This window comes from Lathamus discolor, chromosome 4 (genome assembly GCF_037157495.1).
Source record: "Lathamus discolor isolate bLatDis1 chromosome 4, bLatDis1.hap1, whole genome shotgun sequence".
Lineage (NCBI taxonomy): Eukaryota > Metazoa > Chordata > Aves > Psittaciformes > Psittacidae > Lathamus > Lathamus discolor.
This window is the reverse complement of record NC_088887.1, coordinates 121,755,102-121,887,262: the sequence shown is the minus strand read 5'-3', so window position 1 is coordinate 121,887,262 and position 132,161 is coordinate 121,755,102. Positions and strand designations below refer to the sequence as shown.

The 132,161-nt window shown below is 42.8% G+C and overlaps 2 protein-coding genes across 4 annotated transcripts in view; one reads left to right on the top strand and one right to left on the bottom strand.

Moving 5' to 3' along the window:
• Positions 1 to 41,048: 41,048 nt before the first annotated feature.
• On the top strand, positions 41,049 to 114,070 carry PICALM (phosphatidylinositol binding clathrin assembly protein). 3 transcript variants are annotated; one of them, XM_065678846.1, is made up of 21 exons: positions 41,049 to 41,359; positions 71,708 to 71,850; positions 74,200 to 74,275; positions 76,315 to 76,417; positions 79,143 to 79,236; positions 79,732 to 79,843; positions 81,134 to 81,240; positions 82,427 to 82,468; positions 83,179 to 83,264; positions 84,474 to 84,597; positions 84,937 to 85,073; positions 87,254 to 87,354; positions 97,290 to 97,397; positions 98,273 to 98,404; positions 98,493 to 98,523; positions 99,656 to 99,755; positions 101,766 to 101,789; positions 103,733 to 103,792; positions 105,023 to 105,127; positions 111,665 to 111,767; positions 112,697 to 114,070. In XM_065678846.1, exons 1-20 carry the CDS (start codon positions 41,230 to 41,232, stop codon positions 111,755 to 111,757), a joined length of 1,908 nt encoding a protein of 635 aa, XP_065534918.1. In that variant the 5' UTR covers positions 41,049 to 41,229; the 3' UTR covers positions 111,758 to 111,767; positions 112,697 to 114,070. The 3 variants fall into 3 exon arrangements, with proteins under 3 accessions (XP_065534918.1, XP_065534916.1, XP_065534917.1); XM_065678844.1 differs by lacking the exon at positions 111,665 to 111,767 and having other exon boundaries at positions 41,050 to 41,359; XM_065678845.1 differs by lacking the exons at positions 101,766 to 101,789; positions 111,665 to 111,767 and having other exon boundaries at positions 41,051 to 41,359.
• An 8,344-nt stretch (positions 114,071 to 122,414) lies between these two features.
• The window catches only part of CCDC83 (coiled-coil domain containing 83), a 19,203-nt gene continuing 9,456 nt past the window's right edge, over positions 122,415 to 132,161 (bottom strand). Inside the window, exons 7-12 of the mRNA XM_065675887.1 lie at positions 129,651 to 129,742; positions 128,452 to 128,520; positions 127,382 to 127,503; positions 126,306 to 126,379; positions 124,553 to 124,737; positions 122,415 to 122,597 (exon numbers count right to left, since the gene is read on the bottom strand). Of these exons, the coding sequence (XP_065531959.1) occupies positions 122,415 to 122,597; positions 124,553 to 124,737; positions 126,306 to 126,379; positions 127,382 to 127,503; positions 128,452 to 128,520; positions 129,651 to 129,742 (725 nt within the window). The remainder of the gene's footprint in view (positions 122,598 to 124,552; positions 124,738 to 126,305; positions 126,380 to 127,381; positions 127,504 to 128,451; positions 128,521 to 129,650; positions 129,743 to 132,161) is intronic.

Genomic DNA, 132,161 nt, shown 5'->3' with positions numbered 1-132,161 from the left:
TTCTGATTGTAAAGAAATTCCTCACCAAATCCTGGTGATGCGTCCTCCAGAAGGAGAAGTCTCTGAAGCTTTTGAACATAGAAAATAATTCACATATGTCTGTTTTCCAACATAATCCCAGGAATTATTATGGCTCTTACTGGCTTTGCTTTGTTTTTTAAATAGATGTTGGAATATAACCAGCTGCCACGATCAAAACAGAGTTATCTATCATGTTTCTAAGTTGAGGAAGTGCGTCCAGTACTAAAACCAGATTGCACTTGGCTTTATAATTTCACGGCAATTGAAGTTATGGCTAATTTTAAATGCAAATACACACACAGTTATTACATACACAGCACTTCCACGCCTTCTCAGCTGTAGTTACATGCAGTGGTTCTATCAAAGAGTTTAATGTTGTGCTGAGTTTGCAATGACAAAAAAGCTAGAAGAAGGAAATCAAAACACAGCCCCCTCTGCGGTCCTGATCCAGCTCTGGGGCAACAACACAAGAGGGATGTGGAGCTGTTGGAGCAAGGCCAGAGGAGGCCATGGAGGTGCTGTGAGGGCTGGAGCAGCTCTGCTCTGGAGCCAGGCTAAGCTAAGAAGCTGTGGCTGCCCCATCCCTGGCAGTGTTCAAGGCCAGGCTGGATGGGACTTGGAGCAACCTGCTCTATTGGAAGGTGTTCCTGCCCATGGCAGGGGGCTGGAACTGAATGAGCTTTAAGGTCCCTTCCAGCTCTGTGATTCTGTCATACTATGAATCCTCCCCAGCAAATTCTGTCTTTAGTGGAGCCCTTTTTCATATCTAGAGTGTGCCATTTTGGAGACATCCAAGGACAAAGGTTTTACTACATGTCCTATCAAGATTAAGCAGATCCCACCATCTCATGCCATTGACACTCAGAGCCAAAGTAGGTGATTCAATATAGATGTCTAAATTTGTCTGACATCACTTGTAATCAGGATGCCCACCAAAGTGGGAAAAGAAATGGGATCTGTTTAGTTAAGTATCCTACCCTTGGGAATGCCAGATCCTACAAAATCAGGTGCATGAATACTTGTGGATAGTGGTTTCTCCCTAACAGTATCACTTACAGTTTGGCTGCATTCTTGCTGTGGAATTTTAGGGTTTATATCTCTTCCATGCCCCAGTTTGAGCTTTAAGTGGGGATGATTGCATCTTTCATGAAAATACTCAGAAAATACTTTCTTTTACCCAGCTAATCTCTCACCCAAATACCCTGTCAATGGAGGTTGTACAGTGTTTGAAGTAATATTGCCCTCCTTCCTTTTACACTCACTGCTGTTCTGTTGCAGTGAATGGCTTCTTGTGAAAAGCACATAAATAGAAGAATCCCAATGTGCTTCTCTGCAGCGTTCATTTAATGCCATTCATCACAGCCTCCTCCTGTCCCGTTTCTAAAATGAAGTTTCAGCATTTTTCCTTTAATACCCATGGCTTTCCGTTCTTACATGTGTTTTACAGCCCAGTTCTCAAACTTCTTCTTTCAGCTGAATACTTTATTAGACACAGTGGCCAAGCTGAGCACATTATTCCAGAATATCCCTGCAGAAACTCTTTGCTCTGCCTCCAGGTCTCTCCTTCCTTAAATAATACTGACTAGTCTGCAGGTTTTGCCTCCCTGCTTCTCACCTCTTTTTCAGCTCAATCATGGACATTCATAAATAAATCCATGGGCTCCACTCCAAACAAGGAATACAGCATAAGTAGCCCCCAGATGGCAGTTTTACAGGTAATAGTACAAGGTTTTTTTCCTATTACACAAGAAAGAGTTTAGTTTGGGTAGCAAATGCTTTATTGGTGTCTGGTTTATGATGCTCTTCCTTTGGAAGAGTCACAGCAAGGAGAAAGAGCGTTTGTTCTCTCATTTAATCCTCCTCACCGGAACAGATCTGAGACAGCATTGCTGCTGGCATTTGTGACAGAGTAGGTGACACTGTCCTCACTGTCACTCCCAGCTCTGCATAACATGTTATTACACACAAGGACTGCAGTAGGACAGTGAGCAGAGAGGACTGGGATGTCTCCTGCCATTTGGCAGCATGCTGAGCACTGCAGCTTCTACTCCCAACTTTTGGCTACTCCGTGTTAACTCTTGGCCATGATGAACATGGGTGGAGTAGGTACTGATCTCTTCCATCTCTGGCCTGTGATGCTATTTCACTTCTCTTGGGTAGCTTAGTTGTGCCTTGTAAAGAATACTTGTAAAGAGTCCTTCAAGCCCAATGCCATCACCTGATTCTTTTCCTATTTTTCTGATTGATTCAGAGTACTATAATGTAAGGGTGAGACATAAATTTCTTTTTCAAAAGATGTGTGAGGAACTGTCACATTTTGATCATCTTTTTAGCTTATCATTCCATTTTGAACTATACCTTAACCTGTATCCCAGAGCATGGCTTCACTACTAGCTGTGTTCATTGGCTGCCCACATGCACTGGCTATCTTTAGTCTGTGATCCAATACCTTCCTCTAGGTTCAGCTTTGACACTGAAAGAAGCTATCAATCCCAAATGTTCTTTGCTGCCTCTATTCCCAGCCCATCAGCTGAGTTGTTCATGTAAACACTTCTAAACTTGTCTGTGGCAAAGTGATGTAGATTGTGCTTGAATTATTTAAACTTTCTAAACCAAGCTGGCTGGTTTTTGCTCATCCGGGTTAGGAAACATTCCCGCTGCTCCACCATAGCAAATTCATGGAGTTGGTGTTTTAAAAGGGAAGAAAAAATAGCAACCTTAGTGGGGAGCCATGATGACACAGGCAGAAGTGGCTTCTTCTACCAACAGCTGGGTCTGGAAGAGAATATCTGTCTGTAGACACTGGCAGTAGTGCTGTTGGCATATGGAGCCTAAGATAGTAAAGTATGTGGCTGGGACTGAGAGAAGATACCCAGGGTGGAGAGTTAAAAGTAGACTTACACGATTCAAGGGAAGTGGCCCTTATGTACCTCCAGATACTTATCCTGGCACGTGTACAAGGAGAGGAATGTTAGCTGCTAGGTAAAGGAGGTGATTTGATGTGATTAGTACTTGGAGTGCTCTGCAGTGGAAAAGTTTCAGAGCCTTTTAGCCCTTTGGAGAGCTTTTCTTTTGTTCTTACACAGGAATGACCTAAAGGTGACATTGAATTTGCGTTACCTCAACTGATTAGCACAGGAACTCCCAGTTCTCAGCTGGGAGGATAGAGCCCTGGAGAACATTCACAGCCCAGCATAATCAGTGCTTTCTAACTTTGCACATTGCTGGGTAGAACACTTAGAGCCCCAATTATATCACATTAACCAATACTTAAAGATGGTTCTGTGAAAACTTGGACATACACATGTGTTCTGAGGCTATCAGGACTTACTATTGGCAAGGCCAAAAAAGGGCTTTGGAGAGAACATAAAGCATCACAATTCAGATTTAAACCCAGTAGCTGCTTCTACCAGTATGACTTTCATATGGGATGTATTTTTCTACTTCTGCTTTCTGCAGGGCATCTGCTCCAGGAAAATGACAGTGGATAAGACCAGGAACATTTCTGCTATACAGATTTGCAAGTATGGATCAACATGCTTGTCTGCATGATACTGACAAACATTCAGTAGGATGAAAGGAGCTTGATCTAAGTTAAGGGACCTACAAGGATGCTGGAGAGGGACTCTTTCTTCATCAGGGACTGTAGCAACAGGACAAGCGGTGATGGGTTCAAACAGAAACAGGGGAATTTCGGGTTAGATATAAGGAAGAAGTTCTTTACTGTGAGGGTGGTGAGGCACTGGAATGGGTTGCCCAGAGAAGCTGTGAATGCTCCATCCATGGCAGTGTTCAGGGCCAGGTTGGACAGAGCCTTGGGTGACATGATCTAGTGTGAGGTGTCCCTGCCCGTGGCAGGGGGTTGGAACTGGATGATCTTAAGGTCCTTTCCAACCCAAAACATTCTGTGATTTTATTCTATTATTCTAAGTCCAGCCAGGATGTGCTATTTAGAGCAACCACAGGGCTGACATGCCTGTGTTTTACACATAAGGAAACAGTCAAAGGCTAAAGGAAGCACGTATTGCTGATGCGCCTTTCCAGCAACCAATATTGGAGTTTCCAGACACAAAATAAACATGAATTCCCCTGTCCTCTCAACACTAAAGCACTGGATGAGCATTCACAAGCATGCTGTATAGCTTTATGGGCATTAAACCCTTTCACAGTTCCACAATGAGTATCCACAGTTTTTGAGACATGCTATGATTTATTCTGTATTCCCATAACTCTCTTCCTTAGTCTTTGCTAATAACCTAATTTTTCCCCCCATTCTCTGCCATTTCCTAACATGCTTTGTGAAGAAAACTGATGCTAAAACCCAGCCTCACTTCTCTGCACTGCCTTTTCATCTGTTACTATTCCCCTCACTCCCTGACTGCACCATGAACAGGATTCACAGGCAACTTATTATTACATTTCCTTTATATCCTATATGTAAAACATCATGCACATAAGTTGGAAAGCTAAGCAGATGCCAGATGGAAGATTGTCCTAATTCCTTCCTCCTGTGAAATCATTCTGTACCCTGTTCTGTGGGACAGAATCGCACATGGTTATGAAAATAAAGATCCTAACCTATGTGCTATAGTTGTACAATTAGTACCTTTATTCCTTAGGTTTTCTGGGACGAAGAAAGGAACAAATATTGCACATGGAGAACCAGCATAAATCCTGACCCATCTGCTTGACTGTTCCGGCTGCTTGAGCTATAGGGACAATCTATGTTCATTGGCAGCACAGTAGCATCCCATAGCATCTGTCAGCATACATACTCTGTGCTGGAACACAGTTACTCAAGTACTTTTAGGTATTTTAAGGCAACTCAGGTGGGTTTCATTGCCCCCAGTGCCACATGTCCATAGCAGAGGTGACTCTGTCTCATGTAATCACCTTGGGGGTCCACGTGCAATCAGTGGAGCAGGCAGCACCATTCATCTGCTTTGGTTTAGACATTTAGGCTGAGGCGACTTCTGTCCTATGTGTCTTGCTAAGGGTGCAGTGAAGGGATGTGATACAGACCATTAATCTTACCATTGAAAAAAGAAGAACAGGTTAACTCAGGGCTTAATATTACAGTTCCTTGCAGACCACATTCATACCTGATGTGAGTAGACCTCTGTTGAGTGGCTCCTATTAAATACAGCCTGAGATTTTCAAGTATAAGATTTGCTTTTTGGAGCTCAGCTGTGTTACATAAAGGTGACTAATTTCACAGTGCTGCACAGACACTGCATCACATCGAGACGTTCGTGAGGAGAAGGAAAGTGACAGTGCCTGGAACTGTAATAGGGAAAGTGGTGTGCAGATGTTACCTAATGTCAGGATCAACAGATTTGAGACAGCAGCAATCACTGCAATCAAACGACTAGCATCAGATAAGTTCACTGCCTCTCCTGAAAGTTACTTGTGTGGATGATAAAACACCAAGCTGAAGATCAGGTCCTCCTCCACAGACAAAGTAATGGGTAGAGCACAAGTTGTTGCTGCTGAGCACAAGGAGTTAGCAATGCCATCAAGCATATCCATGAGAAAAGGAGGGTTTTTTCCATTCCACCAGGTATTTTCCTCCCTTCACCTTGAGAACTGATATCCTTGCATCTGGAGCCCTGTCTTTATCACAATAAAACATTCCTGCCTGTCTGCAAAAGCTTTTGGGCATCACGCCAGACCAGCAGCATTTCCCAACACATAGGGCATGTTTATCATAGGCAGAAAACAGTTATCCAGAGTAAGAGGACACACAAGACAAGGCAAAGCTGTGCAGGTGCCTGCAGAGGCTTGGCAGGGTTCAGAGGGAATGCTGACTGAGATGGAGCTTGTACAGATTTCTGTTCTTAATGAAACCCCTATAGCCATCTATACCCATTCCTGAGCAGCTCCATTCAGTCTGCGCTGACAGATGCTTTAACCCTACAGCAGGCACAGGTGTTAAATAGTGATGGGTACCTGAGCTCCTTCCCTGATGACTCGTTTTGCCTCCTGACAGTGCTCAGTTTTCATACGTTTGGGGAAAACAAGTCCAATGGGTATGTATTTCCTGCATCTCAGGGATATTTGCACTATTATTAATTACTGACATGCAATAGTTTAAATCTTCCACTTATTATCTCCTCACCCAGATTTCGCTGGGTCTGAAACAGAATTGAAACACCGCACAAAGCAAACAAACTGCATCTCTGGAAATGACACCTTAGTTCCAAACATGAGGGTTGTTTGAGGGCAGCACAGGATGTCTAGAAAGACTTTTGAAAGTAGGCTGTTTATCTCCTAAGACTGCAATCACTGAATCTGTGTGGGCTCCAGCCCAGGATGGCACATGTTACCCATTCCATAAAATCACTGGAGGTTTTCTTTCTGTTCTGGGTCCTTATGAGGTGTTTAAATACCTTGTTTCAAGCACTCCATCCACTTCAGCAGAACAGCATCCTCTGGTAAAAATAATCCTTGGGTTACTGATGGAGCATTGGCTGTGTTCTTTCTAGACCAAATGTAGTGGTATCCCTCTGTTCTTCCCTGTGAGGGTGCTGAGGCGCTGGCACAGGGTGCCCAGAGAAGCTGTGGCTGCCCCATCCCTGGCAGTGCTCAAGGCCAGGTTGGACACGGGCTTGGAGCAAGCTGCTCTAGTGGAAGGTGTCCCTGCCCGTGGCAGGGGCTGGAGCTGGGTGAGATTTAAGGTCCCTTCCACCACAAACCACTCTGTGATTCTATGATCTGTCTTAGCTGTGTATTCCACCTTTCCTGGCGTGTTTTATCTACTTCTTGATTTTATGGCATGAGAGATGTTGAACCATTTTAGATACATTTTGGACATATTTAGGACATAGAAAGGGTCTATATTTTGGAAAACTGTCTAATTTTCCAAGCTATACCAGCTGGTCTAACAAAAGGCAACCAATAAACCTTGTCTCACCAATGCCTGCTTGAAATATCACCCTTTCAGATGGTAGAAACCTGCTGCAGCCTGGAAGCTTTCTGCCTCATTTGGGCAGGATAGGTGGTACCTTTTCTCCTAAAAGGTGGCAAATTTACAGACACAAACAAAATGAACGAGTTTTAACACAAAAGTGCATGCTTGCACCCATGTGTCAGAACCCAGCTGAAGCTTTTCAATGAGCAGCATGAAAGAATCAAAACCAGAAGAATGAAGAATTTATAACAAAGGAAGTTCAGTGCTGGTGCTTTTGATAGAGGAGAGTGGAAATCTCCTCCAGAAAGCTTCTGTGACAAGTTCTTTACCCCAGATTTTGCCAAATGTGTTTATCTCATTGCTGTTATTTACTCATTGTACGATGGTGGGTCCAGAGAGGTTATGTTTAGCTCTGTACACACATAGGCAAAGAGTTTTACAGTCTAAACCCAAGACATAAGGCAACAGACCTATGTGGAGAGTGAGGAAATGGTGCAATTGCATTAGTCAGCAAGACAGCACGTATTGCCAAGTATTTTCTAGGCATCAGGGCCAAGGAGAGCTGTGAGGAGGAACTGAATGAGAACAATGAACTGGGCTGTTGAAAGATATGTAATGGGAATAGCTGCTTTCTGAAAACGTGGCAGAGACAGGAGCAGGATGATAGGAAGGGACAGGAAGGAAAAGCTGTGAACCTCACTGAAGGTGATGAGATACAGCAGAAAGGTGATGAACATAGAAGGGGAAGGCAGTAAAGCAATATAGATGTGGCAATGTATATAATATATGGATTGTACATAATTATAGTTATCTACATTCCAGTTAAGGTTGTCAATGTGTTCCATACTCTGAAGTACTTTGTAGGCAATTTCTACAGCTTGCTCATGAAAAAGACCTAAAGCTTGCACAGAATTGTTGCCTGTGTGATGCAATAGGAAAGGCTGTATCCTATAGGAACATAACCACTTGAGACAGTCTGTATTTAAATGCATTCAAAATAGGTCAAAGAAGTCAAAGCTGATACCCAACATATGGGTCTGACTGACAAGCAAGATCATGGTATAGTACATGGTGACCAAGAAAGTGATAAACACGCTTTGGTAGTGAAGGGTGAAATGTGTCCCTTAGATGGAGTATAAACCCACTATGTGTCCACAGAAGATGCCAAATCTGGATGAGGTTTTACTTTAAGCAGGAAGGATAGGGTTCAGACATCACTATAACATACATGTATACATCTGAGGCAATCAGCCAAGCTCCCTTATAGACAGTGAAGATCCATCAAGCGATTTTAGGGCAAAATCCATTGTATGCAGGCTCAATATCTAACACAGGCCAGTCTGGGATAAAAAGGTCCCTAACTGTGGTCCCTGAAAATGCCTGTTTCTCTCCACTGACTACAAAAGGCAATTCAGATGCCTGGTTTAGCTGTAGATACCTGTGCTATGGATGCTTAATGTTAGGTGAGGTGACTTTCAACCCCTGAGGCAGCAGAACTGGAAGTCTCCAGAATAGACCTGGTACATGAATATACATGTGAGGCTTCCCAGAGGTAAAGTGCACAGAGAACAAGATGTGTTTGTTTTTATGTGCTGCTTGTCAATCTATCATGTATGAAACCGCTGCTTTCAGACAGAATGGAAAAGTTCCTGCTCTGGATGGAGGCTCTCACTGCAGTGCACATTGGCAATACTAGCATAAGGAAAGCAACAAAGTGATTTCCCTGATGATTATAGTTAAACCCAATTCCAAGAATACTGCCTGTGTCTCCAGCAAACTCTCTTGGACATGTACATTTCCTTTGGCTCTAAAGCATGAAGGCTACAAAATACCATATAAGTGCATGAAATGTCTAGAGGGTTTATTTTTCCCTTGAAAAGAAAGCTTCCATGGATGCAAAGCTGAGCGCAGACATGAATATATGCTGGCAAGGCCAGGTGGCCAGTCTGTGGCCAGATAAAGCAGATCTGGCATGCAGTTTTCACTTGTCTCTTACTTCCCAGCCGGATATCTTGCAGCTGTGAATGGAGGGTATTGGGAGATAAGGATGTTTTTAAAATAGCAACTTTGATAAAGAAAGCCAAAGCTCAACATGTGAATTAGAATCTCACCAATGCAATAAACTGCACTGAGCTAGGATGAATCCTGTGAATGGATAAATCAGAATTGTGTGGATAAATAGAACTATAAATGGGGTGAGGGAATAAATCAAAAGCCTTTGGTTGGGTGGTAAATCACTGCATTGTGCCTGTATGCAGGAAAAGGACGGAAACACTTTGTGACTTTTGGCCTCTAGAAATAAATGAAGATTCATAATTTACAAGAAAAGGGGAGAAATTAGAAAAAAATCCTTGTAGCTGCATTAATTCCTATGGTTAGAAAGTATTGGGATAATGATGGGATACCAGTAATAACCAGGAAGCAGAACAACAACATAAACCAAGGAACTCCAAGGCTGTCAGGGTTTTCCATCAAAGTCAGCTCAGACGGGAAACAAAAAGGCAGATTTTAAATCACTATTGTGGGTGACCTCGCCACTGTGTTCCTACAGGCTGATGACAACGATGCCTGCTTTGATTTCAGTGTGATGTAAAGCCAGAGCAGCACAATGTTGACATAGACCCATTGTTTCATACCAGCAGAAACATTGTTAACAGGACAGGTCCTGACTGATTCAGACCAGAATGTGAGATTGGAAGAAGCCAACTAAAGCAGATTATTTGATCCTAAAGGCCAACTTTTAGTCCTCTAACTTATCCAGGAGGTAGACAAATCGAGTGTCAGGGAGCTGATACGGTCAAGGACCAGAGCAATGAGTGACCTGTAATGAAATTCCTCAAATCCATTGAGGCAATACAGAACCAATATGTGTAAATATATAAATACATATATTTATCCTGTAAATAGGTCTGAATTTGCACAGATGACAGCACAGGGCCAGGGTGAAGCAGTGTGCTGAAGCAGTCAAATGTGCAGTTCATGTAGCTGCAGCGGGGATGGCAACACATAGAAATGCAGAAGGAGACAATGATGGTCTCTGAGCAAGAGATCCCCTGTGCCAAGACTCATGTCGCTGATCTCACACCCTTGGCAGAGCTATGTAGGACTCTCAAATGTCTGTTTGGAGATGCAGACCACAGCTTTGGCCTCAGTCGCCTTCTATTCCACAGGGTTGTGAAAATGCCTTCATAGGAAAGAGGAGTCCTCTGGAAAAGTCTCATTTCGCAGCACACTGGCTGCCCATCTGCACCCATGAGGGTGCTGCACAGCAGTAGCCCTGCCTGTGCCACATCCCTTCATCTGCTCCTTGAAACAGAAAAGCCCCATGTACTTACTCTTGTCCTGGCGAACACAAGCTCAATAGGAGTGACCAGTGTGCAGCAAAGAAAACCAATAGGGTGCTGAGCTACATCAACAAGGGCATCACCAGCAGAGATAAAGATGTCAGTGCTCCATTTTCCTCGTCACTTGTCAGGCCACACCTGGAATATTGCGTTCAGTTCTGGTTCCCTCTATACAAAAAGATGTGGACGGGCTGGAGAGGGTCCAGAGAAGGGTCACAAAGATGATCCAAGGACTGGGAAGCTGTATGAGGAAAGGCTGAGAGAGCTGGGACTGTTCAGCCTGGACAAAAGAAGGCTCAGGGGAGACCTTATCATCATGTTCCAGCAGCTAAAGGGTGGTTACAGAGAAGATGGAGACTCCCTTTTTACAAGGAGTCCCATGGAAAAGACGAGGGGTGCGGGGACATCTTGTCTAGGTCATGCTTCGCCTGGAAAGGTTGGAGCAAAGGTGATCCCTGTGGTCCTTTCCAACCTGGTGTCCTATGATTCTATGATCTACTCTATAGAACAGCAGATTCTGTTGTTGCTGATGTTTTGGTACCCACCTATGAATTTGGAGAAGTCATAGCAGTTTCTCATAGATGAAAACCTACTAAAGAGGGTTTCCTTTCCACATTATTACCAGTCATCTCTGCCCTTAGTCTGAAGCTTGAAGACATCAGACTCAATACAGCATTATTATTTAATGATGCATTTCCCCATATCAAGGCCATAAGCAGCCTATGTAAATACCTCAGTGAAGCTCAGGAGCAGTTTTACCATCTCACTGCATTAACACTCAGTTCAATTTATGCTGAACTGTGTTAAACTGCATGGGAAATAGGAACCCCTGGCTCCCCCTGTGCAGAAGTCCCCTTCAGAAAGGAAATCTAAATTCATCCCGGGCATCATTCGGATGTCTGAGCCAAAGGTTTAGCATCACGTCTCGCCAAGCCGCAGAGCGCTTTCACATCTGGATGTGTCCCATTTGCTAAACTGCTTCAGTCTGTGAGCAATTCCAAAGTACACTCGGCTTTATTATTGGAGAAGGATGTGAAGTTATATAACCGAACGTGGAAGCGCATTCTGTGGGATATTCCAGAAAGAACAACATGGTAAAACTGCGCTTTTAAAACAAAGGTTTGAAGCTAACAGGGGAAATCAGCCTCAACCGGGCCGCATATGTCAATAGTTTACTTTACGTAATGGGCTGAGGGCAGAGCAGCCTGCCAGGAGAACTGCTTTTAATCGTGAAATCGCACCGGTGGAATGGGAATAGCTTCCTGACCTTCAGAACAGAGATGGGCCTAAGCCTCAAATGTCACATCTGGGTTGTTCAGCCATCTGAAGCACTCGGATCCTGGGGTATTGCCCCGGTACATCTTAGAAGTTATCCTCAAGGAATTATGGTCTCTTTGTGGCATACAAAGAAACCCCCAAAGGTTATAAAAATAAAGTCTTGGCTGAGGTGTGTTTTCTATGGAATATTGGCAATATCAAGACTGGCTTTGCCCTGGTTTTGTTGAATAGGTTCTTAGGCTCTGAAAAGTATCTTGAGTGCTTCTTCATCCTTTACGTCTAAGTTGAGGGCTGCCAAAATACCAACCAAGCTCATTCTAGGCCTGAACATGTAGCCGTGTTAGGAGGCAGGTTGTGGTGCAGTGGGAAAAAGCCAGCCTAGACCTTTGAGAGACCTTTTGGGAAGGCTTGATTCCTGCCTATGAAAAAGAGAAGTGGTCCATCACCTGAGAGCAGCACTGTGGGGATATGTGAGTGATAGATATGTCTTTGCTTGCAAAAGGCACCACATACTGACAAGACAGAGAGAGGTGTTAAAGATCTCCATACTCGGGCGTGATCAGAAGGTTTAATGTAAAAGAGAGGACACCAGAGTGAACTCCTTTTTAGTTCTTTGAGGTTAGTTCTATGGATCAGGAAGATGGACCATCTATAACATGTTTGTTCCTCTGGAGGTTTTCCCCTATATTATGCTGCCTCTTGTGTTACTAGATTTGGAGTTTAACAGCTCACCAGCTGGTCCTCTCTGTCACTTTTGATGAGTGTCACAGGCTTGATGAGAAGAACCCTTGTTTTCTGGATGAAGAACAGACAACCAACAATCCTCGGGATAACACCGCTCCCCATTTCCGCACCAAGGAGATCTAAGGAGGATACCAGCGTGCTTAATGAACTGTGAGCACAGTCTGCCTCAGATCTGCGGCTTCTCTTCAAGGCACTGAGGAGTTTCAGTGTGGCTCTCTTTGTGCAGATGTCCCTCTTTAGCTGCAGCTCAGGAGCAGGCAGTCTCGGTGGTGAGAAACACAGCAGCCTTTCCCATTTCTCCAGAAGGAAGGGAAGTCAGGAATACGTCATCCAACTACAGAGAGAATTCAGGAAGAAAGAAAAAAACATATGAGCTGGAACGTAGCCACGTCTCAGTGGTTAACACCCTGCTTCTGTGAAACATAACGTAGCTGTAATGATAAAACAGTGGTCAAGGCCTCATGGTTCATTCAGAGGTAGGTTTCTCAATTCAGTTTCCACTAAAAAGCATCAAAATCAGGGCAGCTCTTTCTAGGCACTCTGTAGTGCTGGGTACATGGATGACAAATAAGATACCTTTTTTGGGTAGGAAACCTTTAAAAATGTGGTGTGTGTCAGAGTCCAGTGAGTAAATCAATGAACAATCCTCAGCCCTGGCTTGGTTGTGAATCATTTCTTCACATGCTTTACCACCCATTACTCACATCATGTGGCTGATTGCTTAAGGCCTCCTCTTCACTGGATAGGGACAGGGATCTATCCTTTACTTGGAGGCACCTAGTCCAGCTCAGCTTTGCTCCCTCCAGCTGCATTTTGCCTTGAGTTTAGAGCTGGAAACCACTGTGCCTTGCTTCCATTAGGATTTATATTGGGATAGCCAGCTGGAGAAACACAGCTATTTTAATGGAAAGAAACCACTTGGGCTTGCGTTTGGTTTGTGTTTGCTTTGCAGCGAACACGTCCTTTTTGTCCAAGACATTGTTTCAGCTCCCTGATTGTGTGACGGAAACTTTTAAGGCAGAACAATGAAATGACATTCTTCTGCAAAAATACATTAAAGAAACCCTGGTTGTCATCCAACTATTTGCAAATGATTCTGAGCGCAGAAGCCAGAGTGAAACAAACCCGTTAAAGCATTTGGGAATGCGTTTGGTATTCTGTATTTTCCAAGGGATTTTTGCTTGCTGCCACACTCAGGCATTGCTCTGTGCAGAGAATGGAATCCTATTTCCCATCCAGCATCACCCATTTGATGCTACTTGGTAAATAAAGACACGCACCACAGCATCTCAGCTTTCCTCCATCCTATGCTCTGGGAAGCTTTAACTCATTCTGATAAGAAACAAGTTATCTACAAGAGGTAAGAGGGAGGCCCAGCTAAGAATGTAACTGAATTAAAAGCTCTCTTTCTGAATGCCCTTCTTGTTATTTAAGGTCTGCTTGTCAAGTGAGGGGACATTCAGCACTGAACCGGCTCTCAGAATCTCAGCCTTAGTCATTTCTGCTTAATGCAATAACCCCTTGAATGAAATAGTTTATTTCCTGGCAAAGGGCTTAACAGAGAAATTAGACTGTGCTCTGGCATGGCACTTCAACTGCCTTCCAGAAAGCTTGTGATTATCTTGTGAAGCTGGCTGAGCCAAGAGTCTGTTCTTTATCAGGCCTTCTTGGGCTGTTCTCTTTCTCATTCGAGGTGCAGCCTCACCAGCGCTGAGTACAGGGGCAAAATCACTGCCCTGGTCCTGCTGGCTATGCTGTTGCTGATACAGGCCAGGATGCTGTTGGCTGCCTGGGCACAAGCTGGCTTATATTCAGCTCTGTCAATCAGCACCTCCAGGTCCTTTTCCATCAGAAGCTTTGAAGCCACTTTTCCCCAAGCCTGGTGCATTGCATGAGGTTGTTGTAGCACAAATGCAGGACCTGGCACTGAGCTTTGCTGAACCTCATATGATTGTCACAGCCCATTGATCCAGCATGCCCAGATCCCCCTGCAGAGCCTCCTACCCTCCAGCTGATCAATGCTCCCACCCAGCTTGGTGTCATCTGCACACTTACTAAGGGTGCCCATGATCCACTCATCCAGATCATTGATACAGATGTTGAACAGAACTGGCCCCCATACCGAGCCCTGGGGAACACCACTTGTGACCAGCCACCAACTGGATTTAACTCCATTCACCACCACTCTTTGGGCCCAGCCATCCAGCCAGTTTCTTACCCAGTGAAGAATGCCATGAGCAGCCAGTTTCTCCAGGAGAATGCTGTGAGAAATGGTGTCAAAGGCTTTAGTAAAGTCTAAACATGGGATGGAGAAGATGTTAAAGTCTCCTTTGCTGCTGTTTATGCAGTTCTTGTTTTTAACAATGTCCAAAAAGACACATAAACCTGTAAGCATGAGTTTGTCAGACAGCCTGCCTGAGCAAAAGAGAAAACCATTTTCATTATCAATATAATAAATCAATCACAAAGGACCATCGAATGACCTTCTTCTGCCTTTGGGACGTACTCTCTACAGGTGAAGTGGTAGATCATCTAGGAGTCACCAGGAGGTGGAAAACCTCAAATCCCTTTTTATCAATCAGGCCCTTTCCTCTCTTGGGCATGAATAAGAAAGAATGATCTTCCAGAATGCTTAAAACAGCATCCCCATCGAAGTGTTTTTGCATACGTGGGCAAAACATGCAAACCCATTAAAGCAACAGCAGAGAAGTCCAGAGGAATGTGAGCTATTTTAAAGTGACCAAATGTCACAGAGGCTCCTGCTTGAAACTTAAGGAGTTTGCTAGAGAAAAAGACCCTTGTGATGGTTTGTTCCACCGTCCTAGAGAATTCTATAATGGGAATACGAACCTGTTTAACTCTGGAGAGTAAAACTTGTTTAATTCAAAAGTAGGAAGAAGCTCATAGAAACAACTTTTTCTCTATTCACTAACAAGAGGATGTTGAGTTAAGGGAAGAAAACAGCAGGAACCATTGCTTACTTGCATGGTGCCGTAAGAAAAGAACTTCAGTCCTGGTCTGAGCAACTCCCAAGAAGTGCAGGTCAGCACTAGATTGCAAAGCTGAGCTCCATGGAGAAGATACTGGCAGAGAGAAGGGAACTTGCTCTCCTCTTCTTTGCTTCCCAGCCACTAAATAGCTTTAAAGGAGAACCTAAAAATACATCAAGTGCTTCCTGATAAATATTTTTCCATGTACACCATTTCTGTACTTGCCATAGGGCTGTGATGAGAGCGAAACGTTCTACCAGCCACTCTCTCTGCTGAGATGCCTGGCACATAACGGCTGTGTTTGAGAGCTTGGGATGTGAATGTCAGTACATCCAAAGCAGAGGAAACCCAACGAGCTTCATAGTTCCAACAGGGATGTGGAAAAGCTTCCTGGTTTAAGAAAGTAATAATAATAAAAGAGCCAGTGGAAACTGGTAGCTCCACATTTAGGCCTGGTGTTATGTGATCCTTCCTCCCTTTGAGGTACAGTGGATACCTTGTTCCACCTTCGGAAAACATCCGGCTCAGTGGAAGGAGGATGTTTGTTCTCTTCTTCTGAAGCAGTCTGAAGCAGAGCCCAGTCTGGGGCCCCCGATGAAAGGCTTCGTGATGCCACAGTCCCTTGAGGAGACCTTGAAGGAATCTAATTAGCTGTGAGATACAAATGAATCCGTTCACTTGAACAGGTTTTCCTCTTTCATAACGCAATCCTCTTACGCTGGTGGAGTCCAGTTGTCCAGTTTCACTGAGGCACACACTGATATGTTGTGCACATCCAATATCAAGTGTGGCAGCTCTGGTGTCCCCAACATAAAAAGGACATGGAACTGTTGGAAGTCCAGAGGAGGCCACGAGGATGATCAGGGGACTGGAGCACCTCCCGTATGAAGATAGGCTGAGGAAGTTGGGGCTGTTCAGCCTGGAGAAGAGAAGGCTGCGTGGAGACCTCATAGCAGCCTTCCAGTATCTGAAGGGGGCCTATAGGGATGCTGGGGAGGGACTCTTCACTAGGGACTGTAGTGACAGGACAAGGGGTAACGGGTTCAAACTTAAACAGGGGAAGTTTAGATTGGATATAAGGGGGAAATTCTTTCCTGTTAGGGTGGTGAGGCACTGGAATGGGTTGCCCAGGGAGGCTGTGAATGCTCCATCCCTGGCAGTGTTCAAGGCCATGTTGGACACAGCCTTGGGTGACATGGTTTAGTGGGAGGTGTCCCTGCCCATGGCAGGCGGGTTGGAACTGGATGATCTTAAGGTCCTTTCCAACCCTGACTATTCTATAACTCTATGATTCTATTTGCGATTATGCATTGCCATCATTTCCAAATCTGATGGCTACATCTTTGGTCCTAGCAGCATGCTTCTCAGTTAATAATCTCAGTGCATTTTTAAGGCTGATGTCATTCTTTGTTTCTCTATGATGACTGCAGAAGGTATAAGAAGAGTTTGTCTGGTTTACATTTTCTCTGGAACTTGGAGTTCTTGCAAAAGTCTTATATAAAGTCTTACCAAGACAAAGTATTTTGTCCACTGTTTAAAGCATAGCGTTTTCATATGTTTCATGTTGTTGCTACCCATTAACTCCAGTTTCTGGCACATACCTTGAAGAAAACCATACCTGTTCATGATCCCATGCCTTATATTTATCTAGCTGAAACTGCTGAAGAATCCTCTGCTGAAGCAAAGGAGAAAGCTGATTTCCAGATATTTAAAAGACAAACAACAATCAAATTCCCAAACACATGGATTCTGATGCCTCTAAAAGCACACAAGCGAAGCCATCTTCATCTCAGAGGCCTGGTTCTTATATTGCTAAAACCAGGGCAGTTTCTCTGCACCACTGTGATAAGATCAGCGGTGCTGTGTGTGTCAAACCCCCCTGACATAGCAATCTTGTCTTCTTTATCTAATAACTGGCCAGCTGGGGCCATGCTTGGCTGCTGTTGACATCAGTGATTCCACAAAAAGGCCTAAATAAACAGTGAAGCGCTCACCCATGGAAAAGCGTTCCTACAGTTAGAATTACTTCAGCTTTACAATAGCAGAAATGGGGTCAGAGACTTGCCCTGTGTCATTCGCATCCATGCTAATGACAGGTTCACCGAAGACAGCAGCTTCTGCCTCTAAATGCAAGATGCAAGCAAAACACGTATCGAGCCTCACAAGCCTTTTTTGGACTATGTGTTTGTGTTGTAGTGCTGGTCTGCACATCTTTGCCCTGCTCTGGTGAGATCCCAACTGCAGTACTGCATCCAGCGCTGGAGTCCTCGGCACAGGATAGACGTGGACCTGCTGGAATGAGTCCAGAGAAAGCTATGGAGATGCTGCAAGGGCTGGAGCAGCCCTGCTCTGGAGCCAGGCTGAGAGAGCTGGGCTGGGTCAGCCTGGAGAAGAGAAGGCTCCTGAAGGGGAGACCTGAGAGCAGCTCCAGTGCCTAAAGGGACTACAGGAAACCTGGAGAGGGGCTTTGGGCAAGGGCCTGTAGGGACAGGCCGAGGGGAATGGCTTTAACCTGACAGAAGGGAGACTGAGATGAGCTCTTAGGCAGAAGCTCTTCCCTGTGAGGGTGCTGAGGCGCTGGCACAGGGTGCCCAGAGAAGCTGTGGCTGCCCCATTCCTGGCAGTGTTCAAGGCCAGGTTGGACACAGGGGCTTGGAGCAAGTTGCTCCAGTGGAAGCTGTCCCTGCTCATTGCAGGGAGGTTGGACCAGATGGTCTTTGAAAGTCCCTTCCAGCCCAAACCATTCTATGATTCTATGATCTGTTCATTAGATGCCAAATCCACTGCTTAGAAGTCAGATGCTTGCCATGCTCCTGTAAAGCTGCTTTGGAGTGATCTTGTATCTCCCACAGAGCTAGAAAGACTTAAGACCGTTTTTATCAGTCAAGCTTCTTGTTTGTTAAGCAGCAAATGAAGTGGATCAGATTGCTTCAGTTCCATCTCAAGCAGGTACAGCTGCTATTTGATCTTGGCCTGTTTCTTTCAAGCCTCACTGTGTGAAAGTGGTGACATTTTTATGTGTTTATGTGCAAAAAGGCCTTGTGAAGGTACCCACTGCTCCATTTGGGGGTAATTTCGTTGTGTTCAGATAACTCAGTTCTCAAACTTCCTCTCTCTGCAGCATGGGAAGCTATAAAGTGCTGGTTTCGCTTCTGACACTTCGAGCAGGAACAGCCCACATCTGGGATTGACACTGCTCGAGGAGTTGTATGGACAAATGGAGTTAAAGTCACCATTACCTAATGCCTTGGTCTGGGTGGCTTGGGCGAGGGGAGCTAGTCAGAAATGTTGCCTTTATTCCTGAAGGGGGCCTATAGGGATGCTGAGGAGGGACTCTTTGTCAGGGACTGTAGTGACAGGACAAGGGGTAACGGGTTAAAACTTAAACAGGGGAAGTTTAGATTGGATATAAGGAGGAAGTTCTTTCCTGTTAGGGTGGTGAGGCACTGGAATGGGTTGCCCAGGGAGGTTGTGAGTGCTCCATCCCTGGCAGTGTTCAAGGCCAGGTTGGATGAAGCCTTGTGTGGGATGGTTTAGTGTGAGGTGTCCCTGTCCATGGCAGGGGGGTTGGAACTGGATGATCTTGAGGTCCTTTCCAACCCTAACTATTCTATGATTCTATGATTACACATGATGGACTTGGAGCCATTGAGCTGCACTGATTTGTGGACCAACAGGAGTAACATAGGTGTCCTCCTCTAAGAATCTCAACCCCAAGAGCAACGAGGGCATACATTAAAGAGAATGCAGAGAGACATCAGCTGTACTGCTCATTACTCCAGCAATACAACCTTAGAAGTAAATTCCAAATTTGCCTTTAAAAGAGTATTTACAAAGAACATAATGTTGTCCAAGTGGTGCAAGAACACCTCAATAATAGCCTCTGTGCATTGCATAGGATGAAAACAACCGATTAGATACCCTACACAAACACACTTTGTGGTTTATCCATTACAGTGCTAGAAAGATGCTATGCAAACATTCACTTTAAACATTTCATTAACCTTCCTCGCTCTGCCCGAGCATGATGATACGTGCTGGGAAGCCAACAAGATATTTTACATAGCAAATGCATGTCTCTGTCCCAGCAGTTTCTGAGCACAGAATAAATACACGTGGATTTTCCAGCTGTACCAGCTGAGGAAATTAAAGATCCTCCTCAGTGAAGCACTTGGCATCTTGTTACTTTGAATAGCTCCCAGGGCTTTAAGCGAAACAAATGACCCCTTCCCTCAGCAAGAACTTAGGGGCAGCAAATAGGCAAATTTGCATATGGGAAATGCTTATTATTCACCAGCACTAAATGTTTCCTGTTCAAATTGGCAACTGAGAAGCATCTCATTCTCTGTAGTGTTGTATTGAGGAGATAGGAAGTTAATGGGAGAGGGGAGATACTACTCATGTCTACCTCAGAAAATAAGCTAAAGCCAGAACTGATAATTCTGTTGAAGCACTCCCATAATCTGTATCAAATGGGCTTCTATTCGCTTGTTTAAATCCACCTCTGAATAAGATAGCTCTGAGGAGGGCTCACAACTAATGGATTCACACAATACAAACAAGCTTGCAGTGCTTCTAAATAGCTACACAATAACTACACAGTCCAAGATTAACTTTGCCAGGATTGTCAGTAGTGTTTGTGATTTTTGGTACTGCCCATTTACACTGTGATGACTGCAAAGGGCTCAATTGAGCCCTTTGCAGGAGCAGAGCATTTCCAAACCCAGGCTTTCCGAGATGTTTCAAGGAGGCCACTCAGCTATTAAAGATGTCAGTGCATTCACATCATCCGTATCTCTGGAAAACCTTAGCCACAAGGGCTTCTTAATAGTGTTGTGAGCTGTATGAGATAACCAGCTTGGCTTTACTTCTCTGGCTAGCTCATAATGCATTCCCTTCTGAGAAAAGCAATGAAAACACAGTCTGCTTGAAGCACTGCAAGAGGCTGCACATTTGGGAAGCAGAAAAATCTTATACCCCCCTCACTGCATGACAGAATCCAACCAATAATGCTCAGGTGTCCTCTCTAAGCCACCTAAGAGAAGCTATGTCACCATTTAGGCAGCCATCCAGAGTGCGCATTTGGTGTTCAAAGTCGGGGGGGGAAACGAGGTCATAAAGACAAATGATTCTGCAGGAAGGTTGTCACAAAACACCCCAAACAGTTGGAGCACTTTTTACAGAAGCAAATATTTCACACAGTTTTACTTTCAAAGGCCTGGCTGTGGCTTTGGTTTAGTTTCTTTTGCACTTGGCTAGATCCCAGTGTATGATTTGCAGAACATGAGCTGCCTTTCCCCTACCTATGGGGTTTTTGGTAGCTCAGGATTAGCATCTGTTAAAAACCACACCTTGGAGATCTCGAGGCAGGATATTCAGCTGTACTCCCCAATATCTTCTGTTCATAAGATCAGTAGCAGAAGGTGGGTTATGACCCAGGGAATAGCTCATTTTGGGCACCTCATCACTCATTGGCAATCACTGGAAAAGCAACAGGCTTCCAACAGGGACTGAAGGTGGATATCAGATGTAAGAGCCACCAGAATTAAGTGGTTTTAGTTTGGGGGCTTTTGTTTAAACAGCTGTTTAAATGGCACAAGGCATTAAAAATACGCAGCTATTTCATAGGAAGCGCTGCCTGAACAAATAATACCAGCAAGTAAACCTAGCAAAGTAAGTTCTCTTTCTCTCAGCTGCACAGGTGCCCCAGTGCATATTGGCTGCCCCATTCCAGTGATGCACAACATCCACAGACCTACTGGTGTGATATAAACAGCATAATAAAGCAAGAATGTGCTGGTAAATCCGACTCAGAAAAAGAGTGTGCACATGCATGGATAAGGGATGTGAAGGCAGACTGGAGCTTGCTTTAAGAGCTGCACATCTAAATCTGCAGAGGAAGCACCCGACACAGAGTTGGGTGAAAACGCCTTATCACTGCTGCTCCATCTGTGCCAGCAGGAGCATCCCACTGCACTGGACAGACAGACTGGCCTTGGTGGGAAGAGATTTGGAGGATAGAAGGACAGAGAAGAGAAAGGAGCACAGAAACAAGGAAAATGTCTTTATGTCACCCCCACCTCTGGCTTTCTTTGAGCATTGTCTTTATTCCCCTTCCTGCATCCCACAAAACCTTCATACTGTGGTCTCAGCAAACAAATTGTTCTAGACTCAATATCCAGCCTAACTCACACGAGGGCTGAGAGCTCCTTAAAGCTTTCCTCCAGTTCCTGTGCGACACTGAACAGCCAAACTCTTCAGGCCAATCTCCACTGTCTCTTCCAGTGCAAGAACATGGGGCCATCAGGTGAAGCGAGGAGAGGCCACGTGTGGAATGAACAAAAGGAGGTGACTCTTCATTCAATGGTTTGGCCACTGTCGCTTTTGTCCCTGCGCTTTAGGGACAGGGATTAGCCCAACTCTGAGACAACTTCAGAGCACTCCTTCAGCAACTGAGGAGGGCTGAAGAGACAGAGAAGACAAAGAGAAGAAGCCAAATGACTACAGGGAACAGTGACTGAAAAGAAGGAAAGCAAAGAGCAAGGGACTCCCAACACCACCACCACTCCGGTAAGCTGCTCAAACAGCCGTGCTCTTCCGTCTAGGCGCAGAAGGATGAACCAAAACAAGCCTCAGAGTCTTGGGGATCAGTCAAGTTTAATCCTCCTGTTAACACAAGTGGTTGGCTTGGCCATGGCCAGAAGGAGGTAGATGAGGAGGGTGTCAGTCGGGGCAAGTGTAAATGAAAACGTGAGGGGAAAAGTGCAGCCTCAGGAAGAGATTCTGGGGGAGCGGAAAGGGAATGCAGCCTGGCAGACCTGATCCAAAGGTGTGCCAGGCCTCACCATGCAAAAAAGGTGTAAGCCAAGAGACACCTTCAGCTGCTGTATGAGCATATTTGTGTCAGAGAACCACAGAATCACAGGATGGGTTGGAATCTTAAAGCTCATCCAGTTCCAACCCCCTGCCACGGGCAAAGACACCTTCCACTAGAGCAGCTTGCTCCAAGCCCTGTCCAACCTGGCCTTGATCACTGCCAGGGATGGGGCAGCCACAGCTTCTCTGGGCACCCTGTGCCAGCGCCTCAGCACCCTCACAGGGAAGAACTTCACTGGTTGAGTGGGAATTTCCCATTCTATGTCCAGAGTGACCAGAGGGATTCGATCAGATATGAACTGAGAGACTGGACACCAGGATAACCAAGATCAGTGAACAATACGAGAAGAAGGAATCTCAGTCTCAGGACAGAACACCTTGGCTAATGATTCCCATGGATACAGGAAGGGAAGGCACAGAGTTACATGAATGATGACTTGACTCTTTGCATCTTTTTCAACAGTTTGGTGCTATTAACAGTGGTTTTGGTGGTGCTGAGAAGTCAGAGATCCTGGCCACAGGGCTGTCCATGCTGTGTGCAGCAGCAGGCCTTAGCTCTGAAGTCCACAGTGAATACAAGAAACAAGCTGAGACAATAAACAGATGGGCAGACTTTAAAAGAAAATGCTAGATTAAGGAGGGATCACTTATCTGTCTTACCCATGACATTTAGAAGACATCTATCACCTTGTTTTCTAAGCCCCAAACAGAATTAGAGAGCTCAGAGGAACCACGTATTTCTCTCTGCTCCTCTGGAATGACAGTGGTAGGTGAACCAAGTCTTACAGATGACAGATAGAGGCATCTCCTTCCCTTTCCAGGAACTGGAGTCATTACTGAGACAGGCAGCTGGATGGAGGAAAACCAGTTTGTGGCACATATTGAAGTGCAAGAACACTGATATTTTGACAGGTACCAGCTGTGTTGGAGACTCATTTGGGTGATTTTTAAGTATAGGATTTGCTTCATCTAACTTAGAATTCATAACTCCCTCAGGGAATCCTATCCAGCTCCCACCAGGAATGCCTTGTCCAAAGGGTGAGGGGAAGATACCTATCTATCCCTGTGAAATTCATCAACCAGGATATAGTCTTCTTATTGAGAGGCCCTGATTTGGCCCCCTGTGCTTAGATCATATATCGTGTTCAATCTTTGCACATGCAGTCCAAATCCTGCTTGATTTAATCTGTGTAATTTTCTCTTTCCTAATGGACCGTCCTTCCCCTCTGTGAGCCAGGAGCACTTCAGCTGCAGTGAGAGCTACGAGGGCTCACCGGTGTCATGGCAAACCTTCCATCATCCTGCTGTTCATGGCGTTGGTTCCCCACTCCTTCACCAGCAGCTTCTCCTCTCAAGGTCCACTTCAGTGCGGTGAACTCTGCAAGAAGCCCTGTCACTTCTTATGGCCACCTCACTGTCCCTGTAAACACATGCTCCTCATCAGCTCTGTGTCACCGACTGGCTGCCTCCTTCTCTGCAGTGATAAACTGCAACCTTCAACTCAGAGTGATGGATAATTCATGCCATCACAAAGATCCCTCTTTTCTCTTCTTGTAACCACAGAGACCTGGCCTCCAAAGGCTGTGGCAGAACTGCTTTTAATAGGCTCCAAGGAATGGCTGGAGTTTGCCCCCACATCCTGATTTTCCTCCCTCACCTTCAGCCAGAATTTGATAGATTTGGCTCTTTTCCAGGAATGGAAACAAAGGAGAGACTATTGCCTTTAATCTCCATCTCTTGCTTTCTCCATCGGTAAAAGAAGGATAATAAACCACATTTGCACACCTCTGGGGGGTGTTGTGAGGGATAAGTTATTGAGTTCTGTGACTGCTCAAAATGTTATAATGAAAAGTGTGAGGAACATGTGGAAAAGGGATCACTTTCAGAGCCCAAGTGATGCTGAGTTGAAGCCTTACAGAAAGAGCCCTTTTAAGGACAGCAGCTCTGTATATGAGTTTATATTTATTATATATAATAAATGTATTACTTATACATAATAAATATATTACTTATTTTTTATATAGATACATATTTTCATCATCTTAATGCTGATAAAAACATCTCATTGAGGAAAGTGGAGGAAAGCCACCACCACGTTGGCCTGAAGCTCTTCCTTTGCTCAGAAGGAAAGTAACTAGTTGTGGAGGTGCAAGTAATACCTACACAACATGACTTTTGAGGTGTAAGCAGGTATCAGGAAACCTGTTGTACTGCTGTTACACAGCACAAACTGGGTGCTTGGTCTACAACCAGATGTGAGCGAGTCTGTGGGACTATGCAAAGGGCATTAAAAGAGGCACTATCAGCAGCCCAGATCTTAAAACTTTATGACTCAGGTTTCATTACCATGAAATTTGCTTAAAAATCTCACCATTTCCTATAGGTAGCAATTGTGGAGAGGGGTCCCCCTTTCTTCTAACTTCTGAGCCCTGAATTCATAAGTCCTTTCTTAGGAAATAAAGAACACAAAAAGAAATAAACCACAAACTGAATTCCTCCCATAACCACTCAGTTCCAGAAGCTGGGCTTTAATGTAAAATGTGAAGCATTAGAAATGTCAACAGCAGAGCTAACAGCTTGACAAAGTATCCTCTGTTCTTCCTACAGGTGGCAAGTTTGGGCTCCGGTCTGCAGTGCACAGAAAGGGCAGGTTGAGGGAAGATCACCTTTAACATGATCCCTCACATCAAAACTCACCTCTGTGCAGCGAGGACTATTGCTAAAGTATAAAGGCTGCGCAGATCTGTACTGATATGCTGACCAAATGACTTGAGGAGCGGCTTCTATCCGTCCTCACATATTTCAGTCATGAGCCAGCAAGGCTGTGGCTCAGTTGCTTTCCTGCTACGTGAACAGCAGTATCTACAGCACCAAGAAACAGACTGAGGAGGAGAGACACTCAATCAGCCCGAAAGCCAGAGACTGATTGTTGCATAGTTATGGAACAATCACACAGGTATGTTTGAAGATAACCTGCAGTCACATCTGGAGAGCAAAGCAGGGTATGTATTCTCCTCCTCTTTTCTTTCCCTGTGAAAGGTATGGTGCTGTGATGCACTGTCCAAGGGCTAAGGTCATGTTTGCTTTGATCTGATAAAGAATAGTATAATAATAGCTGATTGGCACTCAAGGAAAAAACCTACTTGTTTTAACTTGTGGGTTATCCTCAGAAGTGGAAACAGGGATTATCTCTTTTCAGGGACACGCCAAATGAAGGACAATTTGCAGGAGCCAAATTCCAGACAGCTGGTCCGCTCCGCAGCAACAACACAACAAAACCCAGCTTTTCATATAGCTTCCAGGTACCTCTTGTTCAGGATGTCCGGTGGTGTGGGCTTGAAAGCCTGCAAGACCCAGGATCTATTCTTACTTCTGCTACACCTTGCCTGCAACTGTCTATTAGTTTCTAAAGAGGAACTGGAAATCTCACTTAAATTCTAGGGCATATCACCTTTGGCAAGCTTCTGTGTGGAGATAACAGTGTTTACTCCTTAGCTTTACAAGGGTATTGAGGCTGTCTTTACAACTGTAGTACTTTGACCATGTAAATGGTACGTTGTCATAATTTTCTCTCCTTCACTCTCGTATGTCTAAACTAGGAGATTTCTAGATCTCCCAGTCAACCTTCTTTCCTGGGTGTCAAAGACATGAGGAAACCATGTTCAGCTGTAACAACAGCTTGTGAGTCAATATCCAATACTGCTCAGTCTTTGATGCCCTTTAGGAGCTTGTTACTGCATCACTAAAAGGAGAGGTAACATGGCGAGAAGCCATAAAGGATGGATGGGTAATTTATCACCTGCTCTGTGGGTACCGATGGCACTCACAGAATCATCTCCTTGTAAAAGCTGGCCCTCTGGCACAGAGGAGTTTACTTCAGGATCAATATTATCAACAATACATTAGTTCCTCCTTCAGAGGCAGAGTTTTACTGCAAATAAATATGCTTTGAATTCTGTCATCTTCAAAGCCATAACTCACATTTTATTGCTTGGAATAAAAATGCTATTTTCAACATTAATATCTTAACTAAGTCAAAGCATGCATGTGCCTTGTGACTACAAACTCCCTCTGATGCCAGCACAGAACTCCTATACAGCCCCCTGGATGTGAGCAGAAAGTGATATTTAAACGCTCGTTCAATGAAAAGGTCACTTAATAATTGTGTTTATTAAATGCTTCGACTCTTTCTTGCTATTTAAAACCCTCTGAAGCCTCAAATGTAGATCTCTTTCTTCCTGAGCACAATTCCCATTGCCTTGCTTAGTCATTTTGAAAGGCTGAACTCTCACCATTTTCTTTCAGAATGGGGAGGAAAGCAGTGGAGTTTTCTGTTTCACATGTGTTAAATGCATAAATGAGATGATCAGCCACAGGGGACTGGGAAGGGAGGAGGGCTGGAAGATAAATCACAGTGGAAATTCAGTAACTGTGAAACCCTATTTCTCTTTTAAAATAGCCTTGCTATAGTTTCAAAAGCTATTATTTATAGAGCACCACATGCAGTAAGAGTTCAGCAGGTGAGGCAGACAGAAGGTTTCAGTCCCAAAGCATGGCTCAATACTCAGTCACTGGACTGCCAAAGACCACTTGCATGATGCTCATATCCCAAATTCCCACTCTTGCTTGCATGCTCCTACCTCTCATCACCTTCACCCTGCGCTGACACATTTTGGAGCCACATCACAAACTGGATTAAGGAATTCTGATCCAACTGAAAAAGTAACTGCAAAGAAAAGGCTACATGATATTTTCTGGTCAGATAAGTTGGATTCATCACCCAGCGGTATAAGTGCTGCACGCACAAGGGCAGTACATGAGGAAGGGGTGGCTGTAATGGGAGGAGGAGCGTCACACTCTGCTTAAACCATAGAATCATAGAATAGTTAGGGTTGGAAAGGACCTCAAGATCATCCAGTTCCAACCCCCCCTGCCATGGGCAGGGACACCTCACACTAAACCATCCCACACAAGGCTTCATCCAACCTGGCCTTGAACACTGCCAGGGATGGAGCACTCACAACCCCCCTGGGCAACTGATTCCAGTGCCTCACCACCCTAACAGGAAAGAATTTCCTCCTTATATCCAATCTAAACTTCCCCTGTTTCAGTTTGAACCCATTACCCCTTATCCTATCACTACAGTCCCTGATGAAGAGTCCCTCCCCAGCATCCCTATAGGCCCCCTTCAGGTACTGGAAGGCTGCTCTGAGGTCTCCACGCAGCCTTCTCTTCTCCAGGCTGAACAGCCCCAACTTCCTCAGCCTGTCTTCATACAGGAGGTGCTCCAGTCCCCTGATCATCCTCGTGGACCTCCTCTGGACTTGTTCCAAAAGTTCCATGTCCTTTTTATGTTGAGCAATGCTAACAGGCTCATTATCAAACTAGTCCTCTGGTGCCTTCACCCCAATGGCCTGAAGACAGGCTTCACTTTGGCCATGGTGAAGAACTCCCTTCACACAATTGCTCTATTCATAACAAAGAAAGCCTAAGGTTGTCCCCAGTTCTTGTGATTTTTGTGGGAGTCTGGAGTCATGTTACCCATGTCAGGCTCTCGGCATCCCTTTGGAAAGGTCAGTTTAACTTGATTCCTTCCTGGCTGTGTAGGAATAAAAGCATGCAAGTCATATCCTGACAGCTCAAAACACTGAAAGCAAAGAGAAGAACTCCACATTCACAGCAGCAGAAATGGAATGAACCCATAGCCCATGCTACATCTTATATATGGCTTTTATTTAGTTCCTTTTTATCAGCTATTTTGTTTGCTGTTCATGAAGGGAAAAGCAGCTTCCAATGCATCCTACTTTAAGCGTGTCCTGAGAAAAGCAGAATAGATCACGAATAGGGGCACAAGAAGAGAAGGACAAACAGTTTTGGGAGGAAGGTAAAGGAAGAGAGGGAAGAAAGGGAAGGACATAGGAGCAAGGACAAGCTGGAAGAAATGTCAGGAAGGAGACAGAGAAGACCTAAGGGCACATTTACTCCATGCAGTGAAAGAACTAGCAGGGTTGCAGTACACACCGTAGGTACTCTAGCTCAGCAATCCATCCCATTACTACCCTACCTGCTCAGTGGTGCTGTAGTGTGCTCTGCAGGTGTAGCCTGAATTGTATTGGCCTTGCAAAGAAAAATAAAGACATCTGGGAAGATGCAGGAGGTGAGGGGAGACTGAAGGAAGGCATTTAAACCCATGGAGAAGATAATGGCTGGCTGAGCAGATGAGATACATGGATTTTATGGCTGGTTTCAGCTAGATTATGGGGAACAAGGGAGAGGTTTGGAAGCTCATTAGGTTTTTTTTTCTCCCTGCATTTTGTCATGGATGGGCCACCCAGGGATAAAGCGAGATACTCACATGTTCTGACCAATGGAACTCTTTAATTAAACAGAGGGTTCCTTCACCATGGTGCTGTGCAAACTTCAGTTCCAATCATCAAAGCTGCTTCTGTTCCTGTGCTACAGCAAATGCCCTTGCAGCTTCTTAGGGCTCAGAGCAGCACCAGCGCAGTTCTCATGCAGAGCATGTGACTCCTTGTGCCTTGCATGGGATCAAAGTTGTGTCAAAAGCCCTGTGCTCATGGGAAATGCTCTTCATAATTCACATTTATATAACAGCTCCTTTACTGGCCAAACACATGTTTGCATGCCTCCAGTCTGCTCAAAAAGAGACAGTGCTGGCCAGAGGTTTCTGCAAGAGCACTGGAATTAGGTCTTTGTTTTCAGTTATGCTCCATCTACCCATGAGATGTTTAGCAAGCCCCTGAGGGGACAAATGGTCCAAAGAAACTGGATGCATCCTGCTTTTATTGAGAGTACGTATCAGAAGTGACAGGGAGCCTGTGGGGTGACTGAGCCATCCCACCTCCTCACACTGACGGGATATGGGTTGGGGTAGAAAAGAGATCAAAGCATCTTTAAGGGAGGAAGCCCAACAAATGTGTCTTACCTAAAGAGGTCACAGCTCTTTGGAGTGTGCTGCAAAGTGAATCAGTGATTTGGGGAAAGGCAAGATTTCTGCCTCCCCCCTCTAGTCTTAGGGGCCTTTCTTGTCTTTCTGCCTCCTGTCCTGGTGTTTATTGTCTTTAAAATGAATCACAGAATCACAGAATACCGGGTTTAAAAGGACCCCAGGATCATCTGGTCTAATCTTTCTTGGCAAAACATGACCTAGACCTGATGTCCCGGCACACTATCCAGCTGAACCTTAAAAATGTCCAATGCTGGGGAATCCACCACTTCCCTGGGAGATTATTCCAATGGCTGATTGCTCTCATTGGGAAAATTTTGCCCTTGTGTCCAGTCAGAATCTCCCCAGGATAACTTGAACCCATTACCCTTCATCTTTTCCATGTGACTCCTTGTAAAAAGGGAGTGGGCGATAAACTGGACGGGCTATAATAACCTTCACCCACCATCAGATACATCTTATAGACAGTCTAATGTGTATAATCATCACAGTTTCAAAAGATGGAAGCTGATACAGGAGAAAGATGTCCACTTTGCTTTTGAGTAACTCCTCTTCTGATTGCAAGTTCCACTCCAGCCTGGCTCAGAGCCCTGGAACTATCGAAATGATTGAATTTTGGCTACAATCACAACCTCGCTCAGGGCTGCTACAAACCTCATGAAGGGTCAGAAACCCAAATTTGGAAACTATTGCCTAAGAGTGCTCATGTTCTCCTGTGGTTTCTGAAGGGTACGTTTTTAAGAGGCAAACACTCTGTGCAACGATGATCTGTCCTTTCTAGGAAACAAAATGATCTGGATTAGAGAAACACCAAGAGGTATGTTCCTTGGTGCAATTTGGTAAAGTTGTTTGGGTTACTTTCTTCCAAAGCTGGGAAATGTCACATCTGGGAATGAGGCACTCCTTATAATTAAGTTCTGAGCAAGAAAACAGCATTTCCAAAGACAGAAAAGGCCAGTAAATGTAAATTTGGTACCCAGCTACACATAGCCATCTGGTACAAGGGCCAGTGTTGCTCCCAAACTGGGTTGTCTACAGAGAAGTCAATGATGAAAGCAGCTGCCACATGCACTAATTTATTGAATATCCTTCACAACCTTCCTGGCAGGAATGCAAATCGCAATTTAAAGCAGTAAAACACTGCAGGGAGGGTAGAGATGCTCCTCCTCAAGAATTCCTCTGGATTCAGTTGTCACTGTTTCGGGAAGAATCAGTTTTACATGCTTGTAACAGGACTGGTTTGAAGCCCACCTCTGATTTCTTCGGAGGCTTTCTTATGGACTTTTCATACATTTCTCATGACTGCTGAGTCCTTTGCTTAAGGGTGTGAGCTTGGGAATGACAGAATTCCGACCTTAGATTTACACAGGAAAGTATCTGCTTCGTAAGACACTGCAGTTCCATCACGATTAAGCTAGGTTAGATGTTGTAAGCACTAATAAGATGTTTACTTGGCGGATGTTCCTGTTTCATAAACAATTTACCTCATGCTAATATTACACCTCTAACCTCATTGAAACCTGTCTTGTGCAATGGGGCACATACATAGAGATTAAAAAGCGGCGGCTTTTAGTACCTTAACATTTGAACATGCTCACCCAAGTTGAAACACTTTACAATTCCATTTGCAATGGAAGACTGGATCTCCAAATCAACAAAACTATTCCTAGGAGATGGTGGCAGGGGGGTTGGAACTAGATGATCTTAAGGTCCTTTCCAGCCCTAACTATTCTGTGATTCTATGATGTTACTCTGTGTCAGTAAGAATGCCAGGGCCTGTCAAAAGAAGCTTATTCATTTCAATGTATAAGTAGTTTTCGTCAAGATCTTCATGTCACTGATTATCACTTTCTCTACATTTTCTTTCTTTCATTAGTCCACAGCTTTAAAACTGTGCTCTTGTGTTCTGTCCAGCTCCGTGGACTGATCTCTGCTAAACCACCGTATTTGATTTAGTTGACTATGTTTTAATAACATTTTTGGTTAGCGCAGTTAGCTCATGTGCCAAGCATCACATTTCTTCATTCCCCACAAAACGGGGACAAGCTGTACGGCTCTGGCTGTGTCCGAAGTCAATCTGGCTAACTTTCAGCTGTGCTAATTAAAGAATACAGCAAGCCTATTTTTATCTGCTTTGAAAATACTACAGATACACTGCTGGCAATTTGACTTGGTTTGATGCAAAATCAGTTACTTGAGCAAAAAGTTCAGTAGTTTGTTTTCCTGATACTCACTTTCACATCCATGCACAGGCTCACACTCAGATACATGCCATAATGCTGAGATGGCAAGCAACTACAAAGAGTCATTAAATCCACTTTCAGGATTGCAGGTCAAAGGAGGTGATCCTACCTCTCTACTCTACTCCTGTGAGACCCCACTTGGAGCACTGTGTTCAGTTCTGGTGTCCTCAACATAAAAAGGACATGGAACTGTTGGAACAAGTCCAGAGGAGGACCGTGATGATGATCAGAGGCTGGAGCACCTCCGGTATGAAGACAGGCTGAGAAAGCTGGGGCTGGAGAATAGAAACTGCATGGAGATCTGAGAGCAGCTTCCAGTGTCTGAAGGGGTCTACAAGGGTGCTGCAGAGGGACTCTTCATCAGGGACTGTAGCAACAGAACAAGGGGTGATGGGTTTCAACTGAAACAGGGGAGGTTCAGGTTAGATACAAGGAAGACGTTCTTCCGTGTGAGGGTGGTGAGGCGCTGGAACCAAAGAAGTGGTAAATGCTCCATCCCTGTCGGTGTTAAAGGCCAGGTTGGACAGAGCCGTGGGCAACATGATCTAGTGTGAGATGTCCTTGCCCATGGCAGGGGGTTGGAACTGGATGATCTTAAGGTCCTTTCCAACCCAAACCATTCTATGATTCTATGATAAGGCTGAAGAATATAGATTTGGATAAACATATCCCATCACATTCAATAGGCAGTAGGCATAACTAATAAAAGAGCAATATCAAGTTTTGAAGACCTTTACTAAACAGGACGTGCTGTGACACCGGAAAGTTCTGTTTTGAAAAGAATGTTTTGTAATGTTTCTAAACACTTCGTTTAACCATTAAAAAAAAAAATAAAAATCACTAAATAATGTTTATTAACATTAAGCTTTACAGGCAAAGGCTTTAAAATACTGTGGACCTAAAAAAAAAGACTGATAGAATCAGAATCGTTTGGGTCAGAATGGACCTTAAAGCTCATCTGGTTCCTATCCCCTGCTATGGGCAGGGATACCTTCCACTAGAGCAGGTTGCTCCAAGCCATGTCCCAAGAGTAAAAGGAGTTTGTTAATTTGAAATTAAGAGCATTTATATCAAGCAGGCACTGAATCTGCAGTAGCATCTCCCTCCTTCTCCTCACCTACTCCATTTATTCCTATACTGCATTGGTATTGCTGGCCTTACTCTTAGCTTACAGGGACAAAACCTATTCTCTTTGAATTGAGTGGGCATTTTGCCATAGATCCAATAGGAACGGAATTTGGCATCTGAAAGCATGCTAAGTGTGATGAAATATGGATCTGAAAAGTATTTGATCTGTGGTTTTACCTGCCTACACTACTGTTTGCTTTACAGCTGTTCTTAGTTAAATGTTCTTTTTAGACATCTGATCTTTCAGGTCAACGAGATGTTGCACAAACCACTTATCTTCTCCTGTTTCCTCCAACTAGGTTATCTAAGCTGAATCAATTCAATGCATCTGATATTCATTTTTGCTCTTTTATCTTTCACTGTTTTCTAGGTTGTGAGAGCTAAAACCCACAGGTGCACAAAAGGTTCATCGGTGTCTTGCTTTTGTAGCTCTTGCTAGGTTTCAGCCGCTGTTGCAATGCAGAAAGCCTTTAGCAATGAACATTGGAGAGCGTTAAAAGTGAATACCAAAACATGCAGGGTTCGTGTTTGACTTGAGAGTATCCCAGTGCAATTTGAGAGGCTATAATCCTTTCTTTTGGATCAGTATTCCTTCTTTATTCCTCCGCTAGCAAGCACTGCCAACATGTCTGGCTTTCCTATGAAAAGGGATACTGTATGAAAAGGGAAGGGAGAGCATAATTGGCTGGTGAAAGCACACAGAAAAGGTCCAAAGACAAGAACTAGGTAGGTGGACACATTAGAAATGAGATACAGGTCCTCTACCATTCTTTGCTCCTGCATTCAGATAAAATCAACCAGTAAAAATTCCACTGATTTAGTGATCCATGGGGAATGAATTTGTTGGCCTGCAGCCAGTTGCCAGCGGAAGGGTTCACATCACAGCACTTCCAGCACAGTAGGTGTCTTCTGTCTGAAGTCACAGCAGTCTGTTGCCAGATTCACTTGTAGCTTTAAACTGATGTGGATTTACCAGCAGGCTACTAAGGGAATTTTAGTCTTACTGTAGCCCCTCTCCCACTCCACTGCTCTAGTGCTGCCAGTTCACTTGTTCCCAGTGTATCACTTCATTCTCTTTCTGGCACCTCAACCCCATCACCATCCCTGAAAGTGTTCGATTACCATGTAGATGAGGCCCTCAGTGACATGGTTTAGTGATGGCCTTGGCAGTGCTGGGGAATGGTTGGACTTCATGATCTTAAAGGTCTTTTCCAACCCAGCTGATTCTATGATTCTATGATCTGCAAGCCACGGGGAGTCAGAAAGAGGGCAGAACCTGAGGTGGAACTGAGTATGTATTCTCCTTCATTCAGCCCTCTACTGTGGGTCCTCCCCAAGGCTGATAAGCTGGCAGAAAGGTGAGTGCCTGACATATGCCTGTGTCCCTGCTGTTCATATCTGGCCTGCATCTGTCCCTGGCCTCAGTGGATGAAACAAGCAGAACATATAATCCGATTACTTCTAGACAGGAGTGGTGGCTGAAGCACATTATCAAGACAAGCCTGTACTGCTGCTACTCAGAAAGGATTGCTTTTTGAGGTCTAATAAATAAGACTGGGAAACAGGGTGAGAACAGTCACTCCAATATTACTTGCAATTCTTTGCTTTTCAGATCCTGAAAAACAAAGCCATTTTAAATATCCAGTTAATTTCTTTTTTATGCATTCCCTCTGCTTCACTGAATGGAAAGCATTTTCATTTATGGACTTGTGTGTACTGGAATGAATTAGGACAAATCCCCTATTGATTTAAAGATTCAGAATAGCTTCTACAGCATCAGAATGTCGGGAGCCATTTAGTTAATGTCATTTTCAGTGCAGCAGTTTGATTTTATCAGCATGAAGTCTGCCCACGTGTAAATGCAGTCACTGACCCCTGAAGCACAGAGCCAAGCCCCGATAGCCTGACTCACTGCAGCCAGCAAGATTCAGATCTCACATAAAGACCAGGGAGTGGGACCTACCTACACAGGGCTAGAAACCAACTTGTTGGCATAAATAGATTTATTCATATGAGGAAGGGAACCGGGATTTACTTTTGCTGCACAGACCCAGTCATGAGAATACTTTTCACACATCGGTTTCCTTTTGGGTGAGAAGCCCCATTCAAGTCAGCATTGGCAGGGCTGGACCCAGCTATTTACTCTCTACAGTTGGCATTGCCAGCATCAACATTTTTGTTTCAGTTCCACATCAAAATTCATGTGGGTGTAAAGCTTTCCCAGACACAGAGCATGAGCACATGAGCCTCAACATTAATGAGGGAATCGATTAAGTTCTGCTGCACGTATGTGCGTGCAAGAGTGTGAGCACAAGTACCAATTACAGCTTGGCAACAGGCTGAAGTGGCTGTCCCATTCCTACCCTGCATTTTTGTTTGTTTATAGCTTGCCTTAAAAATATTCCTTTGGGGCTGAAGTGTGTTACGCTTGCTCTTGGCTCAAAGGTGACTGAATTAAATGACAGGAGCTGCTTCTCAGTTACAGGAGTGCAAAAGGAATGCAGTTTCTCCTGCATCGCCCTGCTGGCTTGCTGCTTGTGAGCTGGCAGGGGAGTGAAATGAATGACAGCGCACCCTCAGAAGTGCCCAGAGAAGGATTCTTATCAAATGCTGTCTCCTGCCAAGTCTCATGCACACTGCCAGGCTGGAACGATGAAGCATTTGGCAGCAAGGCCTTAGGTTTTAGAGATGAAACTAGGGGGAAGGGATATAGACAGTGTCACTAGCTGAGACCAGGCCACTTGTTTTTCCTGTGTGAAAGATGTTCTGCTGAAAGATGGTCTGCCCTTAAGCCTCCCAGTGCCTTAAGAGGGGCCTACAAGAGATCTTAGAGAGGGACTTCTTACAAGGGCATGTAGGAATGGGACAGAAGGAATGGCTTTAACCTGACAGAGGGGAGACTGAGATGAGCTCTTAGGCAGAAGCTCTTCCCTGTGAGGGTGCTGAGGTGCTGGCACAGGGTGCTCAGAGAAGCTGTGGCTGCCACATCCCTGGCAGTTTTCAAGGCCAGGTTGGACACAGGGCTTGGAGCAAGCTGCTCTAGTGGAAGGTGTCCCTGCCTGTGGCAGGGGTTGGAGCTGGATGAACTTTGAGGTCTCTTCCAACCCAAACCACTCTGTGATTCTATTGTTCTATGAAATTTGGGGGCAGTACACTGGTACACTCATCGTGCTGGTAAGGATGTGTTGCAAGGTTTGGTTTATCCCTTGAAGCATCTGAGCAAGTTACTATGAGAGTGCCCGCTGCTGAGAAGGGGTATGCACATAAAAGTCCTTAGGAAGGAGCAGTGGGAGTGCATTAGGAATGCTGATGGGCAATGCATGGCCAACACAGGGGACAGCATACTTCTCACTCTTCAGAGGTGTCAGTGTTTGACACATCCACTGGAAAGTGTGAACAAAACATAGGGGAGTTTGTTTCCTTTCTGTCTCACACCCAAAAAGACATTTGTTACACACATTTGTCAGTGAGGCAGCAATCCTGGGCTTGAAGGCATTTGCTTGTAGCATTAATGACACAACCAATTTTGCAACGTGCAAGTTTCATGTCAGGGCAAGGAAAGAAAGGTGTTATAACACACAGCAGAATTCAGAAGCATCATAATTGCTTTTCACCTCTACTTAGATCTCCTCGTGTGGCCTGGGAGTTCCCACCCAGATAGCCTACTCCTAAGTGAATGCAGTAAAATTAGTTCTGATTGCTCCCTTCCTGTGAAACGGTACTGACTCACTTTACTCCCTTCTTTTCTTGCTTTTCTCATGTCATAATTATATGAGCTCTCAGGAAGCTGGTTTCTTCCTTGACAAAGTCAGTTTCATTTCGGGGAATTGAACATCAAGGGACATTGACCACCAGTTAACTGGAGCTGGGTGAGAGGCTGACACAAGCTGCAGAGCTCAGAATACTACATATGAGGAAGGATGTTGGATATTGGTCTTACAGATGCACAAGAAGATATTTGAGGGGAACAAAAGAAACACCAAAGCTGTCATCATTTCCAGAAAGATGGAAGAGGATTAAAACAGAGATGTCTGATGCAACGTGGCATTGAGGAAGCTGGCTTTGTCTGCAAGGATGAGATTTGTCCTAGATGTGAGAGCAGTGAGGAGCTAGAAGAAAAGGAGGTGCCGTAAGAGGAATGCAGAGTAACAGGTGATTTCAGCAGGAACATTCTGAAGATGTTCAAGGTGGGTGTTCAGGTGGAAGAGGGTGATGTATTTGAAGCAGGAATGAACTTCACATGGAATACTGAACATTAGGAAAGGAAGGAGCTGAGTACTGGAAATTTGAGGGATCAGAAATGTGATTACATACGAAATAGAGACAAGAGAAGCAAAAGTAAAATCATGTTACGTGTGGGTGAGAAGAATGTTGGAGGTGTAAACAAGCACATCTGGAGTAGTGGAAATGGGTATCAATTAAAAATGTACCCCAGCTCCAATGTGTGTTGTAGCTATTTTGTGATATTCCAGCAGTCCCCCATGGTCATGCCATGTCCTGCCCATGGAATCCATCCCTTCTTATACCTCTGCTGGCTGCCGGACATGTTGGAATGAGCAACAAGAGCTACATGCCCGGCTACCTTATTTCACTGTGACACTAAGTCGTGTGACTTTGACAGTACCTTTAGCATGTTTGACTTGCTTTCTGCTTATCTTCTTAGAGGTGTTACAAGAACAAACCCTTTATTGGCCATAAAATTACTTGATGAATTTGCTATGGTGGCACAAATTATATTGAATTCTTCTTATAGTCAAGCCGGAGCATGGCTTGGAGCAACCTGGTCTACCCAGGTCTAACCATGGCAGGGGGCTGGAACTGGATGAGCTTTAAGGTCCCTTCCAAACCAAACCAGTCTCTGATTTGGGAAGCCAAACAGCTGGTGCTTTCTCCTTACTACAGTCTATTCTATATCTTATGTCTCTAATTTGGATGCCAAATTCCTGGAGCTGACATCAAATTCACCTTCCCTTAAAAGCTGGGTAAAATATTACAACCCTTAACAGCACATGAAGCTGTGACAATCCTTAAAATGGGTCATGGGAAACATCTGGATTGTAACATGCTTCCAAATGATTTGTACACTGCGAGTGTTTCCTAACCTTACTTAGGTGGCTTCTCTGCCTCTGGGTTTTCTTCCCATCACCTCCTTGCCCCATCCCTGTCCATGTTAGCACTCCCTTCAGCACTTCCATCTCTGTTCCATTGGCTTAACCCTATTTCAACTTCATTGCCTCTCTGCAACATTTCCTCATCAGCCCCCTCCACTTCACAATGACGGTTAGTGGGGGTTTTTGTTGCTGCTTCCAGGTACGCCCTCAAATCCTGGGAAATGAACCTGCTGCAGTTCATTCGCATGTGCTCACCTTTCTGCCTCACCAGTTTTTTACCCCAGAAGGGCTGATTTATAATGGACCCAAAATTCAGCCAACACACCTGCTTTAAACCTGAAGCTACACATGACCAACAGCGTGCCTCAACCCACAGCTTTCCTCATTGCATGCAGCGGTATAAGATGTGCAGGAAGGGCACGGATTCCATGTGAGCACCAAAGCACCCACTGCAGGCGTTACAGTGTGGCCCAGAAATGACACTGTTGTGAGGAAGTGAGATACACAATGAATGACAGAGGTCATGGTGAGGCAAAGCATGCAGCACTGCACAATACACATGGGGAGAAACAGCCCTGACAGCTTGTCTGTCCTTCCAGGATAGCTGGATGCCAGTGAAACATGGACACTTTGGGGAGCTTGTGAATGCAGGACACAGCAGTTTTGCAGGAGCTCTATTCCGACTATGAAAGAACTTTTCACAAGAGAAAAGAATGTTGTTTAGGTTTGCCACTTGGCTAAAAATAGGACTCCTATCTTTGCATTAGTTTCTCTTCAGATACACGCTCCTTTCTCCTTTCCTTTCTAAGCACACCTAGACACACAAACAAAAACCAAATGAGTTATAAACTAATCAAACTTGTTTTCTTCAGGTCGGAAAGGAAAAGCGATAATACTTTGATTTCAATTTCCAAATCTATGGGAGGTGCTCAGATATTATCTATCACAGTGCTTCAAGCTCCTCGCTGCACTGGTATCAAGTGGTTCCCAAGCAGTTAAAAAGCAACACACAATTACAAGGATGTGTTTTCCCATCACTTGTCTCTCCCATTTCTGCTTGTGAACAGAATCAGCAAGCAGAATTTGTAACTGGGGGGTAAAACCGGGAGGTTTCTGTGCATAGGAAGAGCTTTAAAAAGGCTACATTTATTTTTGGCTTTGGACCTCTAAGACCGAGGTCACTTTTTGTCCCATTACGAATGAGACATTATGTCCAAACCAGGTCTCAGTAGCTCCTAGAGTAGCAAGCTTCCTCTGTTTGGGTAGTTTGAGTGTTCAGTGGAGAAAGCAATGGGCATCATCAGAGACCAACTGATGGAGCCTGAATTACTTAGGCCAGTTCCATGGAACTTCTCCAAACAGCAGCTTGAAGTGGGGTGTTGAAATCCGGGTTGTAGCCGAAGTTAGCATTAAAAATACTAGCAGTGTCAAAATTATTTATATCTCTGATTTACAGTATAATTTGGACACAAGACAAAAAGCTGGCGTGTTCACAGCGATATGTGTTGCTGCGTCAAGAGGCTATAGCATGTTTTCATGGTGCAAAGCTTTATGCTAAAGCTGCCTTATCTCAGAGTCTGCTGCTGTACACTTCAGTGATTTATTTCCCCAGCATGGATACTTGGGACTCCAGAAGCAGCTCAGGAGGAGCCAAGAAATACAAACACAACAGTGTCTTCAAAGAGCCTGGCATTAGGAAGGAAGCAAGTTCTCCATGTGCAAGCCCTCCTTCCACACGCACAGCACTGGCATTATTTGGGTTCGGGTTTCTCCAGATGTCCTTCCTCTGCCACCAATTTTCCTTACGCATTATAAACAGATAATCCTACTTATACATCCTGCCAAGCAGACAGAGCTGAGGCCCGTTTGTATACTGCTGCTGTTTAAGTTGCCTAATAAATATTTCAGTGGCTTCATGGATGAGGGACAGTTACAAGACAGCTCCTCGGGAAGCACTTCTGGGAGAGGAAGAACATTTGTCTGCTGGAATCCTGTGGTTTTGCTGTATTATTCTCTGCTGTGTGTCTGGGAAGGGGAAGAGCCCTGTTGTAACAAGTAATGAAGGCTGCAGATAGCTGGGAGGCTGTGGCTGTGCTTTGGCAATGGACAGTGGGAGGTAATGACTCTGGTACCTGTTCCTCACTGTGTCTGGGTCATAAAGGTACGAGAAGGCAATGGAACAGTTAGTTAAGTTTTATGAACAGAAACATTAAGTAACTTTGTGTAGAATACAAAGATACAAAGGCTGAGAAAGTTGGGGCTGTTCAGCCTGGAGAAGCTGTGTGGAGACCTCAGGGCAACCTTCCACTATCTGAAGTGGGCTACAGGAACATTGGAGAGGGTCTCTTCACCAGGGACTGGAGTGACAGGACAAAGGGTGATGGGTACAAACTGAAACGGGGAGTTCAGGTTAGATCTTAGGCAGAAGCTCTTCCCTGTGAGGGTGCTGAGGCGCTGGCACAGGGTGCCCAGAGAAGCTGTGGCTGCCCCATCCCTGGCAGTGCTCAAGGCCAGGTTGGACACAGGGGCTTGGAGCAAGCTGCTCCAGTGGAAGGGGTCCCTGCCCGTGGCAGGGGTTGGAGCTGGATGAACTTTGAGGTCCCTTCCAACCCAAACCACTCTCTGGTTCTACGACTCTATGTAATCCTAACAAGCCAAAGACAGAGCCACCAACTCAGTCCACGAGCCTCCAGAAGCATTAGTTCAGCAGCAAAAAAGTGGGAGGCCGATGATGAAAGGCCCAAACCCCACCAATTCTTGGTGCTTGCCATGAGGTACATTGGAGGAACCCTGTGCAGCCTTTCAGACGGAGGGAACTGAGGAGCAGCACAATCCCAGCAGCCAAACCCATTGCCTGCGAGCAGATTTCCCCTTCACATCCAGTCTGAGGTGACACTGAAGGACTTTCCACACAACTTTCCACAGAGAAACAAGAAAACTTTCCCTCAGGGCGAAAACACCTCCACGACAGCACCTGCAGCAGCCGAGCTGGACACAAACGGGGGCCCACAGACACTGCCACCCGCTCGCTGCCGCTGCCCCGGGGTGGAAGGGATGCCACCTCAGGCATCCCCTGGTTTGGGCGGGCTGAGCCCTTCCTCCTCTTCCTCCCCGTCCATGAGGCGCCGGCTCTGAGGCGCCTGAGCAGCCATTAGCACACAGCGGGGAGATGAGGGGGCGCGCGCCGCACCACGTGATACAGCCCCCACCCCCATCCCCACCCCGGCCTTCCAGGAGGGGCGGTGCGTGTCACGTGGGCGTGGCAGCCAGGGCGGGTCACGTGATGCGGGCGGCCCGGAAAGATCCGAGGAGGAGCGCCGCCGCGGCCGCCATTTTCCTGCGGCGCCCAGTGTGTGTGTGTGTGTGTGCCCGGTCCCCGGCCGGGGGAGGGGACGGCGGCCGGGGGAGGGGGGGTGGGAGGAGGAAGAGGAGGAGGAGGAGGGGTCCGCGCTCGGGTGACAGGTCCGTCCCTGAGGGCGGAGCGGGGGCCGCCTGCGGCGCGGCGGGGAGAGGAGTCCGTGTGTAGCTCCGTCCCTCCCGGCTAGTCCTTCCCCCCGTCCCGGCCCCTGAGGAGGCAGCGGAGCCGCTGTCGGTTCCAGCGCCGCCAACAACCCGCCATGTCCGGCCAAAGCCTCACCGACCGCATCACGGCGGCGCAGCACAGCGTGACCGGCTCGGCGGTCTCGAAAACCGTTTGCAAGGCCACAACCCACGAGGTTATGGGGCCCAAGAAGAAGCACCTAGACTGTGAGTACCGGGGAGGGATGGCGGCCGGACGGCTTCCCCCGTGCCCGGCCTGTCTCGGGGTCCTGTGGAGCTGAGTACCGGCTCTGGGGATGCCTCCTTTCCCACCGGTAAAGCCTCGTCAGGCGGAGTTGCTCCGTGTGTTTCGGCGCAGGGCATTCTTATGGCGGGGGTAGGGTCGGGGACGTGGCGATGGAGATCTTGGGAGAGGCTGTTCAGTGTCTGCTCTCCAGAAGGGGCCTTACTGGCTCTTCTGTGTGCACAGGGCCCTGGACAATGTGAGCTCCTGAAGGGCAGGACTTGCCCCATACCCCTTCCTTGAAGAGGGAGAACCAAGCAGAGGAATGGGCTGTAATTTCCTTACTAATTGATCTCATTTGTGTTTTGCGAGGAGAGCACTCCCCCATTCCATAGAGGGAGTTTCAAGAAGGAATAGCTGACCAGTTACCTTAATGCTTTACCACAGTCTACTAGAAAAAAGAATATTGCTTCTGTATCATTCTTGTAACTCTTCCACACAGAAGAATAGGTGAAGTGAGTGTTTGAGGGGCTGTTCTCTCTTGGGAAGGGTGGTGTTCTTAGTCTTACCTTCCTAGTCTGTTCCCTTCGCTTGGGAAGATGGGCCCAAGAGGGCTTCTTTAGACCTTCACTACCTGAGTTTAACATCCCGTACAGGGACTGGCCGTTTTCCGGCTTCTATTAAAAATGGAACCAAAGTGGAAAGGTTTAAAATGTTTTCTATCAACTCCATTCCATCCAGCTGATTATGAAGAGGATGATAAGCACTGAAGTTCATATTAGTGTGCCTCCCATTATGCTGTAGGGTCACAGGACTGAGGAAGTTCTTGGCTCGAATACCTGATTATCTTACATCTATTTATTCTAGGCATTTTAAACACCCTTCTTTCCCCTCCTTATCATCTCCTATCCTCACCCCCCCCCCCAGTATGTAAGGAAAGATACTGGAGAGAGATGTATGGCTGTGCCTTCTGTATATAATCTGTAGTCTTTCTCCTTTTCCCCCACCCACATCTGTGAGGAGAATGTTGGGTCTTTATGTGTCTTGAATATGTGTCTTCTGGGTTCCTCTATATCCAAACCAGAAGACCAGATAATAGTACTAGGATTAATTGTATGTAGTTGTTTCTTCTTTTCACCAAAGCATATCTGACTTAAACCTTTAAGAAATTCATGTTCTGTGAGTGCCTGAGAGGGATATGATCAATTTTATAGGGTAGCTCCACAACAATCACCTCAGTTTCTTTTTGGTATTCCCTCTTCTATTTCATCCCTTGCCTGAAGACTGAGTAGTAACTGAGTGGCTTTTGGTCAGCCCGCAGGGTCAGAAGGCTGAGGCTTTAAGTACCCTAGTCTCGGGTAGAGAAGACACTTTTATATGAAGTCATGGTGTTGCTGGCTTTCACACAACAGAAGGGAGGCTTTCTGGAAACAAAACTTTGTCAGGCTTAGCCTGGAATAAGGCTAAAACTCCGGTTTTGGTAATAAGCCATTTAGCAGCTGAATTATTTCATGGTGTAAGCTTTATGAAAAAGAACATCAAACTGGCAAGTGCTTTTCAGGCTGGTGTGTATGTTCTTGCTGGGGGACATCCTAATTGAGACTTATAGGATGCTGCTGTAGAAGGGTGCTTGTACTTCCTTAGAAAGCTGTCTGGTAGCTGCTGGATGAGAAAACCATTTCTGTATTTCCCTTGTCTACTCCAAACTGTCAAAAATCCCTGTTCCTGTTTCTTTCAAGAGATTTTCTTTAATCACAGCAACGCAAACTTGGGGTTTTTAAAGTACTTTTACTACTAGTCACTTCTTTTTTTAGTGGTTAAAGTAGATCATGGGTAGCTAAGTTTTGTGTGCTGCCCCTGATATGTTTGTTAGGACTTTCTGTTCCTGGCATCAGGAAATGACACATGGTTTTGTATTTTGAAGATTTTCTTTGTTCATGCCGTTTATGGTTGTGTGTTTAAAAATGAATGCTTTCTGCCGTGAGTCCAGCCCCACCTCTGAGTTATTTGTACATATCTTCCTTTTACAGCAAACAGTGTCACTACAAGGGAAGTCCTGTGAACTGACATCTCCCTGCGAATGACACTCTGTATACCCATCTTCATAGGTGGCATGCTGCTTAAATGCTTTTCTAATTGGTGTTTGTTGTGATAATGACAGTTAAAACTTACCTTGTTAAAGGTTGTGTCCAGGATGGCTTGATAAGCTGAGTTTCCTCGTGCTGTCCTGGAATGAAGTCTGAGTTTTGTCGCACTTGCTGTGACCCTGGCATGTATTCTTGCTAATGTGGTATTTGTATGGCTTGCACAGATCTCAGTATCTTTCTGATCTTGTTTCTGGGATTCTTTCTTTACTAAGCTTGAGCCATCATGAGCACACCGAAGTAGCTCAGTCTCATGTTAACCCCTACAAATGGGGGCAAATCCAACATATGTACCTGTGCACATGATTATCCCTATACTTCTTTATCTTGTCCTTGACTGCCTGTGGGGTTCCAAAACTTAAGTGCTCGCCATTCTAGACTTCTATATTCCCTCTGTGTTTCCCTCCTTGAACATTACCTTAATGATCAGAGTGTAAAAAGGCATTCTTAGCCCATGATGATAGAATATTCTTTAGAGTAATGATATTTTTTCTCTCCCATTACAAAGCTTAGTAATGGGAGCAGAAATAATTCTAATTTACAAATGGACATGGCTTATGATAGGTAGCAAAAATCATATTACGGTCATATCCTTGCACTCAGGATATGTTGGTTTTAATTTTCTCCTGTTTAAAAAGTCCAGTCTTACAGCTGGGATAAGGATTCTGTTTTGTAATGTAGGTGCTGCTTTTGTAATGATGGGTCGCTGCTTTTACAGCCATCAGACAGGTTTAATAGTCTTGAAACCCTCAAAGCATAGTTCTTTTACAGAAAACCCAGTTTCACTAGGACTTTGTCCTAGTTTTCACACCTCTCTGGGCAGTGAGAGCTCAAAACTGGTTTGTGGGTTTAACTTGTGCACTGGGATTTATACAACCCTTTCTTTCCTGTTTAGCTTTTTGTTGGTGTGTTCAGTGCTGTTTAGTGATGCTAAGAACAAGTGCTTTAGGTTGTTTGAATGTAAATGGTGCTGGAAACCTTGTTGCTGGGTTTCACTCCTTTTTTTGGATGATTTTAAAGGAGGGAAGGGGAAGTCCTTGCATATGTATGTGTGGTGGATAATTAATATTAGGAAACCCAGAAGATCCATAGTTAATGCCTAGTAGAAGGTTTCACTGTGTCAGTTCACTTAAACCACTGTAGCAGCGATATCTCAGTAGCATAAAGATGTTTGTGTACAAGCACATGTTGTGGAGTGTAGTTAAAACAGCTTTGATGTGAAACATCCTTAGGGTTGGGTTCTTGAATGAGTACGACATAGTAACCCCATCTGCTTGTAGCTAATGGAGTAGTGCTCTTTAAAGGAGAATGTGGATGGATGGCTTGGAAGGAAGTTGCAATGCTGTAATTATCCATTCTTAACAGGAAATCTCTCTATAGTTATGCCAGAGCTTAACTTCCTTGACTCCTTATTGTGAAGAAAAATCTGTGTTCTTGAGGAAGATAATAAACCAAAACCCTCCCCTGCACTGGGAGATGTTTGTGAGAAGCTGTGTAAATGAAAGTAAATTGTGCTTATGGGAGCTTGTGTAGCTGGTTTGGTTTTGTCTAGAGGCTACTGCTAGTGCAGATAAAAGTCCAGCTGAAGCCTTGCTTTATATCTGTGCTGGGTCCAGCTGCTGTTTTCCAGATGGGGGTAAGCAGAAGATATCTTGCACAACTGAAGGACAAGGATCACTCCTTTTCCCTGTTTCTCACAAGAGATTTGTAGTAAAGCTGGGAAAAGCAATATTTTAAGTGCTCACTTGCCTTTACATGCTGAAGGTTAAGTGGGTTATTTCAGTGATGTGGTGAGTTAACTGCTGGCGTCTGTGGATACTACCGTGTTATCCAGTAGGAATAGGTTATCCATGTTCCTTTTATGGTATTGTAGTACTTCACCAAATCCTTCTGGGTTTGGCAGGATTACCTGAAGTTTCTCGTGGCTTTGCTTCCCATTTTCTAGTTGACTTAAATACCTGGAGGCAATCCATTGTTGCCTCCAAGTATTCTGTGTAATTATTTCAAATACAGATAATTGCATTATTACAACCTTCTTTTGAAGTACTCAGGTTTTTTGCTTGAGTTCTTCCATGACTCCTTTGTCATTTCTTCCTTAGCCAACTTTTCCTAACTTCTCACTAGAATTCCTTACAAATGTTTGTGCCTTTTAGGAGAGGACAAGAACTATCACCCTCCTCTAGACTGCCAGAGGGCCAATTTCCTACCACAGCTGCTCATTTGCAGCAAGAATAGCCATTTAGTTCTGCAGCTGTTGTTTTATTTTACTTAGCCTGAAGCAATATTCTACTTCGAATGAAGTAAGAGGCAGGAACTGAAGAGGAGAAGCTGTAGGACACCTGCAATCAGCTCACTGTGAATCTTCGTACTGTCACTGTTTCCTCTTGGCTGTGGTTAGTCAGGTGTCATGTAACTTTGGGCTGGAGCTGTACTTGTGAGTTTTAGTTCTTTTAAATGGTGCTGTCATCTGTATGTTCTAAAAGCAATGCTTGGAGGAGGCAATTCCTTTGCAGTTCAGCCTGTGACCTCATGCTCTATTTCAGTCTTTAGTTCCTAATCCTAAAATCAGTTTCTGGTCTGTAGATGTGAAAGTTTTAGGTTGTTCCTAGTGACTTGGTGCACAAAGTAACACTAATTTGCATAATAATACAAAAGTGATGACTTATCCAACATGGAATTTAAAGCTTCTCTTTTTTTGCTTTGTGTATGTTGCCTTGTATAACGTATGTGATCAGTAAAGGACTGATGGTAGAATGCTGGGAAAGTTAACTTTTAACATGACTGACATCTTGCTCTCCTTGCAAAATGCACCATGTTTTCTGAAGCAGAGACACCTTTTGTATTTATAGAATCATAGAATAGCTAGGGTTGGAAAAGACCTTAAGATCATCTAGTTCCAACCCCCCTGCCATGGGCAGGGACACCTCACGCTAAACCATCCCACCCAAGGCTCTGTCCAACCTGGCCTTGAACACCGCCAGGGATGGAGCATTCACAACTTCTTTGGGCAACCCATTCCAGTGTCTCACCACCCTTACAGTAAAGAACTTCTTCCTTATATCCGATCTAAACCTCCCCTGTTTAAGTTTTAACCCATGACCCCTTGTCCTGTCACTGCAGTCCCTAATGAAGAGTCCCTTCCCAACATCCCTATAGGCCCCCTTCAGATAGTGGAAGGCTGCTATGAGGTCTCCACGCAGCCTTCTCCAGCCTGAACAGCCCCAACTTTCTCAGCCTGTCTTCATACAGGAAGGGCTTCAGTCCCCTGATCATCCTCGTGGCCCTCCTCTGGACTTGTTCCAGCAGTTCCATGTCCTTTTTATGTTGAGAACATCAGCTTAATTTGAAAGCTTAATTTTTTTTTTTATATTTTTTTACAGCCTTCCTAAACTTAAATCTTTACAGTATCTTTAAAATCTTTTCACTCACCAAGTCTCAAACATTTTAAATATACTACTTTAAATATAGTCCACTGGTCTACTACTGGTCAGGCATAGACACTCTTGCTTTCTGTAAGCTGTGCAGAAGCTGTTCCTCAAGCACATTAGAAGAAATCAGGTGAGTATTGTAAATGACTTGTTTATAAAGTCTTCAAGTCATGTAGTGGGCCGGTTATTAAACATTTCCAAGTAGTTCAGAATACAACTTTAAAGCAATAATCTCAAGTATGTGCTCTTACTTCCGAGTGTCTTGGCAAGCTCCTGCTGCAGCAATGAAACCTTTGCTTTGTGTCAAAGAGCTGGGGTTTTTGTCCATCAGTTTAACCTGTTAGAGTTCCTTCTGGTTGAAGTCTTAATGCTGGAAGTAGGTGTGAGTTGGAGCTGAGTGTTATCTTGGCTTAGGTAGGAGAGAGATTTTAGGACTGATTACATCAGCACAGGATAAGAAGTAAACAAGAAATAACTGGCCAAAAAGCTGCAACCAAGTTGAAGTTGATGTTGATAAAAAATTTTGGGCTTTTGGTATTTTTCTTGCTCTTCTAGCAGTTTTCTCCATTGTAAAATGTGATTGAGCAGGCAGGATATGACTTTATTGAGTATGTATCTTTCTAAACTCAGAGGAAATAGAAATACTTTGTATTTCACCTTTAGCTTTACATCACAACTGTAGCAATTCGCTGGCAGTTTCTAAACCTCAAAATACTGTTAGTAAATTTGGTGCTACCTTGTGGTACTCCCAAGTCTTCTAATAGCAAGTCCAAGTTAGGAGTAGTATGTGACAAATCTGGCATTGAGATTTGAGAAATCAGGGGAATAAGCTGTATTTAGCTGTGTGAAAGTAACTTTAGGAAGTTAAGCTTTTCGTGAGGGCTTAGCAAATACACTGGATTTTCCATTGTGACTAAACGTCTTCTGTGCTGTTTTGCTAAAGGAGCTTTATTAAAGTAATGCTTATCTGGATCATTTGTAGTATTAAACATGAGGAAATTGGGATTTTACAAGTTTTACCTCAAAACAGAGGGTGTAAGCTAACAAGATCTATACCAAAATTTAACTTGGCACTGTCAATTCCTAGCCTGAAGTATAAGAACATTTCCTGAAAAGTGGTGTAAAGGGAAATTCTGTGGTTTTAGTTTAATTCCTGTGTGACATATACACAGTCTAGAATGCTACAAACCCCACCTTTTGTATTCTATCTCATTTTGTACTCTCCTACATAACTTCTTTCAGCCCTATGCTGATTCACTGTGGAATGAGCTCTCTTTTTCCTTTTCTTCTAAAAAGAGACTTTGGGAATCTTCACTTAATGTTCTTTACTGGTTCCTCCCAAGCAAGCAGCCCTTCACTCCTAGCATCCATATGTTCTAGCAGTGGTGCCCTTCTGCAGCAGTGATTCTTTTGCTTATGTAGGAAGTGGTAAGTTGGCACGGGTTGAAACTGCTCTGGTATTTCATATATTTACTCTAAATATGGTACTTGCAGTAGCATGCAGCTCAGCTATTCCAGTTGCCAACTGTGTGTTAGGACATCAACAAAGTATCTCTATTGGTTGTAACATTTGTCAATTTTTAGTAGTGAATTTAATACAAGTTAAAGCAGCATGTATAAATCCTTAATAACATTGTTTCCTAGTAAAGTGTTTAATGTATAATGTATAAAAACTTTTGATATTAATAACTTCTAAAAACTGAGCCTTTTTAATTCAGTTGGAACAGGTGATAATGAAATTAATATAATTCCTCAACTAGTTTTCCTCAAAAACACCCCAACAAATCAAACTCGACCCACTGGTACTCAGCTGCATGGCTTCTAAAGTTATGGTAGCAAACTGAATCTTCAGACCCAGAATTGGTAAGATACAAAGTTTTAAGCTAAACTCATGTTACAAACAGAAGTAAACATGTTTTAAGTACTCATCCCTATTTAAATACATAGATTTTTCTATGCCTTTAATCTGTCGTTAAATCTACTCAAAGCAGTTCTGGTTGTGAGTTGTTTCTTTACCTGCCAGATCAGAAGGTTGAGGGCCCTGGCTGTCACAAGGTAAATTTGGTGTCTTAGAACCATAGAATCAACTAGGTTGGAAAAGACGTTTAAGATCGCCAGTGTCTTCATGCTCCTCAGAGTTCTTAAGGGCTGCTTGTGACTTGCTTTACTGCTGCTGCTGCTGTTTGGATTCTTGTGGGGTGGATAAGGAGCTGTAATGCGCTATGGAGATGTTTCTGTACCCGGCTCTTGCTGGGCAAATGTGAGCTTTGTGCTTTGGATTTAGATTTGTTATGTAGTGTTGTGTCCCTCTCTTCCCCTGTTTTCTCCCTGTATGTTCAGAAATCACATCAGCATTTCACCTATGTTTGTTTGCAGCTGCATGTGGTTTATTTGTTTATTGGGGCCTATAAGGATGCTGGGGAGGGACTATTTATGAGGGACTGTAGTGATAGGACAAGGGGTAATGGGTTAAAACTTAAACAGGGGAAGTTTAGATTACATATAAGGAAGAAGTTCTTTATTGTAAGGGTGGTGAGGCACTGGCATGGGTTGCCCAAGGAAGCTGTGAATGCTCCATCCCTGGCGATGTTCAGGGCCAGTTTGGACAGAGCCTTGGGTGGCATGGTTTAGTGTGAGGTGTCCCTGCCCATGGCAGGGGTTTGGAACTGGATGATCTTAAGGTCCTTTCCAACCCAAACTATTCTATGATTCTGTGATTCTGTTTGGCTGATGTCTCTGCCGTTGCTGACAGATGGGTCGATATTTAATTGGAAATTGGGTCACACTTGAATTTGATTTATTCCCTTTCCCTCTCTCCCTGCCCAGTATTGTCATAATAGTTGCAGCCATCATGCAACCTATTTCAGACTATGAACTTTATTCTTGATCTGCCCTTACTTTTTATGTGAAATGTTAAAGAGTGTTTAAACTCTTTGATGGTTAAGTCCCCATCCCAAGAAGGGTGGTGTAACATGACTGGATTTAATTTTCTGTCCCTTTCTGTATGTGCCAGGAGCTGTTGGTGTTCTTTCAGCAAATAGACTGTTATGAAGAGATTAAAAATAACTTTCATTTAAAAATCAGTCTATTTAGGAATATTTACTTGATTATGTGTGGCAGCTCCAGACAGCTGTAGTTCATGAAGCAGTTCTTCATTTCTGTATTGATGTAAAGCTAGCTTTATTGAGCCTGGCTTACTCAGATATATATCTGCATCAAAAGGAGCATGACCAGCAGGTTGATGCGGGTGATCCTGCCCCTCTACTCTGCTCTCATGAGACCCCACTTGGAGCACTGTGTGCAGTTCTGGTGTCTTGAACATAAGAAGGACATGGAACTGTTCGAACAAGTCCAGAGGAGGCCACAAGGATGATCAGGGGACTGGAGCACCTCCTGTATGGAGACAGGCTGAGAAAGCTGGGGCTGTTCAGCCTGGAAGAAGCTGTATGGACACCTTGAAGCAGCTTCCAGAAGGGCACCTATAAGGATGCTGGGGAGGGACTCTTCATCAGGGACTGTAGTGATAGGACAAGGGATGATGGGTTTAGACAGTGAAAATTCAGGATAGGTATAAGGAAGAAGTTCTTTCCTATGAGGGTGGTGAGGCACTGGAATAGGTTGCCGAAAGAAGTGGCAAATGCTCCATCCCTGGCAGTGTTCAAGGCCAGGTTGGACAGAGCCTTAGGCAATGTGGTCTACTGCAAGGTGTCCCTGCTCATGGCAGGGGGCTGAACTAGATGATCGTAAGGTCCTTTCCAACCCAAACCATTCTGTGATTCTATGATAATAATATGTTCTCATTAGCTGGGGTTTATTCAGGTTACTGACTTTGGATTTGTTATCCCATTAATAAAATTATTTGTAATATGTTAATAACCTTTCAAATTCAGTAGGAGTTATTTCTCCCTGCAGTGCTTGTGTTTGTCATGAGTGTCACAGTACAGCATTGCAGAGTTGAGTTTTGAGTACAAGAAAGAAATATGAAGTAGATTTTGATCATAGGAATGAAAGAAAAGTCAATGGAAACCACATCTGAATACTTTTGCATTTTTGGCCTGTAGATATTTAGAATAAGCATATGAAATGCAGCAACAATAAGTTGCTTCATTCTATTCGCTGTCACACAGAAAAGCTCCAGATGCACGACTCCTAGTTGTAAAGTGTTTGAAACACAGGGACCAGCACACTGTGTTGCATGGTATGGGTACTGACTGGTAAGTTCTTGATGGTTAATAGGGAGCTAGTTCAGACTTTCCTCCAGATGTGTTCAGTTGGAATGCTTTGCCACAACAGTAGCATCATTAAGCCTCTCAAGTGTAATTAAAGCTAAACCATAAATTAAGTAAATTTCCCAGCCCATTACTTCGCATTAAAAAATCTGGAATATGTGAAGTTTGTTTCAGGGCTGCATTTGGTGTGTGAGGAGATGGGAATCCAGAGAAACTTCTGTGTTGGTTGTCAAATACCAGGGAACAGCGTAGTTGGTTTGACCTCTGCTATTTGGAATTGCGTTGTTATGAACTTGAAGCTGTTACATTTCCAGGAGCTGATGTTCTGTTTTGTTGGGGTTTGCTTTTTGTTTACACACAGTTGTTTTATGAGGAGACTTTCTTCAGATTTAATTATCTGTAAATAAAATAGTGAATTGGAGGAGATATTTCTGTCCTTATTTTAAACTGTCAGTGAGGAGCCTTTGTAGACAGGAATGTGGTCTCTTGGTGTATATATAGCAGGGCTGACACAAGATGTGACAGCACCTAGTTTTACTATAGCTCCATATTCTTTTTAGCTCTGCTGAGGTTTTCACCAGTGAATAAATGTTACTTTGAAGTAAATGGGAATAACTATTTTGCATTAACAGCTTTTCTTTATGAAACAATTTCACTTTAAAGATAGAATCTGGCTGAAATCATCTTTCCTTTTACTGAGGACCAAAAGACAGATGTTATTTACTTTCTGCTCTTGGCTTGAGTTTATCTTAGAGGCTGCTTGTGATAGGGACGTGGCTTTGTGCATGGTAAATAGAGAAATTCCTGTCTGAAAGCTGTGGGACAGAGGAGTTCTCTGTGTACAGCTTCCCTTATCAGTCCAGTTTCAAACTTAAGGGTTTGAAGCTCCATGTTTGCTCTGAAACTTTGTGAAAGTTGATAAGCACATAAAATGCTAGGGAATGATCTCTAAAGCTAAGGGATGAGAGAAAGAAGCTGATCTGGATTTATGAAACTCAGGTTTGTTGTAAGAGGGTGGATTCCCCTTTGTAAGTTCATGTGCTTGATCTGTTGAAAATCAGTAAAGTTTAATGTGTGGTGCTGGAAAAATACAGCTTTGTTTTCACTCCCATGTTCAATGAAGACCATTTCTGCTCCATCCTAACCTGCATCAATCACATTGTATTGTAAAGCATTCACTCTGAGCAGCTTTGACATGGGCTGTAAAGGATGGGTTTGCTCCTTCAGGTGTTGTGCTTTTGTAAAAGGGTGCTAGTCAATTGTGCGTTGAAGCTGTACTTGGGATGAGCCAGGATGAGTTTTGTTTGCTCCAGGGGCTTCACATATCCCATGGGAGATGTTAGTCTAAATTGAAGAAGGAAGTAAAAGCTAAATTAGGCATTTTCAACATTCCTATTAATAGTATGGAAGATTTTAGCTGTTCCTTTACTTGACTGTCTCCCATCATGAGAGTGCTGCACACTAAGAGTATGTGTGTCAGTTGGAACAGTTCCAGGGAGATACCTGTGTTTTGATGGGGAAAAGGGTGATTATTTTTTAGCTGATTGGTTCTTTCTTTGAGCTCTGGGGCTCTGTTTTATCCCATTTGCTAACAATTAATGTCAAAATCCGATCCTGAATTGGTCAAAAGGAAAAGTATGGAAGTGGCTGTGAGTGACAAATCTCCTTAAATGAGTTCAGCTACTTTAAGTGCACAGTGTGAAACAGATTGTATGGAGTTGATGGAGCTTGCATTAAAATGGCTACAAGAAGTACTGTAAAATCAGCAACTTGAATTTTAGTTGCTTAAAGAAATGTTAATTTAGAAAGTAGTGATAGTTTTTTAACCAGAATTACTAGAATTTTGTACTTCATCAGGCAACGTTAGTATGGAAGAAGCGGCTTCATGGGTTTTGTTATACTTTCTCCTGTTCCTGCTGGGACAAATGAAATAGTCCCACAAGAGTAGGCAGAAGTTGTATAGAGATGGCTGGCATGCAGATGGCCATTCACATAAAGAAATCACCTGCGAGGCTTAGGGGAAAGAGCAAGGAAAAGACAGAAAGCAACACAATTTGATGTGTGGAATTCATTTCAGACTTTATACTACATGTTTTGTTACAAAGCCCGCTATTTTTCTTTCTATTTCAGCATAGAGAAAGATAAACCTTAAACACATTCTGTGTATTCAGACTGTTTTGTGTATCATCGGGGGGTCCAAAATTTGGCCTTTTAGATCTGTGAGGTAAAAGCCCAAGTCCCCAACTGTGTAAACCTGTGCTGTTGTGTGATTTTCTGCCAGTTGCTTTGTAGGCCGGTGTTTGATTTTCATTGAACGGTAAATATTTGAAGTTCGAGGATTTGCTGCTTTGCACATTCAGATCAGGAACTTTTTTCTTTAAGAAAACATACAATATAAAAGCAGATTATTTAAATTACTTTTTGCTTTGGCCTGTTAACTGAGATTTGGGAAGGAAAGCTTTGCAGCCAGCTTTGGGCAAGTGTTCTTATTGCCTCTGTATTGTCAGTGGAGGGAACTTTAATGGTAAAATCTTGAGGGTGATTGGTTTGGAGTTGTCCAGCTTTTATAGAAACTACAGGGAGGGGAAAAGTATTCCCCCGCATAACTCACTCAATGGAATCATTTTGTTGTTTATTAGCAGTGTGTTTCTCTTGACTTTGCTTTGTTTTCCCCACTTTTGTTGGGCTACATCTTTTGTCACGTATAAGCTTTTAAATGAGAGCTGCAGTTTTCACTGAGACCTGTTAAGCTCCATTTAGTCAGCTAAATCAGGAAGCAATCATCTGACAGGGCACTGCTCTAAGTATTTCCTTAGAGATCAACAGAAATGTAAGGTACAAAGGTTTTCCACACAGAATAGGAAATATTACATAGCTGAATTGTAGCGTGATGTGTGTAAAGTTTTTCATAGTAAGAATCTAGGCTAATGCCTAATGTGTGAGTTTTCTTCTGACGTGAGCATCCTGCTATTTATAAGGAAGTCTATAGCACTCTCTTCTAATAAATACTATTTAAAAAAGCATGTATTTGGACTTACTTCTGTTTGTTTTGTGAAGAAAATGCATCGCTTGCAGTAAGTTTTTGTACTAGACTTTTGATACTTGCTATATTAAAATGAATTCAAGTTACTTGGTCATTTTTGCATAGTTATGATGTTGGAAGATCATAATTTAATAATCATACTATTTCAGGATATGGCTTAAACCTCTTTGGTGAAGAAGTTTCCCAGATTTTTCCCTTTGTCAGGTTAAACTCCCAGTTCTGCTACATTACATGAAAAGCAGTTAAAAGTGGAGTTCTGTTTTTAACCAATATACTGCAGGGGCAAAAGGATCTTTAATAGATGCTGTTGCACCATTAGAACCTATTGACAAGTACAGCTTCTTTTGTACAACAAACCAGCAAGAGCTCTTGTCAAAAGAAGGCTTATTTCTACAAAATGATGTGTCTGGGTCTTTTTTATTTAACCAGCTATTCACTGGATAGCCCTTTACTGAAGGTGAAGCTGTAGAGGATGCTGCCTGCCAAGACACATGTCCTACATTCGTTTGGATACTTGTGCAATTACACTGAATTGATTGTCCTATAGAATTCTGGTTTGCTGAGGACACCAGAACACCTAAAGTGCTGCAGACATTCCACAGCCTGGGAAGCTCCATAGTAGATGATGTGTTTTGGCATAAGTGCTTTCCAGAAACTGGAAAACCTTTAATGCAGAGAAGGTCATATTGTATGGAGGTGGGTATCATCAGTGCTGCATCTTCATCTGCAGTTGCAGCACTGATGGAGGCAGTAAGTACAGAGGCGTATCTCCTTTAGCTCAGCATTCATGTTCTGTTCTTGCTTTGAATTAGATCCTGTTTAGAAGGAAATCTAATTTCCAAAGTCTTATTTTAAAATGGGACAAAATAACATATTCCAAACAACTCTGCTAGGGTGAGTAAGACTTTTGAGAGTGAAATGAGGCAAGTATTGAAGTAGGAAAACTTTGTATCGGATGGCTTTGGTTGTTTCTTAGCTTTGGTTTTGTCTGTGAAACTGTCTAATTATAGATGCAGCTCTGCCATTTGAAGAGGGGGAAAAAATGTGGTTGTATGGGATTAATTCTAAAATTATGAATATCAGGAGAATTTTGGGCTTGAAAATCTGCTGAGGGAGGTGTGGCAAGAGGTCAGGCTGGTGTTAACACTCAGTGGTAGCTTCAGTTTCGCTTTGCTGTGAAGTGATGGTGCTTTACTACTACAAAATTGCTTTCTGACGCATCTTTTAGAAGAAAGTGATGTGGAAGCTAAACATTTAAGAAATGCATAGATTACACTTGAGTGAATACTTTGTGTATTTACATGATACATATATTTAGGTTTAGAAATAGTGCTGGAGGTGTTTATTTACAAAATGTGCTGTGCATGAAGTCAGGTGTGTTTTCTCTGTTAAACTTTCCTTAATGCAGCATTAAGGAAGTCACAGGTGTTGGAAGGTAGCATAAGTACTTTGGGTATGCTTTTCAATGGGTTTGATCTGAATCCCATATGGACCAGGTGAGTTCTGCGTCTGGAAGCTTTGAAAACCAGCCCTTTAGCTTTATCACAGATAGGGGTATCACCAATGATGGGACTTACTCCTACAAGCTGGGGTCAGGAGTTCTTTGTAGGATTGAGGGAGGGTTCGGTACTGAAGTGAACCCTATTTAAATTAAAGGCCCACCTTGTAAAAACTAGAAGTTGTCTTGCTGCAGAATAACCGTAGAGCTGTGCTCATTGGGAATTTCTTGTTCTGCAGTGTCTGCTGTTGACAAAATGGTTTCTCTGTTCCACTAGGCTGCAGTGTGACTACTGTACCACTGCTAGCAAGCTGCCAGGTACGGGCATTTGCTGGTACTTTAGGAGGTATTCCAGAGCAATCTGCAGGGATTGGCTGCGTACTATCAGCACTTCAACAGCAGCTTGTACATGTGCTTTACAAGTCTTGTTTCTAACACATATCCATTAGCACAACTTTTTATTGTACAAAGGTGTAATCACTGTGGAGTATTTACAGACTATGTTCCTTTGAAGCAGAAGGAGAGGTCTGTAAATGCATACTATAACCAAAAATTTACAGTATGCAAAGGCAGATGGCTTGGGCACTGTTCTTGTCAGAGAGAAAGACAGATAACAGCATGATAACGTATTCAGTGTGTATGTGGTGGTGAAAAGACCTGAGGGTTGATATCTTTGGCATCACATACTGATGTATCTTGGCTATCTATAAATCATATGTGCCTTCTCTATGCACCTTCAGGTAAAAACATAGGATAAACTCCCATGTATGCAGACTGTTACCTTAAAATAGCTTCATGTTTGCAGTAGGAGATGAAAGTAGTCTAAAAGTTATACAGTGTTAAAAGTAATTAGACTTCCTCAAAACAGAAATGTTCCATCTAATGCAATTCATTGTGCTTCCATCCATCCGCTGTGTAGGACTATCCACACTATAAATATTATACTGCATACTTAAATATTTATCATAATATTTAATGTATTGAATTGATATTATACTCTAATATATTGAACTGAAATACAATGATTCAGATGGCTGTCACTCAAAATCAAAGCCTGCTTAGCCGCCTGCCCTAAGGTATTCTCAAACTGTGTTGCTTATACAGACCCCTTACAGTATGTACCTGCTTTCTAGCTACTCATCACCTAAAGAAGTGGATGCATCCTCAGGTGTTTGCAGTTATGTGCTCTGAAAATGCTGACTTAATGTTGAGCAAATAACTATTTCTAATTTCACCCATGAAACATTAAAACTAGCATATGATCAGTGAAAAAGAATACTTGTTTCTCCCTGATTTAAATAGGCCAATGGGTTAAATACTCACCTTGAATGTACTGCTTATGCAAGAATTGCGAATACAGGCATTTTCTTGTCTTTGCAGTCAAGAATCACCTTCAGAATATGATTCACAGGCTCATTATTAAACATGTTTGTAAAGATAGGATCGAGGCTCTAAGTTTACAGAGACTTCTCAGTGGAAATAATGTGCTAGTGTATGTGTGGGAGCTAATACTTATTTTGGCCTAGATTTCGTGATAAAATGCTTTAAAAGTTACTGTACGAATTCAATGTAGAGCAAAGTGTTCAGTGGTTTCAGCATGTCTTGCATATTTCTCAGCCTTAGGGTGCTGAAGCAGTAGTTGATTTGTCTTGTTCAGGGAAAGAACTCAAGGTCTGGTCTTAAGAGTAATGCAGTATTGATAAAACCTGGAACTTTGCAAGGATGATGCTTTAGCAGAAGATAAATACTTGGATATCCGAAAAGCTGTCATAAGGAGTATTACTTTAAAGGGGGAGGAAAATCATGCCTCTATAAGTAATCCTAAACATCCATCTGTTACATGAAATAGAGGCAATTAGAAGTTCACAACCTTCTTGAAAATCACCATGTATACATCATATGCAGGAAGGAAGGTTTGACAACAGCATTTGGCAGAAAAGGCTTTATCTGGCTCATTCATGCTGATAGGTTTCCCCTTAATGTAAATGTGTTAAATTTGGTACACATGTCTATGTTAAATAAGTTTTGCATGTTGGAGATTGGAATTTTTGAGAGGTCTTTCAATCTACCATGGTATTAGAGATTCATATTAGAGCAATGTGACCACTTTGAAGTATGGAAGGATTCAAAGTCAGGCTTTCACATCCTAAGCCAAGGCAGTTCTAGGAGCCATGGATTATTTGGTGTAGGCTGATCTTAAAGACACCTTTAGAACATTAGTTTGGAATTGCTGCTCACATTTTGTGCCCAGTATAGCTGTGGATTCCTTTTCTTTGGACTTTTTAGCTTGTATTCATTGAGCATGACTTTGCCATATGTAAAGAACATCACTCTATGTGTGCTTAAAATCTATCTCCACGTGTTGAATTTGTAAGAAAAATGTGTATTTTTGGACTGAAAAGAGCTTACAACTCTTTAAAGTGGCATACTAAAGCTTTATGAAAGACATTCAATACCAGTAAAAATCCCTGATTTTGACATAGTTCACTGTGTCAAAGCAGTTCTGCAGGGAGATGTGGAATCACTGATGGTTCTTCATCTAAAGAGTGTTTTACCAGCATGCCACATCCATTCCAGAGATCAATAACCTTTAACTTCATATCATTAAGTTAAAAACTTGCTTGTCTAGAAGGGGAAAAAGTGATGCTGAAATAGCTTCAGCATTTAAAAGCGTTCCTTCTCTAAGCTTCACAAGATAACTGTGACCAGATATTTAGTACTGTTGTCCTTTACAAGAAGAAAGGAATGCTATGCTAAGGGGTACTTACTTACATTAGTTGAATTTGAGTTGGCAGGACCTGGTAAACACCTGAAATGAAACTTGTGATTCTAGCTTAAATAATCTCCTGTTTCTGTTGGCTGTCTTGATTTTGATGAATGCACGTAACAAGCATGTTTTGGGGAGTGTTTCCTGCATGATTCTCTAAGTAGTTCATGGGAGAACTGCTTCGACATAGGCTGTTTGCATCACTGTCATCAATTTGCGGGATACTTGAAGTGGAGAGTATGTCTGGATCTGGTTCTACTGGCGCTTTCGTGTTGTGTTGGAATACACCATGTGTTAACAGAGAATAGCTTTGTGCTGGGAATGTTTGCAGCTGCTCTTGAGATCAACAGTAGAAGGCAAATTAATGCTGATAAATTGGAGTAGTACTTCATGAATGCTTGCAAGGGTAAAGTTCTAAATGGGTAAAGAAGGTGTCAAAGTCGAGTAGAAAAGGATTATCTGAAAGTGCCAGGAGCACTAGAAGAGGCTTTGGCTCATTTCATTGTCATTATAAACCACCAATGTGAGGCCACAGGAAAGATGGGAATCCTTTTGTATGCCTACAGGAGAATGTATTCTGAGACAGACAGTTGTTTTCATTACATTTGGTGCTGGGGAGCTTCAGTATCCAACCTAGGACACTATATTTAAAATAGTGAAACTGTAGAGAATCCAGAGCAGATCAGCTGAATTAAGATGACTGGAAAGTTAGGAAACTTTGGAAGAAAAATGTTTATTAAGTAGAAAATAGTGGTTTTCCATTGTATTGATGGCTTTTGTGCAGGGGGAGGATATTCTGTCTCCACTGAGAAGGACAAGAGGAAGTTCCTTTGTTTCAGTCTGCAGCAGAACATCAGACTTTTGGGGTATAGATTGAAGGAAGCTTGGAATTATGGAGATGTGGGATAACCACTGAAGTCCAAAGTAAGCATCTTTGGAGAAGAGCAGATGATCATAGCTGAGTGGTTCAGTAATGTAATAGCTCATTGTTGCTGAATGTGGGAGGACTTGTCCACTTCCCTTTATCCTCTTGTTTCTTCTTGCTCTTGCCATATCATCTCCTCTTCTGTAGTGGCTTTTGTCAGTTTTGGTCTTCTGTGAGCCATTTCTTTTATCTTGTAGGATAATGGGGGGTCTTGTCCCCTGTGTGTCATCCCCTGCCTTCCCACCCACCACCAGTGAAGTTAGTGTCAGAAGGAAAGTGTAATTTAAGGCTCCGGCTTTCTTCCCCATTGTTGGCTCTCCCAGACTTTGTAACCAGCCTAACCTGTTCTTGTAAATTTGTGGTGGGTCTAAGAAAACTAACTTACATGATGTGTTAAGCGTAAATCAAGATCTAGGTGTATTAAACTGTTGTTTAACAGCAGCAATGTTGTAGCAAATGAAGGAATGAGTAAGCTTGTAGCAGTAGTCCCAAAAGCCGGCTCCAGTAGCTCTAAGTTTGTAGAGTTGTGAGCTTGATAACCTTTTCCTTATATTGAAAGGGAGAGGAAGAGCCATAAAGCTGAACAAAACGTGTCACTGATACATGTTCCACGACTGGATGTCTTTGAGAACTCATTCCTCAGAGGGATCCAGGCTCCAACCTATAAGACTGCAGGAGCCGAGTGGAATTTAGCACTGGTTGGTCTAAGATGGACCCATTTCTGATATGGGATTAGAGTAGATGACATCCAGAGTCTCTACCCAATGTGAATTATTTTATAACTTGGTGATTGTAAGTTTGTATAATTTATTTACTCTGCTGTGATGAGCTCTAATTCAGGTTATTTGCTTAAATTGAGCTGAACAGAATGCCAGGAACTCTAAAGTGTAACATGATGATGCTTCCAGGATGAACAGAACAGCTTAAAATGGTCATTTTTTCCAAGGAGAAACTTATCTGATGAGCACATAACAGGAAGGATGGTGGTGTTGGTATATTCAGTTTCTAAATTGCTCTAGCTTGTTTATATGGTACACTTAGGCTTGTGTAAATGTGCCTGTAGCTGTTTCTGGGTTAATGAGACAAATGAAGTTGAGTATTGAATTTCCAATATGTGGCTGGAGCTGTTGAGACAAAATGTAGCACTATTTTCATGGTAGCCTTTAAAGTGTGATGGGGGCACTCAGCAAGTTTAAAGGTAGGAAATGATTTGGGAAACAATGTTCCACTCTGTCTTGAGGATTGGAATTCTGTACAGGTAGCTTAGCCAGACTTGTCATTTCAGCAGGATTCCTAACTGTGGAGAGCTTGGAACAATTATTCTGAATATTGGATCAAAGTGGTCATTTGGCTCCTACTGGTGTGTGGGAATTAAGATGAAAAATAAAACCAATAATACAAAATATCTTGTTTCTCAGTGTTACCTATCTATTGGCTTGAGTTGTGCTTCCCTTATTTTAAGCTTCTCTTGCTGTTTGATTTATTGATGCTTTATTTGCTGATGAGCTTTGGTAGACCCTCCTGCTGTTAATCAGCAAAACTTCATTGAAGCAGTGGTCCAGCTAAACCCATTCTTACTGTTTTTCAGTGAAAGTATCTCAATTAGTTTTTACAGGTGTAGTTCTAGCTCCCTGCCATGGGCATTGACGCCTCACACTAGACCATGTCACCCAAGGCTCTGTCCAACCTGGCCTTGAACACTGCCAGGGATGGAGCACTTACCACTTCTCTCGGCAACCCGTTCCAGTGCCTCACCACCTTCACTGTAAAGAAGGTCTTCCTTATATCTAACCTGAACTTCCCGTGATCAAGTTTAACCCCATTACCCCTTGTCCTATCACTACAGTCCCTGATGAAGAGTCCCTCTCTGGGGCCCTTGTAGGCCTCCTTCAGGTACTGAAAGCTGCTCTGAGGTCTCCACACAGTTTTCCTTCTCCAGGCTGAACAGCCCCAGCTTTCTTAACCTGCCATAAGAAGTAAAGGTTAGTCAAGGTGTTACTGTAGGAGTAAATCTAGCCAGGGACACCTGAGGCAGGAGTGCTGAGTTCACAGGGTTACTGATAGAGAGATTTCTTTAAATTCTTAGTTTTGAAGAATTGCCATTACAAGTTATAGTTTTAAGTAGGAAGAGAACATGAGTCGTATTTGAATTGGAAGAAAAAGACAAGATGCAACTTGATGAAATGAAAATGTAAAATGTTGGCTGTAGAACAAGTTATTCAACATTATATTAAACCTGTCTCCTGTGTTTTTTATTTCTGCTTATATAATATAAATCACATTTCTTTTTAAACATGGAAAGTGCTGAACAGAGTGGGTCTTCTCAGATTTAACTCTTCCATGAATTGTTTCCTGAGTCAGTGTATTTAGCAACTAAGATGCCATTATATGCACAGGAAGAATTGTCAACTGGGATTTTTATTGCCGGTTATGAGCAATGCATGATCCAGATTTCCTTGTCCACCCTGTCTCCAGGAGACTTGGGTGAAGCCACCTCTAAGGCTCCTGTAGAAAATTCCTGGTAAAGCAATTTGGTACAAATGGGCTTATTCAGAAGAGAAGAGAAGCTGCGTGGAGACCTCAGAGCAGCCTTCCACTATCTGAAGGAGGCCTACAATGATGCTGGAGAGGGACTCTTCATCAGGGACTGTAGCGATAGGACAAGGGGTGATGGGGTTAAACTGAAACAGGGGAAGTTCAGGTTAGATATAAGGAAGAAGTTCTTTACTGTGAGGGTGGTGAGGCACTGGAACACATTGCCCAAAGAAGTGGTAAATGCTCCATCCCTGGCAGTGTTCAAGGACAGATTGGACAGAGCCTTGGGCAACCTGGTCTGGTGTGAGGCATCCCTGCCCATGGCATGGATGATCTTAAGGTCCTTTCTAACCCTAACTATTCCATCATTCTATGAAATTTAGGACAAATACAATTTAACCTGCAAATACAGGTATTTTCTGGTAATTATGACAACATCCAAGTATTCACTCAATTCTCTAATACATGCTGCTTATAGAATATTCTACTGGGACATTAAATGTTACATTTCAGTCTGAGCCACTAAGTGACATCACTCAGTTTCTAGCTCCGTCACTTCAGTATACCATTTGGGGTTTCTTTGTTTGGCGCAGGCTTTCATTTTCAGTGTACCAAATGTATCTCTTTGAGGGAGAAACCAAATTTAAATTAAATAAAACCTGCTTGCGTTAACGTTCAGAGCTACTTTGAGTATTGCTTTTAAACAGATTGTTTGATTCTCTAATGAAAATTACTGATTTACATTCAGGAACTTCCTAATCCTGTTTCCCACATTTAAATAAGGACATCACCTATGGAAGAGGTGGGAAAGTTAGAAATTTGCCATATGCTTACTTGAAGCTGTCTGGGTTTAAAATGGCAGTTAGAACGTGGAGAATCAGATTTGAATGTATCAGGGTTCAGAAACGGTAATCTATTGAAGTAGATTTTAATAACACACTTTACAAACAACCTCTGTGTTTTGTTCTTATTTCAGTATTCCTGATTTCTTGGGGGTTTTATGTGTCAAAAACCCTTTTGTGGCACAGTTAAATCCTGTAGTGTTTGAAGAACAGTGCATGTTAAAGGTTCTATAAATGTTCCCAGTGGGGTTTGCAAGAGTTCATACATCTTTCAAACTAAACTAGTATGTATTTGTGAACTCATTTCAGGTCTGGGGTTGGGTTTTTTGGCATATGTGTGGGTTTTGTTTTTGTTTTTGTAACTGGGTAAAATTAGAATAAACTCCCATAATCAGCTTGTCAAGGTGGATGGAAAAAATAACCTCCATAATCCAAAATACTTGTCAGCAGCAGCCAGTTGAAAAACCTCTTCCCCTTGGTGTGTTTCCTGTGGCCATTTGGGAACAAGGGGCTATTTTGACTTGCCTTCTGTTCAAGGAAGGCAGATGATCTGGAAATCTGAACAAAAGGATACAACTAAGAAATCATATCTGATATACAGAGGTTGGGTAATTCTGATCCTTTATATCACATTTCATACAAACCACTTGGTTTAAAGGAACTTTTAGTTCAATAAATGACTGAAAACTGATCATGGAAAACTTTATTGCTATGTACCTAAATTCAGTTTCTACTTAATTTGAGATTTGCTGACAAATGTTACATGAATATAACTGCAGTGACTGTTTTTCCCTCAATAACACCTTTTTTACCCCCTATTGCATAACACTTTCCATGTCCTTCTGGAAAGCAAAGATGTGCCCTGCCAGAACCTATCACAGGACTGTTTAACATCAATATGGGCATATAGATCATTAGCTCTTTTAGGGAGGAGGTCGGGGGGAATGTGAATCCTAAACCTGTAACAACTGTTAGAAATAGTAGAAGTAAATGAAACTTCACACCACCACTTAATGCTTGCTGTAGCTGGATTCCTAACAAAATCAAAGGAAGGTGTTTTTTAAAATAATAGAATAGTTAGGGTTGGAAAGGACCTCAAGATCATCCAGTTCCAACCCCCCTGCCATGGGCAGGGACACCTCACACTAAACCATCCCACACAAGGCTCTGTCCAACCTGGCCTTGAACGCCGCCACAGATGGAGCATTCACAGCTTCCCTGGGCAACCCATTCCGGTGCTTCACCACCCTAACAGGAAAGAACTTCCTCCTTATATCCAATCTAAACTTCCCCTGTTGAAGTTTGAACCCATTACCCCTTGTCCTACCACTACAGTCCCTAATGAAGAGTCCCTCCCCAGCATCCCTATAGGCCCCCTTCAGATAGTGGAAGGCTGCTCTGAGGTCTCCACGCAGCCTTCTCCAGGCTGAACAGCCCCAACTTTCTCAGCCTGTCTTCATACAGGAGGTGCTCCAGTCCCCTGATCATCCTCGTGGCCTCCTCTGGACTTGTTCCAGCAGTTCCATGTCCTTTTTATGTTGAGGACACCAGAACTGCACACAATGCTCCAGATGAGGTCTCACAAGAGCAGAGTAGAGGGGCAGGATCACCTCCTTCGCCCTGCTGGTCGCGCTTCTTTTGATGCAGCCCAGGATACGGTTGGCTTTCTGGGCTGCGAGCGCACAGTGAAGCCGGCTCATGTTCATTTTCTCATCAACCGAGACCCCCAAGTGCTTCTCTGCAGGGCTGCTCTGAATCTCTTCTTTGCCCAGTCTGTTGCCATGCCTGGGATTGCTCCGACCCAGGTGTAGGACCTTGCACTTGTCGTGGTTGAACTTCATAAGGTTGGCATCAGCCCACCTCACAAGCATGTCAAGGTCCCTCTGGATGGCATCCCTTCCCTCCAGCATATCAACCGGACCACACAGCTTGGTGTCATCGGCAAACTTGCTGAGGGTGCACTCAGTCCCACTGTCCATGTCACCGACAAAGACATTGAACAGGACCAGTCCCAGCACTGATCCCTGAGGGACACCACTTGTTACTGGTCTCCAGCCGGACATCGAGCCATTGACCACAACTCTTTGTGTGTGGCCATCCAGCCAGTTCTTTATCCACCGAGTGGTCCATCCATCAAATCGATGTCTCTCCAATTTAGAGACAAGGATGTTGTGTGGGACAGTGTCGAATGCTTTGCACAAGTCCAGGTAGATGATGTCAACTGCTCTACCCTTGTCCATCGGTTCTGTAGCCCCATCTCAGAAGGCCACCAAATTGGTCAGGCAGGATTTCCCCTTAGTGAAGCCATGCTGGCTGTCACCAAGCACCTTGTTGTTTTTCATGTGCCTTATCATGCCATCCAGGAGAATGTGCTTCAGGATTTTACCAGGCACAGAGGTGAGACTGACTGGTCTGTAATTCCCTGGGTCTTCCATTTTCCCCTTCTTGAAAATGGGGGTTATATTTCCCTTTTTCCAGTCGTTGGGAACTTCACCTGACTGCCATGATTTTTTGTCTGCTGGCCGACTTCTTCATGGCATAAATTCCATCATTTCAGATTAGTAAACAATTTGATGCACACTTGCTGACTTCTGAGCTTTGAAATTTGTCACCTTATTTCTAAAGGTAGTTGACATTCACTGTTCTACACTGTGTGTCATTACGTGCGGAAGCGTCCTATCTCTGCTGACATTCTCATGTACCCCTTTTTAGTAGTGCCTTACCTGTGTAAATCCATAATATGTTTGTAGTCAGCACTTGCATTTCAGTTAAGATCAGTGACCAACTGCAGGAGCACTTGACATCTGTTGCTATGTTCCAGTGATCAAAATATTTGTGTAAAGCAAGAAGTACTAACTTAGGAAAATTAGACCCTAAGGTAGTGGCGATTGGTCTAACTTGGAAGGTAAATTGAGAGAGGGTAGATTTAGATTAGATAATAGGAAGTTCTTCCCTGTGAGGGTGCTGAGGCACTGGCAGAAGGTGCCCAGAGAAGCTGTGGTTCTCCCATCTCTGGCAGTGTTCAAGGCCAAGTTGGATGGAGCTTGGAGCAAGCTGCTCTAGTGGAAGGTGCCCCTGCCTGTGGCAGAGGGTTGGAACTGGATGAGCTTTAAGGTCCCTTCCAAACCACTGTATAAATTGAAATCTAGACAGCTAGAGAAGGGAATTGAACCTGAATCTTAGCAGAGCAGGCACCTGTATCTTTTTCTTTCAGCTGCAGGGTTAAGTGGAGGCACTGAAATTTTCCCCAATTTATATGGTTTTCAAACGTGTAATGAAGCAAAAGTGTTTCAGGTTTGAATGCTGCATCTTGTGCAGAAACTGTTCCCCCAAGGAAAAAAATAAGCTATCAATAGGTTTTTAAATCTTTAGCCCAAGCACTTTACTACAATAATTTCTTATGGCCTTAGGTGAAAGGGGAATTGATCATAAGCAAATGCACCCTCTTGAGTAGGATTATTTTAAGTGTAGACACTGTCCCATATTCCACCAGTCGTCATTAGCCACAAGTGCTCCCTTGTGCAAGTGGAACACCAGCCACTAACATGTTACCTCTTCAGCTTGAAAGGTACTACGTGTGCTGAATAGGTGATTGTGTCCTATTGAACTCTTCTATGTGGCCATAATTTCCTAAGTATAATTACCTATTTCAAGAAATGTTTTAGTTTTCCTTTTATATTTAAACAAGAAACTGCTTCGCTGTGTGGTTTGGCTTCAGTTATAAATTTACTGGTTAGGTAAACTTGACCTCATGCATGCTTGGCTTGTAGTTTGTATCCACTGATAAGTATTTAAATGCTATTAATGGTTTTTGGCTTTCATTCCCTTAAGAAGAAAGTAAAGTAGTAAGGCAAGTGAAAGCTTCCTGACAACTTTGTTTGATAACTTCACTTCTCCTGGTAAACTGAACTTCTGACTGTATTTTAGAGTAGATTTATTCTGACTGTTCTGGAACAGCAGGATATTAACAATTACTTGTGAGTTTCATGTGTGATTATATATGTATTTCTTTTATAACAGTGTTTTCTTTGTCTGCGCATTGAGTTTATCTGAATTAAAGCTTCACATGCTACCTGAAAAGTGTGTTGTCTGTTCAGAATGACCTTTAATCTTTGTCAGTACCTTGTGGCGGAGTGGAGATACTTAACAGTGTTCAAAGGTAATGATACAAAGAAGTGAGCTATTTGCCCATTTTAGTAGGGTTGTACTTTAGTAGTCTTCATGATCAAAGAACTATTCATATATAGGACTTGTTGGGCCTAGCTGTGTACATGTGTGTTTGTGGAAGATCACAGAATAAACTGGAGACTCCTCTTGGACCTGGAGCTAAGCTTGTGTATGTTCTGATACATAAGCTCAGGCTGTGACCATGTGGCTTGTTTGATTAATCATCCAGAGTGTCTTTTGTATGTTTTTACATTGGCATCAGCGAAAGCAAACATTTGTTTCATGTGGTGAAGGTATACATGCCTGTCTTTAATCGTGCCTTATACTTCTAGCATGTGTGAGTTTGTGAAGTTAAAATACACACTAAGGTGAATTTTGCCGCTTTTGGAGAGTTCAGTTGACCATTTCCATATTAACTCTTGCGCTAAGTTGCAATTCTCCATCTGTGACACCAATTTCTGTGGCTGTGGGTGGGCTTTCAGCCACAGGCTTGACTCCTGTGAGAAGCTGTTTGGGGAGATACTGAGTTTTTACAACAGTAATATCTCTAGCAGGGATCAAAAGCAAACATGCCATCCAGGGAAAGGCTGGCTGCAGCGTGAAAACTGGCTCCTTTGAATAGGAGCAGTAGTAGAGTGCTCTGCTCTTCTTTTTGAGCTCTGTAATACCTTTTAAAAAAGAATTAATTGGGCTAATTCTTACATTGTACATTCTTACAATGCAAACTGCCTGAGTTTTTGGCAGGACTTGTGACTTACTTTCTAGTTGTAGTTAGTCTGAATATCACATGTGAGCAGCTTCCCAGGATTGCACTACTTTTTTCTTAGTCATTTTCCAGTCAACTTGATGAAAACTACAACATCCACATATGAGTGAAGATCAGAGTGCTCTTATTCCGAAGATATTTTGGTCCTGTGTTAGACCAAACTTAGCCAGTCTGGAAGAACTATCTATTGCCATGGTTTACCTTAACATTTTTCATCAGCACTGGGGTAATGAGCTCCTTCATTGCAACTGCTACTTGAAGATGATTTTCCGTAGATCCCTCCTTCTACCTTAGCTTCCCAACTTAGGAAGGCATTGTGTAGTCTAGAATAACTTCTATTCCCAAGTGATTTCCACATAAGTATTTAAAACCCCCTTATTTTGCAGCAGTTGGTCTTGGACAAGCTCAGCTGCTGAGTCTTGCAGCAAAACAGTCTTAAGTTTTTAGCTGTTTTAGCAAACATGAATATGGATTCAGTGAGTAAGCAAGTGCTTGTTTTAAAATAGCTGCAGTAAAAGGGTGGTAGAAAATTGAAGTGGTCAGTTTGAGGTGTCTGTACTGCTTATATGTGTTTTTCTTAGCTGTGCTGTTCTGGTAAGTAACTGGTGATGTGACATATGCAGGTTTAGCATAAACTTAAGTAGTGTTTGACCAGCCACTGTCACAACAAGATGGCAATCTTCATGTTTCACTGAATTGACTTTTGACAAAGGCACACAGGGACAAGACATGGGGGAATGGATTTAAGCTGACAGAGGGAGGATTGAGATGAGCTCTTAGGCAGAAGCTCTTCCCTGTGAGGGTGCTGAGGCGCTGGCACAGGGTGCCCAAAGAAGTTGTGGCTGCCCCATCCCTGGAAGTGCCTGCCCTCTCTCTGCCTTTAGTCTTACGCTCTGCCGATAGAATGAACCCACCTCCTTCAGCCGCTTGTGCCTCGTCTGCTCTATGCTTATGGCAATTCTCTGATCTGACTCTGCTTCCATGGATATGACTCTGCATTCCTGGCTGTCTGAGCTTCCCTTATACAACCTTCCCAGAGAGCTGCAAGCTTAACTTAAAATTCTCAGCAGTGAACTGCTGCCTTTGAAACAAAGATCAATGTTTATTATTTAATATCTGTATGCACTCTATCTTATGCTGTGGAAGTTTTAGCAGCTCTGAGATAGTTTCTGCTTCCCAGGAGAGTGACCTTCCTTTCTGTAGTATTGATGGGGGTTAGTGTTCAATCCTGATTCAATTCCTCCTTCTGTCCTATGAAAAGAAGATCAAAGATGAAAGAGTCATCACACTTAATTCACCAGAGGCTATGCTTTGTTGTTTGCTTGCTTTTTCTTTGCTTCTTTTCTGTTCTTTTCTAAGGTTAAAGCTATTCCCCCTCAGTGCTGTGCCCTTCGGTTACATACCTGCTTGTGGTATATATAGCTCACACCATAGCCGGTAACTAGCAGTCTTGAGATTTGTTGCTTTGGGCACTTGGGTTTCAAAACATGTAGCTACTATTTTCATAGGTGGGTGTGAGACGAGTTGTGTAAAGTGTAGGATGTGAAAATAATGATATATTCATTCCTTTCCCTTAATGAAGGGTGTCTGTGGGAATAGGATAAATAAGCAGGAACGCTGAATATGACAGTATTCCTGAGCAGGCAGTGTGGGCTGCAGGGTGCTGTCTGCTGGGTTTGTGCTATGGTTAGCACAAAAACTGCTGATGTAATTTGGGTTTAACTGTGCAAATATTTCTTTACCTACTTAACAACACTTATGCAAGTACACCCCAAGAACCTTTAGGTAAATGTAACACTTCTGAAATGTATATGATGTAGGTCTTTTGGGCTGTTAAGACATAGCAGGTTATTAAGTATCTGTGATACTCAACCTGTGTTTTTGTAGAGAAAGAAACTTCATGTTTTGCTAAACTTAGTTTGTAGTAACTGTGGTATCACAGTTACTCCCTTCCAGTCAGGGCCAGACTTGCCTATGTTCTCCCCCAGCTGGCTATTACTTCTCCTTCCTAACGTGCCTGCCCTCTCTCCCCCTGCCCCCCAAGGTCATTCATATGCTTTTCACATAAGCACTCGTCACTCCTGTGAGGGATGATGTTCTGCTGGGTTACAGAGCCTGTTTTCTTTTACGCACTGCAACAGATACCAAAACATCATTTGCAAGTCCAGTGGTGTTTCAGAAGGCATTTATTCCAGCACCAAATAGCATCCAGAATGGAGATTTTTAACTGATTTTAGATAGTAGATTTTTAAGGGGCACCTCTGTCACTGTTGACTTGTTGGCAAATGTTGCATTTAATAGAAATTATCACTTTCTAATATGCACTTGCACCTCTTATGCCCACATGTATGACTTGACATCCCATGATGCATATGCCTTTGTACTGAATGTGTGTTCCTGCTGGATAGCCTTGCACAAAACTGCTTGTGTTGTTACTTAGGTGGGAAGACCTGAAGATCAGGATGCTGCAGGGCTTGGTTTTAATGATCCAGTTCAGAGCAGATCTCTTGCTGAGTAATATCCTTGCATTGTCTTTAACAGCCCCAAATCATCATCCAATAATAGATAACCCTGACTTAAAAATGAGGTCATGAATGCCTGTAGTCATTACAGTTTTACTTGTAGATAAAGGAACATCTAATCTCGCCATCTCATTACATTTTGAATGTAGAAATCATTTCCTGCTTTGCTTCCTTTAATACTTTAACTTGTAAGCAGCAGCCCTTTCAGTCCTGACCATGCTAGTTCTGAGTTTGTGGTAGCCACACTTCCCTGCTTCTTGGCCTGAAGGGAGGATCCTGCCTTTCACAAGTCCTCTGTGACAAGTTGTTGTTCGTTCAGATATAAAGCTGTCTTCAAAGGTTAAAGATTAAATGGATGTTTCTACTTAGTCTTAGTAACTTGAATAAGCCCTGTGCCATAGACAGGCACAGGGATTAGTCAAGTCTTGATCTTTGCTGAGCCGTGACCTTTGGCAGTTTGATTGAAAATTACTGTTTTATTTTTGGGGTGGTAACAGTAGTAAAATGTCACCAGTACTATGTTGCTTTAAGTTAAGCTTTGTATTAAATGCTGGCAAGCTGTGTTACATCACATCCAGATGTTAATGTAGTTGTTTGTGTTGTATTTGTCACTGCAGCATTGTGATCTTAAGTCATGGCTTCCTTCATCAGCGTTTGGCAATAAGTTACTGCATTATTATATATTATTATATTAGTTGTAAGTGTGGCTAACTGCTACTGTCACAACTGTATAATCGCAAAGCTAGAATAAAGACAGGCACAATAACATTTTAACAGCTGTTGGAAGAGTCACTGGATCTTGTCTACTGGAATTCCAGGTTGGACAAGAATTGGATGGCTTTGTTTTAGTTAATCTTTTCAATTAATAACTCACTTATAACTAAATTCATCTGCCAAGCTTCTGGCATTGTAGCTAGAGGCTCCTTTTTTCACTTAACATTTCTTCTGCCCTTTTAAAGATGTTGATAGCATTGTATCAAGACTAAGCAATATTTGAATCTTCTATTACATTGAACCAATGGCTAGCAGGGTTTACAGGTCCATTAAAAGGCCAGAAATCAGAGGTTACAGTTAATTCTAGTCATAATCTTCTAGTAAAACTTAATGAAATGGCAGCATGTAAGAATTACTTTGTTATTTAATGCTTTACATGTTTGAAAGCTCGGAGTTGTTAGTCAGAGATAGTGTAAGTCATTATGGTACTTCTCTTCCAGGGCTTTCTAAGGCAACTGCGAAAGCAATTCAATACCCGGAATCTTGGCAGTGAGCAGACCTGAGTTGGTGTTTTCAGCTTCTGGTAGCCCAGTACCATGGTGATTTTCAAGTAATTATTTATCTTGCTAGAAAGCCCCTCAGCTTTCATAGGAAATATCACTATATAAAATGAATGTACTGATATTTTTGTATGTTACTGATGTTCCTTCACAGAACTCATACTGATAATAACAAAAATTCCTGTATTGCAGATTTAATCCAGTGCACAAATGAGATGAATGTGAACATCCCCCAGTTGGCAGACAGTTTGTTTGAAAGAACTACCAACAGTAGCTGGGTAGTGGTCTTCAAATCTCTCATCACAACCCATCATCTAATGGTATATGGAAATGAGGTAAGACCAAAAATGATATGTCTGGGAACAGTTATAGCACTGCATTTCTATAAATGTCAGCTAAATGCTTCCCACTAATGGTCTTTGTAAGAAAAGCTTGTTCTGCTTCTTTGTGTCTTAACCCTGCATGAACGCAGGTCTCATTATATGTTAGCTATTTAGTTTGTTTCTACTTTTACTATAGTTTATAAGTTTAGAATCAGTGTCCCGAATGCTGGGGTACCTTTTTTTTTTTTCCTGTGGTGTTATTCTAATAATGAAAGGGCCCCCAAACCCAACAGAAGTTAACTTGGAATGGGATTCTGGAAGCTGAAGATGTGGAAGCTTTTTCAGGTTCATGCTCCAGCTAATCCAGATGGTATTTTTTCCCTGATAACTCAATTCTGAACTGATTTCCATCATCACCCCTTAGCCCTTTGCAGTGAAGATGAATGTGTGCCTCTGAGCTGGCTTTGAGTTTGAAACACCAAAATAGCATCAAATACTGTAGAACAATTGAATAAAACCCCAGTTTACACAAAAAGGAGTGAGCTTGGTTTGTTCCATGACTGGAATTGCTCTGGGGCCTTATTTTTTCAAATGGAAAATGCGGCAGCTTGGAAGTTTCTGCATTTAAAAAAACCCTAAAATTCTACTTGTAAGGCTTCCTTAGCAAGTGTTTCTAAACCTTTTTACGTCAAGCAGTCAGTATAAGGTAAGCTGTATGAATATTGGAACTAAGAGGATAGCTTTACAAAATTACAAGTAGGATTTTGTAGAAAGAACCCAAACTGTTCATTTCAGGCTGCAGTGTTCTTATAGGTTGTTTACCTGCTTCCTCTGGCTGACTGGCTGGCTTGTGGTGGGGTTATATATAATGGTTTCTCTTGCAGCTTAGCTGCAAGAGTATGCCTTGGTGAAAATCTATTCTTTGAAGCTAAGTAAGCCACAAGAGGGCAAACTTTTCATGTTGACTTTAAGCATTGTCGCTGGGATAATTGACACTTCCCAAAATAGTCTATATGCTTTTGGTGTACTTGCATTGTGAGTCGTATACATTTTAAACTGATGCCAATACACTTCATAGTAATTAAAAGGTATTTCATGAGTCCACTGTCTGAAATACTTCGTATTTTAAGAATAAACCCGACAAACAAATTTTGCTTGCCAAACATGTTATAGAAGTGTGAGGGTTAGATTGACGCTCAAGATGACACTTTTCACACGTAGAAATAGTTCTTGATCAATGAACATGGAAATTGAATGCTTATAGAATCATTTAGATTGGAAAAGATTTAAGATTGAGTCTAATTGTTAACCCAGCACTGCCAAGTCTACCACTAAACCATGTTCCCAAACTCCACATCTGCACGACTTTTCAATACCTCCAGGGATGGTGACTCAATCCTTTCCCTGGGCAGCCTGTTCCAATGCTTGAAATGATGAAAATGTCTACAAGTTCTTACAGAATCTGTAAATCCCTTTGCAAAAAACCTGAAAAGCGTTTGGTTCTGCAGCTTTTGCTGAATTGTTAGAGCAGAGCACTGAAGTGCCTTTGCACTTCTCCAGTCTTCTTCCAACATAACCTATGTATTTATGCCAACAAAAATAATTCAGTGGTATATGTTACACTAATCAGAACTATTTTTTTCCTCTGTCAAAATGTTATTGCAAGTGAATGTTTGGTTTATTTTTATAACAGTTCTCTATACAATGGTTCATATGGCAGAGCTATTTTTCCTACTAAATTAAGATGTGGTGCCAGTGATCTGAAATGTCTTTACAAGATGAAAATCATGTTGTGAAGCCTAATTCAGAATTAGGTGTAACTAATAAGATGTACTAACTGTGATACTGTGTTAATGCTTTGTATGGATTCTTACGTTTATTTAACATTTCATTTATAAGCAAACTAACATTTATATCACCTTTTTTCATATTTAAGCTAAGTACCATTATACATGCATGCTGAGCATTACGAACTAGCTTCAGCTGATCGGTGAAATGAAATCAAGTGTTATAAATTTGAAGTCAGTGAAACAACTGTGAGCATGTAAAATGAGAATGCATTTGGGGGGATTTGGTCAGAAGTTTCCAGTTCTATATGCTGGCTTCAAATAAACAGAGCCTCTGAGTCAGAGGCCTTCCTGCAATATCTCCTTCACTTTGATTTGTCATAGATTTTTACATAGAAAATTATAAGTTGCTTCTTTTGAAAGGTCACCTGAGTTTTTGTAATAGCTTCCAGATTTGACATCAGTATAAAAGCTGAATTTCACAAGCTGGCTAAAAAGAGTTCCTAATACTGTTACCTTGGTTGCAGCTCATGGGTAACGTAGTAAAAGCGTTCCAATTTTTCCTTTCATCCAGCGTTTTATCCAGTATCTGGCGTCCAGAAACACGTTGTTTAATCTGAGCAATTTCCTAGACAAGAGTGGATTGCAAGGTAAGGTGACTTTTTCAGTACAAGTTGGTAGAGTGCTGTGGGACAGTCAATGCAACTTGGTGACTCTAATGGCTCCTGTCATTTCAGAAGTAATTTTTCTGTCTCTTTTACCCCAAAACAGCATTTCCTAATTGCTGTTGTGGCATGGCAGAAGCTGTCTGCTGGAGGAATTGGTTGTATCTTTCAGGAAAGGCTTTACTTATAATTGCTTCTGACTCTTTTAGCTAAACAGATCTGACTGTTCCTCTTCTTTCTGAAGAGATTTCTCCATTTGAAGAGGTATATTTTGACTGGTAGCTTCACTTTCATAGAATCATAGAATAGTTTGGGTTGGAAAGGAGCTTAAGATCATCCAGTTCCAACCCACCTGCCATGGACAGGGACACCTCACACTAAACCATGGCACCCAAGGCTCTGTCCAACCTGGCCTTGAACACTGCCAGGGATGGAGCATTCACAACTTCCCTGGGCAACCCGTTCCAGTGCCTCACCACCCTCACAGTAAAGAACTTCTTCCTTATATCCAATCTAAACTTCCCCTGTTTAAGTTTTAACCCATTACCCCTTGTCCTGTCACTGCGGTCCCTAATGAAGAGTCCCTCCCCAGCATCCCTATAGGCCCCCTTCGGGTACTGGAAGGCTGCTATGAGGTCTCCCTGCAGCCTTTTCTTCTCCAGGCTGAACAGCCCCAACTTCCTCAGCCTGTCTTCATACGGGAGGTGCTTCAGTCCCCTGATCATCCTCGTGGCCTCCTCTGGACTTGTTCCAGCAGTTCCATGTCCTTTTTATGTTGAGGACACCAGAACTGTACACAGTACTCCAAGTATTCAACAAATGCATCATATGTACATTGGATCATCAGTGAGAAAAGAACTGTGTCTAAATGAAGAAATTAACTTTTGGGGGATTTGTTCACAGGCCATTCCATTCATCTTTGAAGCTAATTCTGTAGGCAAATAAGTAGTTTTCTGGTTCAGATTTTCCAGGTGAAATACCCTTCCAAACTCTTAGCTGCATTTCAGTGCAGTTCTGATCATATGTAGAATTATAGAATGGTTTGTACTGGAAGGAACCTTAAAGCCCATCCAGTTCCAAGCCACTGTAATGGGCAGGAATACCTTCCACTAGACCAAGTCCCATCCAGCCTGGCCTTGAACACTGCCAGGGATGGGGCAGCCACAGCTTCTCTGGGCACCCTGTGCCAGCGCCTCACCACTCTCACAGGGAAGAATGTTGCTTTTGTCTTTGTCTGCTGAGGTGGTTTCTTACATTCAGCATTACTTTTCCTATAGCTAGTTCTCATTTTTGCCACACAACAGGCACACAGGGTGGTGGCCTGGGGACAAATCTTTCTCAGTAATAACAAGGGTCTACAAGTTGCTTCATTTTAGTGAGTCTTAACTTCCAATGTCTCAGTATAATTTACAAACAGATTTCATTTCTTGGTCTTTATCCTTAGACTGACAGTTATCAAGACATTTCCCTATTGCCACTGTCTTAACATTGAAGAATTTTTTGTCATGTCTGGATATTTCCTTCAATGCCTTTATTTATTTCTGTTCTGTTCCAAATGAATGTTGTGCAGCCAATGTGAACATTTTCGTGAATGCGTGTAGAATCATAGAATAGTTTGGGTTGGAAAGGACCTTAAGATCATCCAGTTCCAACCCCCATGCCATGGGCAGGTACACCTCACACTAAACCATGTCAACCAAGGCTCTGTCTAATTCGTTTGATAGCAATTTCTATCATACTATGAGAGAATTTGCATAAAAATATTTTGTTTTGCTTTTGGAAGTAATTTCTTTGGAAGTGAAGTTTAAACTTATATGTTGGTCAGGTCTTCTAGATACTTCCATACTGTCTGATGTACACGGTAAATACAATGATGGACGCTGTTTTTCATAACAGACTATATTATTGCCTGCTTTTGTATAGCTAATGAAGCTATTTTGAGTTAATGTCTTGCACTGTTAGACTGAGGTTCTTGTTCTTTTATTGACAGGGTAAGTAATAAGCTTCTGGAACTTGTTTTTTAGGTTATAACATGTCAACGTTTATCAGACGATATAGCAGGTATCTGAATGAAAAGGCAGTTTCCTATAGACAAGTGGCTTTTGACTTCACGAAAGTAAAAAGAGGGTAAGAGCTGTGTTTTGTTTTACGTATTTTGAATTACAGGGCATAAGGCAAAACCTCAGAGTGGAAAATACTGCAGTTGGCTCCAGCTTAGTAGAGCAGTAACATCTGCTTTTCGCAGTTGAATGTCTCCCATGACACAAAAAGGCTCCATTGCTCAGTTATGTATATTGCAAAAATATCGTACTTCAGTTGTTGTGATTTGGCTTCTTTAGACATTAACCGTTTAGTATAAAGAAATGAAAAATTATATGCATCAATCCAAGTCGAATTTTAGATATATCTTTCTCAATGCATCACAAAGTTACTTTGTCTTGCATGCAGTATAGGGAACTATGCAATTTACTTGTGTTTCCTGCTCTGGAATGTTTAAATGTTGTGGCTTAACCCCAGCCTGCAACTAAGTGCTACACAGGAGCTCATTTGCTCTCCCTCCAGACCCTTAATGGGATGGGGAATAGAATCAGGAGAAAGTCAAACCTGCAGGTTGAGATAAGAACAGTTTAATAACTGAAATAAAGTAAAATATGATAATAATTTTTGAAAGGAAAAGGAGGAATTAAATGCAAGAAACACAAGTGATACGCAATACAATTGCTCACCACCTGCTGATTGATACAAAGCCCGACCCGAGAAGTGATCTAGCCCTTCCAGGTGACTCCCCCCAGTTTCTGTACTGGGCATGACGTGCAGTGGTATGGAATACCCCTTTGGCTAGTTTGTGTCATGTGTCCTGTCTCTGCTCCCTCCCGGCTTCTTGTGCCCCTCCTCAACGGCAGAGCATGAGACTGGAAAGTCCTTGATCAGGGTTAAGTGCTACTGAGCAGCAACTAAACCACTGGTGTGTTATCAGCATTATTCCTAGACTAAATCCAAAAGCCAGCACTGCACCAGCTACTAGGAAGATAATTAAGTCTGTATATCCCAGCTGAAACCACGACATGAGTGTTCTGTGAAACATCTTGCAGTCCTTCCTTGTGTTTCTCTGTTCGTGTCCCAAAACATCCATATAAATCCACAACCTTTGTAAATGTAATGCAATTCATACTTTGTGTATAGGAATTAAAATTTTCCCTGGAAAGTGAGCTCCTTGAAGAGGAATTAGTTGTTTGAGACTAGGTACCTCTTTACATATAAAACAATACAGTGCAGAGCACCAGTAGTTGAGTTAATTGCATGTTACAGTGAATGATAGAACTGATTTGGAGATCTCCTTCATTGGAAGGCTGGAGAGCTGGTGATGGTTAAGTCTTTCCATCTTTTTCCATTATCTCTGTATACAGTGCTTTTTAAAGTTTAAAACCCTAACTTATTTTTACATTTGGGCATTCCTTATCATCTTTACACAGGTTAGTTATATGGAAACTAAAAACTTAATTCTTAACCCACAAATATCTTAACTTTAAACTGTTAAATTATCTAAGTGCAGTAGTTGGCTGTCCAATGATACCTTGCATTAGTGTTACAAAGGCATTTGGAACTGGTTGCGGAACAGTGTCCAAATCCGTTATGCCTCCTTGCTAATAGTATGGAATCCCTTTAGTTTTGAAGTATGATGGTAAAATAAAAGGGGAATGCTTGCGCTCCTTCTGTTCTTTCTGCCTTTAGAGATGGTTGGAATCCCAGCCACACAAACCACTCAGCGTTTTCCACATATGTGATGTGTGTGTGGTCAGGTGGCTGCAGATACACTATTGATTGTTACACAGTTGTTTTACAATCGGGTGTTTCAGGCCTTATGAGGTGAATTATTTAGCCCACAGCATGTGCCTGGAGGTCCTTCTGCAAGCCAGCAAGAATCACTTGTGGTGGCAGCCATCTGCCTTTTCCACACCTCAGTTTTCCTCAAGGGTTCTGCACCCTTGCCCTGCCACCTTAAACTTACTGTAGTTGTTGTTTGCTCTTAGGATGGAGTATACAGCATGCGTAGAAGGTTGGAAGCATCATGCTCCTCACTGCTTTCCAGCCTGGAGAGCAGCCACAGCCTTTCTGTGCAGATGCACTGCAAGATGTGCACTTGCAGGAAACGTTTGGTTTGCTGTGTGCATGCTGATGAACTAACTGCAAGGCAGGCTGATTTGCCTTACAGAAAACAGTTGTTTCTTGTCACTGAGGTGATTTAATCTCTTCCTCAGTTGTTGCTTTCCTTGGGGTATTTTTGGTATTCATTTGATGAGTTGTTTCAAATATGCAACCAAACTTAGTTAAATCTGAACAATTCATAAAGCAAACAAATACTCCTAATCAGCCATTAAAAGGAAGTGTTGTGTAGTCTATAAACTTTCTGTTCTTGAAGAGCATTGCCATGTTTATTTAGTCTTTTCTGACTGCTTTTAGCTGCAAAGAAAATCATTCAAACTGACACAAAATAACCATCAGATGGTTGGAAAAAGCACAGGTAAAAATGAGCTTCAGAATAACCTTCAGAGAATTGTTTTATGTTTACCTGATGCATCATATCTCTGCTCTATATACATATTTCTGAGCACTATCAGTTTAATTTCCTCTGAATAAAAACTCAGATTCATATTTTGGACAAACAAGTTGCTTTTGTACACTGTGGTTATTACAGTTGTATTGGCTAGACAGCATTCCTGAACACCAGAATACCTGCTTTGAATGGCAATGATTTAGATGTTCTCTGACCTATTTTATTTTCTACATTTTTTCTCAGTAACAATTGACTTCAAAATTCAGGTGAAGAATGTTCTTTTGTTTTGTCCAACAGGGCTGATGGGGTGATGAGAACGATGAGCACAGAAAAACTCCTAAAAACTGTACCAATTATACAAAATCAAATGGATGCACTTCTCGACTTCAATGTAAGTTTAGCAATATATGCACATGTCTAATGTATACTACTGGCTTTGTATAAACCTGCACAAGCTTGTAAAATAGGTCAAGATTAAAGGTTTTGAACATGCTTCCATGTTATCCGCACAGCTTAAAGAGCACTAAGCGTTTTCTTCATTGGTATACTTCCAAGAAATCAGAAGAAAACAAGTATTTGCTCACTGGAGAGAGTACCTCATGCTAAGTTAGTGTTTGTTCTGTATTCTTACTATGTAAGAATTGTTTGTTCATTTAAAAGTTGGTTATTTCTGCCCTCTGTCTTCTAGTTAGTTAACATCAGTTAGCAAACATATGTGCCAGAATGATTTGATTTGGTCCTCTGATGTGCTGTGCTGCTACTTTCCACTAATAGCCCATGAAATGAATGGAAAGCATGCCTTGGGATAGAGAATTGGAGTTCAACTAGAAGTTTTCCAATAAGAGATCAATCCAGTTAAATTAACTTTGTTTTCTGATCTTCCTAGGTCAATAGCAATGAACTTACAAATGGTGTAATTAATGCTGCCTTCATGCTCCTCTTCAAAGATGCCATTAGACTGTTTGCGGCATATAATGAAGGGATTATTAACCTCTTAGGTAAATATAACTGTTTTCTGCAACATTAAACTCTGGGGAGGATGCTCAGTAAACAATTGCAAAGAGCTGCAATTCTGAGAAGTTGAAATAGTCTTATTATGAAACATCAGAATAAATCTGAATTGGAAATAACAGCAGTATTTCCAAGTCTTTCTCTGTCCAATTGCACTGTACACAGGGATGGGTAAACTTGTGAAAGTGAAGCCAAGTCATGATTTTCTTCACTTGCACTGCTTTATTGTGGGTTTGTTGTTCCTTCTTTTTGTTGTCTCATTGAAGTGCTTGCAAACCTGAATCATGATATTGATGGGCTTTTATTCCTTTAAGGGACAAGATCAGGTTTTGTTTCTTTTTAAGTGGAAGAAGCTATGGTCAGTTACAAATTTGCAGTCACACCATCTGTGATTGCTTGGCTGTTGAAGTATGAATGTTGCTTGATTTTAATGATTAGTTGGTTTCTGTTTCTAGAGCATATCTTCTATTTTAAGGGGAATTGCAAACTCAGGGTTCAGGCCCTTTCACTTGCACACACCAGAGATGCAGGGGAGCCTAAATTTGAAAGTAAACTGTTGGTTTGCTTGGTTTGGTTGTATTCTGTGATTGGAGCAAGCTGCCTGATTGCTGGTATTACCCTGTGCTTGCAAAACGGAAAGCAAAACCCAGAACTAGTCAGTAAAGGACAGTCTGAAGCCTGGCAGTCTGAAGCCCTTGTCTACTTCTCTTCCCTCAGTAAGAATCAGCATGCAGTTGCTTTCATTCACATTTGGAGTGAAACTTAATACAGAAACAGGCCTTGAAGGTGTTAATTCAAGGAGAGTGGGACCCTCTTGCTTTCAGTTTTGTAATAAATTGCACCTCGTTGTAGACCACATTATAATGAGGCATCAGTCTGGCAGAAAACATCCAAATCTTGCCTGATATGTGGTCACTGGAACAGAGTAGATGTCTGACTGCCAGATTTTAAAATTGCCTTATTTCAACCAAGATGATGAATTTGCATTTCCTTGGGTGACCTATTCTTAAATTTGATTGTCCTCTTCAGGGTGGTTATGCTTTTGTGAGATCTAGTACCTGCAAGGTAAGGTGTGTGCATGCATGTGAGCATTAGCTTGTGCTCGATGGAGCTTCTGTCACTTGGTGCAAGTTAGGCATAGTGACCTCTGCAGTTAACATAATCAAACAGATCTGCAGGCTGTTTTCAGTTTGTCTTGGTTTATATGCTTTGACTTCGCATATCCTTTGCAGAATGCATGGTTTCTTATTTAATGCAAGTATTCTCACTCTTTGTAGAAAAATACTTTGATATGAAAAAGAACCAGTGCAAAGAAGGCCTTGATATATACAAGAAGTTCCTCACTAGAATGACACGGATCTCAGAGTTCCTTAAAGTTGCAGAGGTAAATGGCAGTTAGCCAATATTTAAGTCAATATATAAACCAATATCATGCCTTGTATTTGGAATAGCTTATAAAAGTGCTCATCTTCTCATAAAGCAGATATTCTTTCCTTCCAGCCTAATTGCAGTTCCATCAAGGGCTACCTCATCAGCCTCTACTCTGGTGATTAGTTCATTTGAGGGCTGTATTGAAAACCTGAGTGCAAAATAATTAGTGTTTTATCTGATGGAGATATATAAATATGCATTGCAAAATGTCCTTGGCTACCTAATAATTGTGAGCTTTCTTTGAGGAATAGCTTTGCTTTGAAGGAACTCACATCATGGTAATTTGCTGCTTTTTATGATTCTAGCTGTATTCTAGTTGGAAACTTGCAATTCTGCCATAGGTTTTAGATGAAATAACCACTCATAAATAAGAAATTGAGGGAAGTGAACGAACATGGGAGTGTTCTTTTAAAGATTTCTTGGCTACAGGTGTGTTCACAGGGGGAAAAGCTGTTACCTTGCAAAATACTGTATTGTGGTTTCTTTTTTAACTATAGTTACTCTGTTGCATTCTTGGTTCTGAAATGTTGCTGAATTAATATAGTAATAGTATGGAATTCCTCCTCTGAAGTGTGCTTCTGTTCTTGTTTTGCTTTCCTTCATTATTCATATATCTCTTAATCAAGCCATAAAGCTTGGCTCAGGGTCTGTCCTGACACAGTGTCTCTATCAGAGATACTATCTTCAGTTGAGAGTATTAATCTGTCTGTCATAACAATATATCCTGTTGCAGAACATCTTAAGTTTGATCTGCATTTTAGAAAACAGCTGCTTCACAGAACTTTGAAGGTGCTTTGTTTCAGCAAATATATGCTCTGGATCAGTAGGTCTGAGAGATTGCCATAAAAATGGTGGGATAGGCAAACTTCTTTAGCCTTAGAACTCTGAAACACTTGATTCTTACTGGTTTATTTTAAGGCGGTATCTGTTAAAATCTGTAACATGCCTACTTCAGATGTGTATACATTTAACAGAAGAATTTGTTATAACTAACTATTGTAGAGTTCAGACTGTGGAGATTTTAAATGTGTATGGACAGCTTTGTGCCTTTTACACCATGTTAATGTTGTTTGATTTTTAAGCATCTCTGCCTTTAACAAAAGCAAACCGGTTCATTTTGCTCATTTGTTTTATTACAGCAAGTTGGAATTGACAGAGGAGACATACCAGATCTCTCACAGGTAGATAAACCTATTATGCTTGCCAGTACATGTCTGTCTGGGGTTGCATAATCAGAAGAACTTGGCATTATGGTTTGGCTCTTATGCTTTTTTATGTGTGTTGTCACCAAGTTATTTCCAAGTTTGTGATTAAATCCAAACCCTGGCAGAGCCTGGCTTTTATATGCAGTGATCTATTGGAAAATGTTCTAGATCATTTCTGTCATAGTCTGAGTTTTAAGACAACCTTATTTCTATTGTGCTTGAGGACATAATTAATATCTGTGAGTTCACATAATGAGGCTTTTACATGATATTAGGAAGCTGTGGTTTTTAGCAAGCTTGCTTTTGGTTAAATGCCCACTTAAATCATTGTGAAGGCTTGCAGAGTGTGTACATAGAAATGACTTTAGGTACAATTTCCTTTAGTGCCTCTTGAACTACTGACTGCTTCCGATTGTCTGCTTGCTGCTTCCCAGCTGTTGATTTTAACATCTCTTGACATATTTCAATACCTACTGGTGAGTCATTATGACAGAGTAATGTAGTGAGGAGAGTACATCACCTGGTATTTTAAGTAATCCAATATGTGCAGGATGCCACGATGTGTTATAAGTATCCTGAGCCATTGTACCAGTCACCCTACAGTTGCATTCTCTCAAAGTCTTTTAACTACTGATTTTCTTCGCCTTAGATTCTTCAAGTCTGTTCCTGAATGTCTCTCTTTGCAGGCACCGAGTAGCCTTCTTGATGCTTTGGAACAACATTTAGCTTCTCTAGAAGGGAAGAAAATCAAAGATTGCACAGCTGCAATCAGGTGCTTATGCCCTTGTCCTTTTAAACATTGATTTGAATGTTAAATCCATTATAAACTAAGGTTTATGTAGGCTATATTGAAGACATTGTATGATAGAAATGCAAGTTGTTACATCTTTTGCTGAGTAGCTTCTTCCAGGTCAACAGAACTAGAATCTGAGGAACTGCAATCACTTGCTGTAGTAGTATACTATATGCATCATGTAGTAGTATACTTTTAACATCTAATATTAAAGTTCTGAGGAGAAACTAAGTTCTTTGTCTGTTTGCTGCCTGCAAATGTTAATTTTATGTTAATAATTACACTCTGTAAGGTATGGCACATTTAGACTCTTAATATCTTAACTTTAACCCTTTTCTGTCAAAAGCAAGAAAGTGCTTCCAGAAGTCCATACATTAAGAATGGATTTTTAAAGTAATTGGGGATTAAAGCCACAGTGCATATAGTAAAAGGTACTCACTGATTTTGAGGGCTTGCTGAAACACAAAGTGCACTCTACAGGAGCCCTCCAGGCAACTTCATTGTTTAAATTTTAAAAAGCTTAATATAGGGGGGAAGACCTGCAAAATTAAAAAGCATTTCTTTAATGCATGTTCAGAAAGTAAGGCAGTAATATTTTATATGTTCTCCTTATAGCAGTGACAATATTAGTGGTGAGCCCCATTTTGTCGGCTACTTGTCAGAATACTTGCTTCCTGTTGTAAGATTTAGTTTGTTTTAAAACTTCTTTCAGATCTTTTTTGCACACTCTTAAACATGATGATAGATTGCAAACTTTTCCTCTGGGATATGCTAGGTGTATGGATAGTCACTTAACTAAACCTGTTTGAATTAACAACAGTTTGAATTGGAGCCCAGATTATCGGATATTCCCACATGTCTATAAATAATGCCATTTTAGGCAAATAGAGAAAGAGCAAAGGCTTCAAACATGATTCTGTGATGCAGTTTGGAGGGGAAATACTTAAGGGGGAAAATCCCCAATCCAGTGTAGAAGAGTAGATAACATGATTTCTAGGCATTTTCATTTTGCAGTTCATATGCTGTATCTTATTTAAATTTACCACTTCATATTGTACATGTAAGATATAACCAATGTTATAAGGAGTTAAGGAGGAGACTGGGTGGATGCCAGCGAGGAGTTCTCTAGGTGTTCCTGTCACGTGTCACCTATTAACAGCCAGCTTTTCTCCTGTCCAATTACTTTAGGGCTATCACTCTTTTCGATGCAGTGTCTTCCCTTGCAAACACGGACCTGTTCCTTACAAAAGTAGATGAAAGGGAAAAACAAGCTGCATTAGAGGAAGAACAGGCTCGCTTAAAAGCTTTAAAGGTAAGCTTACAGAGTTTTAAATTGAAAATGCTTTATCCGTGTTCTAGTTGATAGCTTGACAGGATTCTTAAAGGAGCAGAGGATAAAACCAGAGTTGTTAATACTGAATATGTACTGTTGGCAAGTGCAGGAAGTACAGTCTTATGTACCTACAGCATATAATTTGTGGAGGGGGGTGTTGCTGAAATGGTTTCTGAAGGACTGGTGGCACCACTGACTCTTGTAACTATAAGTAGCTGTCACTAGTGTGGGGGATAAATAAAAAGCTTTACTCACCTCCGAGGTCAGATACACAAATGCTGTTTGTGGATTTCTTATGCCAGCTCACTTTCCCAACAGGAGCAACGTCTAAAAGAACTTGCAAAGAAACCTCATACCTTTTTAACAACTGCAGCTTCTCCTGTGTCGACTGCAGCAGGAAGCGTAATGACTACACCAGCCATTGATGTTTTTTCTACCCCTAGCTCTTCCAACAGGTATGCTTAATGGTGGTGCTTCACTGTGGATTGCACTGCAGCTAGTGGTTCCTCTGTGTTTCTGCTGTAGAATGTACATTGATTGGGTATAGATACCTTAGTGATGTGCTATCTTACAGTGTTGAACCTTACACGTTCATTTGGGAAAAGCCAAATAGGAGTTCAGTTTGGGGGATCAAAAAAGATGATACTGAATTTCATGTTGCAGTTCTAGATCTTTGAAAGTAGAACGGTAACAAATGTTTGTGGTTGTTTGTCAGAGAAAGGAAAGCCTGAAACAGGGTTTGAAAGAAGAAAGGCAGGTTTTGCAGTCTTAAGTTCTATCTGGGACATCTCTGTCTGCAAGGACTTGCAAAGATAGTGCAAGAGTGCTCCCTGTACGCTAATCCTCGTCTTTGACTAGCAGGAACTGTTGGTGTGAGTAAGGGTGTGATTTTCATTGTGTAAAATACCTGTCAAATCAAGCAGTTGCAGAAGGTACAGTGCTTTTATCAGAATAGAAGGCAGTAGTTCTCTGAAGGCATATTTTTGCTTTGAGTGTGATCCTGAACCTGAATAGTTACTTAGTTGCTCTGTTAGAGCTCACCTAAAAAACTGTTGTTCTTTTTAAAGTAGTCAGCACTGTGACAGCCTTCTTTCCCCATTACAAAGCTACTGTAGGAAATTACTTGACACCAATACATGGAAAATAGCTGAATCACATATAAGGAGCTAGAGAATGTCAGTGTTGGTAACTGAAAGACTTCCTTGGAAAAAGATGTTCTTTCAAATTGGTTTTTAGAGGCCAGAAATCCTTGAAATAAGTGTATGCTTTGAACTCGTAACTTGAATATCTGATCTTGCTTCTTAAGAGGTCTGAAGCATGGAAGCATCTGATAAAGCTTCTTCAAACAGCCAGAAATGCTACATAGTGAAGACAAGAGCGTTTTCTTATGAAAGAACAAATGCTAGTTTGTCTTCATGTTTGAATTCAGTTGCTGGCAGTATGACTGCTATGAGCAAAGAGCAGATTTTATAGCAGGAGCTGCCACGCAGGGGATATGCTGAGTCATGAGTTCATTTGCTTGCTATTAGACGCAACGTGTCCAATTAATCCCTATTACTAACTTGAACAAGCTTTACCTTGAAAATTATCTTGGTTCTGCTGCTGATGTTACAGGACTGTGCCAGACCATGATGCTTTTTACTAGAAGCAGTAGTGGCAAAATGCAGGTCAAATCACTGTGGAAATGAAATAGTAAAAACTGAATGATACAAGTGATTGGGTCAGCAAGAGAATATAGAGAGGTCTAGGATGTCACTACTAGCCTTTAAACCTTGGTGCCAATCTCATTTTCAGTGATGCTTGGATGCCACAGTAACTTAGCTCCTGTACACACTAGCAGCTTTATGTGCATTTTGGTTCATTTTGTGTGACGAAAAGTTCTGGGTGAACACCAGTACTCATTTTTATACTTTTTTGCTTTTTCCAAGACAAAACCAAAATATGGAATTAACTTGCTGCAAGAGGATGAATTTTACTGTTCCTGTTTGGCTCTTGAAGTCACTACAGCAGTTGTATAAAGACAACAAACTGAGACCTAAGAACATCACATGGATGTTTGTTTTTGAATAGTTTAAAATGTGCATCTAAATGAGTTGTCACTCACATGACTCTGTGTGATCAAGTGTTTCAAGGTTTCTTTTATTTTGCCTTCCCCGAAGTTCCTTAGTAGATGTAAGCCAGTTTCTCACCACGGGTTGATAGTGGGAAGATGGGAGTTGTGGAATTTAGGTGTAAGATTTGGTGATGCAGCCCATTAGAGTTCATTCTCAGTCTGCCTTTGCCATAGTGCAGGGCTTTCATGAGGTTGTTTATAAGTTGCTGAAGGTTGCTGAACATAGCATGCTCTAGCCCCATTGTTGGACTGAGAGGAAGATGCGAAGACTGGTTGTCTTTATGTCTTAGACACCTTTGACAAAATTCACCTGGCAAAACATAGAACTTTAGTGGCTTTATTAATGGTTTTCTACAGAACTGAAAAATAGGAAATCCACCAGACTTTCTGATTTGGGCTTAGTTCAAAGTTCATTCTGTAACAACCACTCTGTAATAAAGCTTTCCTCGCCACTGACAATCACTAGCATTTGCCTTGTATTGAAAACTGATGTAGTTCAAACAGTTGTATTTATCTTTGTAGCACTTCAAAGCTGCCAAATGATCTGCTTGATTTGCAGCCAACTTTTCAACCATCTGTACATCCTGTCTCTGCTGCTCCACAAGTAGGAACTACCTGGGGAGGTAAGAGCTCTGAATCTGGTTAATGTTCCAATTGCTATGGCCCTGTCCCTGTAAATGTTTGCCCTAGGCTGTGAGCTGTTTCTTTCTTAAAAACAGAGATCTTGCAAAGACAAGCTACAAGTGGATGAAGGGAGCAGAAAAAGTGAAATCTGGGTATGGATTAAACTAATGCAGCATCTGGTGATTACAGAAAATATGAATATGAGAGTTCTTAGTAGCAAAGTTACTTTAATTGTGGACCAGCTCTGTATTCATGAGTCATATAGCAAGGTACAGACCCTTAGCTATGACAAGTCAGTTCGGTGAGGTCTGCCGTATACCCCACATTGCACACATGGGAACTTGAATTTTCTAATATGCATTTTAAACTTTGTCTAATGTTCAATCAAATTTGCAGTGAAAATAAGCACGATTTGGAGGAGGCCTGATAGGAGGCAGTTGACAGCTATGCATAGAAGGAAAGAAAAGCTGGAGTTAGTTATTGAAAACAAAGCAAAGCACCTCTTTACAAATTCTGTGCTGTATTTCACTTACCTACAAAGGCAAATTAGCACAGAACTGTGGTTGGATGTCTAGAAGAGACAGAATTTATATGGAACTCTTTGCTCTGAACACCCAAATTATTGTTGTGCCCAGTTGCAAGGATGGACTGAGACATTAGATTATCATATTGATACACGCAAGTCTTTAAATGGAGGAGGTAAGGAAGAGCATTCTAGAAAGTCATGTTACTTCAAGATCAGTTTGAATGTTAGAGCATTTAGTCATTTACTCAAAGCTGGTTTTCTCTTTGCTGCTCTGCAGTGTTCCAGAATACTTCTGATCTAGGTAACATTGCCTTCCCGCACCATTGGTTATACTGGTGGGGGATTAAAAATCTCTTATGAAGATATTTCTTTTTACTTTTCTGCATAAATAACACTTAATAAATTAGTCAACTTGTGAACTATGTGGCTCTTTCCGGGTTATGTTTCTTTATAAAACAGATGCTTTCTTTTATGATGTGAAAAATTGGGAGTTGCTGCTTCAGAAAGTTTTGTGGGCATCAGAATGATCCTGTTTGGAAATTTAACTTCACTGTTCCTTGTTCTGAGCTATAGCTTTCCCTAATCATCTTTCCAGTCATCTAATACAGCTTCATAATAAGCAGTGTATGTATTCTACTTTCCTATTTACTTCTGCTGTGTGTACTGTGTGTTTTGTGCATCTTCTTGCATTTGTTTGTAGGGAAATAACACAGTTTTGAGTGATGGAGGCAACGCTAATGTAAGTGGGAGCTTCAGAATAAATCAAGTAGTTTACTTGTCCTTTAGTTTTGCTGAGCAGAGCATCTTTTGAGAGATGCAGTGAGGAGCATATTGAGTTACGCATACAAATCTCAGTGCTTAATAGGCTTTGATTTTAGAAATGGAGAAAAATGTCTTGGCTCATCTTGTTTGCTTTCTGGAAGCATCTTTTGTTTCAGCTTCTATTTGTTTCATGGGTGAGAGATAAAAGGGGAATTACTTTCCTCTCAAAGGTCGCATCACAATCTAGTGTTTCTTTATGAACCTGAGTCTGAAGGTCTGTGTTGGTTCAATGTTGTGTTACTCCTGGCAAAAGTCTTCAGTAACAGTCAATGATCTATCTGCTTACTATTGGCACATACCTGAATACTTCTCAGACCTCATTAACTGTGAAGAATCTGCTGAAATTTTAGGCTAAAACTTCTGGAATCACCATTTTTGTGTTATTTTCATCAAACCAAAACCAAATCTCTTCAGCCTTGTAGACATGACCACTCACTTCACACAGGTGAGGTAGATAAGAAGTGCTTTCCACATTTTACAGATGGGGAAATCTGAGTGGTTAACTGACTTGTCTGAAGTCATACAGCAAATCAGTGGCAGAGCCAAGAATGGAACCTGAACTATTTCCAGTCCTGTGCTCTACCCAGTGCCCAGCATCCCTCCCTTAGGTAATTTTCTGACATCATGTTGTTTGTATTTGGTGTATATGGTGACTTTGAGAACAGAACATCAAACCAGCTATGACTTGCAATGGGCTAAAATCAGTTACTGTTAAACACTTTATGCAGCAGCTCTTAGGTCTGTTATAAAAGGGTAAACTGTTCCAAAAGCATTGTGTTTGCCTCGTGCTTCCAAAGCTGTTAAAGCTCACAAGGGTAAAAACTCCCAGAGAATGGGTTCTGTAACTGTATGTTTTCACTTTCCTTTTCTCAAATTGTAAGAGGTGCCACTGAAAAGCCTTTGTCGTTGTTCTCTCAGGTAAAATACTTCTGGTGGGATAACTTAAAGGTCGAGGTTTGCAAAATTCAAATTACTGTTTTAAATGCACCTGAATTATTAATGCCTAATGATAGCCTGAAGGTGCAGAGCAATTCCATTGACACCAGCAGCTGCCATGTGCATTCAAGGATGAAATTGGGCTTTAGAAACATTGAGGTGCTGCCGTAAGGAGAGACAGCGATTTTTGGAAGCTGAATAAACAAGGATAGAAATTACCCAAACCCAGTGAATTTTCAGTTACCGTTTTCATAGCATTGGCAAGTTTGAGGCTTGGGCAAGATTGAACACGCTGAATGAGAGTCACAGTGAGGCAGATGAGCAAAGAGTCTGAGAACAGATGACATTTCTGAGATGATCGTGATAACGTGAAGTTGTATTGCATTGTCTTACTAATCAAAACACATGGAACTCCGTACACAGCCTTGGATTTGTGAGCAGAAGTAGTATGTAGTAATTTTCCTGTTGAGTGCATGTGTGAAATAATTCCACTTGACAGTAGTTTCAAACAAATCTGGGTAAAACTTCTTTGTCCTTCTTGGCTTCTTTTATGTTATTATATCTGAGCTGTTTATTGGGGTTGTTCGGAGACCATTCAAGCTGTGTCTGCTATATTTGCCAGCTATCAGTTAGTACTTCAGAAGCAAAACCAATGTATTAGTTCATTATCATGGTCTGATTAGTATTGTTATTTCCACACTACTTCTTTGGATTCTTTCCAATTACAAAGAGAACAGGGAGAATCAGAAGAATGTGAAGCAGCAACAGAAAAAGCAAGCAGGAGCTGATGAAAAGATAATCTGACCTGGTTGATTGTCAGTTCTGTTTATTCTACAGCTTTGAGAATAGCATTCAAAGCAGACAGTGGTTTTAAGCAGTGATTTCAGAAGCAAGGACTCGGGTTTAGGTGACTTGTTGAAATGCTCACGAGTGGATTGGGTGGTAGCATTACCATCTGAAACATATGACAGCAATACAAAACTTTGTATTGTCTCTTACAGATACTCTTACAGCTTATTCCACTTATCCTTTATTCAGTGTTGGACGCTGTCTTTTTACAGACTGAATGATTTAGGAAAAGGCCTTTTAAGGTACTTTGCTCATTCTTACAATGGAGCCAAGCAATCTGGGAGAGAAGTCAGGTCTTACTAAGGTATCTTGAGCTTGCAGAAAATCAAAGAGTATGTTAAGCCTGCAAAGAATAATGCAGTTCTGGTCTGAAAATTTCATTTTCTTTAGCACTTGGATTAACCTAAAGCTGTATGTTATCAAGCAGATTCTGTGGGATTCAGAGCTAAGAATTGGGAGGTCATATTCAGGGAAAGAAAATAACTCCTGTGAGGATGGTGAGGCACCAGAGAAGCTGTGGCTGCCCCATCCCTGGCAGTGTTCAAGACCAGGTTGAATGGGGCTTGGAGCAACCTGCTCTAGTGGAAGTTGTCCCTGCCCATGGCAGGGGGTTGGAACTGGATGAGCTTTAAGGTCCCTTCCAACCCAAACCATCATCTTGCTTATCTCACTAGTGAGTTCTTGAGTTTTCCATCAGGGATCTGTGTGCTTTAATGCCAGACAGCTAAACCACAGCTCCTTCTGTCAACAGGTATTGTAGCTGCCTTTTGTATCCTGCTTAACTGTTGGATTCTGGAGTGCAGGAGTATTTTAGCTTGGCAGCTGTATCCATCCTCAGGAGAACTTGTAACTCTCCTATATGCCTTGGGATGTGGCTCTCCTACATCTGTGTTTTCTTCATCCCCCAGTATGGTCTAACAGCTTTTTAATAAGGAACATTTTCCTCATCACTGCTCACAGGATTTTGCCTCCTTTTACATCTACAACAAGCTTGTTACTTGGTGATGCCCCAGGTAGTACAGAAAGTGCTTTAGTCCCACACGCTACCTTGGCATATTCATAGCTCTTGAAAATGTTATAATGCCCAGTAACAACAGCAAAGTCCATAAACACAGTTTGAAGAAAGAGAAAATGCAGCTCTGTTGGGTTTGTTTGTTCAGATTTTAAAGCTATCCTCAGCATGGTATTGCATCGAATCCTTGCTTTGCACCTGGGCTTCTGTTGCGCTGAGAAGCAGTCTCTCCTCCAGAGAATTCATTGCAAGTGTCAGGATATGACTTAGTGAACCAAGTGAGTGTATTTAAAGAGGAATAACATACTAATTTCCAGTACAAAACACACTCGGGAAGAAGTACAGCTTATAAGACAAAGGCGGTATTAACTAGAAAGCAAAAAAGGAAATGTGTAACTAATACCTGTAGTATTTTTCTTGAGCGGAGAACGGGTAATTCTGGACACCTTGAAAATGGAAACCAGGTCATCCCAAGGGTAGGGGTGTCAGGAAACAGCTGTACTTCCTAGACTCCTCCTAACTCTTATTCTTCTATACCTAGGAAGCAGCATGTAACTAAATTCATCTCCCTTTTCTTCTTTCTCTTGCTCTCTGGAATTGAACAGATCCTTTTTCTGCTACTGTTGATAGTGTTGATGATGCCATTCCAAACCTAAATCCTTTCCTTACAAAAACTAACGATGCTGCTCATCTGTCTGTGTCTTCTGAGGTATCTACTTTCACCAGTAGGACACCCACACATGAAATGTTTGTTGGTAAAGTACCATTTTAAACTAATTTCCTATTTCCTAAAACAAAACTAACATTATTTCAGTTTCTAAACCGGATTGGTGGGGCCTTTCAGAAACTGAAAGCTGGTCATTTGGGGCTGATTTTGTGCTATGATTTAGTAACTGTGCCACAAAAATGGGGTTAAAATCCTTTCTTGGCTGCCTAAATGGGATTCTACCTGATGTAAAGTAACTTAGTTCTAGTTAGAGCAGCTGTTTGACTGTGGTTCTATGCATAGGAGTTTTGAGGTAAAATACGTGCCTGAGAAGGAAAAGAAAACGCTGCTACTTTGTTCCTTAGGTTAAAATGTTGCTTTTAGGCTTTTTAACATAGGAGCTTAATCTGATGGGTTTGAAAGTGGACGTTTTCCCCCCAAGTTGTGCTGACATTAACAAAACCAATAAAACCATGCATATTCTGGTGCGTGGTCTCCTCAAACCCTTTGCCTACAAGGCAATAAACTAATGATTCACCTCTTTAAACCTGTTGAAATCTTCCTTTGGAGGTGATTCAGCGTGGCTGTTGTATAAGAAATCCTCCTAACATTTCTGCTGGTGCAGCTGCATAGTGATTTGATTACTTTTCAATATGAAGAATTAAGTTGGCTTTCACAGACTAAAAATCAATTACTTGCATGTCAGTTCTGTTTTTCAGCAAAGCCCCATCTAAAGGTAATTGTGCTGCACCACAGGCTGGCTTTTTGCTGGTTGAACCCCACTAGAATTGATCACACAAGAATCTAGACTCTTATAACAAAGAGATCTTTATCTGCTCTGCTCTGATGAGACCCCACCTGAAGTACCTGAAGCATCCAGCTCTGGAGTCCTTAGTACAGGAAAGATGTGGATGTGTTAGAGAGGAGGGCCACAAAAGTGATCAGAGGGTTGGAGCACTTCTCCTATGAAGAGAGGCTGAGAGTTAGGGTTGTACAGCCTAGAGAAGAGAAGATGTTGGAGACACACCTTACTGTGGCCTTTCAGTTCTTAAAAAAGGCCTGTAACATAGATGGGGAGAGACTTTTTAGCAAGGCCTGTTTCAATAGGATGAGAGGTGATGGTTTTAAATTAGAAGCGGGGAAAGTCAGGCTGGATGTGAGGAAAAAGTTCTTTACAATGACATTGTAAAACACTGGCACAGGCTGCCCAGAGAGGAGCTGGATGCACCATACCTGGAGGCATTCAAGGCCAGTCTGGGCAACCTGATATAGTTGAAGATGTCCCTGCTCATTGCAGTGATGTTGGGCTGGATGAGCTTTGAGGATCTCTTCCAACCCAAACTATTCTATGATCTCTGGTACTTGTTAGCAAGGGCTAACCAAGGGCTCTCTTTAGAGACATTCATGCCCTCTATATTTTGTCACCTTGATGAGCACGTTCCCTAGCTTGTGTTTGGTTAGGGAAAAGAGAAGCAAGATCAAGCACAAGAACTGTTGTTGTGAACTTCTCTACACAATTCCCAGGGAGGTTTAGTTGGCTGAGGCAGCAGTATAAGTACTGTAAGGTGGTACTACTGCATAATAAACTGTCAGTTACATTCTAGAGGCTAATATAGAATGATTATTTGAAATACAGCTGGGTTTAGTAAGGTTATTGTTCAGTCAGATCAGTTTCCTCTCCATGATTTGTTCTGCAGTCATACAAAAGGTTGGGAATAGGCAGCCTGGAGGGGTTTTGTGGCACTCGCTCGGTTTTGTAGTGTTCAGCACATGGGAGCCCTGAAGTCACTGGAGATGGATGGCATTGGTGCATTGCATTCCCTTCCAGTGTCTCATTCTCTGAAGATACATCTAGAACCAAAGTGTGACCTCCTGATAGACACACGTATGATATATAACTGCAGTTTTAGCTATAGCACAAACAAGGTGCTGCAACAAAGTGAATGTGGATTTAAAATAACTCTTTCTGGTTCTTTAGATCATTACAATCCGTTTACTCAACTAAATCCCTTTGTGGCAACCAAATATGAATCTACTATTGGGCTGTGTCCTTATACTTCAGGTATAAGAAAAATGCCTTGAAGCTTTTACACTCATTCCTTTCATGGGTGTAAAAGATGGCATTTGCTTTAAAAGAAAGGTATTTATCCTAATATAGCTGTAACTTTGAAACCATGCTTTCCCCTTTTGTGTTATAGATAAATGTAAATCTGTTTCTCGCTGTATGTGTGATGTGTATTGATTTCATTCCATTGGTTCTATGTTATCAGTGTATATGTAGATTTAATAGACTGACCTGAAATGAGGTTTTTGAATAGCAGATGAACAGTGTATCTTGCTTCTCTTTCTGTAACTCTCCCTCTTCTCCTTTCCTGGCTTTCTCTCTTGTGTGATACGCCTTATCAGACTCTTTTTGTGGTCCTCAAGCTTACCCTAATGCTTCTCATTTCCGCAATGAGCCTTCTTCTGTAGCTGGTCTATTTGGAGGTAGGTAATGGGATACAGCCTTTCCACAAACACAGGAGTGTGGATGTGTTGTGTGCCTAGAACTAGTAGGCATGTTATTGGCTACAGAAGTGCATTATTATAGTGGCTCCAGCTTTCATTCGTGTGCTTGTGCAAGGTGCATTGTCACAAATGGTACCTGTTTTTTCAGTTAATGCTAAACTAAGGCTTATTTAGTCTAAACATGAAATGAGTATCTCTCCATTTCAGAATTTCTTATAGCTTATATGTTGCTATGTACCACACAAACAACCTGCATGTTAAAAGTACCTTCCTATCTTCCTCTGTCCCTTTGTTTTTAAGGCAAAGGGATTGGGATGTTCTTGCTGCTTATGGTGTTTTTGTTGTTATATCACTCTTAAACAGTGCACTAAAGTAGCATGAAGCTGTACAACACAACATGAGAAAGAAGTATCTGCTGCATTAAATTACAGCCTAATCATTTGTGCAGCTGTGTAACATCTGTACAGTGACCCAGTACTGGTGCTGATTCTGGAATGCCATTTTGACAGCTGCTGGACAGGCTGTGGGCTATGGCAGATGATGATCTATCTAAACCAGGGTGAATAGGGAGTGTCAACATTATTGCTATACAAGGTTTAGGAATACCTTCAGTAAATGGTTTCTGGAAGAGTTAGTTCTTAAAAGCACTGTAAAGTCACATTTTGGTTTAGAGTCTTTGAATAGAAATTAGCTAGAGTCATCTAACGAAAGGTTAAATACTGTGTATGACTCTGTTCCCTTTGTTCCATACCCAAAAAGCAGGATTAGTTTCTGTCAAGTCTTGGTCTGTTCTCTCAAAGGAACTCCACTAAAATACTGACCTTTGCACCTTTCAAAACATCCATTTTCAGAGGAAATGCCCTGGGCTGGTGGTTGATACTGGGGTAGGATTTGATCTCATTCAGAGGCTGATTCAAAGGAGACCTGTGTATTGTTTTGTCTTCTGGCTTGTCTCATCTTGTTAGCTTTGTAAAGCTTGAAACTTCCTAAACTGTGAGAGCAGGAAACTCAGCTTGTTTCAGTTAAGGCTGTTTCCCTAAAGAAAAATAGGAGCTATTGTAAATCAAGTTTTCTATTGGTACAGGCACGGTTTTAAGAGTTGCAGGACATCCCATCAAAGGAATTCCTACCCGCAGTTCAGAGTCTCTGAAATGGCTTGTTACAACTTGACGGTATATACTTGTCCTAAAGATACTCATTTTGGTTTGTTGATTATTTACTCCCTATCACATTACTGCTTCCCATGTTTTGCTATGTGCTCTTCCATTTGCTTTTAACAAGAAGTACACCGTTGAAGTTCTTGGTGATGGATGCTTTTAAGTTACAAGTGGTATGTTCCTTTCCGACAAATAGGAAGGAACAGGTAATGCAAATGATTGTGACGTTTATGTTCAAGGATAGCATCCTATAAAGTTTTAGGTGAAATGTGACTTACTGGAGGAAAACAACAAGATTGAGATGAGGTGCTGTCACAGTAAGCTAAATGAAATCCAATAAGTATTCTTCTTCAGTTATTTCCTCTCACTGCAATGTTTTACTGCTGAATTATTTGTGATCCTTTTATTTCCCTTTATCCTCAACACTTCTGTTAGAAACCAAAGAGCTGGTTTTCAAGCTGGCATTTCGTTATTTTTTTTTTTTGGTGCTTTTCAGATAAAGTGATAATTAGTTCTGCAATTGCCTTAATATCTGAATGCTGAACATACACGCCTGTGTGCATGACCACATAGATAACATTAAAACCCGCAATTTTGGAAGCAAATCAGCATTTGATTCTATATTACTGAACTATCAGTTTAATACTGCAGAACATCAGAAGCAATGCTTTGTACTGCACTAAATATTCACAGTATTGAAAAGAATTGTGTATTTGGAGAACACTGCTTTACAGATACCTAGAAGGAGACAAGAGAAGTACTTCAGACAGGAACAGGAGCCAAAACTTGGCTTCAATTACCCGTCTCTTGACATAATTGCTAGAAACGTAGCTGCAAAACATGGTCGCCTGCAAAATGTGTGTCAAAAAAACCTAAATAAGCACTATGAAAATAATGCTTATTTAGCACCTAAATAAGCACTGTTAGTATTAAGAATATCTAATCAAAGGCATTACTAGTCAGGCACTTTGAGATAGCTTGGGTCTCACTCCAGTTGTATCTAAGAGAACTGCTCAACTAATGTACAATGTGGAGGGAATAATCTTCGAACAGACTCTGCTCAACCAGCTTCTTTTCCTGGGGAAGCATGGTGATCATTTCCTTAGTAACTTTACTGTAAGTATTTGGTGAAAGAATAAGGAAGATGTAAATAGTTAATCCAGAGATTTAGCAGTTTGGGAAGGGGGGGGGAGCGGTTTATGGCCTGTTCTGTCCAGTGTTTGAGACAGAACCTTTCATTGGAGGAGTAACTCCAAGTAAGCTTCAACTGAAGTGCTTCCAGCTCTTTCTGTTACATACTTCTCAGTGTCAGGGTGTAATCTGGACTTTAAATACTCTGCATATTTATCTTGCATAAAGAAGGTGGATTCATGGGAAATGCTGTATAAAAACATTCAACTTCTTTCTTTTTGCCACAGGGTTCACTCCATCTCCTGTTGCTCAACCACAGCCATCAGCTGGCCTTAATGTCGACTTTGAGTCTGTGTTTGGAAACAAATCCTCTAATGTTGTCCTAGATTCTGGTGGTAAGACACTTACTGAAATAGATGACATAGGTCCTGACTTTCTTTATTCTTGAGGTATAAATCTCTTACCTATGACAGTGTTTCAGCTGCAGAAAGCTGGCTTTAAAAAGGCAATAGCAGCGTTCTTCATCAAGTTTTTCTTTATTAATCAAGGAATTTTTCCTTACACACTATTTCTATATGCACCCTGCTGAAATATTTGCATTGAATTCCTTCACTTAAATGTATTGTGCATTAAAACCTCTCACAATGAACAGCCTTCGTTTTACATGCTGTCAGCTGAAATCGAGTCTGTATTTGTAGAGTGTGGTTTGAAGAGGTAAAGCTGCACCTTAATTTTATGTACCTGTGACACATTTTTGGTCCTTCCTTCTTTGTTACTCTTTTGATGTTAGGATTATATCAGAAAATGATGAATTAAGCAAGGTACAGAGTTAATTAGGATTGTAGCCATAGTTCTCTGTTCTTTTGAGCATCTGAGAAGCAAATACTTCTGGTCTTTTGACATTGGACTCTTGACATCAGATTCTTCTTGGGCAAAGCAGTGATCCACTAAAAGCAAATACAAAGCCTTTTTATAAGATTGCAATACTTGCTTTATTCTGTGGTTTCTATTTTGATTGGTTTGCTGTCACTGTGAATCCATTCCATGTAGAATTGGTGCCACACAGGTTGAACTAGTGAAGTGAAATGTCTTTTCTGTAGTAAATACCTCCTTTATCAAGAGGTGTAAGTTTCATCCTTGTGTAGTGTAGCATCATTAGGTTAAATGTTGTATTCTAGCTGTTACATTGAATTTGCCGTCTAATTGAATGTCAAGACATTCATGGGAGGCCTGGGATTCAAATCACTTATTCTCTGTTCATCATTCCCAGGCTTCGATGAACTAGGTGGTCTCCTAAAACCAACAGTGGCCTCTCAAAACCAGAGTCTTCCAGTTGCCAAAGTACCACCTAACAAACTAGTGTCAGATGATCTGGATTCATCTTTAGCCAATCTTGTAGGCAGTAAGTATTGAACTACTAACATATAAATACTTACTTAATTCTTTTAAATGAATAGAACTTCAATGTATCTTTTTCTGCTTTCTGACAGATTTGGGCATTGGGAATGGAACTACTAAAAAGTAAGTATCCAAACTTGAGCATTTCTATTGATAGTAAATTTTTATGGCAGCAAAGTTTCAAACCTGTGCATAAAAACATAATGGTAACCTTCAGAGCATGTTTGGGGTTGTACTTGGTTTCTCATACAAAGTATAATGAATTATTGAGAGCTATTGGAAGATGACTGCAGGCTGAATGGTAATAATAGTGACCACAGCAGGCAAAACATCCTCCTGTCTCTGATTGCTTTCAAGCTTTATGTATTTAGGGGGCCTATAAGGATGCTGGGGAGGACTCTTCATTAGGGACTGTAGTGACAGGACAAGGGGTAGTGGGTTAAAACTTAAACAAGGGAAGTTTAGAATCGATATAAGGAAGAAGTTCTTTACTGTTAGGGTGGTGAGGCACTGGAATGGGTTGCCCAAAGAAGGGGTAAGTGCTCCGTCCCTGGCAGTGTTCAAGGTCAGGTTGGACAGAGCCTTGGGTGGGATGGTTTAGTGTGAGGTGTCCCTGCCCATGGCAGGGGGGTTGGAACTGGATGTTCTCAAGGTGCTTTCCAACCCTAACTGTTCTATGATTCTGTGATTCTATATATATAGGAAATAAGTTCATCATAATGCTTGTAGTTGCAGGTAAACTTTGCAAGCCTTAAATACTTAAATGCTTGTGTGATCTGAGTGTGTGCAGAGCTGTGCTAAAGATTGTGCAATTACAGTCTCAAGCTTCTGGTTGAGTTTTAGACAAGTGGATTTTGAAGCAGGGTGTCTTCTAGAATAGTGCACATCTATAGCAGCAAAGGTGAGAATATGATTGGCCAATGTCGGGCTCAGGATCATCGTGCCAACTCAGAAATTCACAGCTCTGTGCACTTGCTCCTAATTAAACTACCTTGACCCAAGGAAAGTCAACTAGACTGGCTTCCATGTACTGGGGAACTTGACTGAGATTAGGTAAAGCTGAGTGGGCTTGTGTTGAACCTGACTTTTGTAGGTAAAAGAAGCTGTCAAGAGACCTTTTATAAACTCCTTTGCTAAATGAGCTGCTTCTCTAACAAAAGAAGCCAGGTCTCTATGAGGAACTGGTGTTTACCTGAGGGAGTTTTGTAAGAAAATCCGATGTTTCCTAACAAACCTTTACAAAATCTATTTGAAGTGATGTAAACTGGACTCAGCCAGGTGAGAAGAAACTAACAGGAGGTTCCAATTGGCAACCCAAGATTGCACCTACAACTGCATGGAATGCTCCAACGCTGGTAAGCAAATGCTTGTTTTAAAGTAGTGAGCTCCTTTCAACTGAAGTATGCGGGGCTGATGTGTAATGGAGGAGTTTGAAAGTGATCTACAGCTGCAGGAAAGGGTAGTAGAAAATTGAAGAAGTGGTCAGTTTGAGATGTTTGTGCTACTTGTATTTGTTAGCTGTGCTGGTCTAGTAAATAACTTGTGATGTGACGTATGTGGGTTTAGCATAAACTTCGGTAGTGTTTGACCAGCCTCTCTCATGGCAAGATAGCAGCCTTTGTGTTTCACTGACAAGGGCCTGTAAGGACAGGACAAGGAGGAGAATGGCCTTAACCTGCCAGAAGGGAGATTTATATTAGATCTTAAGGCAGAAATTCCTCCCTGTGAGGGTGCTGAGGCTCTGGCACAGGGTGCCCAGAGAAGCTGTGGCTGCCCCATCCCTGGCAGTGTTCAAGGCCAGGTTGGACACAGGGGCTTGGAGCAAGCTGCTCTAGTGGAAGGTGTCCCTGTCTGTGGCAGGGGGTTGGAGCTGGATGAGCTTTAAGGTCCCTTCCAACCCAAACCAGTTTGGAATTCAAGGACATAAAACTGTGAATCATAGTCTAGAAAAATAGAGGTATGAAAAGTACATTCTTCAGGTGCACTGATATGTCAAGGATGTCTCCGTTACAACTTAGCCTGCTCTGGGGGTCATAACAGACTAAGATTAATCCCCTTGATACTTGTAAAGTTGTCTGTGCAGTGATGTGGGCTGTAGCTTTCTTAATGTGCATAACTACTGCTTCCCTGCCCTGATGTCTGCAATTGTTCTTAAGACATGTCAATTTTGGTGATCAACTTCATGGTGTCTCTCATAGCAGGTAGTACTGGTGAGGATTTTGGGGTAGCAAGTAGAGCGAGGGCTCTCGTTACATGTCAGGAGTTTACATGAGTAGATTTCACAATGCTAACAGAACATTTTGCATGTGAATCCTACTCACCCTCTCACCAGTGACCTGAAGAACTGTACATGGACAGAACAAGTAACAAAACGCCCCTGATGGTTTATTGCATCTGACTGTGACTGGAGGAGGTTGAATGTGCAGCATAATAAAACAACACTGTGGGTTTGGAAACAGAGCACTTGTCTCCATAGATCCACCACCTCTTCCCTACTGGCTGTCCCATATGATAGGGTCATACTGTGTTTGTGTTATGTAGGGAGATTTAGATTAGATATTGGGAAGAAGCTCTTCCCTGTGAGGGTGCTGAGGCACTGGCACAGGGTGCCCAGAGAAGCTGTGGCTGCCCCATCCCTGGCAGTGTTCAAGGCCAGGTTGGACACAGGGGCTTGGAGCAAGCTGCTCTAGTGGAAGGTGTCCCTGCCCGTGGAAGGTGTCCCTGCCCATGGCAGGTTGGGACTGGAGGAGCTTTAAAGCTTCCTTCCAATCCAAACCATTCCATTAGTCAATGAGTAAAGCTTGTGGACCTCACCGGAGGGCATGTTATCTGAAGAAATTGCAGCTACTCACCTGCTCTAGTGACTGGTGGTTTACTTGTGTGCTTGAATCTGTTTAATAACTTATGTCTTTGTATATACATCTTCTTGTGATAAGTCATTACCTTGAACAGCTTTTGTTAGTAGGGATACTGTTGAGACACTTCTCTGCCTGTGAAACTGTTCTATTAACCTAAAAATCTTGAAACAGAAATTGGGGGGGGGATGTTGAAGTTTGTTTTTCCTCTGCTGGTCTATTTATTGTGGAGTTGCTGCTGCTTGCTAAATAGATATGCTTTTGAACATGAGTCTTGGGAAAAAGGCATATACCAAATAAATGGACTGTGCAAACCTGCTACAATCCTAATAACAGTGACAGTATCACAGGTGTCTGTTGTCTCAGCGAATGACTTGAATTACAAGAACGTGTCGGGGTAAACAATGTATTTGTGAACTAAAATGCTATCTGTGTTTATTCCGTTGTGTAAGTATTTGCTTCTAATCCAGTGTTATTGCATTATGTAATTGTTCTCCCTGGGGAATACAGAATGGCATGCACTTTCCACAATACGTAAGTGAAACAACCCACAGCCTTTTTTGCAATCGACTGGCATGCTGATATTAACCACTGCTCTTGCAGAACCTCATAACCTTCCTGCTATTGACACATCTCTCATGTTAAAATCTTTGGTGTGCCAAAGAATCGGAGCTTTCCCTAGCATACACCAACTCCATAGGTGGTCTGCGGCCTCTTGACTCGAATGATGGCATGGGAAACACTGAGATGATTTTTTTTTTCCTTGCTTTAAACTGTCCCATTTGCTGCCAGAGAGCTGGGGTGTGTGTCTGTGCTGCCTTTAATGCACTTGGTGAATTCTGAATGAAGATCAAAATGTTCGTGTTTGAATAACTGCATGAAACCTCATGGGCTTCTGTTATACTTGGCACTTTATCCACCTGGATGGTAGATCTTGATTGGTTTTCATGTTGTTTTAAGCGGGGAGAGACCAATATGTCATTAATGCTCAGGTGGAATGAGAAGATCTATGCTGACAGCTTACAAAGGCAAGCAGTAACCTGTGCTTGCTGTCTGAGGAATGCAGTCTCTCCTTTCAAAGGAGGTCTTTTCTTTCTGTCAGTAGTGATATTGGTCTTTGCCTGTGCTCTGTTCTTGTTGCAGGGTAACTCTAACTAAAGGATGGTAGGTCTGAGCCCTTAAAGCTGAATTCAGTCAGCATGTTTGTGTAGCAAAACAGAAGTTATTTGCAGGGTAGTTTGACCAGCCTTATGAAATAGATGGATAGTACATGGGCTAGATAGTTCTTGCTTGGGGAAATCTGTTCCAGTGGCAATTGAAATGCCAGTGCCTGGCTACTATATACAAAAAGGCAGCTGGTACCTTAAAACTGAATTCAGCAGCAGCTTTGCTGATGTCCTGCTCTTGATGTTACAATTGATGTGCTTTAATTAATCCAGTATTCTTAGTGCTTTGTCACTTACCTCTTCTCTGTATCAGTAATCTGTGTACCAAGAAATGCGTGTTGTCTTTGCCTTGTCACAAACAGTAATCCCCACAGCAACAGCGTGGAAATTGGACTCTTAAAGGAGAGACTAAGAGGAGGTAGAGTGGATAGACAGCAAGTTACCTGCATATTTATACAGACTGAAAGAAAACCAAACCTTTCTTTGTCCTTTTAACAGTTAATACTAATTTAGAAAGAGGATAATGAATGTAGAACAAAGAATATGAAGAGCTGTCTTTAATATCTTTTCCTTTCTGAGTTATCAGCTGGTTTTCTATGTATATGTTGCCAAGCTGCTTAGAATGTAGCCTCACCCCAGGTTTTGTCTGTTGACAGCATCTTGCTCTAACTTCATTAAAGTTAGCTTATCTTAAGGTTAATACAAACATACCTGCAAAGTACTAAGAGGACATGAAACCTCTTCAGATTCACTGTACTCAGGGAGTGAGAGAGAGAGGATAGAAACTGGATATTCATGTTGGATTCCTATTGAAGCGTTATAGGAGAATCCCCATAGTGTGTACATCCCAGCTTGAGAGAATTCCCTGAATGTCAGCAGAAGCAGTGGTAATTTGGTCTTTCCATCTGTAAAATTCACTCTTAAGGCTCCTTGTGTGCCATTATTTCTGATATTGAGATAAAAGGATATACTTTACGGGATTAAAAAATGCTTCTGCTTCCTGAGTAAACTTCTCTATGTCTCCTATTGTGTTCTTTAAACAGGATGCTGAGGGAATGGTACCTTGCAGTTTAGGTTAGCCTGGCAGGTTAAAAGCAAATACATAACCATAGATTTGCCAGTAGAAACTGTAGGTACTAAATTTCAGATGGAATAATTTGGATACACTCTTAACACGAGACTATAAATCCTATTTCTTCTTTGCTATATTGATAACAAGCCAAGTGCTGCAGTTGACCCTTAGAACGCAGTGTCTTACCAGTGTGCAGCTGCTCTCTTCTCCTCTCAGTTCACCACTGTTTTTCACACCAGGCACCACCTGTAATGGCGTATCCTGCCACAACACCAACGGGAATGATGGGCTATGGAATGGTGAGTGGAATTCCTGCAACACAAGTGGGATGCTTTAGATTTGATTGCTTATGGTTTGGTAGCAGTTGTTTTTCTGAACTGCTTCTCTGAAGACTGAATTTCTGCTCCTATCCATTTATTCTTCACCAAATCATGAAGTCCTGTTTTTCTGAACTGCTACAGTGGGGTTTGTCTGAAATTGGAGTCTGCCCTTTCTTACCTCACTTAGTTTTTCATAAACTCCTTAAAATTCATTGGCTTTATTAGCATAGAAAGAAGTGTATTGTAGAAATCAATGTATCGTGGAAATAAGTGTAGCAAAGTAAGCAAAGTGTGAAAGCAGCAGCTGTGTCCTTGAGGGTCTTCTGAGAGAGGAACGTGTTCCCCACTGTGAACTCCTGTAGTGTGGCGTTGTGCAAAGTCATCATGGTTAAGCAACTGCTGGCATTGATTCGGAGTTGATCTGCACAGCTTTGCACTGATGGTGCTGGAAGAGTTTTCTTAGTTTGATTCAGCAGCTGGGAAAGCCTTCCAGTACCTAACGGGGCTACAAGAAAGCAGGAGAGGGACTTTGTACATAAAATAGTCTTGCATGGTTTTTGTAAGGCAGCTTTCATTGTGGGGTTTAAAAGTAGGAGTATTGGGATTAGTCAAGGAAAAGCTGCTGGGAATGGAGGTTGCTTCAGTAGGGGGGTATCAACCCAAGCCTGAGGGCATTGCCAAAAGCAGTGCCAGAGATGGGCATTTACATTAAATAAAACCTGACTTCCAAGACCATTAATATAGGTTAAACTCTTCCTTTGGCTCAGCCAGAGCATCAGTAACACGTTAGACTAGGACTGCTTAATGACTTTGTGTTCTCAGCTCCTAGTTTTTCTTAAGCTCAGCTCTGCATGGGTATCTATGAATCTTGTTCTGTGCTTTCAGAGGCTCCAATCTCAGTCTGGGAGCAAGAGGACCAGCACTAATGCTTGTGCTTAAACAAGTATTTTAGCTTTTCAGATCTCTGCAGCAAGAGATTAAATGGGCTCAGTTGCTATTGAGAGTGCTCCTTGAAAAGGCTCTAATGTTCCTTACTAGTAACCTTTATTTGCAGAATATTGTAGAAAGATCTTCCTGATTGCGCCTGTTAAATCTGACCAAGGCTTTTCACCCATGTGCCATTTTCCTTTCTCTCCTTCAATCACAGAATATAATACTTGTGGTGTGTTGATGCTGTGTGTGATTTGATGCTGTCTGGATCTCTTGTAGCCACTGCAGATGGGAGGCATACCAGTAATGACACAGCCAACTTTAATATACAGTCAGCCAGTCATGAGACCACCAAACCCCTTCGGCCCTGTCCCAGGAGCACAGGTGTGTATATCCAAAATCATTGGTGCCATATTGGAACAAACTGCAGCTGGGTCAGCTCCTGTAAAAGTGTGTTGATATTTTCTTGTGTTGGATAAATGTATCGCACAAGCCCAGGATGTGAGGATTGCTTCCTAGGTTCCTAACTCCAGGTTGGCAGCATCAAGTGTGCCTTGGAGAAGCAGCGGATAAGGGTTTAAGGCACTGGTTTGGGGGGAATGTGACTGAGGTCCTCATCTCCTTAGTAAGAGGACAGTTGATGTCTGTGCTGTTTGCTGAAGACAGGTTTCTTCCCCAAAGTCACCTTCTGTGCTGCTTTATCTCCAAGTGTGTGAGTTTGTGGTATTGCAGCGCTTTCCTAAGCAAGCCTACAAGGATGCTGGAGAGGGACTCTTCATCAGGGACTGTAGTGATAGGACAAGGGGTGATGGGTTAAAACTTAAACAGGGGAAGTTTAGATTGGATATAAGGATGAAATTCTTTACTGTTAGGGTGGCAAGACACTGGAATGGGTTGCCCAGGGAGGTTGTGAGTGCTCCATCCCTGGCAGTGTTCAAGGCCAGGTTGGATGAAGCCTTGTGTGGGATGGTTTAGTGTGAGGTGTCCCTGCCCATGGCAGGGGGGTTGGAACTGGATGATCTTGAGGTCCTTTCCAACCCTAACTATTCCATGATTCTAAGTGGTGTGTTCCTTAAATTGCCTGTTTTGGTGCTGCTTGTGTTGTGTAGAGACTCATTTCCCAATGTACTGGAACAAAGGAGTGTGCTGAAGGGTTCCTCTGACCATTGAGAAGAACTGACTTTATGAATACTGGAGTTAAATGTGTTCCTTTCTTTGCTTGTTTGCCAAACTTCTGTCACTGGGAGGTTTCTGTCTGAACTCACATCTTTTTAACCCAGCTGCTGTCTCAAAATAGCTTTTTGAAGTAGGAAAAGCATTTTAAAAAGGGGGAAGAAGGGACGGACAACTGCAAACACCTTCACAGTGCATTCAGAAAGTACTGAGATCATTAAGGCTTTGTGTGTGTGACCTGTAGTTAGGGGCAGAGTGTAGCTGGCAGGTGGAACTCTAGTGTGAACAGCGTGGGGTTTACTTACCAGTAAAACTGCCAAAGTTCACACTGAACACAATGACTTTAATACACAACAATGTAATGTGTTGGGTCTGTGTTTTGATCTTCCTATCAAGAGCTCAAGTCATTAAAGGTGACTGTTTAAAGCCATGTCTGCGTAATGTAGGTGTGCCTCAGGGTGTGCATGGGCTTTGGTTCTGGAGTTCGGAGCGGAGAGAATTCAGCAGCAGGTTGGAAGGGAAAAGAGCCTCAAACATTTTCCACTGCCCGAATCTGATGCTTTAACAGAAGAGGCTGTGCTGTGTGCTGCAGTGGGCAGTGTGGCCATAGTCTTCCTTAAAATAGAGCCTTGTGGATAGATCGTTTTCTTGATGTTCTTGTTTTATAAAGGCTTTATCTGAAAGAAAAGCTGTTGGAGTTCTTCAGCTGGAAATGCAATCTCTGTGAACTTTCTCTTGGGCTTCTGAGAGATGCTTTGCACATGCACTGCCACTTAAGTGATTCGGTGTCTTTCACGTGGGTTTTATGTTGTTTCAAGGTGGGAGGAAGTGTTTATGGCTCTTCATAAATAAAGAGCAAGTTAATCCTCAAGGAAAAGAGTTTTTCCTACAGTTCCCCCAAAAAAAATCATGTTTGAAATGATCCTTTCAAACCAAAACTAAATAATAACCTGTCTTGAGTCAGACACAGGCCGATGGGTCTGAGGAGCCAGGCCAGGCCTTTCTGCTTCACTGGTGGTTGCAGGGCTTGGTCTAGTTTGAACCTCAGCCGCTGTCATAACAGGGGAAGGAGGAATTAGTCACAAGTGGGGTGTGCAGAGCTGTGTTTGTGGTGCTTATCTCACAGCTTGGCTCCGGTGAGAATTGATTTGATAGAAACACACCCGTTGAACCAGTGTTTGCTGCGTGACCGAGCAGGGCTCTCCCTGAGACAGAGTCCGTGCTGCTCACAGGCGCTGAGCTTTCAGACATCTGATATCCCTTAAAGCAACCTCAGTGAAACAAAGGCTGCTTCTGAGAGCTGCTTCCCCAGATGTGGCAGAGATGATGTTTACTGATGTCAATTTTGTATTATTTAGTAGTGTTGGAGAAGAGAAGGCTCCTTAAGGGGAGACCTTAGAGCAGCTCCAGTGCCTGAAGGGGCCGCAAGGAACGTGGAGAGGGGCTTTAGACAAGGGCCTGTAGGGACAGGACAAGGAGAATGGCTTTAACCTGCCAGAGGGGAGACTGAGATGAGCTCTTAGGCAGAAGCTCTTCCCTGTGAGGGTGCTGAGGCGCTGGCACAGGGTGCCCAGAGAAGCTGTGGCTGCCCTATCATTGTAGTGAGAGGCCCAAAACTAAGCCCAGGATTGGAGGTGCCTTATCCCCAGTGCCCAGTACAGGGGCAATACAGGTTTGGGTTTAGTTCATGCTCTTGTTGTGCCAGAAATACTAAAGAGTAAAAAGAAGTAAAAATAAAGAAGTACAAATGTGTGTTCCTGGGGTAAGTAAACAAAGCTTAAAGAGCAGATAATGGTTATCTGGAAGCACACAGTTCAAACTGCCTTCATCCCATGTGGATCCCTCTAAGCACCATTATTCTAATCCAGGTTTTGTCCATGGTGTCATGGCTATCAAAACCTGTAGTGTTTTTCATATTCACACTTCAAGCACCAGATTCTGTCACTTGCACTCTCGTCTGCTGATAGTTCTTGGTTGCTCTCTGCAGTCAAGAAACTAGAAGGGATTTAAAAGCTTCATGAGAGATATAAAGTTGTTGCTAAGAAATCACATGGCCACATTGTATTGTGTTGGGAACGCCTCCTGTTGTGTACACAGGCTGGGAAAATGGGCAGTCCCGGGTTGTGCAGTTACAATGCCAGTTACAAGCTGTATAACTGATAAGTTACATCAGGTTATGAGTTATTTGAGGTATAAGTTCTTTCTAACTCAAACTGACATTGCTAACTTGATACCCTTAGGGATTTGTCTTCAGTATACTTTTCCTTCCTCCAGACATTTTGCTTCTCTTTCCAGTGTTCTGTTTACGTGCTTGCAACTTCATTTCTGACTGTTGCTGTCAAAAATGAGGGGGATTTAGTATTTTTAAGGGCAAAATAGTTTGAAGCAATTGAGAATGAGACTGGAGCAGTCACTGCTTTGGAAACATGGGTGCAGGAAATAGTCCGTAGAGAGCGGTGTGTGCCTTTTTTCTTTGAAACCACTTACCTTGATGTGGCTCGGTATTCTCACTTAAAGAAAATGATTTTTCATCGTGATAAAATAGCAACAGATTCCTCTCTGCAATCATATTGCATCGTGCTGCCCACAGCAGTGAGTGGTCACAGTGGTCTGATAAAGTTTTAGCTGGCAGGGGATGAGTGTTCCTGTGTGTGAGGGACAGGCTAAGCCAGTGGTCCAGCCAAGGTTAAAGAGCAGCTGGAATGATGGCAGATGTGGTACAGTGCAGCCAGCGCAGAGTAATTCAGACAAGCCAGATCCAAATGCTGTCATACAGCTCATGACGTACAGCAACTACCTGTTGGAAGGCCTGAGTAGCATCATGCACATGCTTCAGTCCTCACCACCACCACAGCCGTGACCACGCTGGCTAATGCAGACTGGTACAATACTGGCACGTTGTGCTTTAGGTGTTACATATTCTGCTCTGGTTACCCCAAAAGGATCCAGCCCCGAGAGGGGAGGCATTTGGGTAAAGAAAAGTATAAGATTTAAAATAGAATAAAGGAATTACTCAGCCTCTTGCTGGCATCTGTGTGAATGGAACCCCGCAACTGAGTTGTACAGGATAGGCAGTAGGAGGGATCACCTGGTGATGCTGAGGAAGAGGTGGATGTGCAAATGAGTCAGTTGGGTTTGTCGGGGTTTGGTTTTGGTGGGTTCTTTGGCTGCTGTTTGGTTGTTTTGGGTGTTTGAAACTGGAAGAACAGGGAATGAGGGTCAGGACAGACTCCTGCCAGAGATTCTCCAGATGCTCCTTTCAGCACATTAATCCTAAAGCAGCCTGACAGACTTGTTTAATGAGGAGCCAGCACCCAGCTAACAATGGGAACCAGCATAACCAGCACCTATGGATGGGGTGGTTCTGTCCTGCTGTGACTCCAGGGAGCTTTTGACTCAGTTGGAAGCAGGGAGAAGTGCCAGCTGCTGTTGGAGGGGGGGACGAAGCTTTGAGACATTGGGGCTGGTGCAGTACAGGACATGGCACTTCAGATCACACAAGTGGCAGGTGTGAGGAGGCTAAATCCACAGCTCTGGATGTGTTGGCACATCCAGAGGCTGCTGCTGCTGGCTTAGATGCTTCTCCTTAGAAATTGCCAATGGGAGGTTCTGGTTTTCACATAGATCTATCCTGGATTCTGGATAGATGTAGTGTAGGAAACTAATTGTACTTTCCACAAGTATTTTAGGCCTTTTTCATAATTGGAGGAATCTTGTTAAGATACGTATTTACTGTAAGATGGTGTCCTGTCTGAATTTGGCCATGGCACCTAGGAAGTAGCATTGTCAAGTTGTTTTCCCAGTATTTAACCTGAAGAGGCTTCCTGAAGTTCCACCCCTGTTACTGGCTACATGCGCAGTGACAGAGCTCTAAACCTGCCAGTCTTCCACACTGCTTTCAAACTGGGGCATCCCTGTGGCCTCAGATGTCAGTTGGAGATGCACCAACTCAATATATAGGACTTTTAATGTGTGACTTCAAGCCACTTGACCGTGAAGAGGAAGAATGTGTCATGAAATGGAGTGGCAGCAGACATGTCCTGCTCTCATCATGACTCTGTAGGACTACATTGTGTAGTCCGGCTCAGGTCCTGGAGAGTGGTGGGGTATGTGAGCTACTGCTTTCCAGAGGGAAGAACTGAGTTTAGAAGGGGAACTTCTGCCATGCTGAAACTGCTTCTCAAGCACTTCCCATTCTGTCTCATAACTCCTTCCGTAAGCTGTTTATGGGGACTGGATCCAAGTGCCCATTGGGAGTGGGGTTTTGAGAGGGAGAGACAGATTCCAACGCAGAGAGGGAGTACTGATCATGAAAGAACTACTTCTCACCTGGTTGAGATAGATGTTAATGTGAAAGATTTAAATGGGCAATGTCAGTATTTACACGCTGGGCACTTGTGCAAGCAGTTCCCATAAGCATGTTCCCTGTCATGCACAGGCTGGCAGATGTTCTGTGCTTCCAAAGAAAGAACATCTTCGTGAGATGGTTTTTGCAGTGGGTATGAAGTACAAGTAAGTGCTGGTGGTAGTGACTTGAGAGGGCTCTGAGATGCTGCGAGGGCTGGAGCAGCTCTGCTGTGGAGCCAGGCTGAGAGAGCTTGGCTGGGTCAGCCTGGAGGGGAGAAGGCTCCTTAAGGGGAGACCTTAGAGCAGCTCCAGTGCCTAAAGGGAAGTGCACAGATTGTCCCAAGAAGCTGTGGCTGCCCCATCCCTGGCAGTGCTCAAGGCCAGGTTGGACACAGGGGCTTGGAGCAAGCTGCTCCAGTGGAAGGGGTCCCTGCCCGTGGCAGGGGTTGGAACTGGGTGAGCTTTAAGGTCCCTTCCAACCCAAACCAGTCTGGGATTAAACCATTAAAGTGACGGAACCTGAAATGGAGAAAGCTGACTCTAGCTGTAACTACAGAACCATGCAAGTTCTATGAGTGGGGGGAGGCAAATAGAGTTAGATAAATCACCATTTATAGCTGGAAAAGCAGTAAGAAGGAAAACCACTAAATAAATCATCAAACAGCAGATACTCTGCAGTTGCAGCCTGCAGATTGCTGGTCCCTGGAGCTGGAAGGCCAGAATTAACTGCTGGTAAATTGTGTGCTTGATGTTTGTAGTGTGGTGCTTTAGATACAGGGCTGTAGGATGTGATTTGGGTTCGTGAATGGACTGTTGGTCTCAGTTGTCAGTTCTCACCTAAAACAGCAGCAACTGACACATTTTTGCCTTCTTTTTTACCTACCCCCAGCACATGTCCCGGGTTCTCCTTCTAGGCCCCAAATTATGAATTATCCATTATCTACTCTCCAGCCTCTTTTTGTAGCCATCCTGTTTTGAGAGGAAAAGATGCTGAGAGCTGTTTCCTTTGGAGAAGACGTCTGGAAAGCAGGCTCGCCAGGGCTGGACCCGCAGCCTCCTCTGTCCCTGGCAGGACCTGTCTTTGCCAGTCACCAGAGTCAGGCTTCATCTCTTGTGAAGAAAGCCCCTCTGGAAGCACGAGGTTACCTGCTGCTTCGGCAAACACCAATAGAAGTTTCCTTTCCAGAGGGTCACATCCAGCTTGTTTCTGCATTACACCAACCACTGAAGAGGCTTTTTGTGTTTTCCATGTGACCAAACACCTTGTTTGAACAGTTGATTTCTGCCAAGTTTGCCTCTAAACCTGCCCTTGTCCTCTCATTACACGTTCAGCTTTCATATTCTGTCATTCTGAGACCTTTTTTCTTTTTCTTTCCCTTTCTCTGTCGTCTTTCCTACTAGCTGTCTGCAGCATCCAGCCCTTCCAGTCAGAGTCCTCACAGAGCCTCAGGAAAGGATCCCTTTGCAGAGCTCTCTCTCCAGGATTTCTTGTAGAACAACTTAGGTATTGTCCGTTATTCTGGGGAGATGCTGGTTTTTGTGGTATGAAACAAAGCTTAAAAGTCTTATTACCACGACTAGAACTGTTTCTGAAGAAAAGTAAGTCATGTTGAGTTGGAAGCGCTGTGGAAGTCACTTGGAAGCTCAGCGCACTCACCTGCAGTGATTTAAAGGCCCCATCGAGTCATTTTGCTTCAGTCCATTGGAAATAAAGCTTGATTGTTCACTTCTGAGCCAGCTCACAGAAGGCCCTTGCTGCAGTTAGGGAGCAGGAACTGGCACTCCCTAGTATTGACCCTCATGTTTAGGCTTCATGGTCAGCAGCAAATACCATTTACTTGTGCCCTTCCTCAGGCTGCTTGACCCAGAGAGTTGACTTCATGGAGAAGGTGCTCGTGTTGGGTGTGCAAGGGTTACGTTTTGTACAGATGTGCACTGGAGTTCTTCTGTTCTTTGTTATCACTCAGGGGTAGGGGGGAATTAAGTACCAAAGTGAGTGAAACCACGCAAAGATTCAAGGCCTAGGTAGTGTAAAGGAAGAGTGCGCTTCCTTGCAGGCAGCATCTGCTTTTCTTTGTGCACTTCCTTTGGTTCAGCATGAGAAATGACCTTGGGTTCTCTTCATCACGACCTGTGTTACGCTGCCACTGGTGACAATATTGTGTGGATCAGTGAGGACTTCTATTGTTGGACAAGGGACCCAAAACAAAGGGATGTTCTGCAGGGTGGTGTAGCTGGAAAAACATCCCAATGGCTTTCGGTTGTCTTCTGGCCCTGATCTTGTAAAATGTCTGTTTCTGTTTGAAACTCCAGCTCCTGGGGTAGCTTGGGCATTCTTGCTTGGCCAAGAATGTCACTGCTTGAAGAACACACGGGTTTCTAGTGAAGCCGCCTTCTGTTGGATGTTAACGGGAGGGTTTTTCATCTTTCCAGATCCAGTTTATGTAACTGTGCTAGACGGAAGAGAAAGGAACGTTTCCAAAAAGATGTGCTCACCAGTAAACCCCCACTTCCAGGAAAAAACAGTGAACTTCAGTCTCTCCAACTCTCCTCCTCCATTCCGTGATGCAGTGAAATGATGAAGAGCAATGAAGGAACCTGGCATGACTCCATAAGAAAACATCACTACATGATACAGAGCCAAGAACTGCCATCAGTTCAGCCTTCAGAGCTGGTTTTTGTCCTGGTGACTGACACCTCAGTACTCCCAGCTTCTAATAGCATCCGTAATGGGTAACACACAAAGAGAAGCCTCGCTTCTGAGAAACTGGGATTGGTGTTTGGGAATGCTGTCTGGAATGGGGATGTGTCCTTTACTGTAACAAGACTTGGGGCAGGGGAGGCTCAAATCCTAACTCTTAATTCTGCAGTTCCCTTTTCTTCAGTCCTCACACACGTAGGCACAGCAGTAATGGAAATTAACTTTTTTAAACAAGTCTATATTCAGTTTGCAGTAGACACTCCTTATGTATTATTGTTTGTATTTATTTATGATTATCAATTTAACATTAATATTGTATCAAACCTCCCCCCACCCTCCTTCTGGAAATGAGTATGGATGTATACAGTATGTCTGATTTATCTCCACAAAGAATGAATCTGATTCAGAACGCTTTTCACACAGAGCACTAAATACTGTCAAGGTCTGAATCTAATGAATTCTCAGTGTAAGTGGGAATTAGGGAAGAGCTGTAAAACCACGTTAATCCTGATAGTCAATTCCGTGCCTCGGATCTTTGCAAGGGAACAGTTACCTGCCTAGGAGAAGCACTACATTTTTAATTCAGCATTAGTGCATTGGGAAGGAACTTTATTGCTTTGTGCTTGGCATGTCATTATTTTTACAGTTGACATTATAAGGCCTTTCCAAAATGAATGTGAGGAATTGCTTTCACTTTATGACTTCCCTTCTTTTCTGTAATAAAGAAGATGGTGTGTGTTTGGGGAGGGGGAGAAGCCTTTTCATTTGGCACGTGCCATGTTTCTGATCATGTACCTTTTAAAAGCTACAGGCACCAAGGGGGAAGCAGCTTCCTTACGTGTGTCTCATGGGTGTTTAGTTAACGAAGACTTAAAGCCGCACTGTTGATCGGTGCTCTCTGTAAATACACCAGAACCTTGGGGTGGAGTTTGGGGCCTTCAGAAGGACGGTCCAGGAGGTGAAAGCAATTCTGTACATGAGTCGAGCATACTTGCTGCATTGTCTCTGCAGATTCTATTTTTGTTTAAGATATTAAAACTGTATGTTAGCAAAACTGGGTGGATTTTCCAATAAAATGCAGCTTCCACACACCTTTTGTTACGGTATGAACGTCTGAGGTGCTTCTTTTCTTTATTTGCTGCTTAAAAATGTGCACTGATAACTGCTTTGTTTACTTAATAAAATACCAAATGTATTTGACACGTGCATATTGTGTTACAGGAAGGGCAGAGCTGCGAGCCTGCGGATGACCTGATCCATACACCACCTTCCCGGCACTGCGGTAGCAGACAGCCTTAGCTGCGCTGTAGTGAGTGGTCTCCTTAAGGGCCTGGTTCCTTACTGCATGTGCTGTATCACCACCACCTAGTTGCTCCAGAATATTCATGGCAATAAACTTGTGCTGTTTATAACTGAGCAAGCAGCATAAATATGCCCTAAATAATTATGTAGGTATCTTCCCATATCTTCCAGCAGAAGCTGAGGAGCCTGGAGAAGCTTCAGATGGTTTGCCAAGGCCGTCATTGGCAATGAGACACTAGTTATTGTCACAGGGAGATGTGACAGAACTGGGACTTTCCTCTTCTCAGGTGCCTGAGGCTTGTCCTGAAGGATGTACATAAGGACATAGAATGGTTGGAAAGGGTTGGAAAGGACCTTAAGATCATCTGGTTCCAACCACCGGCAGGGACACCTACCCCAGCCCATGTCAGTAGCGTTGAATTCTTTGAACGTCCCACGATGCACATACCCAGACTGAGGGGTTTCATACACGGGTCACTGGACTCTTCCCCTTCCCGCAGCTGAGGCTGTTGCTGTGGGACTGTCCCACCAGAGCACAGAGTCCTTTCCGTTTTGGCTTCCACTCAGAATGTCAAAAATGGGAATTGTCTGATTTGGGAGTCAGATGGGGAAAAGGTGTCTCTGTGTCCTGTTAGGGTGCACCGTCCAGACCTTGTGTGAAAGGTAAAGGTTAGACCTTCCTCCTGCTCCTCCACAGCCTGGTGTGAGAGGTCATGATAAAAACAGATGCCAGCTTTGTCCCCTTTTGGTCTGTGATTCTCCCCATGCAACGGTTTCAACCTCTGCCTTGAGGTGACTGGCTGAGGACAGACCTGCTTGTTTAGTTCTTGGGTGGTTTTGAGCCCTTGGCCCTTGCTTTTGTGGGGCTGTGGCCCCGAGGTCACAAATCATGTGGGTATCAAAGCCCTCAACAACCCAAACCACTTCCGCAGGGGTGCTCTGTGTTCTGTACGCCGTTGCTGTGTGGGTGAAGCTTTGCTGATAAACCTCACTCTTGATTTACTCTGCAGAGACAAACTGCTTTAGAATTTTCCTGAGGAAGATTCCCAGTCCCGTTTACTTTGTTCCTCTTGGAAGCATGTTTGCTTTCAGTAGTGCTGGATCAACACTCGGCTGTAGCTCAGTTTAAAAAGCATAGCTCCTAGGCTGGTTTCTTGTGGGTTAGTGGCCATCTTGAATCAGGGGGGTTATGGAAACCTGGCTCTCCTCAAAACTGAGTTTAAGCACTACTTAGCATAGAAGAGCAAACTCTGGCTGGGAAAGCTGCCTGCTTTTTGCATGCAGTGGAGGACGGAGTGCTTTGCTAGAGGAGCATGGTTCCTCTTGGAGCCTTGTGATGGCAACACATACCACAATAGCTAATCAGAGAACTGTATAAACAAAACAACTGGATTTGCCTCCTGAGAGAATTACTCTTGCCAGAAGAACCTGAGCAGCCGGGTAACTCTGGGTTTTCTAAAGGCCCAAGTGGAGAATCTTCATCTGAAGGCGAATCTCAATTTGCTGCCTTGTTCTTTGTTCCGAAGTCACAAACAGAACTGTACCTCAGGAAACATTTTGAAGCTATCTTTACCTCACTTTGTGTGCTGTCAGCTGGTGGGTTCAGCCTCTGAGACTGCTGAAGAGCCCTTCAGCAGGAGTAAATGCTGATGGAGGCGGAAGATTAACAAGTTAATGTGAGGGGTAGTGAAGTGCCAAATGCAGAAGACAAAGAATCAACGGGAGTGTGTGTAAACCACCCAAGAGCTTTCTCCTTGGCCTGTTGGCAACCTTTTGTCTTGGTCTTTGCAGCTCGCTTGTGCCGAGGCAGAGAAAGTCTTGATATCTCTTGCTGAATTTGCCCACCAAGAAATATCTGTGAGTTTCCGTGTTCCAACAGGAACAGGCTCTGACCTGGCCAGATCAGAATGAGGGAGGAGAGAACACAGAGCAGGTTTCCCTGGAGGTGCAGCATTAACGACGCCTGCTTGGCACCCTGTTGTATCTGAGGGCTGAGTAAATACCACATCCATCTCACCTGTGGGGCATCTTGGGAGATGTCTTGCTCAAGATAACATCGTAGAATCAGCTGGGTTGGAAAAGACCTTTAAGATCATTGAGTCCAAATCAGTCGATGAGTTGAGTAAAACGTGTTTCTTGTTTCTGTTCCTGCTTATCTGCTGAGGATACTTCCTGAGACAAAGATCAAAAGCCTTGGAACAACCAGCTGGCTCCCTTACAAGTCCTGTGTGAGAGCTGATAACGGTGCTGAAACGCTGTTGGATGCAAGCACGTGGCTCTGGGTATCCGGCAGCTGCAGTGTGGGAGGAGAGCAGGCTCTTGGGTTTGTTTTCAGTGTGGATCTTGGGGGTAACTGCTCAACTTTCTCCCACCAGCTACAGCAAGTGCTCAGGTCCTGTTTTTCTAGAAAAGCGTTATTTGATATTGCTTTATATTGCTTTATTGGCTTTTATAGCCTCTTGCTGCACTTTAATCACTAAAAGCGAGGGAAAGATCCAGCACCATGTCAAGTCCCAGTTTTCCATGGCTCATTGGAGGTGGGTGGTGGACCATAAAGAACCATAGAATGGTTTGGGTTGGAAAGGACCTTAAAGCTCATCCAGTTCCAACCCCCTGTCACAGGCAGGGACATCGTCCACTAGAGCAAGTTGCTCCAAGCCCGGTCCAACCTGGCCTTGATATGGGAACGGTTGTTGGCATCTTGTTACCATGTCACGTCCTAAAACAACACCGTGTTTGGGGTAGTCTGCCAAACACGAGATCTGAAGTGTTGTATTACAGAGAAACATCCGTGCTTTAACAGCCCACTTAAACTCCAAGGGCAAGTCTTTTTCAGAGGAACATCCAGTTACAAAACATCAGTGGTTTGAGGCACTAACGCCATCAGATTCCCTGTTCCTTGCTTGTCACTGCGGTGTAACTTTACAGTCCATTACCTTCTGCTTTGACCTTATTCTGGCAAACTCCTTTCAGCCCACAGGAGCAGAGTGTTTAGTAACTTCTCTTTCAGAAAGCAGCCAAACAAGAACAAATGCCGCAGAACAAGTCTCCTACCCTCATTTCCCAAAACACGCAGGTCTGAACCTGTGGAACATTTGCCTTGTTGTATAACCTGGCTGTGGTGGAAGCTCAAAACCTCTCAACAACCAGACCAAAAGTTAAGTAACAGCGTTGTTCAGCCTGGAGAAGAGAAGGCTCCTGGGGGAGACCTTAGAGCAGCACCTACTGCCTGAAGGGGCCAACAAGAAACCTGGAGAGGGGCTTCTGGTCTGCAGGGACAGGCCAAGGGGGAATGGTTTTGATCTGACAGAGGGGAGACTGAGATGAGCTCTTAGGAAGAAGCTCTTCCCTGTGAGGGTGCTGAGGCGCTGGCACAGGGTGCCCAGAGAAGCTGTGGCTGCCCCATCCCTGGCAGTGCTCAAGGCCAGGTTGGACACAGGGGCTTGGAGCAAGCTGCTCTAGTGGAAGGTGTCCCTGTCCGTGGCAGGGGTTGGAGCTGGATGAGCTTTAAGGTCCCTTCCAACCAAAACCAGCCTGAGATTCTATGATTCACATTTTCTAGTGTATGTAGGGCCCATCTCTTTGCTTATGCCTGTACGGGCAGGACAACACAAACTTGGGCCTTCACCTCTTCCAGTTGCTGTTCAGCCTTTTCCCATAAGAGGCCTGGGTGGGTAAGAGGGAGTTAAAAAGAAATGTGAGACACACTAATTTGGGTATATGCCACAGGCAGTCGCATGAGCCAGAGGGAGCTGCCTGTAGCAAAACATGCTTAGTGAAGTGTCCCAAATCCCCTTGAATCCTACAGGATCAGCATGAAGGCCAGTGTAAATCTTTCATATGGGGAAAGCTGGGTCTTCAGGCACTGAGACATCTGGATTTGATGAATTTGTTACTGGCGAAAGCTCTCAGCAATGAGCAACATGTAAAGCAGAGGCTGATGGCAGTACACTGTGGCAGTACAGCCCATGCTTCCACCTCCTGTTCAAACAAGGGGAGTCAGGGCTCACGACTGCAGTTAGAACAAAACCTACTGGAGTCACCCTTAAATCCCATGCTATGAAATACCTTCAAGCTAAGGAAATACGAGCATCACCCAAGTTGTGTATGTGTGGTAGTAAAAGCCATTGTAACAGAACTGAGGTCCGTGTGCTGGAACTGAGAAACGTCAACCCATCAAGTGCCTACAAAGCACGTTGGGGTGGTGTGTCCTACAAGGCTGCACCCCCTCAAGTGAGCCAGGTTCCTGATTACTCCAGCACAGCACTGGTTTGAACCCTCCAAGCAACTTCCCTGTAGGGTCAAGCAGTTAGATCCCATCACTTTATGGTCTGGTCATGCAGGTAGGAGCTGCAGGGGATCATGGAATGGTCCAGTGCCTCACCCCCCTCACAGGGAAGAACTTCCTTATATCTAATCTAAATCTCCCTACTGCCTTTTGGGGAGGGGGGGAAGGAGGACAGGCCTTTCTTTGACTGAAAAGCTGTTCAGCATAAGCCATATTCTAATTCTGCAACTAAACCAAAAACTGAACTGAGCACTGAGCGGAACTAATCTCTCCTTCAAGGAAGCCATTTCCTGGGGCTTGCGCTTCAGGAAAGCCAGTGTGGCTGATGGGGGGTGTCTGTTGTGCTTAAAACATGACCCCCTTGCACACAGGGATCCCCATTCTCTGGCCACTGGAGCCCTCAGATCACCTCAGGCTTGGCAGGAACTCAGCTGGGTTACAGCAGGGACTTGTCCAAACTCATTTAACTGTTTACTACATGGCAATGAGCAAGAGATTCAGTCTGAGGTTAAGGCTCCTTCCTTTACCTGTCTGGTTGGGAGCCCAGTGTCTGAGGAGCTGGAGTCAGTGTCTCACACAGATGCCTGCTGGGCATGAACTTGCTTCAGAAACCAGAAAGGTTTGTGCTGGACTACAGGATACACTGAGACCGGGGATAGATACGGGTTGTTTAAAATGGTGAAGTGTTTCAGACACTTGATTCCTGACAGCTGGTTGATCCATCAAGGGTTTAAATCAGGTTACTCCATGCTTTCACAAGTTTGTGAGTGAGAAATGCGCAGGTCAGAAGGCTGCCTGTGCCTGTGGGACACAGGACACACTGCATTGTGTCTGCCTGCAGGGTGTCCAGGATGTGCAGTGAGAGTGGAAAACCCCCACCAAATCAATGCACTGAGGTCATAGAATCACAGAATGGTTTGGGTTGGAAAGGACCTTAAGATCATTCAGTTCCAACCCCCTGCCATGGGCAGGGACGCCTTCCACTAGACCATGTTGCCCAAGGCTCTGTCCAACCTGGCCTTGAACACTGCCAGGGATGGAGCATTTACCACTTCTCTGGGCAACCCATTCCAGTGCCTCACCACCCTTATGGTAAAAAACTTATATCTAAACCTTAACTTCCCCTGTTTAAGTTGAAACCCATCACCCCTTGTCCTGTCACTACAGTCCCTGATGAAGAGTCCCTCCCCAGCATCCCTATAGGCCCCCTTCAGGTACTGGAAGGCTGCTATGAGGTCTCCACGCAGCCTTCTCTTCTCCAGGCTGAACAGCCCCAACTTCCTCAGCCTGTCTTCATACGGGAGGTGCTCCAGTCCCCTGATCATCCTTGTGGCCTCCTCTGGACTTGCTCCAGCAGCTCCATGTCCTTCTTATATTGAGGACACCAGAACTGCACACAGTGCTGCAAGTACTATGTTTTCATAGAGACCAGCCACAAACCAAAGACAGCCTTAGACAACATATTTGGCCAATTTTCAAATATATTTAAGACTTTTATGATTTTTGTGCTGCTTACTTAATTTTTTTCAATTATTTTTTTGTTATTTCAATGTATTGAAATCCATCCGTGGGTCCTGAAGGAGCTGGCGAATGAAGTTGCTAAGCCACTGGCCATCATATTTGAAAAATCATGGCAGTCAGGTGAAGTTCCCGACGACTGGAAAAAGGGAAATATAACCCCCATTTTCAAGAAGGGGAAAATGGAAGACCCAGGGAATTACAGACCAGTCAGTCTCACCTCTGTGCCTGGTAAAATCTTGGAGCACGTTCTCCTGGAAGGCATGCTAAGGCACATGAAAAACAACAAGGTGCTTGGTGACAGCCAGCATGGCTTCACTAAGGGGAAATCCTGCCTGATCAATTTGGTGGCCTTCTATGATGGGGCTACAGAACCGATGGACAAGGGTAGAGCAGTTGATGTCATCTACCTGGACTTGTGCAAAGCATTTCACACTGTCCCACACCAGATCCTTCTCTCTAAATTGGAGAGATATCAATTTGATGGATGGACCACTCGGTGGATAAAGAACTGGCTGGACGGCCGCACACAAAGAGTTGTGGTCAATGGCTCGATGTCCGGCTGGAGACCGGTAACGAGTGGTGTCCCTCAGGGATCGGTGTTGGGACCGGTCTTGTTTAACATCTTCATTGCTGACAAGGACAGTGGGATTGAGTGCGCCCTCAGCAAGTTTGCCGATGACACCAAGCTGTGTGGTCCGGTTGATACGCTGGAGGGAAGGGATGCCATCCAGAGGGACCTTGACACGCTTGTGAGGTGGGCTGATGCCAACCTTATGAAGTTCAACCATGACAAGTGCAAGGTCCTACACCTGGGTCGGAGCAATCCCAGGCACGGCTACAGGTTGGGCAAAGAAGAGATTCAGAGCGGCCCTGCAGAGAAGGACCTGGGGGTGCTGGTCGATGAGAAAATGAACATGAGCCGGCTTCAGTGTGCGCTCGCAGCCCAGAAAGCCAACCGTATCCTGGGCTGCATCAAAAGGAGCGTGACCAGCAGGTCGAAGGAGGTGATCCTGCCCCTCTACTCTGCTCTTGGGAGACCTCACCTGGAGCATTGTGTGCAGTTCTGGTGTCCTCAACATAAAAAGGACATGGAACTGCTGGAACAAGTCCAGAGGAGGCCACGAGGATGGGGACTCGAGCAGACTCGGGGGACTGGAGCACCTCCTGTATGAAGACAGGCTGAGGAAGCTGGGGCTGTTCAGCGTGGAGAAGAGAAGGCTGCGTGGAGACCTCATAGCAGCCTTCCAGTATCTGAAGGGGGCCTATAGGGATGCTGGGGAGGGTCTCTTCCTCAGGGACTGTAGTGACAGGACAAGGGGTAACGGGTTAAAACTTAAAACAGGGGAAGTTTAGATTGGATATAAGGAGGAAATTCTTTCCTGTGAGGGTGGTGAGGCACTGGAATGGGTTGCCCAGGGAGGTTGTGAGTGCTCCATCCCTGGCGGTGTTCAAAGCCAGGTTGGATGAGGCCTTGTGTGGGATTGTTTAGTGTGAGGTGTCCCTGCCCATGGCAGGGGGGTTGGAGCTAGATGATCTTGAGGTCCTTTCCAACCCTAACTATTCTATGATTCTATGATTCTGTGATTTAAGTTGGGGGTTATGGAGAAAGATAAAAGGCATTCAAACATTTAATTGCTAAGAATATTTGAATTATACTTGGATACACTAGATTTGGCTTTAGCAGAGTATGAAGTATTTTGCAAGAGTTGTACATTTTAAGGCAGCCTGCATTTACCCATTCAGGGTCTTATCCAGCAGGCATTCCACATTTGACAGACTGCAAGTGAGGACCACTTAAACTAATACTTAAACTAAGTATTAACTTGAATCCTCTCTTAGCTGTATGTGCAGCTACATGGACTCATCAGACATTTTCAAAGAAGGTATTAAGAAAATTAGGAACATTTCCTATTAGACATTAGGAATAAATTCTTTACTGTGATGAGACACTGGCACAGGTTGCCCAGAGAAGCTCTGGCTGCCCCATCCCTGGCCAGATTGGATGGGGCTTGGAGCCACCTGCTCTAGTGGAAGGTGTCCCTGCCTGCAGAACTGGATGAGCTTTAAGGTCCCTTCCAGTCCAAACTGTTCTGTGATTCTGTGACTGAGAAGCCCATAAAATGTGCAAGAGCTCTCTCTTTGGTAAGAAAAGCACCCTCTCCATGCCCATCTGCACACAGACATACCTTGCATTAAATTTAAACGTGTAAATCATGATTCAGGCATTCAAAAAAGAGTTCTCACAAAGCCCAGTGCCACATGCTCCTTGAAGAATAGAGCAAATATTTAATGAACTGAAAACATTACAGTCCCAGGTTAACAGCACAGTTTGTCCGTTCTTAAGCAACCTTTTCTTTAGATAAAGCCCTGATCATCCGAGCTGTGATGCGCCTGTCGGATTTATGACCCGTGCCGTCTTCTGTGCCCCTTCTGTTTGGCATTTCTTCTTGTTTATGAATAGGCATAGCTTTTCCAATCACACACATCAGCTTTGTCTCCAGCGGAGCCAGTTCTAAGTGTTCCTTAGGAAGAAAGAATATTATTCTTGTGCAATTACATGGAAAAGCAGCTTTCTTCAAAAAAAACCCAGTAATTTTCTTTTTTAAAGCAATGGTAAAGATGCTGCCCTGGGGTTGTATGTTGGGTAATGTGTTAACAGGCTTGGTTTACCAGCCAGCTCATTTTAGGAGGCTGCAGCCCTAATGCCCTCCTCTTCCCCTGTATGATTTCACCTATATCCCTTTCTCTACAAAGCACATTCTGTCTCAAGTTCAGGTCTGTGAGAAGACTTAAACTAATCCAACAGCTCACTGCTGCCAAAAGAGAGAGCTCCAAGTCCAGCTGCATGCTTCCACCACATCTGTGTAGGCGCTGGTCTTCTCCAAACGTCTGACTCACTTGGGTTGACTAACCCAACAGAAAAGTAATTCAGGAGGAGAAGAAAAGGCAAGTTTTGATGCTGGATTAATGAGTGAATCAGCTACAGGAAAGGCCAATGTGCACTATGGGTTCCCTAAGGGCAGGAGCAGCACCATATGGCCAAAGCCAAGGAGAGGGAAGGAGGAATGCTACAGCGCAACTGTTGAATCACCTCTATTTAACGAATGGATTCTTAATACTTGCTAATGCACCTCCTCTGTCTGCAATTATACCTTCATTTGTGGGAGTGACTGTCAGCAGCACCTACAGCCTTCATGTGGGGTGGGCTCCGCAGTGCTAACAGCTGGGAGAAAGAAGTAAAGCGTTCATCTCCCAGGGTGACACCAGCAAGGAAACAAACACGTGGGGAGATCTGTTTTGATTAAATGTTGTTCATTTCTCTACATGACTTTTCAGGACAGAGGCACTCCTTAAGTTAGTCTCTGATCAAGGCAACAGGGTCATTTCTCTGAACACAAGTTGCAAGGTATTAATCAAACTAATGGCAAATTTCTAGGAAAAGAGTTATGGGGTTTCCTTTCTTTAAAAACCCCTAAACTCATCACTGAGTAAGTTTGAATTGAATATTCAAGGGTAAAGAAACCCGGAGAAGTATCTTCACACAGCAAGCCCTGCAATTTGCACCATGTCTGTAGCATCTGCTTTAATCAGCAGTAGAAATCTATGATGTAGAGCAATATATTTTCTGAGAGTACTTAGTTTATTTAGAAATGTATTAAAGTTTTCAGTTCACTTCAAGGCCAGGTTGGACAGGGCTTGGAGCAACCTGGCCTAGTGGAAGGTGTCCCTGACTGTGGCAGGGGGTTGGAACTGGATGAGCTATAATGTCCCTTCCAACCCAATCCAATCTGGGACTCTGATTCACATCTTGAGTATAGAATCAAAGGCACCCAGGAAGCATCGTTTTGCAGCCTGGGATCAAGGATCTCCCAAGGCAAGTGCCACCACTTCTTTTGGAGGAAGATCTCTCTGCCTTGGGAGATCTCTCTGCCTATTTACATATAATCTGTACCTTTTTATTTTCTCAACCCCTGTATTTTGCACCCAGCAACACCTTCATCCTGGTTTTCTGTTGAAGAAATACATTACTTGTTGACCCTTTAATGCTACTATGCAACATAAACTTTGAAGGACCATGAATGAAGTGAATGAGTCTGTGCAATTCACAAAGTGACATCCAGAATTCTTTCTAGTGGGAATTTCACCCTGACAGTCATGTGTGCTGATTCCTAAGACACCAAAACAGTGTGTCTCTGGTACCAGAAATGCCCTAAGGTATCCAAACCATCCATATGATGCTGGCTGGTATGACACAGAACCCATGCTCTTCTGGCCCAGCATATGAAGGAAAAGGAGTGTCCTTACCACCTCAAATAGCACCATGTGCCTATCATTACACATCTGAATTGTACACATAGTAAAAGAGATGGGAGTTTTTCCTGCCATGACACCAATGGGAATAGAACTCTGCTGGCAGTAACTCATGCTCTGTACTGAAAGATGTGTCAGTGAGAGACCCAATTACTTGAATTCATACCTGGAAATCTTTTTCATCTTCATAAAAGAGGCTGCCCAGGGTTGGAGTGAGTGACTGTTCCGGTATCTCCCCGTCACTCTCTTGGGGCTCCTCAGTGTCTGATGTAGACTGAATCTTTGGAAAGGATTTTGTTTTCTGACAGGAGTCTGTGGCACTTCTGAGGCTTTCATCCCCATCTGCCTCTGCTGTTTAAAGAGAAGAATAATGATGTGTATGGAATTGTTAAGCTCTATGAAGACCAGAATTAATACTTGGTATGAGCATTGCCTGCAATCCTTAATGTGGCTTGGCCAGTGCAATGCAAAGAACAGCTTGGGAAGACTTTTAATTGGCAAGCCAAGCCAAATGTGGAGTTTGCCTAGGACAAGGACTTGACTCCAGGTTATTGGAACAAAACCTTCTTCTCCCAATAACTACTGTAAAGGCCTAGCAAAGGTAATAGAACTGAACTGCTCAAAATAAACATATATCAAATTCAAAAGCCTTAGTCAATGTGTTTGCTGGTGTCTGATAGTTCCAGAAAGGTCCACCTATGGCTGAACTGGTCAGAACTTCAACAGACTTGTTCATGTATCTGTAAATGTATGGCTTCAGTTTTTGCAGCTTACCTCTTTGATTTAATTGTGTCCTTTCTTCCCCCCTCTTTCTTCTACTCACACAGAGATGTAAAATAAAACATGTGATACTAAGGAATCCATAGAAAACACCCTAAACAGACAAGCACACTCACATGGTCCTTCTTGCCTAGTGGTACATCCTTCTTTAGGGCACACCAGAATAAGTGGAAATTTGGCCCAAATTGAGTACTGCTTACCAGGATGTTCAGTTTAAGCTGAGCTCTGTGTAGCTTCATCTGCTGTTGCTAGGGATTCATTTATCATTTAAGTCCAGTGTATCTCAGTGTCAGAATGAATGTAAAGTGCATGTACAGTGCAAATGAAAGGAGTTCAAGAGTAATCTCTCAGGGACAAGACACAATGTGAAGTTATGGTGACATGGATCAGTAAAGAATAGACTGGAGAGGGTGCAGAGAAGGGCCACAGAAATGTTCCAAGGACTGAGGAGCTATATGAGGAAGGGCTGAGAGAGCTGGGACTGTTCAGCCTGGAGAAGATTCAGGGTAGACCTTATCAGCATGTTCCAGTATGTAAAGGGTGGCTAAAAAGACAGAGGCTCCCTTTTTACAAGGAGTTACATGGAAAAGACTATGGGTGATGGGGACAACTTACTCCTGGGGAGATTCTGACTGGATACAAGTGGAAAATTTATCCCAGTAAGAATGATCAGCCATTGGAATAATCTCCACGGCGAAGGAGTGAATTCCCCAATGTTGAACACTTCTAACGTTTGGCTGGACATGATGCTGGGACATCTAGTCTGGGTCATGCTTTGCCTAGAAAGGATGGACCAGATGATTCTTGAGGTCCCTTCTAACCTGGGATTCGATGATTCTGTGATTCTATGATTAAGATATGAATCATATCTTCATAATATATGGCCAGTCCTGTGCCCACATTCCAGGCTAGGTCTAGATTCTACAATTTAAACACCGATTTCAATTTTAAGACTGTATTAAAGGTAGATTGTGGGTTTGTCTTCTTAACACAAACTACAGTCTATCGTTGCTGTGGTGCCTGCAGTTAAGTGGGAAATCAAGTGTTCATCTTGTCAAACATCCGTTTGATAATAAAGAAATAAAAAGCATATAAATGTTCCGTAACTTATCAGTTCTTAGAAGGTGCATGTGCCTTACCTGCATACTCGCTATACTCTACTGCTTTCATTCCATCCTTTAGAAACTCATCTGGCAAGCCAGCTGCAAGATGCCTATGGAATTAAAAGATAAACACATATTAAAGGCCTGAATTGGCTTTCTGAATTGTCTTGTGCAATGTTTTGGGGGGAGAACACCCTTTCTCAAAGCCATTTGCTGCTTAACCACAAAGGCAGAATAGCGCAATGGTTTAAAAATGCACTGGAGGCAGCCAGGTAGCTTAGTGGCTAAAAAGCTGCTCTTTCTTATTCTTAGTGCTTCAGTTCAACTATGTCCATGAGACTAAAAGAAAACAAATGTTATAGTCTCCAGTCAGTCCAAGATTCAAACCACAGCTGGCAGCTCTCACTTAAAAGTAGTCCAAAGTTTGGAGAGGAGAGAAAGAAGGTCACTTCTTAAGACTTGGAACCTTTCTCTGCAATATGGCTGAAATCACTGGGCTGGGACTGAAAAATGGAGATGGATCATTCCCATTGTTACACTGTGCTTTTGATACCATTCATGTTGGTATTCTGGGGTTAAATTAATCTTTCTATAGGGAACAAGATAATTTCAATACAAATAAACTAATACTACAGACACCTCTACAGATAGACCTAACCCAAAGTCTCTTCCTTACTCGGTACCAGGTCATCCATTTCATTTGAGATTGCAAAACATCATTTATTTATATATTAATCTTCATATCCTTAAACATTTTGCTAACAGAAAAGGGAAAATCTATTACTCAGGACTTGGTCCGAGACAATTACAGCAGAAAGAAACTATTTCCAAGCCCCACTGGTATCCCCACTAAAAGAAAGTGTCATTAGGTCTTAAGAGATTATTAAAGAACCCAGTTTCTTCCCTGAATTTTGGTATTGAGGAGGTCACAATGGCACAGGCATTCTTCAGAGAAACAAGTTCCACACATACCCAGTCAAATCCTGCTTCTGCTCAACTAGAAAACTACCTTGGCTTTGCTGTAGGAGAACCCAAATAGCTTTAAAAGCTGAAGGCAGCACTATCTTTTACAAAGATGAATCCCTTCCGAGTCTGTCAAGGCTTCATTTTACCTGGGTACTCCAAGATACTCAAGTCTGCTATCAACCAGTTTTGCCACTAAAGTGATATTTTCTTCTTCCAGGAGTTGAATTGAGGCTTTCAAATCACTTACTTCCTTTTGGTACAGCTTAACCTTTTGACAACGAAAGCAAAAATAATAGGATCATCATAGAAAGGCTATACCCATTGTAGAAAGATTTCACTGTGACTATCTTAATAGCACATACTTTGCTATAACAGGTTGAGAAACAGTGACACATTTTCAGGCAAGGGAAGGCCTCTCTGGTTCATTCACACCTTTATTAGAGCCATTTACCAGCACAACTCTGTCAATCAGAGCCACACATTTGGGCTTTGCAACTCTGAGAGCAAAACCTTCTCATATAGCCACATAGGTCTGGTAGAGAGAAGCTCTGCATTTTTCTTTCTTGCTTTCACATCAGAGCTTTGGAGAGAAAACCCTTAAAGACCATCTAGTTCCAACCCCCTGCCATGGGCAGGGACTGCTTCCACTAGAGCAGGTTGCTCCAAGCCCCATCAAACCTGGCCTTGAACACTGCCAGGGGTGGGGCAGCCACAGCTTCTCTGGGCATCCTGTGCCAGCGCCTCAGCACCCTCACAGGGAGGAGCATCTAGATGTCTCATCAAAACCTCCCTTCTGGTGGGTTAAAGCCATTCCCCCTTGTCCTGTCCCTACAGGCTCTTCTAAAAATTCCCTCTCCAGCTTTCTTGTTTCAATACAGCACCACCAGAACTTTAATGCAATTCAAATGTACACTCTCCAAATACTTAGATGGCAGGGACTTTACACTACAGAGTATTCTTATCTCTGTAGATACAAATACTTAACTGCTTGGTCAGGAAAACGATTCTTTCATTGGTGAACGCAGATGTTCATCTTTACCTTTATTCACTGCATACACTGTTTGCTGCTCAGGACTGCAGAGTAATTACAGGAAAATTGCTCTCCTTTTCCTTTGGAAGTCTTCAGAGGCTCATCACTGGAACCAGATATGACTGTAGGCTATGGTGCTTCAAAACTGATCTACCATGATCAACTGTACACAAGTGATGCTCTTACCTCTTCTTTTAGCCAGCCATTCTCTTCAATTTCTCTGCAGCTGTCTTTGTCTAAGTATCTCACAGCATTCTGAGGAAACACAATTTGAGATCTCATCTGAAAGCCGGACTTTGACAGTGCTGCAGACTACAGAGAGCCTTCTGCTCTTGAGCAGGAAACAACTAAGAAACATCCACACAACAGCCTGTAGCATCCCCTGAGGGATCACAAGGGGATTTAGTCCCCAGGGCCACGTTTCTCCATCATCCTGACTAGTGCAGTTTATATGTCAAGTAATTTACCAAGATTTTAATTTCCCATATTAAGATAGGACATTCCCTTTTCACCTAACAAGTTCTGCTATGTTCCCATTACTGCCCAAATCTTCCTCTTTTCAGGAAATCAAAGCTTTAACTATCAAAAAACCCAGGCAAAATCACAAATTAATCAGAACTGATCCATGACAAGTGACTTAAACATGCAGAGGTCCATGCTCATGAGCCAAGGCTACAGTTATTGATGTCAGTAAGTGGAAAGGAACAGCTGGGGAGAGGAAATCACCTGTAGATCACCGTGAACACAGTCCTTTGGATTATATTCTCACAAGATTGAATATACCAGCACTGAAGTCAGGGAATTTAAATACCTAATGGTCCCAAGCAATGATTTGTATTGAAGCACACTCTGCATTTTGTGAGTGTAAGAAGACCTCACCATAAATACTTTGCAAATCAGCTGGCAGACATGACCCAATATATATTTATATATATATATGTATGTATCAATAAACCTGAATTTTACTGCAGACTGCCCTATTTTGACATTTTAAATGTTTTAAAGTAAGTAAGTTTAAAAGTACTTTTCAAATTGATGTATATTTCAACGCAGACAATCTCTTAGTGTGTTAATTGTTGTTTGAAGTCACAGCAAAAGTGACTTGCTCTTGAACAAGTGAAGTCAGTGCATGGTGCCCCAGTTTCCCATACCTTGCTTGGAAAATGCCCTCACATCTATTCATTGTTAGTCTGATGTAAAACCAAAAGTACATGTGTGTATAACAATAACCAGTGTCATGTCTGGTAAGAAAATGTACATGTATTTTACTCTCAAGTTATCAGAAAAGTTCCAAGTCTTAATTCAAGTGAAAGTGATTATTAATGCAGAGTACATGAATCCTAACTATGATACAGTTAGCACTTGTAAAAGGGCAGAAGGAATACCTCAGGGGCCTGTTCCTTAACTAAGTCCATGTGCTTCAAAACCAGGCTGGTATTTTCTTCTTCCATTGCTTTCAAAGCATTTCTGTAATATTCTTTAAAACAAACAAAAAAAAGAACTCAGAAATCATTATTTGACATCCATTTCTCCTAACAACTAGATAATTGACATTTAATAGATAAACTGGAATTTATCAGCCAGCATCACATGGAGTCATAGAATGGTTTGAGTTGCAAAGGCCCTTAAGATCATCCAATTCCAACCCCCTGCCATGGGCAGGGATGCCTCATCCTAGACGATGTCACCCAAGGCTCTGTCTAACCTGGTCTTGAACACTGCCAGGGATGAGGCTGCCACAGCTTCTCTGGGCAACCCATTTCAGCACCTCACCACCCTCACAGTAAGCAAGCTCTGCCTTATATCTAACCCGAGCTTCCCCTGTTTTAAGTTTGAACCCATCACCCCTTGTCCTACTGCTACAGTCCCTGATGAAGAGTCCCTCTCTAGCATCCCTGTAGGCCCCCTTCAGATACTGGAAGGCCGCTATGAGGTTTCCACACAGCTTCCCTTCTCCAGGCTGAATTTAGCTTTCAGCTCTAGTCACTTGCTATTTAATTATTGCATCCTTTCCTTCAGTTGTTTTTGTGCTATGCAAAACAGCCCCCTGCTGCTTGCGTTTTCTCCTTTTGAAGGAGTGAATGAGATTGTAGTAGTTTTCTTTGAAGGAAAGCACTTCATACTTGTTCCTAGCTCTGCACTTGTGTTGCAGACAGCCTATTGCAGGCTTGGCTGTAAATGGTCATGGACCCACTGCGGAGTCAAAGGCTGTCAAATATGAAAGGTGCATTAGTTGTGCATTAGTTCTTAATTTACAGTAAAAGCTGGCCTGCCTTAATCAACCTACCATCTAGACTTGGCCGAGTGAAATGGAAGTACTTATAGACTATTATTAATTCATCTTTTCATTCTTTCACACAGCTAAATAACCTGAGCTGTGCTGGGAGAATGCAGAAAAGGAGGAACTCTTCACATATACTTACTGTTTCTAAGGAGGCTATTTGCCCTAACACTCACAGCAACACTGTTCTCCCCACACCTCACTTAAGTGTAGGGCACTCTTTTGTTTCTTCTCCCCTCTGGCAATTTTGTTTAAAGTGTCATCACCAGATCACATGAACTGTGCCAACATCAAGCCCTACAGAGACAGAAACCTCTTCACTTACGCTTATTTCATTCCATAAACCTGTTACACATTTCGGGAGTGAACAACCCCAGTTTGCTGCTGCATCACTCTGTCAGCTTGTTAGATTTATTTCTCTTTGGGTTTGGGTTAATTTTCTTTTTGATCGGCTGGAAAACTGTACTCCCCAGCCACTTTGTATGTTAGATTTTAGGAAGCTGAGTAAAATAGACTGCTAACATCCAGTACTGGCTGCATCATTCTGTAGTATGTTAACTAGGCAACTGCTATATGTACCTCTGTAACAGGCTTTCTATAAATACACTTCCATTCGACCACAGATTGAACCCTGTGACATGCAGGTCAGACAGAATGTTCCTATTGGCTCATTCTGGCATTCTATATAAAAGCCCATTCTCTTTTTCATTTCATAGCTCAGCAGCTGTATAGCAAAGTTTTAGATTGATTCAGAGCATGGAAAACGCATACTGAAAAATATCAACCTCTCCTGAATACAGACATGGATATCTGACAAGCTATCTGATGATGTAGAAAGCACAGTGCAGGTCTTAACTGGGATCAAATATGTTTCAAAAGACAAAAAGATATCTGGCTCTTATCCACAGTACTTGATGCCTGGTAATGGTTGGCACAGAATATACAGAGACCCTTAGAGCAGTGTCACTGCCTGTTACTACCAGCTGCTTGGCCGTGGCTATGCATACTGAGAGGGCCATAAAGGAGAAAAACCAAGACATCCTTGTCGTGTTGGAAACATGGGGTATGTAACAGCAAAAATATTTAAAAGGTTTTAAAATAGTGCAGTAGTAAAGAAACCTTTGTGAAGCACTCAACAGCAGAATACATAACCTCTCAAATTCATTCCACTGTTGTGTCAGTATTGAAGCAGTTCCCAGTATTTGTGTATGTCTGTAGCGGCAGTTTTGCAGGGCCTCATGCATGGGACTATACAAAGCTCAGACCACTGGCACAACAGCTCCCTCTACTTCTGCATTTCAACCATGCTCAGCCGAAAAGACTCAAGAATGAGCTCATAGCACTTTCCCATCAAAAGAGTTTTCCACATGTGAAGTGCTTGGAGCACGATAAGAAGCAACAGCAGCAGAGTCAACGTTTTCAAGCATGACTGCTGAGAGAGTCCTATGTGTAGGTGACCTCAATAGATGTAACTTATATTTAGAAACCTGCTGTCCTTCACAGGAACAGTTTTTAGAAATGGGCTGCCTGTATTTGACAGGAAGTTGTTAAGAGACAGTCTGATCAGTTTCTTGAAGTGTTCGTAATTCCTGTGACTTTGATTCTTTAATAAAGG

Bases quoted from the DNA above. Each gene is read 5' to 3' on its own strand.
- PICALM (XM_065678846.1), top strand. From the start codon at position 41,230: ATGTCCGGCCAAAGCCTCACCGACCGCATCACGGCGGCGCAGCACAGC. The intron at 98,405-98,492 runs GTAAGTATTGAA...GCTTTCTGACAG, and splicing joins TTTAGCCAATCTTGTAGGCA to ATTTGGGCATTGGGAATGGA. The intron at 105,128-111,664 runs GTGTGTATATCC...CTTTCCTACTAG, and splicing joins GCCCTGTCCCAGGAGCACAG to CTGTCTGCAGCATCCAGCCC.